The sequence below is a fragment of the Scardinius erythrophthalmus genome (genome assembly GCF_964197995.2).
Source record: "Scardinius erythrophthalmus genome assembly, chromosome: 2".
Taxonomy (NCBI): domain Eukaryota; kingdom Metazoa; phylum Chordata; class Actinopteri; order Cypriniformes; family Leuciscidae; genus Scardinius; species Scardinius erythrophthalmus.
In genome coordinates this window covers 42111411-42255589 of record NC_138222.1, presented here as the reverse complement: position 1 = coordinate 42255589, position 144179 = coordinate 42111411, and the positions used below count along the sequence as shown (strand labels likewise).

Sequence of the window (144179 nt, the reverse complement as noted above, 5' to 3'; positions counted from 1 at the left end):
TAGTTTGGGAACCCGAGTTATAAAACACACTTCATCACAGAATGCTGCAGTTATATGCACCAGTAATGCTAAACAGGAATTCTAAAAATGTGCACCACAGTATGTCTCAACACAGGGGGCACATCTCAACATGGCATAACTTCAATAGGAAAGTATGACATTTATTTATATAATCCTTAAACTGTCCTGCCAATCAAACCGCATGCTTGCATAAAACCCTCATGTCAGTTGCATTTGCAGCCTTTCCAAGAGATGTTCTCTGCATGCAGTCTCTGTCGCTCCATTGCTATTTCATCCCAAATTACCACACACTCTTCTGTCCTCATTGAAATCAGCTAGTGACTCACTGTAGGATCAAAACTTCCCGTTTTCTCCACATCACTCCCATGCATTATCTCAACCTCCTCAGAACATTCCTCGTTGAAATCCGAGTCCAAAGCTAACCCCCTTCAGCACCAAATGTTTATGCTGCAGCTCTCATAAACGTCTACCCATTGTTAATCTTGTAAGTGTACACGTGAGGATGTTCATGGAAGCGATCACATGACCTCTGCTCAACCTAGCATTGTTGTAATCACAAGACTCAAATTTGATGTCTGTTTTAAATGAGCAAATTTTTTTTTCATCCAAAGTTACTCACAGTGCATTTGAGGTGCGAGACTGTCAATAGTTGTAACATGTTTTTGAGCTATTTATCTTGAACTATGATAATTAATGTTCCCATTAAACAACTACAATGAAATCTACAATGTATCCTTAAACTGTATAAATTAACATTCTCTTTATACTTTAATATAAATAAAGAATTTTTTTTTATTAAAGTTTTAAAAGTTAAAAATGTGATTTAATTTATTACTTTTTCATTAATGTATCAGTTAAAATTATATTGTGTTTGGATGATGTAAAAAATATTATATAATAGTTATATTTAGGGGAAAGGTTTGACATCTGCTGATTGATATGATCCCAGAAAATTGGTGCTTTTATAACCAACAGCCAACATGATTTGGGAATTCTGTGACATTGTTTGGAGGTCATTTTTCAATAGTCTCTACACAGCTGTGCAGAGAGGCTTTCATTCTCATTTGGTCTGAAACTTAATTTGAAACTCTAATCTCTTGTCTCACGCACACACATGCATACATACACGCATGGCCACCTAGGATGATGAGGGCACTGGCAGGTCATGGGTGTCACAGCTGAAAATATCAGACTGACTCCTGCTGCTCAGGTTCAGCCCAGGCCCCCGATGAGTGGCAGAAGCCTTTGAAAGTGTGTGAGTGTATATGTGTCCGTGATGCATTTGTGCGTCAGTCAGAGGCCTTTCCAAAAGGACCATCCGCATTGTGTGCTCCGAAAGGTTGAGCGGGCAAATGGAAATATCCAATGTATGTGATTGACAGGGCCTGACACCCTTATATATCACTGTGTTGAACGCTCATAGGAAATATACGTCCCTCCCCCTGAGTCTAAATCCTCTGAGATAGAGCCGCTTAAGCAGAATGCTTCTGCACGACTGTGTTCGCGTACCATTCAGAGGCTTGAATGTACCATTCAGTCGCTCACAATCGGAACAAATGTAACCCGACACCTATTCCGCTGTGAGAAGAACAACTCAGAGTATACAGCGTATATGAATATCTGCAGCTAGACTTGGCTAATACATCGTATCAACTTCATAAACTCGACAAATCCAGTTACTCATGTTTGTAGGCATGTTGGAAAGCTTCAGCTGTGAGCAAAAGAGGAAGCAATAAACAGTTTACATTTGATAGTAAAAGAGTGCACCTCAGCCCTAAGGTGCATTTCTAAAAAAGGGGTCTCCCCTGAATAGATCTACCACGTGACTTCTCTTCTCTTCTCTTCTCTTCTCTTCTCTTCTCTTCTCTTCTCTTCTCTTCTCTTCTCTTCTCTTCTCTTCTCTTCTCTTCTCTTCTCTTCTCTTCTCTTCTCTTCTCTTCTCTTCTCTTCTCTTCTCTTCTCCCCTCTCTTCCACTTGTATTTTTGTTCCAGACAATTCACACTGGCAGTTTCCATGACAACAAATAGAAATTTCCCTTCACACCTCATGCGGGTGCATTTCACCGCCAGTGCATCGAAGACAGCGCCCGCCTCCCATGTCACAAACTGTCTGTGCCATGCTCTTGTGCTCCAACCTCCAGTTCTCCCCCAAAAACCCTCCTCCCCGCACTGCTACCCATGTCACTAAGCCTTAGCTCCAAGCTACAGCCCACTAGCTTCTTCAAGGCCTCACGCTGACCGCGAAGGCACGAGTGTCATATAGAATCACGCTCTCTGGTCCTCATTTGCCTATCTCTCGGAGGCTGGTTTGGTATTATGGGTGGCTTAAGATGAGTCCCATGTATAGAGTTATCAGAGCTGAGAATGATGTCAGTAATTGCACAGAGTGGCTGAGGATGTGCCGTGTGCCCATGGCGGTGTGTGTGTGTGTGTGTGAGAGAGAGTTATGGTTGGCTGAGTACATGCAGTCTTATGTGTGCTGTTCTCTTACAGTTCAATCGTTTCTGCATCAACAGTCTTCTGTCTCTCTGCCAGAGCATTACTTCCATTCACTCTGCCATGCTCCTATTCTTGTTCATACATTTTTTTTCTTCTGCACTCTTTCACAATTTTATCTCTTCCTCTCATTCCCGTGGAACTGTCCCTCGACTGTTATTCTGCTCTGTCATCCATTGTTCAACTCATTTATTTGAGACTTTTTTTTCACTCTCAGCACCTCTCCCTCTCTTATCTCCCTCTCTTTGTTTCACATAGTCCTGCAGAGCTACCAAACTGGTCTAACATATATTCATAACTGCCGAAGGGACCCATTTCAAAAGAGGCTTCTGTTGCCAAGACAGCAGATTTTCTCTGCAAATATTACAGCACATTTAAGAGTGAAGTGATGTTGACAGCTCTTTGTACGCCTTATTGTGAAGTAACTCGTTGTGAAGTAACTCGTCTACTATCATAGATCAACATAAGTCAACCAGGGTTGAAAGAATTGGCTTCCTTCAAATTCATGAGTTAGAATTCAATTGAATTGGCCACACCCAACAGGAAGTCATGTTAACGTTCAAAGATGACCTTGATAAACCTTTATAGTTAAAATTACAGTTCTTAATGGCTCACAACCCTGATGTCGACGCATGTTTTTAAACTTAGAACTATGACCTTAACTTTGACAAAGGCAACCATAAAGCCATGACCTTTGAACTCAACCCGTCAAAAAGACAGGTGGTAGTTAGTGTTGTCACAAGGCAAACATTCAAAGCTTATAAATGAAAAGATATGCATATAATGGCGAGGATGCCATTTATTAAGCACATATCTCATAAATGATGTTAAAACACAATTGATCTCTTCCTCAATTGCTGTTCAAAGGGGGGAAATAATTTGGCTAAATCTTTCACGGGCCATGACCGACGATCATTTTTGGACAAATCAAAATTTTGATTATCACTTGATTGCTTTAATTGCTTGAAAATCAAACGCCGTCTGGAGAGGCCCTGGGAAAAGAGCTGGTAATTAGGGTACAGATTCGTGATGAGCAAAAGGGCACAATAGCATAGCAGGAGAGAGATTGGACTTTTATCTGTGGATGAGTTGGGGGAGCCTAAGAATGGGGGAGATTAGAGTGAAAAGAGAGGAACGGCGCAGAGAGAGGTTAAAGGAAACTGTTGGAGCGTTAAATGGTGTCGAATTTCTAGGGACAGTAACAGGCCGGGCATTATGTTTCCAGCAGCATTAGGGATAAGGCTAGCCACTTACTGCCACGTTTCCTGGTAGTGTGAATGCTACAGAATGCCCACCATGTGCTTGGCTATTGTTCTGTGTCAGGTTTAATGTTACACCTTTGAGTGATGTGGCCAGTTCCTGGAAGACAGCCACAAGCTCCAACTCAAAGCCAGCAAGACTGACTCCAAACTAAATATAATACTACTCATGGCCTGTTTCATTCAATGACCTTGCATGAGGGTGATGCATATAGTATCGTGCTCCTCAGACCAAACACGACTAGCACATTGGCGAGCCAGTCTACATAAATGAGCGTATGCACCCTGATTGTTCCAGCCAATGGTAACAAACATGTTCGGACACAGCTAATGCAAATGTGACAGCTGACATTCCACGTCAAAAATGTTACGTAAGTGTGACGAAGCAAGCTGGAGTGGAAGCAAAGACGGGTAGACTTCACAGATTGTTCCGGGTCCTCTGGCAAGTTCACCCCCGTTTTACAGACAACATTGATGGGCGCTAGTCTATAAATATCAGTACCCCAGCGCTGATTTACACCCTGCGTCCGTAGCCCAGAGTCCACAGGCACTGACCTTCAAGGCGGAATGCAAACACACAAAGACAAATCTGTCTCTTTCCATGTCAGCTTCTGCAGTTTACAGTAAATAAAGAAGCCCACAGAGAGTGGGATAATCTATAATTCAAGTAGAAAGGTCACCTGTACCCTAGTACCTGTTGACTCTCGTCTTCTAGCCACTGGTGACTTTTCCCTGAAGTCAGACAATGGCAGGAGATAAGACTGGGACTAATTAACACCTCATTTATTTTTGGTGCACTGGTGTGGACAAGTGAATGTGCGTAAAAGGGGAAGGACCACATCAACATTCAAGTGTTATTGTGTTTACATCGCTGCATTTGAGCGTATGCATGTGACCCTAGATGGAGCGTTGCGCAGTGCTATTTTGCTTGCAGGGTGTGAGCTCAGGCACATTGTCTTCAGTGGGAGTTCAGCTACTGCGTCTGGAGCAAATCCAAGAGTCAAGTAATTACTCCATGCAGCTTCCATGTTAAATATTTAAACGCTGCCATACATGAGTGACTGGAGGATCAGGTGTCAAAAACAAGTCCATGGGCCCTTGCATCAGAAAATGTCCCTTAATGGCAAAACTCTTTGTCCTCGTCACAGGCCATAGTTGGAGACGGCACAAACACATGGCGAGACTTGTAAGATTGTCGACTATATCGACTGTCGCATACACACACAATCTCAGAAGTGGAGCAGGATGAGAGCTAATATAATGAAGATTCATTCAAAAATGCACACACAGAAGAGAGATAAAAAATGACCTTCTTCGTTTTTATTTAATATATTATGTTTTGTTTTTTTAATTTTCAACATTGCACATAATTTCATTTCCATCACATCTCATATTGCTGCCTACAAAATGATATGCATGTAGAAAAAATCCAGAAGATTGATGAATTAACCCCCACAAAAAAAGGACCAGAAAGAAAGAAAGAAATGATACAGGGTCTCCGATATACAAAAAGAAAAAAAGAAAAAAGAAAAAAAGTAATAAATAAATAACACAAATACATCGTCAATCAGGATGCAAGTTTTTAAAACCAAAGCATCATGCAGAAAGAAATGGCAAGCCCATCCAAAACTCACATGAATAGAGGAACATCTGATTATTTATTCACTTCTTTGAGCGGGGGGAGGGGGTGGGGGGATTCTATACACTTTCCTGCCGTCCGGATTTTTCATCGAACGAACACAGATTCACCGAGCGCATCTCCCTCTGCATGCTTGTTAGGGGGCACAAAAGCTGACCCAACACACCTCTCATCAGAGCGGAAATACACCTGTGATTACCAAAATGATCCGATATTAGATTCATATTTTTGGCGTGTGATTGCCTGTGTTTGGTTAGTGACTTAGCTGTATACAGTGCTGTATGATGGACACCAGAAGTAAGTTGATCTGGTAATTGAAAGAGATCTTTTTCAGTCAGCAGTGTTCTCCTGCGGTTTCATTACTGTGTGAGCAGCCAAGCGTTACACTGGTAACTCTGTCCATTACGACACTTTACAAAAGTGAAAAAATGCTTAATCATGATTCTGAAATATATATCTAAGCTCACTGAAGTCCATTAACAATGAGCAGACAGTCACTTGTACACAAAGTACAATATATTTCATGCTGTAATGAAAGCCACAACAGATTTTTTTATTGTTCATACGTTACATCAAATATCACATTGGTGTACTAAAGTTCTCTTTCTATGATTGCTATTTTTTCTAAAGATTCTCTTCAATTTGACTCAGTATCTCTCACACAGTAGCTGGAAATCAAATAGTGATAGTCAATATTAGAGATTTTTTACTTTATATATATTGTAGATGTCAGTCGATACTGAATATAATTTTGTGCATGCTCATTTCCGCCTTTACATTTAGATCATTTAACTTTAAAATACTAATAATTCAATAACACTGTTCAATGTCATCTTGAGCAATCTCATCTCCTTTACATTATAATGTTGTATAGCCTAAATTCACTTGTACCAGCTAAAAACTATTTATTTTAGTTTTATTTCAAAATGTATTCAAATCAAATAGCATATAATCTTTCTTAATATCATCTATCAGCCATGACGTAAAAATAATTATTGGTATAATTTTATTGTCAGTGCAACCCTAATAGTCAAACAAAATTCGGACTGGTAATATCGTGTGTGTGTGTGTGTGTGTGTGTGTGTGTGTGTGTGTGGAACAAACAATTGAGCTTTTAGATATCTCTCCATTGCATTACATATTCCTGTGTAAATCGGTAAATCAGCCACCGTTTGAATATGAACAAAATAATCGATCAACTCAATGAGAGGATGTGCTGATATGGTCTAACTCATAATTCTGCTTCTTTCACAGGGAAAAGCTTCCTTTTCCTCCAAAGCCAGCTGACCAGTCAGCACTGGCAGAGCATCTCCATGGTAACATAGTCTCACGGTTGGCTGGTAATTCTTGGCTGTTGACTCAGTGTGTAATGAAAGAGCCGTGCGCATCTTAGCTGTGCGGATGTTAAGGAATTTGTTTGTTCTGAAGTGTAAAACCATTCCGATCCACTGCATCGAGCACGTGTCGTGGTGACATCATAATAGCACTAACACATATTTACATATTAAAGTCACATGCAGATCTACAACATGTGACGTGACGCAACGCTCCATGTTTAGTTGCTTCATGGCGCTGATCCACCTGATGATCTCGGCTTCAGTTTATGAAAAGCACTCAGCAAGTGGTCCTCTGCTAGAGAGTCCAGTCAATTAACTAACACACACGCGAAAAAGAGAGAGAGAGCTGAGAGAGAGTCTGCAACCAGCAGGATCTGCTTCCACAAGGTGCACAAAACCATTAAGAATTAAGAGAACGAGAAAAATAGGGCCTGGGACTCGAGAAGGCTAACAGTCAAAAAGTAGATCTGACACGTGACCTTGAGGACACAATAAAATAGACATCTGCTTATGTACATACGTCGTGTTTCATGTGCATCTATTTGTACTAGGACTAAATCTCTTCAAGAAATAAAAAGAGGTCCAAACATAGAACATAGATTTTCAGGGTTCGACTTTGGTTATATAATATTCAAGGCTAGATTTAAAAAAATAGATAGTACACTTCCATATAACTTTGCATACAGATTACTTGGATGTATTTCCATGACAACGAAGCAGCTGGTTCATTCTAGAAATAGTTTGTGTTGTAATTCTATAAGATCAGACCACTTTTATCCTAAAATTGACACGTCGCCTATTCAGAATAGTTCCGACAGGAAAGACAGACAGACAAAGATAGAGAGGGACAGAGAAAGAGAAGACAACTGTGTGCATAAGTCTGCATGCTTGGTTGCATGTCAGATAGGCAGGAAAGGAGAGCAAAAGACAAAGAACAAAAAAGGAGTGGGAGATGAAAAGAGAGACAGAGACAGGGAGGATTGTGGGGCAGTCATTTCAGAGAGAGAGTATCGTCTCTTTCTGTTGCTGTGTCTCCCAACAGAGAGAGAGGGAGTGTAACCTGGAATATGACTTGCAGATCTGTTTATATGTGGCTTTATTGTCTTGCTGTCGATGTGTGGCACTGTAATTTGCAGTCTTCTGTTTGAGGGCACTATTTATAGTGGGTATTGCAAAGAGGCGAATTGAACTGCAATACCAAAATTCCAAGTCCACAACAGCAGAGCAGTGTTATTCCTGTTGCGATAAACGGATGGGCAAGAATTATTAGCCAAACTCTGTAGTGGGTCATCGCTGATATTTAAAGAGGATGCAGACTCAGCTCACCATCTGAGCTCTGGGCATCAGTCCAGTAATGCACCATCTCAAATGAATAACCAGCTGTCCACCAAACCTGATGGCACCCACAATTCAACCTTCATCATTTATCTGCACCTTGGAGACCATGAAGGCCACCAAACATATAGGTCTATTATTCAGATAACTATTACTGATTACTGTTTTACTCCACTGGGTGTGAAAGGGACAGTTCACCCAAAAACGATTTACTCACCCTTATGTCGTTCCAAACCTGTATGACTTTCTTTCTTCTGCAAAACACAAAAAAAGGTATTTTAAAGAATGTTTCTGTTCATACAATGAAAGTTAGTGGGGTCCAAAACAACAGTGGACCACATTAGGTATGTTTACATGCACTTATTTTCGTCATTCAAATTTCAGATTCTGAATGTTTCGTTTATATGAACCTTAAACATTGCAATCCGATTGACATATTCGGGGATAAAGGGATAGACCCTGAAGTTGTTCCAAACCTGTATGAATTTCTTTCTTCTGCTGAATACAAAAGAAGATGTTTTGAAGAATGTCGGTAACTAAACAGTGGATGGGCCCCAAAGACCTTCATAGTATTTCATAGACTATCAACTGTTTGGTTATCGACATTCTTCAAAATATCTTCTTTTGTGTTCAGCAGAAGAAAGAAATTCATACAGGTTTAGAACAACTTGAGGGTGAGTAACTGATGACAGAATTTTCATTTTTGGGTGAACTATCCCTTTAAGTAGCAAAAGCCACTGCGATAACATCACTGGAGCTACGCGAGTATAAAGGTAGTTTTTGCCTTCATGATATAGCAAAAAAAGAAAGCTGACATGTATGTCACAAGAGCTTTTTTAGCAAATCCACTGACCAGTTCGTAAGACGTGAGAATTAAACATACGCACGTTCGTAAGATGTAAAACGCAAATAGCACATATGACAGCACTGCGCATATGTGCAAGGTATTTATGAATCCGATTGAGAAAATAGTTGGATTCAAGCGTTTCCATGAGTCATTTTTTCCTGTTAATCAAATTACTTCAGGTCTACACCATCCCATTCAATCTGATTGAAATTTAAATCAATATAAAAATGTTTAAATGTACGTGTTTTAGTCTGACTGAGCCTTCAATCTGACAATAAATGGACTGCATGTCCTGATTTTTCCGAGTTAGACGTGCTCCTGGATCAACATATTCTGGAAAAAATGTTATCCTAACCATATCCTTACCCTTAAACCTAACCCCTACCCATAAGTTATCCCTAAAATCAGAGGGAAATGACAGGTGAATAACACTGATGTAGAAGCACCTCACCCTAGTTGTAAGCCTAAGCTTGAAATAAACTGTGAACTTATCCCTCAAATCTGATTTGTTGATTGGAATGTTGTTCCAGGATCAACAAAGATGTTGATCCAGGAACATGTTGTACTTGGTGAAATCATGTTCTGCAAATAGATTATTTGGGTGCATGTAAACGTAGCTATTGACTTGCATTGTATGGATAAAAAACACTACGGTATTTTGCAGAAAAAATAAAGTCATACAGGTTTGGAATAACATGATATGGGTAAGTAAATCAATACAGCATTTCCAGGATCTTTGGGCCAACTATCCCTTTAAAAATATTTAGGGTTTTGATGACACAGACACAGATACTCTAACCTAAAAGCAGACTGTTCTTGATCATTGAAAATTTGAGCAAAAGCAATGAGTCTGGTGCTGAGGGAAATGTGATTTGACCCTGCATTCATACTGTAAATTTGTGACCCGTCCAGACTGACATCATTGAGCACTGCCGCTGAATTTCTCCATTTCAGCTGGCAGTCTTTTGGTTTAGGAAATGAAAAGAGATAAAACTAGATGGAAGAGGCTGCCACAGACAGACAGTAGACTTTCCCTTCACTTATATTTAACAGCTTTCACCAGGCCTACCACAAAAAAAAAAAAAAAAAAAGTGGCAGTATTACACCCAAACAAATATTTCTCTATTATAAGAAAATATTCACATCTGTTCTTGCAAGACACTGATTCACTCATAAAGAGAAAAATGAAAACATGTCAAGCTTTTTTATATAGAAGTCTCCTGCTGCAGGTTCCTCTACATGTAGTGTAGATGTAGTGTACTGTGTCTTTAAGGCATTTATTGGGGCGGATCTTAAACAGTTTGACACCTGGCTTGATGATGGACTTCCTGTCTTAATGCTGCAGTGTCTGATGTCCAGTGTCTATCTGATGTCCAGCAGTGGCTTCAGTGACACCTGTGTCAACGGGTCCGTCCTGTCCACTTGCTGTCCAGTGACTGTCAGTCATGGCTGTTCCCCTCTGTAGGAGTCCAAAGGCTGACGGAAAAGTCTCTCATAGACAAGACTCACAACACTGTAACAGAAAGGAAACAACAAAAGTTTTTGATTACTGACTTTTACCATTTAAATGGTCAACTATCATATTTTGTTCTAGGTCCTTCACCTGGCAGAGAAGCAAATTAAAGTAAGAGTTTCCTCAGCGTCATTACGGAGTCAGTATTTACAGTGACAAGTTAGCGCAGTGTCAAGTGACACAGAAAATTGTCCTGTCTGGCACATTAACCCAGACAACCTTCACCTATAAAGACCATACAGTTCTTTACCATTGCTCAACAACAACAATAACAACAAGCTAATGAGATTAAAGGTGAATTAATTCAAAAGTGCCCAACTCAATCCAAAGGGCACTTGAAGTGAGCACTCTCAGGGATTATTGTCTCATATGTGGCACAATGATATATTGAATTGGCTCAAAATATATACATTTATATCAAACTGAAACTGGATCAAAAGTTTGGATCAAATTATTATAATTTTTTTATGTTTTTGAAATAAGTATTTTATGCATTTTATGCAGTATTTTTATGTTTTCAAAAATACATAAAAAAAAACAATATTGTGAAATATTACAATTTAAAATTTACTGTTTTTTTAATTGTTTTAATATATTTAAAAATGTACCAGTATTTTATTCCTGTGATGGCAAAGCTGAATTTTCAGCATCATTACTCCAGTCTTCAGTGCAGTCACATGATCCTTCAGAAATCAATATGCTGAATTGGTGCTCAAGAAACATGTTTATTCTTATCAATGTTGAAAAAAGTTGAAAATAAACTGCTTAATTTTTTTTCCAGGATTCGTTGATCAACAGAAAGTTCAAAAGAACAGCATTTTATTTTTGGAACAACCCAGTAGTGTCCCCTTCCAGCAGTGCCCTTCAAGGACACAAACATGCTGTTGGATATTCGCCTTAGGTAATACCATGCATATTCTGCTCGACACAAAAGCAAACTTGTGCACATTATAAACACATAAATGGAAAAACACTGAAAATAAAAGTATGTTATAAATCTATAACACTATAAAGGAGATGTTAGGCAGAATGACAGCCAATTGTTGTCCAATTATGTGTAAAGATAATTATAATTTAACAAAAGTTTTTTTTTGTTTCAAATAAATGCTGTTCTTTTAAACTTCAACATTGATAATAATAAGAAATGTTTCTTAAGCACCAAATCAGCATATTAGAATGATTTCTGAAGGATCAGGTGACCCTGAAGACTGGAGTAATGATGCTGAAAATTAAGCTTTGCCATCACTTACATTTTAAAATATATTAATAAAAAACAAAATTCAAAATATTTTTTTTTTAATTGTAAATTGTAATATTTTAAATTGTAATAAAATGTCTTAATATTTCTGTTTTCACTGTATTTAATAAATGCAGCCTTTGTAAGCAGAAAAAAATCTTTCAAACACAAATGTAAAATATATTTTTTTACACAATGTATTTTAATCATTTTAATTATCTATATAGAATTTAAATCTTTAAAAGAACTGAATATAATTACAGTTTTGTGTAGTTGAGTAGATACTGTAAATGCTGTAATTGTGCATGATTGCTTTATTTATTATGGCAAACTTCAACTAGGAAGTCTAAGCTACTTGAAATGCCTGTTTGTTTTTTCTAATTCTCCTCTTACATCTGAATTCTTAATAAACATTAAAGTAATAAATAAACACTGGCACACTGTTGGGCTGGCAAGCCATCAAATGTGTGAGATCTATTTCTATGCTGACAAGTCAAACGTATAAAAACAGCCAAGCATATGGTCTAATCAAAGCGTAATATTTTGAGTTGATTTGTGCCACTGGAAACAAGCGTACCCTCAGAGCCCCTGACTAACAAATATATTCTCCCTCTCCCTCTCCCTCTCTTTGCATACTCTCCTCTTTTTCCTCTCTCTACTAAACGACGTTCATATTTTCCTGGCACAGGAGAGGTCAAAACATGACTGAATAAGGAATTGTCCAGTAATTGAGTCCAATTTTCCTTTTTCTGAGACATTTCATTCCGTAGCTAATTTTAGCTCTCCTGCACAGACTTTTTGTGTGTGTTGTGAACAGGGATCCAACAACAACCACAAATCCCATGAACTCTGGCGAGGTTGAAGCAGCACTGCTCAGATTTACAGTACAGCTGGGATCAACGAGGAGAGAACTCATACTTTTAGTTTCAGGATAATAATCAAAATTAGTCATTTTAACAATAATGATATTTCATATACACACGTCACTCTTCCTTTTTGTATACAAAATGAAATAATTATTTATTTAATAATTATTTGCACACTTGTTGTCCACCAATTTGATAGAATAAGCAGCGTTCCAAGAGTGTTGATATAGTCCAACAGAACTGTGACTTTTCATTGTTTGTTACACTCAGCCTGTGTATTAGTGATGGGGATTTTTCAGGTTTTCCTATTTATTTCTTCTTTATGTTTTCTATCTGCAGATTTCATCAATATGCCAGTAGGTGGCGACAGGTGAAGAATCATTCATTGACCAACTGTTCAAAATCACTGATTCGTTCAAAAATGAATCAAGTGACTGGCTGCATCTGAAATGGCATTTTTCTCTACTATATAGTAGGTGAAAAAAACTGTATGTGACAAAAGAAGTCTGTCAGAATTTACAGTACTGATAAAAGAGTAGGCAAAAAGTACCCCAATGACCTATACTTTCGGAGAGAGAGAATCTGAAGTGTGCATTTCGATGAACACTTCACTGTCCCATGAGGCCACAAAAAAGGATTTGTGTATGGCAGCAATGCAATGTAACTGACACTGGTAAGTCAAATGATAATGACAACATGGCGAATGTACTACGTCCTGACTTTTTTAGCGCTCGCAAAGTACTTTTTCATATAAGAACCTACTCATAAGTGTATGCGATTTCAGATGTGAATGATTCCTAGAAACGCCACAAAACTGTTGCATGATTAATTTTACAGTGGCTTTTGTGGGCAAAGCAAAAATATACAAAGTAACTGATAGTATTCTGTATATAAAATTAAGGTACTCCAAAAAAAAATATGGGTTTATTGGACTGCTGCAGCCTACAAAAGCTAGATCACACTCACAACTGTGCTGTTGGTCTGAACGTCAACACAGCCAATATCAACACAACTATTATGATACTCAGAAACAACAGCAATCTTGCTTGTGTTATACTACTAAGCCTACATACAGTATATTATAAACATAAATCCGGCCATAACAAAAAATTAACACAAGAGAACCTGTAGGTTTTTCTATATATTTTTTTTTAATAACTCAATTCCTGATATGACCATCATACACATTAAATCAAAAACAAAATGTCCACAGCAGAAATTCACATCATTTACTGCAGATCTATCCTGAGCAATGAGCAATGCATCGCTCTTTGGCTTGCCTGAATGCCTACATAGCTGCTGTTGTTTTTCTGTTTCGTTCTCTCTGACTCTCTCTCTTCTTATCCCTCTTTCCCTCTTGGCTGCCGTCCCTGTAGCAGGCAGAGCATGTAGTAAGTATGTGACAAAGTGTAGCACTGAAACCCTTGGCATTCTGATTTATTGGGGGGTGGGGGTGGGGGTGTGCACAATGGAGGCACATGTGCCTGATGTGCCTCTGAGTCATCTGACTCTATGACAGACCGTCAGTGCGAATTAGCGGCATCCCGCTCACTGTGGCGGGGGCTATGGAACATCATTAAAGCAAAGACGTCCTCCGCCCCCCTCAAAACAAGGCACAAACACAACCACATACGACTAAGGCATCTAGACAGAATGCCTCTCTCTGTACGGAATGCCTCTGATCAAGAACATAAGAATGAGAATCGATCAGGGTTACATCAGGGGCCTCTGTGAGACAATGAAGACGGCAACGTGAGGTGCTATGCCCTGTCGAGCAATTATTGAATTTTAATCAGAGGAAGTTTCATTGTGTCTACAGACAGCCTCGAGTTTGACAGCAAATCATTTACAATTAGAGATCGTTTTCTTGATTCATCCATCACAAACATCTCTAATTCTATAAACTTGGATGAAGTGGATTAATAATTGGAGAGCTAAAATACGACACATGTACACTGAATATACGCTGTACTACCTGTAATGTGACACAATACTTTGTATTAAGCTTTTAAAAACCCTTCACTAATTTAGTTGCACAGTGAAGTGTGACCTTGAATATTAAGTGTCCAGGGTAGAAATAAGACTGGAACGCACATACACCACTTGTCATGTCAGGCAAACACCTGACTTGAAAATGGGAAGAACAAAAATGTAGCAAAAAAATGTAGGTAACACTATAGTTTAGGGTTCAATTCTCGCTATTAACTAGTTGCTTATTAGCATCCATATTCCTAGGATATTGGCTGTTTATTAGTACTTATAAAGCAGCACATATTAATGCATAAAAAGCATCACATTTTATTCTGCATGACCATATTCTACATCCCTAATCCTATACCCAATACCTAAACTGAACAACTACCTTACTAACTATTCATAAGCAGTAATTAGGATTTATTGAGGCAAAAGTCATAGTTAATAGTAAGAACTGGACCCTAAACTAAAGTGTGACTAAATTTTGCTTAAAAAAAGAAAAGAAATAAATGATTAAAAAGTTTAATGAGATTAAGGACCACAAACACAATTATATATTGTGTCTCTTCCACGCTAAAGCACAAATCAAACTGAGTATATACTGTACATAGCTGTTGTTAAAGGTTTTTTACCAGTATACTAACAGCAACATCATTTCAAGAAAACTAAATAGTGCATTGCATTCCCCCAGTGGACGAGCAACCAATTTTGCGACAGTGTACGGACGTTTTAGTTCGTACAGGGTTATTAAACTCCATTTTTAGCTGATGCTTCAGGCAGTGTTAACAAACACATTATTGTAACAGAATGGTGACTAAAAAGGGCAATGTTCAGAATGACGTGAAAAAAGGCCTGTCAGTGGTGTTGCTCTGAGGCAGTGTTTATTAATAGATTTAAATTAGGGGAATAGTAAAAATGGATAAAGTCTAACAGATTTAATTGTACACTCTCCCTCTAGCAACAAAACGTTAAAATGTACAAACAGATGTGTGCATGAAATTTACATAAACACTTGAGAGTTGCATGTCCAAATAAGGACGTCACTCTCTGACTAATTCCTAAAATGATGTTTCAATTAAATCATCAAGCTTCAGTTAATTCAGCATTCTCTCTTGGCATCGGACTCGACTTCAAACACCTGAATAAAAAACTTGAAGACACAATTAAGCTGTTTTCATTTAGTATGTAACCTGGTAAGTGGTTTGCATTCACCTCAGTTTATGAAAAAGTACATTTACCTATATCAGAAAATATATAATATTTTATATACAAAAACCATTCAGAAGTTTGGGGTCAATATGCCATTTTAATGTTTTTCAAAAATACAGTAAAATAGAAATACTGTGAAATATTATTACATTTTTTATTACAATTCTATTTTAATTGTTTTAAAATATAATGTATTCCTCTGATGGCAAAGCTGAATTTTCAGCAGTCTTCAGTGTCACATGATCATTCAGAATCCATTCTAATATGCTGATTTGCGGCTCTTATTTTCAATGTTGATAATGGTTGTGCTGATCAATATTTTTGTGAATACTGGGGGGGGAGGGGGGGGAAATCAGGATTCTATGATGAATAGAAAGTTCAAAAATCAGCTTTTATTTGAAATGGTTCTTTTTTAACAATGTAAAAGTCTTTACTGTCACTTATAATATATGTGTCCTTGTTGAAAAAATAATCTCTCTCTCTTTTGAACTCACCCCAAACTTTTGAACGATAGTATGTCCAGAACTTTAAGTCTAATTTTCTCTTGCCTAAAGAATAACTAAGAATAAAACACACTTCCACGTAACACATGTGATCATGTAACTGATCTTCATCCAGGATAGGTCAGAGCTTTGTGAGTCAACATGAGTGGTGCTGCTGTGCTTAGACTTTGGTGTCAATGTAACATTGTATATAAGGATGTACATATAAGGATTACATAACATGTATGTAAGGAAGACCAATATAAGTGATCAGTGATCTATGAGACAGCAATTACATAGTGTCTCTTTCGGACTATAATCATTACCAATCGATCCATTAACCAATTAACATGCAGATGCTGACAGAGATCATGAAGCCAAGAGTGTCTGCTCTTGATTCACACCTCTCTCTATCTTTGATAGATTCGAATGCCAATACGTCTGATCATTCAGAGCATAAATGGATCGTGAGTGATCTAAAGGAGGGACACAAGTGTGCCAGCTGCCTTGCTGCTTCTCTTCACCTGAGAGAAGATTTATTGTTTGCTTTCAACCTCATCAATCACACAGACGTATCTGAAACAGAAATTATTTCAGCAGTCATCCCGTGCCCGTTTTCATCTCTTTTCATGCGCTAGATTTATGCTGCCAATGACCTTCATCCCTATTAGAGGAAGACAGATCTAATGCCTCAGACGGGCTCTGCCTAATGCCAATTATGTCTCGCTGTACAGCCATGAGAAACACGTCTGGCCTTCCAGCATGTGGTGGTACAATGTAAGACTAACACAATGTCACAGACCGCTATACATTGAATATGCCCTGTACTGCTGCTGCCCTAATATGTTGGTAAGTTATAGGTGCCTGTTGACAAACATGTTAATGATCATTCATTTTATGATTTCTTTCCAAAGCAATTTAAAATACAATGCACATAAGTACATAAGCTGCAAAATGTGAGCCTTTTCGTGAATAACTTAATTTAGGGCCTGTCTCTCACAAAAAAAAGCTATTGTATTGATTTAAAAGACTTAGAATACTGAAAATATGGTGCAAGTCGTACGGGGTATTTTTATTTTATTTCTGGAACCTAATGGACATTTTGCTAAATAAATACTTTTGTGTTTAACTGAAAAGAATTCATACACTTTCAAATAAAAAATGAATGTGGAGATATTGACACGATTATAAATTTTGGGTGAACTATCCCATTAAGTGCCTTGCTCAAGCACAAAGTGATTATAGCTAATGGAACGTGAAATTGGGGTTTGAACTTAAGGTTAAATACTTCAAGGCCACATCTTTAAATACAGCCCACCTCAAACAGCTAGATGTGTGGGGTTTTTTTGTGTGTTTTTTTTTTTTTTAAATCAACGAGCTGGATATTAAGCTGGTTGATGTTAAAAGCAGACAGACTGCAGAACACAACAGAATGTCACAAACAGAAAAGACAATGCCAACACCCAACTTTCTATAATCATTTCCATACGTAATCAGTCCAAAACCTGCCTTTAAAAGGGAAATGTGTAATTTCTGCACCACTAGCATCACCTAACGGAATTGAAAAAATAATGACTGTACTAAAACAGATTTGCTAAAAAGTCCACCCCTTAAACACACAGATAGTTCTGCCTCAAATGCATACCATTTAATAATAATAATAAATTAAAACAAAAAATAACAATGATAAATAATACTTAATTAAAAAATATTAAAATTTGAGTGATGAAATTTGCACCAACAATGAGTCCATCAACTGTCCATCATTCATCAATTGCAACATATTGGTATTCAAAACCAATGAAACCATAATAATGTATGCTAATGGATTGTCAGCTTGCGATTTCAAGCTGTTGCAGCTGAGAGACATTTTTCAGCATTGAGTGAAGGTGAGTGGGAGGTCTTGAAAGAGTTTTTATCAGCGTCAGGCATCTTCATCATGCTGTTGCCCAATGCCTGCTGAAGACACCCTCTGCATAACACTTCATTCCCTTCATCAGGCCCCTGCATAACACCTGCACACAGCAGCCATGTACTTATTTGCGATTCAACAGTCACAGCCTTTGATATTACCTTACAAAGTGAATTTAAAAGCCATTGATTTTTCTCCTTCTGCCCTAGCAGCCTATGATTCAGCTGTCAGTGTCTAAGCTGCACAGTTGTTGGACTTAAAATGCTTTCTCTGCCTCCTCCAAACACAAACACAAATTCACATACACACACACACACACACACACACAAGCATGCACATAAACACACGTACGTATGCACGAATCAATAATGCTTTACCTGACACTATCTGTTGCAGGAATACTCAGTTCTGTCGTATCCACTGAGGCATAGCGTTATGCATTTCGTGTTTGGTTACTGCAATTTGTGACAGATGAATGAATACTCTCAGGGCTCAAGATGCCATTTACATTAGCAGTCAGGCTAATAAAAATGAATAAAGCAACGGTGGTTGGATCACATGTAGCTGCATATATTGCGGCTACAGAGAACGGTAAAACAAATAAAAGGAATTTACACATTTCTTATGAAAGAAAGAGAAGAATCCTTAAAGAATGAACATCATTTTAGCAATTAAAGAGACAAAACTCTGCTATTCCATAAGGCTATATCAATATAGATGTAGACTGCCTTTAACTTATTATCTAGCAGCAATGTCACTTTTACAGTATGTCAACACAATTTTATGAAATGTCTTGCTTCAAAATCTCAAGCATTAGCTTTACTGTCTGGACAATCCACTTTAGATAAAGCCTGTTCATCTACACGGTATTTGAAGCATACGAGTATTTCTAGAGTGAGACAAATCTCCCTCACAAGCTCACAATGAGCACAGCAGTCTACTGCCATTTTTCAAGCCTCATCTAAATGAAATCAGGGCAGGTAGGTGGTGGGAGATACAAGCAAGATGTAAAGTGCAATGTCACCAAAGAGAGAACGAATGTTATGAGACAAGAACTAAACAAGAATATAAAGATTTAAGGAAAAAGGACTCCAGCTGTGTTTAAAAGTCAAAGGTAGAAACTCATTTAAAATAGGTGAATAATTAAGTTGTTAAATAGGGCTGACATGATCGTGACACTTTTACGGAGAATCATTTGTCAAACAAATAATTGTAAATTAAAATTCTGTTTTGTTCTCATCAGTTACAGTATAAGCTTATTACACATTCACCAGAAGAGGAGTCATTTAATAAAATATATGATTTCCTTGCAGGCTTTGCAAACAACGATTGCATTGCACAGGGGTAGATTAACATGAATAATATTTTAGATATTTGAAATGATTCATAATCTTTTATCTTCAGATTCTCCACCTCTAAAATGACTTTCACTTTAGGCTGATATAATAAATCCCCCTTACTCCAACTACCGGGCTTCATTCTGATTTGTAACACCCCTTTCATGGTCCAATCAATTCCTGGAAAACAAAATCAAATCTCACCCTACATTATTTTTTGTCGAGTATTCTGTTTCTGATTACAGAAGTGAAATAGGTTGCATTTTTGAGCGCCCATATTAACGCATTACTGAACCATAAGGAAAGACGTAAAATTGGAGATTTTAACACGTTTCTATGATAAAAATCCTCTTATTACCGGTTAGAATTAGAATTAGAATTAAAAGTGTACAATTATCGTTGGTACACAAATCAGCCAATTGTGTAATTCTTACAGAAACATACAGAACAAAAAGCAGTCACAAATCACACACACAGTGTCACTGTGGTTAACTGTGCTAAGCCGAAGCAAGAGAGTTTGCATTATTTAAGCGACAGGGAGAAACTTGTCAAACTTTACGTGGAAAGAGGGCAGCAGCTGCCGTGATGAGCTGTGCTTGGGGATCCAGCCCTCTCTCAGGCAGTAAGGAGCAGGAAAGCACTTAAGTGCTCCACATGTTGCATGCAGGATAGCCTGAGGGAGTGGCAGAGATATCATGAGCCGAGTCGTTTGTCACCGCACTGCAATGAATATGGAATCACTATAAACAATACAGGTAACTGAGCGAGAAAACACAGCAAGAGAGACGGAGTGTGAGTGATGGAGGGGGAAAAGATCTGCGTCATATAGGCGGGTTTAAGAAAGTGCCAGAGGGCAGTGGCCAGTGCTGAAAATGTTTTAATGTTGTGGAATGAGTGTGTGAATAAATTGAAGAAAATGAATTACTGCTGTGGGTAGAAGGGTTTAGAAATCTAGCTTTTTCATTCTGTGCCTTAAACTTGGCTGTTGCCATGAGAACCCTTATGTTTTTTTCCTATATTTTTCTTATGACAACAAATCTGCATGTGATACTGTTTCCCTCGATTGTGATTACTCTGCAAAATTATTTATGTCCCTTCAGCTCATTAAAAAGTTCTGTGTAAACATAACTTTCGTATATATATATATATACCAGTCAAATGTTAAGTAAATTCAAGTCAGATTAAATAAATATATATAGTATTTTCTTTTTTTTTTCTTTTCTTTTTTTTTTAATCTGACTTGAATTTACTTAACATTTGACTGGTAGCTTTATTAGGAGCTATTATGTAATGCACTTTCAGTGCCAATAACGATATAGTTCCCTTGCCGTTTTTGTACCTGACATAAGTGACATGAGTGAATCAAATGTAAGACCTACAAGCTCTCTACTAAAGTGACTATCAAATAATGATTGGTGTGTGTTTATATATGCACAGTTCTCCAACTCTGATCTTTCAGGACACAGACATCCTGTTTGCTCATAAAGAGATGAGCTCATACAGTGACCGTCGCATCCTGCACATCTTCTAACAGCTAAGCTTTTCCATAGAATTGCATGTTGTAACACATTTGTGACATTGCTTGCTTTAAAGTAACAACATGTAACTTTTCAACCTTCATAATATATTTCCAAGACCCTTGTGATAGTACATCGACTTACAATAGGTTGAATGAGACGTCTGCCAGAGCCTGACGGGGTCTGTATCGCTTTTACTGGCACTATGTAACTTCGGGGTGCGGGTAGTAACCAGAGCTCAAAAAGAACTACAAAATTCGACTGCTTTACGGCATACGTCACTTTGCCCACCACTTCCTCAAATGTGGCCAACCAGCGCGTTTGTTTTCGTACGTCTGTTTTCGTCATGGCTGAAGCAGCAGCGAAACGTAAGAAGTCCAAGGTTTTGTCGGAGTAGAGTCGGAAGAGGAAAAGGGAGAGTGATAAACTGAAAGGCAGGACGAGGATCAATATTGGTCGAGCGTTTGCTCGCTGGCGTTAGCTTATGGAGGAGGAGAGTTACCAGACCGATGCTGACTTGGCCGTCATGCTGTTGAACTAGTAAGTAACTGTAAATTGCTTGCATACTATCTTTAGTTTTTCTAATCTGTTGTCTGCCTGGCTACGTTACGGAAACTATCTGGTCCTCCATTTATCTTCATGAATCAGCTAGTAGATGAGCGAATTATCAATCTGGTAGCTAGTAAACACTAACATGGTAGTTTTAGATGGTTAGGATGCTATCGCTATCATTCTCGTTCAGATTTGAGCATTGCAATCGACATGCAAATCGCAAATGTTGGAGTTAAAATGTTTAGTCTACTAAACATGTATAAATTATGAAAGGGGGAAGATTAATAATATTGTCATTGCCCATATGAAAAAAACCTGCATGCTTCATATACAGTAACCGTAAATCATTTTACGACAGCGGTAATGGACAATTCCGCTTCCAACCTGTAGGGCGACCGCAGAGGAAAAGTTCCATGTTGTTGCTTTAAGAGACTAATGGTCTAAATTACAGCTTGCTTAGCTGTAATTTCGCTGGTACTTGTGACTAAGTGACAATAAAGGCTACTACTACTTAAGCCACCAACACGGGTATATAATTGTTATTATGACAGACGGAATTTCACAGAGACTGGCCAATATTTGATGCCATGAGTGACAAGATCACCTTCACTGTACACTGTAAAAAAAAAAAAAAAAAGTAAGTGTTCATGCTGCCTTAAAATGTTAAGTTTAGTCAACTTGAAATGTGAAGTTGTACTAAGTGACAACTTGGATATTTGAGTTGACTAAACTTAAAATTTGAAGGCAGTACAATCAGTTGTTTTAAGCTGAAACAATTTTATTGTTTTAGTATGCCACAAATATACAGTAATTTAATAATTAAATAATTCTATAGTTTTCTAAATTCACTAGGTGTTGGCAGATGGCAAGAAGTTAATTTTGAACACAGAATATATCACTCTTCTGCCGCCTCACAACCCAACTTTTCCCATGCAAGGAGTTGCACTCTCTTTTTTTCAAATGTAAATTCATGCTTAATTTCCATTTGATATTTTATCACCATTGCACTAAACAAAAAAACAAGACTTATATTCTCATGTTTTTATTAACATACCACTATTTAATCAAATCAAGCCACATCAAAAGCTCATCAAGCTTATGCCTTTACTAACATTCACTGACTCCTACAGTGAAAAGACCTCTGCACAAAAGTAACTCTGCCTATGCATGCAGCATCATCTAACACATATCATCTAGTTACTGAGCAAAAATGAACAATAAATAAATAAAGCAAGTCTGGCTTCCTCTCTCAATCTCCCTCACATACACACACTTAACTCTGGTGCAAGTACCGTAAAATAGATTTTAGCTCAGGTTTCCATGGCAACATTAACATTTCCGCCCCCCCAAACTAAGACAGCTTTATAGCTATACAGAGGCTGGTAGAGGGTGGGAGAATGGAAAGGAAAGAAAAACTCATCCTCCATTTGTGCACAGAACAACAAGGGGGAAGTCAATCATCTTGCTAGGCCTCATCTGTCTGTCTGTAACTCTAGAGTGGAGAAGGAAGGAGTCTTATTTGAATAAATATGTAAAGTTTGCAGATACATTTTGGCAGAGACTGCATTCAAGCAATCAAGATAAAATACAATACATTCATTCTAATACATCAATGATTTAATTTAGTGCATTTCTTATTTGTGGGTTGGTTAATCTAGAGTTATTACTTTGTTCTTTTGTAGTTTTAATTATTGTTAACACATCTGGCACTTTCAATAGGAAGAATCAAAAACAATTTCAATACAAAACTCATGGCAGGTGATTGGTTATCATGAAACAGATTTGCAGTAGGCCCCTGTGATGGTCTTCCACAAGCAAATCTGCATGAAATGTTTGGTTAGCAGAACAGCAAATAAAAAGCTCTCTTGAGGAAAAACCATAGATGCTCTCGTACCCACCGCAGCAGTACTATAAATAATAATAAAAAAACACATTAGTCTCAGTTTATACTAACAACAGTGTATCTATCCCACAGAGAAACAGGAAGCGCTGGCTAATTCCAGAGGCCTAGACTGCAGTTTCTCAGCCTGCTCTCCGGGGGCAGCATGACATGCCAATTAAAGCACAGGAAACCCACCAAGATAAACATTCAGAGCAGAATGATCAAAACAATGAAGATTTCCTTGCTCAGCAAGAGGAGAAACTGAGATGGCTGTACAATGAGACAGGATGCGGGGCAAATGCTAGAAGTTGATAGACTATTTATATATTTGAAAAATGCTGGGTTGTTTTAACCCAATTTTGGGTCAAATATGGAAAAACCCAAATGTTGGATTAAAAATGCAATGTAAAAATTTAACGCAACGGTTGGGTTTGTCCATATTTGACCCAAAATTGGGTTAAAACAACCCAGCATTTTTTAGAGTGGGAGCCATAGACAACATGCAGGAAATGATGGGCCTACTTGTGCAGAAGCATACTGCATTTACAGCTCAGCAGTTTCCATGCTGTTTTTCCAAGTGCATGAATGTCAGAAGGTCACTGACTCCCGCTTGGCTACGCTGTCTACCTAACCACCAAAAAGAGCAGGAATTACATCAGGGCATAGTCAGTCCCGTTTGTAATTCCTTTCTCCTGATGAGTGTGTATGTGTGCTCTGGATCGGAGATGGTCTATGATGCAGAGCAAGGCCACGTACCTCCCCAGGACACTACAATGTCACATCTTGAAAGATGGTGTCATTTAGAGGTATGGATGGTTGAACAACTTGACAAGGAAGGACAAGAAACTGAATTGTTATACAATTCGATCTAATGCATTTGGGAAATGTCTTTGCAGTGATGCAAATAATAACTCGGGGTATAACGATTAATTTGTTTTACCAATATACCACCAATAACGGTATAAAGTACATGTAGGTGAGTACAGACCATTGATTTAGTTGGTAAACCATTTCAATGCAATGGCCTTCAATAGTGAAACAAATACTTTATGGAAGCTTGTTTCCGCCACTGAATTTTTTTTTTTAAGATAATTGTGACTATTTATCTCACAATTCAGTTTTTTTTTTTTTTTTTTTTTAGAATTACAGGATATAAACTCTCAATTATGAGAAAAAAGTCAGAAACGTGAGATATAAACTCGCAATTGTGAGATTAAAAAGTCACTGCAAATTTATATATCGCATCTGACTTTTTTCTTGCAATTCTGAGAAAAAAATAAGAATTGTGAGACATAAATTATCAATTGTGAGAAACTGCAAATTTATATCTTGCATCTTCGCAATTGCGAGTTTATCTATAAAGTCTGAATTGTGAGACAAAAAGTCACATAAATCTTTTGAATTATTTTATTCCGTGACGGAAACAAGCTTCCATAAACAAGTGAATTTAATGTGCAGTGCACTCAGTAATTTATTGATGCCAATGGTTATCTTGTACTTTATGCTGACCTGGATGCAGAATCACACTAACTTCCATTGTAGAAATGCACTATTCACAGTCAGTGACATAAAATTTATTCCACAAGTGTCCAATAACAGTAGGGTTTCCTGGGTAAAAGTTGTAATATTTGGCTAGTCAATATGTCTACCCCCATATAGGGACCCACTGATGTAAAATAGATTATCTTTATATCATGTGAATGTTTAACCTGAACATTAATTTAACCATGAACATACATTTTCAAGCGTAATATTAATTTCTTTGTGTAAAATTTTTTTAATTCAGAAAAACAATTAGCACAAAATTGATTCTTTAAACTTCATCATCATTATCATTATCTTGAATTATTTGTTGTGTTCCAAGTAGCCTATATTGCTTATTATAAAATGATTTTCCTCTTAAGTTACTTTTGGTGTAATAAATCGTCCTTCTCGGTCTTGGCTAAAATACATTGGGGATCCTATAATCCCCTATAAAAGAATTTTAAATCAAATCGATTTGCTGGAAACTCTAATAACTACGTGTATATACATAAATGCATAGATGGATTAAAATTGAGATATTGAGAATGCGATTCTGAAATCTCTCCAGTTCCAGAAATGTTCTAGCACATGCCAAGTTAAATTGTGATGATGATAATGATGTTATGTAGGCCTATGCTAGAAATGTCTTTGTTAGAGATTGCCTTCAATCTACACTCTTCTTATTTATTACAGTTTATACGTGTTTAAAACTGACAACAACTTTCATCATTTCCAACAGATCTGGCGTGTAGTGATATTCAGATTTTACAGTTTATCATATTGAGCAGTACTGAAGCATCAGTCATTTTTTCCACAATATCTTGAGAACAGGATTTACTCTGAGCAGAATTCAATTGCATTGCATATCCTATTCCTTCAGCATTATTGCCAGTCTGAAGTGTGTTCTCCAGCATATGTCGGTCAAATGAAAGACAACTCAGGTAACCATTGCTCACAGTACCATACTAAGGAACTACATATAGTCAAAATATAATTTAACACAAAATGGCAGGTCAGCTGGAAGGAACATCTGTTTAATTTCCAATTGAAATGTTATCATTAATTGTATGTTCTCATGCTACACTAATGAAGGAGGCTGTCATAAGACACAGACGTACTACCAATCATTTTCTAAATAGCTTCAGGAGCTTTTGGAATTTTCTTTTGATTACTTTTTCAATCACTTGCTCTTCTACTAGCTGGACGTGAATGCAGATGACAGACATGATGTGCTGGCCTCTGCTAAGGTCATGAAGTTTGTAAGAACGTCCCATTGCGTGCGTCCCGTCTTGGCTCTCTCATCAGAGGGGTCAGTCCTATAAGTACAGACAATGCACCCTGACCCTCTGGGCATAAGCCGTCAGATAAGAGAAACACAACCCAACAAGACAGAACTGCTCAGCAACACACACATCCTGACCTCCAGTGCCCTGCCCTATGGGAGTGTTATTAAACCCCGAAGGGAAGCGTTTTTGTCTATGTGTGTGTGTTTGTGCGTGCCCATGACAAGTCAACCTCACAAACAAACATGTCGAGGAGGGATATGCTGACAACTAAAGAACTGAGCTTCAAAAGAACTGAAACTTCCTCATGGAACACAAGCAGGAGAAAAGGAATATTTGTTCAACAAGTCTATTCCTCCACACACTCAGGTGCAGAGTCACTCTGTCTGAATTGAAGGAAAATATGAGTGTATAAAACTCAGCAGACATGACTTGAATGTGAAAGACCCTTTTGTTAGAAGCACTGAATCTTTCCCTGAATCAGCTTTTAGAGCAATGGCGTGAAACTTATTTTCTGTCCTATCAGTTAATTTATTACAAAATACATTAAAATGACAAAATCACAAATACCATGAATGCATACATCTATTCTATGATAGGCATGTTTTTATTTCTGTTTTAAAAAGACCCTTTTAAAACCAAAATTGGGTGATACAACTGTCCTGATATCATACAAAAAAAGCCTTATTAAAAGCAAAATATTTTATAAGTCATGTGGTGCAACTACATGTATACAGAAACATGAATTTCTATTAGAAAGGACCCCTGCAGACCCTCATGACTGTGTGTCAAGGCCAATAACTCTCTTAAAATATCACTTGATTTGACCTTTGCATGACTAATTCTAGTTGTAAAATGTAATGTGATGTAACTACACAAAAACATAATGCTTATATATGCAGTATATATCAAGCGATTAAAATGTTTAATCTAATTAATTACATGATGTGCCTATTAATTAATTGCACATCATATTTGGCTGAGAAATTACCTCTAAAAGATCATTTAAAGTCAACATTGTGTTAAATGTGAAACACATCAAATAGGCATAGACGTCAAATAGACAGATTCAACATAGAATTTATTGCATAAACATTTAGGCTACAACGGGCATATTATATTTAGATATATTTACAGACCAAAACAGTTCGGTTACCGACTAGGCATGGGCCGGTTTCCGGTTTTAAGGTATACAGCATTTGAAAAAGGTTTTTTTCTCCATTCTGTCACCTGATGCAGTTTTGGTTCCTTGCCACCACCGCCTTTGTCGCCTTTGGCTTGATTAGTTGGGGACACTTAATATTCAACAATATTATTGATCTGCCTGCACTGACAGAAATAAATTGGGTGTCCACCATAGAGATAATCACCATATTTATAATGAAACCATCATATATAAAAATATGATATTAATCATATAATCATTTTATTTATCTGTTACCACTGTAAATCTGTATTAAATTATTGTGGGATCCCATTTGATGCTTTCAGAATTGTATTATATATATATATATATATATATATATATATATATATATATATATATATATATACAGTATATATATATATAATTTTGTTTCTGTATTTTTAAAATGATCATATGACATTTTATTGTGTAAATACTTTGTGCCTTTTAACTCATGTATGGGGTACCCCATTTATTCTCATACAAATTCTCTTGCTCCAATGTTCAATAAAAACTTTTCTTTTCTGCAATCATGCACTATGGCAGTAGTGAAAAGCACATTTTTCTTAAGCTGTGCCTTTAGCCCCTTTGTATATTTATTACATTTTACAAATGTACTTTTAGTTAATAGTTGCACCACATTCATTAAACTGAAGCTTTTCTTGAAAATGGCTCAAAAATATATCAAAAACTACATGAAACCAACATGAATACAAATAGATTTTCTTCCTTTTATAAGATTTTTCCTTTTCTTGATCATGGTCATTGACCCTCTTACTGAACTCTGTCTTAGCTGCAGGACTCTGAATTAAACCAAACCAACTGTACACTGGTGCTGTCAAGTCCTGTGATCCTAAAAGCCCATTTTGTACCCCTCTGAGCATGAACATGTACCTCTGTGTCATTAAGATGTTAAACATTGCTCTACACAGAACAAGAAGTAATGCTAATTTGTCAGCTGCAACACACCACCTGTGCTTGGGGCACTTGACACTAACAACGGTTCAGATGACACTTATGGCTCGTTTCCAACGAGCAGTACGGTACAGTACAGTACGGTACAGTACAGTACGGTACAGTACAGTACGGTACGCAATTATTTCCGTTTCCACTGTCAAAAGTTGTGGATGGTACCAAAATGTACCACTTTTTCGGTACCCTTCCATTGGGGTACCTATAGGTACAGTGCATACAGTGGTACGGTACCTAAAAGAGTGGAGCTAGACTCACTGCAGAACGTTGATTGGTTGACAGAATCGTTACTTGCGCGTGCTACAAGGGGAATGACAACATAAGCAGCGCAATTTTTTAATATACAGTTGAAATATAATACTACTGTTATTGTGTCACGAAATGTAGTTTTAATTCATGTGATCTAGGTTGTGAGATCCATTCCAGGCGATCACCTGGCGCTTGGCGCTCATGTACCCCGCCTGGAACAGCCTTTCCTCGTCTAGTCTCTGTAGTGGTTAAACATGGGATATAATTCGTCTTGTGTAGAACTAAAGGCTGATCTTTGGTCTCGTAAATCTATAATTTGTTCCCTGGCCATTCGTTTTGGCTGAGGGTTAAAGGCAGGGTAGGCAGGTTTTTTCTAAAAAACCTTTTCCCAAATTTGTTTAAACTGTCTTTATATACCAATACATAATTAAAATGTAAGTACTCTGAAAAAGAGAGGGTATAAAAATCGAGTGTCTGTAGTCCCCTCAGGGCTGCAATAAACACAGCTACTTATTCCATTCACTCCCACCCCCTCCCTTCTGGGCTCCTTCCAAAGCCACGCCCCCAAAACACATGAACGCGCGATGCCGACCGCTCCGCTGGAGGAGGACGCGTTTGCCAGTGCCGAGCGGAGAGGAGCGCAGTGCATGTAGTGACATCATGTCAGAATCATGTAATAAAATACCTAACTTTAGCATTATGAATATAAACAACTAACATGGCTGTTAGTACTCACTATCAAGCTAGCATATCGATACTGGTAAAGTTTCAAATATATTGAGTTTGATTCGGTAACGAGCTAGTAACATAAGGCAAAGCTAAAAACAGGTTGCATTGATACACGTTTTCCCATTACCATCAGTTACACTGTGATGAAGGTGAATTTCGTGTAAGATTCATAACATATACGGTGTTTTGCATGTAAGAGCTTCCACGATGAAAGCACTGTTGGCCGATATTGACTCTCGTCTGACTTCTTGCTTTATCCAAAGACTTTTTGGTCATAGCCTTTTCGAATACTGTCTTCCTTTTTTGCCTTGTTTGCCTTCGCTGACTGTTTATGCAGGTACTGGGAAATTTGACTGCTCTTTCTTTGCTCTTTCTTTCTCATAATTGTGATTCTTCCTATAGCTTCCGTGCCTCCTCGAGTCAAACGGGTGCGCGCATGTGGGCAGCTCCTGTAGCAGCAGGAGTGGTAGCCATGGTAGCGAGGGAGAGTGACAGTCGCCCAGCCAATCATTTCATTCATTCCGAATGGAATAAGTAGCTGTGTTTATTGCAGCCCTGAGAGGACTACAGGCACTTGACATTTATACTCTCCTTTTCAGAGTACTTACGTTTTAATTATGTATTGGTATATAAAGACAGTTTAAACAAATTTGGGAAAAAGTTTTTTTAGAAAAAACCTACCTACCCTGCCTTTTAAGTGAAGTTTCATAACTTTATATATTTAGGCTATTTGACTTTACCGTTGTAACGTTAGACTAGAGCACTGACTTTATATGTTTGACTGAATTGTTTGCTTTGTTTCTTATTGTATAGCTTCTTGTACCTTTTACTTATACTTTTAGGCTATAATGGCATTTTTTATTGCAGTGAAGATGCTCAGAGTACAAATGCACATATTGCCTGGACCATATTAATATGTTAAATACTTTTAAAATTTAAACGAAAAGAGGCAGGGTGGTGTTTTATATTTCGTTTTGTTATAAATAACATTATGCATGCAGTGAATATAATCAATAGGCCTACGCTTGCCTAAACCACATTTGTGAGGCTAATGTTTAAGATTTCTTTAAATGAAAACGAAAAGAGGCAGAGTGGTGTTTTATAACATTTTTGGTTTAATTAATGCCTTAAATGTATACAGAGATAACCGGAGTAGCAGAGCGCGCTGAGTGTTCCATTTGCAGAATTACCGGACTCGCATCCTCGGGAGTCATTCTCCTGAGTCCGAACTTTGTGTACTTGGTATTGAGAAACGTCTTAATGTCGGCGCTTGGCTTCTTGTGACGAACAACCACATGCCGAGAAGCAAGAACAAGATCTGCTGTATACCATCCATTGTTGTTTACTTTGTCGCTATCTTCTTTGTGCGAAAATGACGTAGATCGATTCTTTCCGGCATAGGCTACACCACACCTATCAAGTATGGTACTGGTGGCGGTGGAAATGCAAGCCGGATCAGGGTTTACCGCCCCGAATCGTACCCTACCAAACGAGCCATTAGCAGCAGAAATAAAAACGTTCTTTTATAAGGTTACACAAGGGTAACTATAGCTTGTGTTTTTCTGCCCACCCAATTTTAACACATGCAGTGCTGTTGTTTATACTGCTCAGATATACAGGAAGAAGATGAGGGGATTAAAGAGTGAAAAATCTGCCATGACAACTCAGTTTCTAATCTATAGTGCTGTTGATTTCCCCATCATCCACTAAGCCTCAGTGTATGTGTGGGTATGGTGATCAAGCCAAGTACAGCTACACTTCTGTGTCATCCGACACACATCACGCACGGCAGCTAATTAATGCCCCGAGTGGAGTGATGCTGATTGCTTTCGGTTGGACTAATGCCACATTATTCTGGCCCTCCACACTGCTCAAATGCCAGTCTTGATATTTACAGAGAGTCAGTGTTATGGGATTGAGTGCTGCTACACTGATCTATCAATATGGCAAACTGTCTGTCATAGTCATGGGTGATTGATATTAGGAAATCTAGTTTAATATCCATTTACTGTGGCATTGAGCCTGAAATTTATGAAGGTGATGTGGGTGAAGGGTTTTACTGATTTATTATACTCTCGCAGACAAGCAAGCACACACATATGGACCTACATTTTAAACAAATAACATGCATTGTGAATGTGAACTGTACAGTCCATTGATCTCGCTTGAATTACATTCTATTTTTTTTTCCGTCTGACACGTGTGTGATTCTTTGAGTTTTTCTACACAGAAGTGAGGGGGGCTGCCACAAATGGAGGGATATGCTTCCACCCTGTAGTGCTTAATTTACAATGGATGTGAAAGAAGGATAAGAGGGGGAAAATGGAAGGAACAGAGAGAGGAGGAGGAAGACAGATTGAAGACATATTAAGAGAAGATGCCAAATCTTAAAGTCTGAGAAAGAAGCCAACTTTTAGTTTGGTAGGCATTTCACAAATGCAAGACCTGGACTACAGCACAAGAGACTGTTTTCAAAAATATACTTAGAAGTTGAAGCAGATTCAGCTTTTGGACTCATTATCAAAAACATTTAGGCCCAGAGAAACTGCTCAAGATGGGCAACAGTCATTACTTCACAGCCCAAAAATGTTCAGCACTGCAAATAACTAGTGCCGTGAAGTATTGGTACAATCCAATATGAACTACACCAGCAGAAAATGAAGACACAGAGCTAGTGTAACACCTCTCCACAGGCTATGCAACATTAACCTGTAAACGAGTGCTTAATATCCTGGGTTATCATGAATATGAGTGCCTGTGCGGATATGTGCAAAAGTACAGCATGACTCAGCAAGCAGAATCCCATAATGTTTAAGGACTATCAATATATCCTCATTAACTGAATATCTTGTCAGATTTCAACAGTAACCCTAAAGATTTAGTACAAAGACTACTCTCTAACGCTTCTTATTTGCAGTGCAGTGGGACAGTCAATACACTCCAATAACAGTGCAAACAATAACACAAAATATGTATCAGAAGGCATGAAAAAAGTATTTCATATCATATACACCACATACAATGAAAAAAAAACTATTCTCTTTCTCTAATGTGTGAGACAAAGACAGATATATATAATATCTATCAGATTGATCCATAATATGATGTATTTCCAAGTGAAACAGGATATTTACCAATTAAATGAATATGAGCTTGTTAAAATAATTTCTGAGTATAAATATTAGACTAGTAAAATATTAGATTTAAGATTATCTGATAGTCTGTGTGAAGTAAGTGATGTTAAAAAGGAAAGTCATTTCACAGCAAGAGCGAAGCAAAGTTATTGACTTCTGATTAAAGATCATGAAGACTTTGAAGATGAAGGCCAAGCACCAATGAATTGTTGGTGTTTGGCAGGAATGAGCAGGAAAGAGCAGGAATGTACATTAAAGGGATAGTTCACTCAAATATGGGGTGATTCTGTCATCATTTTCTCACCCTCAAGTTGTTCCAAACCTGTACGAGTTTCTTTCTTTTGCTGAACATAAAAGAAGATATTTTGAAGAAGGTCGGAAACCAAACAGGTGATGGACCCTGTTGACTTCCATAGTATTATTTTTTTTCCATACTATGGAAGTCAATGGGGTCCATCAACTGTTTGGTTACCCATATTCTTCAAAATATCTTCTTTTGTGTTCAACAGAAGAAAGAAACTCATACAGGTTTGGAACAACTTGAGGGTGAGTAAATGGCAGAATTTTCATTTTTGGGTGAACTACCCCTTTCAGAATATAAATATGTTTCAGGGTTAAAATATTTGCATAACTATAAACGCATTAAGTCATAAAGACAGCAATAGTATGCTTAAAATATACATTTTACTTAAAGACAGAGAACACTGCCTGTAATTTAATGTCATTATATAACATATTATCAGTAGTGCATCTACTACTACTACTCGCTACTGAAAAGGGACACTGTACATTGTGTGCATAGTTTATAGAGGTGACAGCATTAACAGCTTATAAATGCCAGTTGTCTGTTACTTTTTTTTTAACACTTTCTTGTAATAAGCCCACAAGGCAATAGATTAGCATGCAGAAACGCAAGGCACTTGTGATAATCTAATATCAAGTGTGCATATTTTATAAAAGTACACGTTGGCCAAGTAATCGTGTTGTGAAGTGAGAGATGGGCAGGCCAAAGGAGGCCATAGTTAACTCCCTGTAGCGTGTGCTAAGAGTATGTCTTATTAATGACAAAATATCGGTTTACTGGAGATTAAATGGCAATTATCTTGTCTACAAAAAGATGGTAACAGCTATTATGACATCAGAAAATGAAGCTCGGAACACTTAATGAGCAATGAGGATATTTGGATTCCAAGGAAACACAGCACAGTTACTCGTCTCTTTGACAATAAGGCCCTTGTTGCTAAGCAATCCAAGGCATTGTTGATATATTATTATAAAGCGAGAAAACATGAAATCTGAAGTCGCATGCATGCTGAGATCACGTGGAACACCTGTTCCTAGCCCTGACAGACAACTAGTAGGTCCATGCAGATTGCAGGACCTACAAACACCTGAGCACATGCGTAAACATCTGGATGCCGTGTAACACTGAGCGTGAATAATGACAATATAATTGCTGTGTGACTAAACAATTTCTTAACACAGAAAACGCTTACCTGGGTTCTGCGATTCACTGCGCATGCTCAGTGGTAATCGTGCACTCCAATAGGATGAGTATTCGCTGTGCAAGAAGTCCACCAAGTTCATGTTCCCTTCAGTGCAGTACATTTCCGTCAGCATTTTTATAAAGGGATGCATTGTAATTTGGTAAAGGGATGAAGACAAATAGTTGCATGAAGCATTCCCTTGAAATATACTCCCATGACAGTAACTTGAAAACATTGGCCAAACTGATCCTTCAAGCCATGGTGTCGCTGACTATGTTGTACAAGGTGTTGTGAGACGATGTGAAACAGTTATTTTGGCCTAAGTATTCCAAAATGTGACTCTGATGCTTAGAGAAAAAAAAAAGAATCCTTGATTGCGTTATGATGTTTTAAATATTGTGCTAATGAACACAAACTAACATGATCGATTGGTTTTTCAATACTCACAAAAGGGACTGACTACAATGACTCTTCAGTCACCGTGGACAATGTACAAATAACCACAACAGGGGTGTGCTAAAGGGTTTTTTACCAGTGTAGTACTGAATACTGCCATGCGGACACACGTTTGCCATAATGGGATTTAAGATAGCATTGCCTTAAGTTAGGCTACAACGTGCTGCTTTCCAATTATGTATAATAATTTAAATTGGCTAAGTTAAAATAAGTCATTACTATTAACTGAATTGGTTCTCAACAGTTAGGTATGTTTACTATTATTTCGAAATAATTAATAATGCATTTTTTATTAGGCTATTAGTCGTTTTTCGATGTCCTCCCTCTCTACCTCAGTGTTACATCTGTTTCTTTCCTCTGCATTAAACTGGGAGACTATAACATAATTGATGATAGTGCAAACGATTTAAACGTTATTGCATAATAGCATTAGATAAGAACTCGACTCTTTTCCCTACAATTACTTACAAATGTAACTCATAAAGTGCCTATGCAAGTTCCTTGTTGTTGTCTTCATTAATGAACCGGGAGACGTTTAGTTCTGTCAACTGAACTGAACATGTGGGCAGATAGAGACACCTTTCTCCACTTCACGTAAAGCTGGTGATTTTTGCGTTGCCTGTCACGTGATTACAGGGTATGTTTCTCTACAAAAGTAGCCACATTGCAAAAAATGTTTCAGCTCAGGTCCAGAACTTAATGAGTGTGTTTTGTGTGTTAGCGCACGCGCGTAGGCTACTGTAGGCTATATGTCTTCAAGTTGTGCATGTGTGCTGTTAACTGATTCATTTGTGCAGTCATCTTCATGAAAACCTCCCGAGGAGGTTATCGTTCTTCCATTATCATACATCTGTCTGTAGGGTTCGTGAATGTGAACTGTTTTTTCCGCCTATGTCAGTACCGTTCCCTCTGCTAGGGCTCTGCGTGTCACCCCCACACAGAGATTCTGTCACGCCCTCCTCCATCTCCATATACTCAGCTGCCTTGTCACCCAAAGACGAACCCGATTGGGACCCTTTGCATTTTCTTAGGAAATCCGTAAAATACGGGCAGCCCGGCGGTGGTTGTTCCACAACGGGTGTCTGGTCCTCGTTATCAGTCTCCCGGTGGTAGAAGTAGTTGAAGTTGGACACGATGACAGGGACTGGAAGCGCAATGGTCAGGACACCGGCAATGGCGCACAGCGAGCCCACGATTTTACCCCCGACCGTGATGGGCTTCATGTCCCCGTAGCCCACCGTGGTCATGGTCACTACAGCCCACCAGAACGCGTCTGGGATGCTGGTGAACTGTGACGAGGGCTCGTCTGCCTCAGCGAAGAACACCGCGCTGGAGAACAGGATGACACCGATGACGAGGAAGAAGATGAGCAGCGCCAGCTCTCGCATGCTCGCGCGCAAAGTGTGCCCGAGGATCTGGAGACCTTTTGAGTGTCGAGACAGTTTGAAGATCCTGAACACGCGGACGAGACGTATTATTCTCAAGATCGCGAAACTCATTGCCTGTTGCCCGTTCTCTTCATGTTGAGCTAGGTCTGTGCCGAGAGTTATGAAATAAGGCAAAATAGAGACTATGTCTATGGTGTTCATAACGTTTTTAAAGAAATCAGCTTTACTGGGGCTCGCAAAGAAGCGCACGATTATCTCGAACGAAAACCAAATGATGCACACCGTCTCAACGATGAAAAAGGGGTCGTTGAATGGCGTAAATCCATTGTCTGCCTGTGTGGAGTTTTTACCTGGGCTGTGGAATTCTTTGTCGTCCCTGAATTCTGGCAATGTTTCCAAACAAAAAATGACTATGGATATGACGATGACCAACACTGACACGACCGCGATCCCCCTGGCTGCACTTGAACTCTCCGGGTACTCAAAGAGCAGCCAGATCTGACGTTTGAACTCGTCCTCGGGCAGCGGCTTCTCTTCCTCCTTCACGAAGCCCTCATCCTCGCGAAACTTGAGCATTGCCTCTTCCCCGAGTTCATAGAACTTGACCTCCTCGGAAAAGATGTCAAACGGCACATTGGCGGGTCTCTTTAAACGCCCCCCTGACTGGTAGAAGTATAGAATGGCATCGAAGCTCGGTCGATTCCTGTCAAAGAAGTATTCGTTACGCAGGGGATCGAAGTACCTGATTCTTTTCTCAGGGTCCCCCAGGAGAGTGTCCGGGAACTGGGCGAGAGTCTTCAGCTGAGTTTCAAACTTCAAGCCCGACACGTTGATGAAAACTCTCTCGCAGCAGCCGTACTCATTGTAAACATTTTCGTAGCCTGACTGAGGACGTCTGTCCGTTAACGAAACCGTCTCCTCTTCATCATGATCCATGATATAGACAAAACTCGACCTCTTGATTCCCTTGTCCTCCTCTTCCTCCTCGCCCTCCGCCTCGTCCTCCTCGATCATGACGTCCTCCTCAGATCCTAGGAGCGCCAACTCTGACTGGCGTAGATCCCCGCCGAGTGCCGCGCGGTTCCGTCTCCAGCGCGCGACGCCTCTTTCCTTTTTTCTCTCTCTGAGAAGTTGCTGTGGTTGCTCGTGGTGTTGCTGCTGCTGCTGCTGCTGCTGTTGCGGCTGTTGCGATGAGGAGGTGGAGGAGGAGGAGGAGGAGGAGGAGGAGGGGCGCGAGGCGGTCCCGGCGCTACTGTTGTTGGCATTCGTTGAAGAGGCGGTGCGACTCTGATGCGGGTGGTTCTGGGGATGGCCACTCGACCCACCTCCCTCTCCGACCGTTCCAGCGTCAGCTGCCGCCGCTGCGCGAGACTGTCTCTCCCTCTCGCGCTCTCTCTCCCGTGCGCGAGCCTGGGCATATCCATAGGGCAGGTGGGTGTTGCAGCCCCCGCTGTCCGCGCCCACCATAGCAAATTCCATCTTCTCAAACTACGAGGTGTTCAGAATGATGGAAAACAGGCGGAAGAAAGAGGCTGAGCAAAAGACGAGTTCAGCAAGTTCATAAATGCACTTGACTGGCACTGTAGGTCCGTTACCTTCGGAAGTGCTTTAAGGTCTTTCAGTGCACTTTCACTTATTGTAATTGGACTTTACAATTGTAGCGAAGCTACGTGCTTCTGGTGACATCATCATTATCATCATCATCATGAGAAAAATGTGTCCAACAGTTCTAGAATCCATGTGCGTAGCGCGCGCGCGCGCCTTATCCAAAGAGAAACTGAATGGAGGAGAGAGAGCGGCTCTTTTCCGTTAACTGAGGTGCTCGGTCTCCGTAGAGACTTTATTCGCCTATGAAATCTCTGGTTCCCATCTTCGCTGTGGGAGGGAGGGGTGGGGTGTAGATTTGTTCTGTCCTCTGCCCCTTCAGTGGTTATGAACGAATCACTAAATCCGCTTGACACCAGCAACAGCTGCAAAGAAAAGAAAAACGTGTTGTAAAAGGCAAACTGCACATCATAATGTAGCCGAGGCAGACTGTGATGGATATGCTTAGAAGCAAGACAATTTTAAATAGTAATCAGGAACAAAGGCATAAGTCAATATTCTTGTGCTATATAATAATAATAATAATAATAATAATAATATGGCGCACCCTTATGGTAACAGACCAGCCAAGGAAACAGAAAACAACGCGTGATATTACTGATCCAAAATCCCTTGACAATTAATTATAAACAGTCGTCGCACGAAATTTATCAGCTATCATGCACTCCACCTTCCATTATTCGAGCCACTTACGTAGAAAATGATTTGAGGACGTCTTCACAGCTTCCACCCTTCATATAACAAGCTAGAGATGGCTGAAGATGTAAATCCCAGGTTTGTCCAAATTTCCCTCTTGCTCAGGGAATCCAGATATTCCTCGACGTAGCCAAAAGCAGAACATGACACCTTAACAGTCAGGTGTTATCGCATTCGAGGGATGACAGCTTTGGCCACGGCTCGCCGTTAGGTCTTTATTCAACAGGATCTCTCATCACCTGCCCATCTCCCCCTCCCCAAAAAAACATGCACCCCTGCATTTAAGCCTGGACTCACACTCACCAAAAAGCAGGTGCTGCTATACCAAGAGCATGCTGCGTGGCTTGATAAATCACACGAGCGGCGTGAGAATCGAGATGTATCAAAGTTTTAGGATGCCATGTGAAATAGCCTTAGGTAAGTATGCGCAGCGCGCATCTGTCTGCCGCTCAGTCTCGCCCGTTGACCATTGTGCTCGTGTTATTGGGGAGCTGAGCTCCGTCGCGAGAGGCACGTTTACGCAGCGCGCAGAGCTCGATCGCCCCTCAGTGGCTGTGGCAGGCCACTGCGCGCGAACCGGTGTGCTGCAGTTCTCAAACTTCGACAGCCCCTTGTGCATCTGTTGACATCCAGTTCATCGCAACTGCCTACCCGAGGGACTGCTGCAGAGCACGAGCTGCACACACTAAGCAGCCTGTGTGTGGCTCTGTCAAAAATTGCCACATACACTTTCTGTCACGGCCTGTTTGTGTATAGTTATCGTTTGGAAATGTAAGAATGTAAGAAGAATGTAAACATAGCATAAAAAAGACTTATGTGATTGTGTCGTGAGGGCTCTGCAGTTCCACTCTTCCACGGCCCATTAAACAAGCAGGAGTTTATACAAAGAGCATAAATAAAAGATTCACCTCCCTTAGCTTAGCACAAACTAAGGTCCGGGGACCTCGAAGGGACGAAAAGGGGGTGCTACAGGATCCACTGAAAAAATGTTTAACTTAATATTTTTTAAACACATTTATCAGATTTTGAAATGATTACTGTTCTTAATAAACAGCAGATGCATGAGATTAATCACTGGGTTTTTTGTTTTGGTTTGTTTTAAAATAACACCTAAATCTACATACTTTGAATTGAAAATGTATTTCTTAAGAATTGTACATCTAACATGTCTTTAGCGAGTATCGCTAAAAGATGCTGTCAACTTATTGGAAAGTAGTTTTTTTTCCAGATAATATTTATGTAAAACTACACAAAAAAACATGACAATCAAGATTATTTAGACAAAATGTTAATGCTTCAAACTGATGTTTGTATGAAAGCAAAATGCAAATGATTACTCCCACTACGCCACCTGCCTGTTTCTCCCGGCACACTATTTTATAACAGAGAGCTTTAGAAAACCAGTATCTTCAGCAGCAGCACTGTGTTTAAGCCATGGGCATGGGTGCTTTATGTATCACCTGGAAAGCAAATATTTTACCTTGCAAACCAAGGAAATGCTCAACAAAAACCAGGTCTGTTGTAGAGTGCATGGGAAATGTGTGCTATCAGAATGATCGGGCTGTTTGATCCAGCTCATTAGTAATGCAGCAGACATTGTGTTTGCTCTAGGTTTCCATTGACCAAACTTTACAATCTTAACAACTGTGCATTGACATCTTGCTGTTTTATTATTAAAATAGGCCCTACCCTACCTCACTTATAAAATGCAGGAGCTTGTATGGCCTTAGCTTATGCTTTGGTCTATGCTTGTCAGTTCTGTATAGGCTAGTATATAACCTGCATCTGGCACTATACAGAATAAAAGGGGGCAGTATTTCACAAGACAGAATTTCGTCATTGTACTATTCATGGGAGAACACAGGATGGCTGCTTTTTATGTGTAGAGAGTAAAGATTCTCAATGTAGGTTGTGGGTGTGCGATTGGATAATGGCTTATAGTTATTAGAGTAATGGTGCTGAATGCATTGTAAGCCAGAAATGCGGTCTTGAATATGACTGTGGCACCAGTAATAATTACATTGAGACCTGAGTAAATGTGAGAATTACTAAGTCAGGCAGCAGCATTTTGGATGCACTGATAGAAGTGAAAAGGCAGGCCACTGCGCGTGAACCGGTGTGCTGCAGTTCTCAAACTTCGACAGCCCCTTGTGCATCTGTTGACATCCAGTTAATCGCAACTGCCTACCCGAGGGACTGCTGCAGAGCATGAGCTGCACACACAGATAGGAGTGAAAAGACAGATTGTCTTATTTGGATGGGGCACTTGTCGCTGCTTGATAAATGAAGGTCATTGGGTCATCTTGGATAATTTCCAAGATTTGTGCAAATCAGGAGTCAATGACTGTACAACCTTCAAAAGTGATGGAAAGAGACTGGGGGCGAACATGGCTGAAAGAAAAAAGCTTAGTTTTGTCAAGGTTGAGCTGGAGCTGAAAAGACAAAGAGACAGACTGAGATCTGTAAAGGAAAATGAACAGAATCAAAATGAAAATTCAGAACACTATAAACTTTTAAACAGATATTGGTCAAGGCAATAAAGGTTAGGCCTGCAGCTATATGAAATGAATGCTAGATATTTTCTCAAAAATGTCCCTGTAATAGAACTATTCTTGCATTCATTCCATATAGCTGCAGGCCAAACCATTTTATAATATATATATATATATATATATATATATATATATATATATATATATATATATATATATATATATATATATATATATATACACACAGTACAGTATTTGTCAGGCGTGATTGCAATAATCGCACAATGATGAGGAGTATAAACAAAAACAGTCTTTAAAAAATCCAGCAGGAACATGAAGGAGATAACAGGAATAATAACATCACACAACGACGTAATACAACAAACACACCAAACAAAGAACTGGGAGAACTGAAGTTTTGAAATCACAAGGGAGGATAATCAACAGAACAAGGAACAGGTGTGTAACTAAATTAACAACCTACTGTAACAATGGCACAGGCAAAACAGGAACAGGAAAAAAGAAACCAAAACACAATGAAACTATAACTAAACATAACTCTGGCAATATTGGGGTCAGTAAGATTTTTTTAAATATTTTTAAAGTATCTTATTCTGCTGTTATACTGTAAAAACACTAATATTGTGAAATATTACCATTTAAAATAACAGTTGTCCATTTTAGCAGGATTCTGATTAATAGAAAGTAAAAAAAAAAATGTTTGAAAAAGAAATTAAATATTATATTAAAAATCTAAAATTGGTAAAACTATCATCATCATGGCTTGGCTTCGCAAACGAAGATTTAGGAAGGACATCCACGTCTTCTAGGCACAATGGTGGCTGGCGAGGCCTATGCGGGACAGGCAGGTCCTGCCACAACAACTGCAGGTAAAGGTCTGGTCCAGGATGGGTGCTGAGGGGACGCGGTTCTTCTTCTCCTTATGTCCTCCATACTGGCCCTGTGGGTATCCTCAAAGAGGGAGGTTGCCTGATGGACTGTGCGCCGCCAGGAGACGCGATCAGCTGCTTGTGTTGCCCACTGACGGTGATCGATGCAGCAAGCAGTGAGGGACTTCTTCAGGGAGTCTTTATACCGCTTTCGTGGTGCCCTGATGTTGCGGTAGCCAGAAGACAGTTCCCCGTACAGCACAATCTTAGGTAGGCGGTGGTTCTCCATCCTGGAGACGTGCCCTGCCCAGCGAAGTTGTACCTTGAGGACTATGGCCTCGATGCTAGTGACCTCCGCTGACTCGAGGACTTCAGTGTTGGCAATGAAGTCACTCCAACGAATGTTGAGGATTGTGCGGAGGCAGTGCTGATGGAAACGCTTGAGGAGTCTCAGATGATGACGGTACGTGACCCAGGACTCAGCGCCATACAGGAAAGTGGGCAGCACAACAGCTTTGTATACACTGACCTTCGTGTCTTTTTTGAAGTTGTTGTTGTTCCAGACACGTCCATATAGTCCAAGTATGCAGTAATAAAGTATTTACATTAATAATTTATATATTGTAGTCTTTATATTGTTATTATATTAGGCTTAACAATTAACGATTCCTTTACTACAAGCTAATGAAACAAAAATAATTGTGTTAATTACCGTGACAATGAATGAAGAACTGACTATTTGTAGCCTATTAATATATTAACAATGTAGAGACTACAATATATAAACTATATAGATAGTTTGTTAACGATTTGGAAGAACTTTATTACTGTATACTCATTATAAAGTGTTACCCTAAAATTCGAAATGCTTTTACTGTCACGTTAGATCATTTAAATGCATCCTTCACCAATTGAATGCATAAATTAACCATTACACATTCGAACTCCTGTGAGCATCTCAATATTTTTTTTTCCAAATATTAATAGATAAATCTGGTGGTGAAAATGCTATTATTAGACCATTTGACATGTCAAATACATACACCAACATAAATACTAACATACTGTATGTGCTGCAAATTGTGATATGGTCTGATGCCTGTTATTTTTCTTGTAGGAACATCACCTACATCTGATATTTGAGAAACTGTTTCAAATAGGTAAAACTGAACAGATTCAGTGGAGATTGAAAACTGATTGATTTTTATGTCATTAAAATGTTCTTAAATATATCCTGTTTGGCAGATTTTTTTTTTTTTTTTTGTCAAATCTCCTCCAACAGAAGTAGGCTACATTCTGTTGAAACAGTCATGTGTGGATCAATCAGAGAAGACAAGCTGTTGTTGCAGTGGTTTTCAATCCAGCAACTGTGCTGTAGAACACTGACCTTGAAAAGCGGAACATCAGTGGTGGCCCTTACATGGATCCTGTTCTGTCTAAGCCTCCCGCAGACTGAATGCCATGGCCACAGGGCTTTTAGGGATTTGTGCCACCTCCACAAAAGCAAATGCAGTTGTATGATAAGACATGGCTGCTCTCAACTAGACGTGGGCGTCTTGTCTGACAGGAGGGTATAAGTGTCCATGTGAATGGAGGTGAATTGATTTTGTCTCAGCGAAACTCCAGCAGGTAAGATTGACATGAACTTATGAGTGTAGTTTGACCTCTGTTTGAATGTGTTTGTTTGTTGCTTTGCCCAAACCAAATCTATATAGACATTTATTCATCCTTGTTAGTCACGTATCAACTTTTTGTTTAAGTTTTTGTTTGTGTTTTCCTGTGCTCTGGGTAAGCTTACTCTTTCAACTGTGATTTTCTTTTGAATAAAGATAATTTATTAAGCAGTAGGCCTAAATCAAACTATAACCCCAAGATTGACACAACATGCAGTGCTAATATTCTATCCCTCCCCTGTAGTACCTGTATTTGATCAGCCACACTCTTTCGCATTGATTCCCAGATGAGGATGCGCTTCGTTGTTATGGTGATGCTGTTGCCAGCGCTGATGAGGGCAGGATCAGAATGCAGGTCCAGCTGTCGGCTTTCCAATATCTCCATTACCGTGGAAAGTGAGGAATGTGGCAGCTGCATCACAATCGACACCACTGCCTGTGCCGGGCTTTGCAAAACACAGGTAGGATGAAGTGATATTCTTGTAACCTTTAATTTGAGATATATGTGTGCACATTTGACATACAATTTTTTTAAGCCTCAAATGTATTCCTGTGATGGCAAAGTTGAATTTTCAGCATCATTACTCCAGCCTTCAGAGTCACATGATCCTTCAGAAATTATTCTAATATGCTGATTTGGTGCTCAGTTGTTATTTATGAATAATTGTTCTTATCATCAATGCATTATATTATACTGCATAATATTTTTGTGGAAATGTTCTACTTTTTTCTAATTTCTTAGATGAATAGAAAGTTCAAAAAACAGCATTTATTTGAAATAGAAATATTTTGTAAATATTTTGTGTGTATAAATTATATATTTATGAAACAGCGTAGCTTAAGTGCAGACATTTTGTTGTTGTTTCAGTTATAATACACAAGCACCAGATAAAAGGGGACTAAAATATTTTCCATTTTGACAGGAAAGAGTTTACCGTAGCCCCATGATGCAGTACTACCAGAACATCTGTAACTTCAGAGAATGGACCTACGAGACCTACGAGTTTAAAGGCTGCCCTGCCGGGGCTGACTCGGTTTTCACTTACCCTGTGGCCCTCAGCTGTGACTGCAGCAAATGTAACTCAGACATCACAGAATGTGGAGTTCTCAGCCAGCAGACGTCCAGCTGCACAGCACATTAGACAAGGAAACCGAACCATTTGAAAGCCTGTCGTACAATTTTGAATATTTAGTTTTAGCATAATTAAATGTAAAAATAAATTGGAATAAAACTAAAATTAAACATTTCTGTAAGCATCAATAAATATAACATACTGCAATAACATAAAAAATATATATTTTGGCTTCCAACAGGTCATCTGTGTGATTCATCCTGTTGTTTTTCTGGAATCTTCTGTAGGCTCTGGTGTCAATAATCTCAGTCAGGCACAAACTGCACCATTAAAACAGCTTACACATAGCATAAACAGAACTCATTTCCTGTGATAAACCATCTGTTCCCAAGTGCTTATTCACACAGGCACGTTAATTTTACTTGTGAAATTGCTGCGTTTTTACCAGAGCTTATAATTGTCCTTCTGAGACCAACTGTAAAAATTTCTCTCTGTGAGGATGCTCTCTAATACACTGAGCAAACTCGCTGAAACCATACTCGATTTACATAATCAAATTAGTAATGAATCAATATGAATATCAAAGAGTTTACAGAAAAGGGCCAATCATTTATACATATAAAAAGAGAAATTAGTTATGGCACATCACAGAGCACCTTTAATACTCATGTGTTGTAATAAAAGGAGCAGATGATAGAAACAAGAACCCGTACATAATAACAGACGCACTTGAAGGTGTCATCTACAAAAGAAAACATGCATAACCTACAGTTGTTTAGGAGTAAAAACTTCACAAGGTAAAAAAATCTCACATATATATATATATATATATACTGTATATATAATCAATGGTTAATCAGGATTTTGATTAATTTAAAACTGACAGAAAATACACCTTAAATAATTTTTACTATAAAGGTTTACTATAGCCTTACATTGTAAGAATTTTAATAATTTAAAAAAGCTGTAAAAATTGCATTGCCAGTTATTTGCACTGGGAAAAAAAGCTTCATGCAGGTGTTTACACTCAGACAAACTGTCTGTCTAGATGTGAATGTTTTGAAAACCATCAAATCTGCCTCATTTGAATTTTTCTGCAATACATTATCCCTGCTTCCAGTCAACTTTCTTGCTGTTTGTACGTTGTTATTGTTCTGCAGCTACAGGGGAAACTGGGCCTATAACATATTGTTCTTCATCTTGATGTTCCTGGCTCCTAGCACTGCATTGTGAGGTGGAGTGCCCTGAATGTGCACGATGAAACAAATGGGCCAATTAGAAAAACATCTTAGACAATATCTAATAGATGATATCACCAGACAAATACTCAACTGCCCTGAGGTAAACCAACAGCTTTTTCAGATGTCATCATAGATCTAAAGATGTATATTAACATTCTATATACACACACACGCACACACACACACACACACACACATATATATATATATATATATATATATATATATATATATATATATATATATATATATATATAATGTGTGTGTGTGTGTGTGTGTGTGTGTATACAGTGGTCAAAATTGATGGCAGCCCTGATAAATATGATAAAAAATGGCTGTAAAAAATAAATCTGCATTATTTATCCTTTTGATCTTTCCTTCAAAAAAATGACAAAAATCTAACCTTTCATTGAAGTAAAAGAATTGAAATTGGGGGGGAAATCACATTATGAAATAAATGTTTTTCTCCAAAACACACTGGCCATAATTGTTGGCACCCTGTTATTAAATACTTTTTGCAATCTATTTTCAGCAATATATTTAACCGTAGGCATGGGGTACTCTTCATCCCTGTTTGCACCAAACACATCGGGTCCCTTTTGAAGATCCAGTCTTCAGTATACAGTATATATATATATATATATATATATATATATATATATATATATATATATATATATACACACAAAACTTGCAATAGATACCTCTATTCAAATATTCATAGAATTTGAAACGAGATTTAAAGATCATCATTGTAAAACCTTGCACTATAACAAAACATTTGCACTAAAGCACTTTTATTTTTGTAAATGTAAAAGCAAATTTCAAGGGGGAAAAAAACAGCAATAGCATTACAGCATAACCAAAGAACTGGAAATATTACAGAAATTTACAGCAGTGATGGTATGGAAAAAAAAGCAAAAATACAAAATAACATTCTATATTAAACTTTTACATTTAAAAACAATACACTGAATTAAACAAGTACTTCTGCAATGTCCATATACAAAGTCAGTGTCAGTTTCTTTACGCTCAGAGGCAGAAGTGATGTCATCTTCTCTATCTTCCAGCAGGTTATCTAATTGGCAAACTTGTTGCGAATAATCTCTCCCCCTTCTACCTCCACCTGCTCGTACAACCATTTCCGGTCACAGCGGCACTCCACACCGCACTTCCGAGAGCCGCACTCGGGACATGGGTAGAAGCAACCCATGCAGTCTACATCCAGACAGTCACACAGATCCCTCCCACATGAGATCAGCAAGCCTTTATTGTCATACACTTTACTCTTGAGAGACAGGGACTGTCTGTAGGGACAAGAAAGACAGCATATAAATGGGATAATTCTACCCACCATTAGAAAAAAAAAAGGTATAAAAGCTGTCACTGGGGCAGTACCTTTTTCAAAAGTTACACCTTTATACCTTATTAACCCCTAAAAGGGACATATTTAGTACCATCTGAAAGGGTAGTGACAGCTTTTTTAGCTCAAGATGCACATCAGTTTTTTTTTTCTAAGGCACATTTATAAAAGCTACTTAAAGGTGCTCTAAGCGATGCCATGCGTTTTTTTAGGCCAAAACATTTTTTGTCACATACAGCAAACATCTCCTCACTATCCGCTAGCTGCGGTCTCTCTAGACACCACAGGCTCCACAAACGGCAACAAAAACAAACTGGGCTCACCCGCACCACGAAACACAACAAATAGTGTTCCAGCCAATCACTGGTAAGAAGTATTTGAGGGCGGGGTTTGGGGGTTAGTGCGTGTACACATGAAGGGGGTGTGGGGGAGAGAGAAGCATGAAGAGGGAAGTTTGAATTATGGCCAACACACGACCAAAGAGACGACGTTCCGATGAACAAATTGCAAAGAAGAGGGACAAAGATAAGAAACGCCGCAAAGTACCGAATTTACACCAGAAAAACCTTTTAAAGGTGGCGAGAACCCCGGCAGAAGGGATTCCAATCCGACATTCAGTTGCTCTGTTTTTGCTGAACAGGTAAATCCATTTTTCTTTCTAAATGGACGTTCATGTTCGCCAAACCAACACAAGGATGTAATTAGCTAGAACTATGCAGTCAGCGTTAACTTTGGTGAATACAACATATGTTTCTAGCAGCTAGCGATCAATCTCTATTGTAAATTCACAGTAGGGCGACAATTTGTGTGAATGATTGTTTTCATCCACTGTTGTTTGTTATGAATTTGAATGTTCATTTATAGGCTTATTGACAACTTTGACTAAATTTGTTTACAATGCCGCCGTTGTTTATGCTCACTGGGAAACGCGAAGCTAATGTTATCTTGCTATTATTGCGTCCCTGTATGGGAGCTTTAGTTATAACCTCAGGTGGCGAAACGATTTTAAGATAATGTTTCTCTTTCTCTTTTTCTGCATTCTGTTCCGCAATATATAAAAGCATTTACAGTGAGGAAAATAAGTATTTGAACACCCTGCTATTTTGCAAGTTCTCCCACTTGGAAATCATGGAGGGGTCTGAAATTGTCATCGTAGGTGCATGTCCACTGTGAGAGACATAATCTAAAAAAAAAATCCAGAAATCACAATATATGATTTTTTAACTATTTATTTGTATGATACAGCTGCAAATAAGTATTTGAACACCTGTCTATCAGCTAGAATTCTGACCCTCAAAGACCTGTTAGTCTGCCTTTAAAATGTCCACCTCCACTCCATTTATTATCCTAAATTAGATGCACCTGTTTGAGGTTGTTAGCTGCATAAAGACACCTGTCCACCCCATACAATCAGTAAGAATCCAACTACTAACATGGCCAAGACCAAAGAGCTGTCCAAAGACACTAGAGACAAAATTGTACACCTCCTCAAAGCTGGAAAGGGCTACGGCGAAATTGCCAAGCAGCTTGGTGAAAAAAGGTCCACTGTTGGAGCAATCATTAGAAAATGGAAGAAGCTAAACATGACTGTCAATCTCCCTCGGACTGGGGCTCCTTAAGTTTGCCAATGACCATTTGGATGATCCAGAGGAGTCATGGGAGAAAGTCATGTGGTCAGATGAGACCAAAATAGAACTTTTTGGTCATAATTCCACTAAACGTGTTTGGAGGAAGAAGAATGATGAGTACCATCCCAAGAACACCATCTAATCCCTACTGTGAAGCATGGGGGTGGTAGCATCATGCTTTGGGGGTGTTTTTCTGCACATGGGACAGGGCGACTGCACTGTATTAAGGAGAGGATGACCGGGGCCATGTATTGTGAGATTACAACCTCCTTCCCTCAGTTAGAGCATTGAAGATGGGTCGAGGCTGGGTCTTCCAACATGACAATGACCCGAAGCACACAGCCAAGATAACCAAGGAGTGGCTCTGTAAGAAGCATATCAAGGTTCTGGCGTGGCCTAGCCAGTCTCCAGACCTAAACCCAATAGAGAATCTTTGGAGGGAACTCAAACTCCGTGTTTCTCAGCGCCAGCCCAGAAACCTGACTGATCTAGAGAAGATCTGTGTGGAGGAGTGGGCCAAAATCCCTCCTGCAGTGTGTGCAAACCTGGTGAAAAACTACAGGAAACGTTTGACCTCTGTAATTGCAAACAAAGGCTACTGTACCAAATATTAACATTGATTTTCTCAGGTGTTCAAATACTTATTTGCAGCTGTATCATACAAATAAATAGTTAAAAAATCATACATTGTGATTTCTGGATTTTTTTTTTTTTTTAGATTATGTCTCTCACAGTGGACATGCACCTACGATGACAATTTCAGACCCCTCCATGATTTCTAAGTGGGAGAACTTGCAAAATAGCAGGGTGTTCAAATACTTATTTTCCTCACTGTATCTATCTTGGTGACATTACACACTGAATGAAGTATCAGTAAAACTTAACTTTGTTTGTAGTGACTACTTTGACTTTCCTGTATGCCGGAAGGGAGGGGAGGAGACGGGATGAGGAGGAGGGAGGGTCTAGCTAGCCTCCGTTTTGTTTGACAACAATTCGAATGTCAACAAGAAGTTACATCTCCCAGCATCGCTTAGAGCACCTTTAATTGAACTAAGGCTTAATCTAAGCCCTGAGTGTGCAACCAGGCATAAGACTTTGAATACAATGGCAATTAATTTAACTCAAAACATGATTTATACATTAATCTTCATGATTTAATTTGGTGTTCATGAGTTTGAGAATTTAGAAAGTAGTGCTGCCCCGACTAAAGATTCTTCTTGTCAACTAGTTGTCACGCCATAAGTCGACGGTGGCATTAGAAAATGTTTCAAGGCTGAGAAAGAATATTATGTGTAACATTGTTAACCTTGTTTTATGTTACAGAGAAACACTAAACCATAATAATGAGCTTTTAATATGAATTAAGCACTCAAGTGCACACATAAAGCTTGCTGCAGTGCACTGACAAAAGTAATGATTGTGAATGTGTCGGAAAAAAACAGATGTTCTCTGAAAAGAGTGTGAACATTTTAATAATTTATTAATAAACAAGTGTTTGAGTCAATGTCAGCTGCAAAGATGAAGTCATCTCCACAGTATAGTGAAAGGGGCTATAGAGAAAAATGCATGTTAAGTAAAACGTTACTAAATTATCTTTCACAGTCTGCACGAACATTTGGATACGCACCTAATAATAGCGCACATTTATCTAGGTTAACCTTAAAGAGAACTTTTTTCCTGCGACTAACCAACTAATTAAAATTTGGTTGTCTAATCCTCTTCTTGGCGACTAGCGTTTATTCGCCTATTAGGGGGCAGCCCTAAAAGAAAGGCAGATACCTGTCACTTGATGAGAGCTTTATCCCTGCTCGTCTCCGGTCATTTACACCTCTGCCCTGTAATACAACAAACAACAAAATTTGATAAAGGCAAAAGTATGCAGCTGAACTGTAGCTGTGAGACGTATAAATGACCTGCAGAGAAGCTAAAAACAGACTAAAGTAAGTGTTAGCAATTGCATATTCAGCAGTGTATGTGTTTGTGTTACCTTCAGGCTGGAGTCTCTTATGGGTTGTCTTCTGTCCTTTGTGATTTGTTTGGCTCTGTCTTTATCAGAAAGTGAACTGAATCGACTGGAATCATTTACATCCTTTGCCACTAATCCTCCCCTGTTTTTCCGTAACTCAATCTGTAAACAATAAATAAAACAGTGAGAGGGATTGCATTTCAAGGATCAAAAGCAGACAGAAAGACATATTTGAGTTGGACAACAAGAATAACTTTACTGAGTGTTAGGATACACACCTTTGTACCATCTCCTCCAGAGTTGAAAATAGTCGGCACAGCATCCTCTCTGAGAAACAGTTTTCCATTATAGTCACGAAAGCAGTCAGGCTGAAAATGCTCCGAGCACAAACAGGAGTTTTGAGTGGGAACAAAGTTCTTTCTCCCAAGGCTTCGAACCCATTGCTCGGCCAGCTGAGGCTTGCTGATTGGAAACCTGAACAGAAAGACAGCAAAGAAGGCTCTATTAGTTATTGTTACTTTCAAGAGTTTTATCCACACATGTCTGTTGTATTCTGAAGTCAGCCACTCGTGCAAAACAATTAGATTTAAATGAGGCCGACTCACATAGTAAACTCTAAACAATAATATCAGTTTTTACAAGTTAAATTCTGTTGTGGGGACAGAACACAAGCATAACAGTTAATTATGCTGTAGGGTCCATATCTGTGCCATGACCAACTGACAAAAAAAAGGTGCACACAACACAATAATCAAGAGGGGAAAATACTGCGTTGCCTCTTATTCACATAAAAAAAGTACTATTTAAAGTATTTTGCATTTACGACAAGATGTTAACTAGGAAACCTATATCTACCGGTAAAGAATCTTATTGAGCCATATATCATATAGCAACTCGTGCACACGTAAACACAAAGCTCAAGTGTGTCAACAAAACTGCCATTATGTTCACGCTTAACCTACCTATAGAACCGGATCTCTGACCCTTTAACAAACCGGTTTGAGCAATCAATAGCTGAACAGGAGATCGGCATGGTTCTGTATTCGTGATAGGAATGTAGAAGCCTGTTATTGCTCCACACAAACAAAAATCATTTTTCACATGGAATGAGCGGTAAAAGGCGTATCTCATCTCCTGCGCATGCGCAGTTATTTGTTTAGCAAACACAGATCCATTCAGCTTCTATACAGTATTTTCCAAGTGATGAGATATGCCTTTGCGCCAGTATTTTATATTTGATAATAACAAAGGTTTTTCGTACACTTGCTTCAAAAATAAACACATTTAAAGACAAAATAAGTAAACCTATAACTTGCAAACTTTTATTTTGAAATGAGTCGCACCCGGAAGTTTAACAAACATTTTCCCCAGTGTTTTGTTTTAGTTGCCACATGGATCCTGAGCAGTAGTGAAAGAGGCATAAAGGGTTTCTGAATGGATCACTTCGAGAAGGATTTAGTTGATGCGCTTAAAGACATTGTCAAGGCTGGAAACTGGCAGTGTGTGGGAGACAAATCTAAATTTAAGTCACCATGCACGAAGTAAGCGCATGTCATTGTATAAATACTGTATGCTCACACTCAAATATATGATGCTCGTGAACTGTCACAAGAGGGCATTCTGTATTCTTTAAAAAGTGAATCTATATATGTGACAAATGAACATGTTTTGAATAACTGTTATAATAAAAGTAATTCTAATGAAAAGGTGTCTTAAATTAGAAAAAGGCAGTGGTGTCCAAAAGAGGCCACATGCATGTATTAAAAATAAGTAAAATATGTGGATATTTATATTCTCCCTGAATATAATATTTCTTATATACACTTCTTCTATTTTATGAAAATGTTAAAAAAATATATTTTTAAGGTTTTACTCAGATGATGGAGAGCATATAGTCCTGGTTCATACAGAGGATGATAAATTCTGGGCTATGGATTCATCTTGCCCACATGAAGGTTAGTTGTAACTCTAAAGAACTCCAGCGCATTATGCATTGGTCAAGACAAGTGGTGTTGTTGTTGTTGTTGTTGTTTTTGACTGGTTTTGGTTTTAGATTCTGTTTGGTGTCATTTGTCAATTGCAACTACATTACTTTCAAGTTGTTGACAAATTCCTTATGAGTATATGGTTCTTCTTGAATAGCAGTATCTTTTGTTTCCTCCCAATGTTACCCAAAACTTGATATTGTTGACTGGTGTCTCTTTGTTCCGTTCTCACCTCTTGGCCTTCTTGTGGCTTCCCTCAAATGCCTTGTCTGCACCGAGAGTTTTTAGAGAATTTTTCTAGATGGTTGTTTTATGTAACTTCCACTTTCTAGTTGAACCATTGGTGCCCACATAGGTCCATCTCAAATATCAAAATATTTTCTGACACAAAAAAGTTACAAATTAATTATGAATCACTGTGAAAATATCACAGAGATCTGTAATACAGTAAAATGAGATAATTGTTTTAGGATCTGAATATCATGATCTATTGCTCAACAGGGGGCCCACTTGAGCAAGGTGATATTGAGGATCTGGGCAATGGGAAACTGGCATTGATTTGCCCATGGCATTACTTCGATTTCAGCCTTGAAACTGGTTCCTCTTCCTCTGGACTACAGGCAAGTTGTTATGATGGGCCATGTTAAAGAGATATTTCATAAAATGAAAATTCTGTCATGATTTACTCACCCTGATGTCATTCCAAACCTGACTTTCTTCCGTGAGACAAAAAAAAAAAAGATATTTTGGAAATGTGTTGTTGTTGTTTTTGTCTTTGTCCATACAATGGAAGTCAATTGTCACAAATTATTTGGTTACCAACATTCTTCAAAATATCTTCTTTTGTGTTCTGCAGAAGAAATAAAGGCATACAGGTTTGGAACAACATCAGGGTGAGTAAATCATGACAGAATTTTCATTTGTGGACAAAATATATCCATATAATGTATAGTGATAAACCTGCAAGTATTCTTGATACGTCTCATATTATTGTAACCAGAACCAGGTGTATGATGTCCGAGTACTGGATGGAAAAGTGTATATAAATACTCAGAGCACACTGTCCCTCTGTCCCATCCCAGTGACAAAGATAACCCGCAAAGGTGAGGAATGGCAGAACTTATATATATTAATTGTGAATATGATATGTTGTAGTACACAAAACATGCTGTATTGCTTGCAGACAGTTTGCCCATGGAATTAAACTCCTCAGAAAACACTCTTTGCGCGTGGGCCACCAAAATCCTTCACACCCCAGACCCACAGGAAAAGGTTTGGAAATGTCCTTTAACAAATAGTGATTGACTAAATTGTATCCCTCATCACAGTGCTGTATTTGATTGTACAACAGAGATCATCATATGACTTCTGCTTGTTTGTTTTTCTGTGACATGTAGGTTTCATTGACCAAGATGGTGCAAGAGAACTGGAACAGCGGGAAAATAACAGAAACTGGAGAGGCCAACCCTCCTGCACATCCCTACAGAAAAGACAATCTGACTGTTGTGGAGCCTGGAAAAATTAAACGGGGCAAAGGCGGCACACTGGTAAACTTTATTCCTTTTAGACTCTATTTTTTATTCAACAGAAAGTTGATTAAAGAATAATTGTTTGTGTTCCATCAGGCGAGTAGGATTGCCTTATTGCACTCACTTGCTAACATAGAGCAGTGGGCAATAGACCTGTCCTGGGATGTGATAGCAAGATTCTCCACATTTAGACTGAGCTCTGGAGAGCCATTACCTCGCCAGTTCTTTGATGACTTTGTCAAAGTAGCAGGAGATGAAGCCAAGGTTTGAATGTTGACGTCTTTCATTTATTTAGGAAAAATGCTAACTAATTAATTCACATTAATCTGACATAACCTTCTCCTGCAGCATTATCAGTTACTAGAGCAAAGGATTATGGAACTTGACAGCTTCTTTGGTGCTTTACCAGTACACAATGGTCAGTGTTTTCATGTGTTTGTCTTATTGACTTATTTCACTTAGTATAGGTGATGTTAGAGATTCAATATCTATCACTTTTCTTTTCAAAAAGGTTTATGGCAGTCAGCAACCGATACATCTCATGACATTTTGGCAAGGCTAGCTATAGTGCACATGGTCCATGAGGCAAGGTAAAACACATCTCATGTCTGTTAGTATCTGTTATTTTCACATACATATGTACTGTGTGTCACATAGGTATGCACTTATTTTCACTGTTTTTACACAGAGGTTTAGATGTACACCCCCAGACTCTGTCCCGCTTCGCCTCTCAGGGAGACACAAGCTCAGTGAAGGTGTTGGAGGTGATTTATGCTGATGAGATCACACATGTGGCTGCAGGGCTGAGATGGTTCACATACATCTGCTCACATGAAGGACGGGTAAGAGATCTAACAGCTCCGATTTCTTATTTTAACCATGTAACAATACAATTAAAATGGTTGGTGAAATTTGCCTGTAAATGACAGTGTGAGAATGAATGATTTGATCTTAACATCATATTCATCATATTTGTTAAAACACACACACCCTTACTGATGCAGATGCTTTTGAGATATACAGCTGTTCAGTCATGACAACTCTCGGGATAGTTTGTAAAACATTTTTATTAATGGAAATAGAATGTACACAGATTTGGTCTTGGCGGACTAGATCTGCTACACTGCTGCTGCTGGAGCTACGGTTGCTGCTGCAGTGCAAGTACGACTTGCTTCTGCTAAATGCTCTGAACATAAAATGAAAGGAAACTTGCTGCTGCTGCTAGAGAGAGGGAGACCCATAGCAGATCTAGGCAGGTGGTGCTTGGGGAGGCAGAGGGCTAGAATGAGAATTTGCATAGTGCACTGAGATTATATAGAAAAACTGTGATGGATACGCGAAATAGATTGCCTGGGAACATTACATTAAATGAACCAATCAGAACGTGACGATAGTTTCATAGCTGAACTATTCAAATCAACTGTTTGAGCAAAGTCTGTGTCTGCTCCCAAATGATGCACTATACACTATGTGTATTTTGACAATTAGCATTGGAGTCTGATAGCCCCTCCCCCTCTGCTACGTAATTAGAGCTGCAACAGTTCAGTGCAAGTGTCCAACTTTCCACACTTGTTTTTTTCAGTTAATTAAGTGCATCATCTAGTCTTTCTATTTGGAATTGTCAGTGTGAACACACTACTCACACTATTTTTATGACAAAACTTCATTGAATAATGCACAAGTGCACAAATTGGAATGCACCTTGTGTCTTTATCCTAGCTTGAGAGCTGCTTTTTCTTATTTCAGGATTCCTTGAAAACGTTCCATGAATTGGTGAAGCTGCATTTCAAAGGGTTTTTGAAGCCTCCGTTTAACACAGAAGGAAGGAAGACAGCAGGAATGACAGAAGAGGTATACGTACCATTGTTAAATTCCTGAAGAGTGATCCATTTTTACTGTGTAACTTAAAGAAAATTCTAAGCTTTGATGATGTTGTTTTATATTATTCAAGTTTTTGTAATTATCCCCCTCTTTTCCTACAGTGGTATGTTCCTCTTGTGAAACCCTCCAGCTTACAGAAGACCTCCTGATTGGACTTATTTTTATTCAGAAAGAAAAGCTGCTTTGCATCCTGGAAAAAGGGACCCTGAATGGAGAGTGTGCTTGCATGATTCAGATGCAGCCTAAGGGTAAAAAAAATCATAGAATGGATATGTGAATCCAGGAATATTTGCATAAATTTTTTCCACAGTAACCACTGTTTATAGGCTTCTTTAATTATTGTGTAAGAAATTAAATTTAATCGATGAACTTTAATTTGATGGGTTTCATTTACACAATATTATTTGTCAAATAATCTTAAATATTTTCCTTCTTACTGAAGGGGGCGCTGAGAGGTTGCTTTGCTCTCAGTTGAGGTTTTGGTGTAAGTGTTGTATTTAACTGGTGGTTCTGAGTAGTTTCTCATCTTTTGAAGGTATCACACTTATACTTATATCATTTAATAAATCTTATAATATCATCATTTAATAATTTTCCAACTAATCCAAATGCTGAAAATCAAGAACATTCAAAAACAACTGAAACGGCACAAGAGACATAAAAACAATCAATTTGAGACATAACTCTTAATAACTTGGATTAAGTTTAAAACAAAGTCAGCATACTGCTGAAGGTATTTCTGATAAAGGCATGTGGCTTGAAATTTCATGTTTTTAGGTGAGAGTACCATTAAAAATTCCTTTGGGAAAAACAGTGCGCCAACTTTAATTTAATCCAAGTCATTAATGCCCAGTTTCACAAACACAGTTTAAAACTAGTCCCAGACTAAAATGTATTTTTGAGCTTGTCATAGCCTTATTATTTTCTTGCAACTTGCAATGATATCTTAAAATAGGTCAGTTCCATTGTTTTGTCTCAAGATGCACACCAGTAATGTTTTTATTTCTAAGACACATTTATAAAAGCTACTTAAATGTCCTAATTGAACTAAGGCCTAGTCCTGGCTGTCTGTGAAGCCTTGCCTAAGAGTTCTGTCTCAAATGGACAATTCATTTTCACCCTATGTGACGACAGATCTATCTGCATAGATAGATATGTTCTTTGCATAGAATTGAAAGTCTTTGTAAAAAGTCTGAAGCCATTTTTATGCATTGGGTCTGTTCGCTGTTCTCTCAAATTTTCCCATAGTTCTTAGGATTTATTTTTAAGGTTATATTTAAAACAATTGCAATGAGTCATTACACTGCTGAGAAATTACCCTGAAATATGATACAGCTTTATGAACAAATGGTTCACAGCAAACACGCTGCTCACCTTGTATCGACAATTAATGTTTATTTATCTAGTTTCTATAAAGATTTTTATTTTTCTTCAGATTGAATGTGATCTTGAGAGAAAGACAGTACAAACATTAGCAGTGTCTGTGTGTGTTACCCAGACGTGACAGAGTTTTCCGTGCTGCGTGAGCCTGTGTCATTGGTTTTCACTTCTGCTTTTTGTATTTTTGTGATTTTTTTTTTCCATCATGTGTGGTGGTAAAGTTTGCAACTCTCTTTACTTATTTTTCACTGTATCTGCTTTTTTAAGTGTGTGCTCTCCCCATATATATATACACTGTACAGACGTGTGTAAATGTTGGTCCTGCAGCACTAAAACTATTGACATTTTAAAATGACTTAAGGTTTACTAAATTAATGCAAAGGTGAAGGAATAAGGAATAGAAATTAAAATCGTTTAGTTTTAAACCATAGGGTCATAACTATGGTAAAAGTTCAGGTCCAGTCATTTTCTGTTTTCACAGAAGAAAAAGGTTCTCTCTTGTTTTCCCCAAGTCTTTTTCACTCATTTTTGCACGTATGTTTACATGTAAATCTTCCTTTCTGTGTGACTCTTCCCAAGTACCTCTCCACTGAACTGGTAGGTGAGCTTTTTCTTGATCTTCTTGACTTCTCCCGTCTTGCCATAGTTTCTCAGTGCTCTTGCCATCTTCTGGTAGGTCATCTTCTTGCGATTTCCCTTCTGTATGCCCCAGCGGTTTGCTAAAGCCTCTTTGTGCTTGGAAGAGAACTGGAATGTTCCTTTTTCTCGGTCCACCCACCAGATGCTGTCCTTCATGTCACCATTTCGCAGAAGGTCAAGCAGGAACTGATACAAGCGAATTTTCTTCTTATTACCTTGAAAAACAAAGGAAATAAGCGTCTACACTCTTAAAAATAAAGGTTCTTTATTGGCATCAATGATTCTATGAAGAACTTTTTTACATTCGTAGAACCTTTCCATTGTACAAAAGGTTCTTTATAGTGGAAAAAGGTTATTCAGATTATTAACATTTATTTACATTATGTAGGGCTGGGTAAAATAAATAAATAAATAAAAACTTCTCGATTGTAATCAGTTCTCATTTTTATGAAACGATATCGATTAGCCAGCCTATAATAAATCAGGAAAGAAAGGGTATGAGGTAATGCTTAGCCAATGGGTTAACATTCTCTTGATTTGTGCTTTTAGGTGACCCTGGACCACAAAACCAGTCACATGGGTAACATTTTTTTGAAATTGAGATTTATACATCATCTGAAAGCTGTATAAATAAGCTTTCCATTGATGTAAGGTTTGTTAGGATTTATTTGGCCGAGATACAATTTATGTATCCGTATTATCCATCCATATTAATCCATTTATGTTCACGATTGAGCTGCATTCACTCACAAAAATAAATGTTTTATATATTTACGGTAGGAAATTTACAAAATATCTTCATGGAACATGATTTTTACGTAAAGCTGCAGTCCGTAGTTTTTCCTCTTTGTCGCCACCTCTGTTCGAAATCTGCAATTGCAGTTATTCGCGGATTTATCAACTTTACGTGGGTTGTGCCTCAGCACGGCACAGCGCGGATTAATCCAATGTTTTGAGGAGTCAGTCACCGCACCGGTGTGGATACTGTCAATCGGAATCACAGATTCTACTTTTTGGAAGTATGGAAGTACCAACGGAAAGAATTTTCACCGGAAAATGTAATCTGAACAAGTAAGTAACATCCATTTTTGTTCCGACCAACTAAGGGAAAAAAGCATTGCAATAAATCGCACTGATTAAATCTAACGATCACTTATCATATCATGTCAAACCGTGCAAATTATACTTTGTTCTCAAATTGTTAATGTAAACAACATCAGCATTGCGTGACTACATTTAATGCCCTTCCGATATTATCCTTGTTTTCGCATGGGCCCGGATGCAGTCTCTTTTTTTCTGTAGCCACTCCGAAGTCTTTTGCGTTTTACAACGGGTGAATCTATAATTGTCACCGGTGATTGTCGTTTGAACCTTTCTGGATCCGCCATTAAATTGTTAAGTTTAATTATATCAAGCGCTGTGAGAAAAGGCTATAAGTTAAATCTCCACCTCCACCATCCTCCACGCAATATAGCATAACGTTACTAGCCGGGACACCTTCTTTATGTGTACAGATGTGACGTAATGACGCAAAGACATGCTCGAATTTCCCACGGAAATCCTTCAGTACCACTGGAATTAAAAACATTATTACAAGCTTACCGTTTTGAATCACCGTCAACCGTTCAACCGTTATTGAATCTAATAAATTACCGTCTAAAGCAAACCGTCTAGTTTTGAACACTGGCTGGTTATGAACTTGCTCAAAAATTTATTTTGGATCATTTTTAACCCCAAAAAGTTACGGACTGCAGCTTTAATATCCTAATGATTTTTGGCATAAAAGAAAAAATTATCATTTTGACCCATACAATGTATTGTTGGCTATTGCCACAAATATAGCTGTGCTACTTGTGACTGGTTTTGTAATCCAGGGTCACATAGTGAAATAGCATTAATTCTGATTAAATGTAAAAATACATTTCTCAAATGACAACAATCGTTATGATTATAATTTAGAGCAAAGTAATTATCAATTTAACCATTAGCTATATAGTTTTTATGACTAAATGACTAAAATGTGACTAAGTTTTCATTGGCCAAAAACTCGACTAAAATGCTCAGGCTAAAATTTGACCAAACAAAAACAGGACAAGAGTGACTAAATATGCTAAAAACTAAAAAGCACATTTGACACAGGACTAAGACTAAAAAAAAAAAATAGCTGACAAAATGAACACTAATGAAAAGACACTGCGTCTGCTAGACTAAAAGGTAGTGGAGGGGTCTACAGTTAACCTACAGTTAACAGTAACAGTTAGCCTACTCCTTTAATTTAGACTGTGTGCTGAACACTATTGAGAATATTGCGCTGAAGCTTGACTTAACAAAATTAAATCGCAAATCAAATTGCAATATCTGTCAGAAAAGTTGCAATTAGATATTTTTCCCAAATCGCACAGCCCTAGCACCAACTGACTCCAATGTATTGTTTACAGCATTAGTTGAGAGATTTTTTTTTTTTCTTGAGAAAATTTGACATATACTGTACCTAATATATATATATATATATATATACAAAATAATCGATATCTAATCGAATCAAATCTGAATCGAATAGCAAACTTGTGAATCAAAATCGTATTTGTGTCAATACCCAGCCCTAGCCTACTTTTATGGCATCGCTACGAAACCCCCATTTTAAACCTTTATTTTTACATCTAGAAGATTACTGCAGTCAACAGTTACTGACAGTACTGTTTTAATAACAGTTGGCTTGGGTTTGCATCGCTTATCCGCTTGCCATAGATCATTATCGTTGTGTTCATGTCAGCGAAGTGAAATTTGTCTTTGCCTTTGTCCTTACCATGTTCTCCTCCTGTTGTTGAAGTAATGTGGTCTCTCATACACTCCTCATCAGACACCTCTAACGGAGGACTGCGACTTCCGGGGTCATCATCATCTGAGCTGCGCTGGAGAGGAGAGGGCTGTACACTGTGAGGGTAACACACTGATGGCCGTGGCAAATATGTCATCTGTGAAGACATAAAGTACATACTTATCAGAGATCACTCTCACACAAAAGAAAGATTCCAGTTAGAATCAACTACTTAATACTATAGTTATTTAGAAAACATATTGGTGCTGTAAAGAACCCTGGAACCGATAAGAACATGTAAAACTTGGTAAAGAACATTCCTTCTGAAGTACATAGCTAACTCAAGAACTCTATACAGCAAGTAGTTCTTGAAAAGAGCAATTTAAGAATCTTTATTATGAAGGGTGGTGCTAAATCACATGCAGTTGAACGGCACAAATAATATGAGCTATACAGTATGTGGAAACCACGTTTGTGCAATAAGGTGGTCTGAAATGTGTCGTTTGGAGATTTCAGCCTTGTTCAACATTAAGAAAGAGGAACTTTACGTTTAATGCTGATCTAAAAGTGCAGTGAAACTTCAAGCTGCAGAATATGATGCAATTGAACTCAGAATATTACGTCTGTTTCTTTACAGTAAGGACGTGTATAAAACAGTATGGATGTACAGTATGTAATATATATATTAAAGAAAAGAAATGTTATGAGAGATCTGAAATGTTTTTCAGTTAAACCGCTTCAGTGTAAGAAGCCCTTGCAAAAACCCAAAGTGTCAAGGATCACAGCAGTCTCATGCGATTTCACACACAGTGCTGGGGTTGCAGTTTCTTGTGACATGACAGTTGCAGAGTCTGATGACTTGAGGAGAGTGTCCTCAAAAACACATGACAGTCATACAATATTTATAAATTTCCAGTATTTTCATAAGGAACATTTCTACTATTTCATTGTGCATTTGTTATACTGTACCTTTTTTGTACAGGGCCAGAGACTACAGCTGGAATTGTCGTTGTTTTTTTGCATTTAGGCCCTGAAAATACTTCTACAAAAAGTAATAATATGTCTTACATTTCTGCTCTTTTCAGCACGATAGAGTGATACTTGTTTTCTTGGCCAAGTAAGCCGCATTTCTTTTTTCAAAGATTTCAATTTAGGTCATTGCTTAGGGTTGAGGTGTAAATAACTAATCTACAGATTAAATTACCATGGAAAGCACACTATCCACCACAATAACAGTTACTTAGCTAAAATGAGTAAGATATTTACACTGTTTAAAGGAGATCTCATATAAATGTATTATTGTTTTAGTAGTGACAATAACTGTAGTAAATTGTATTATGGCGGAAACTATGGTTACCATGGTAAATTATTGTAAAGGGTAGAATGCAGTCTAGATTTACTATATTTATGGTTATATAAGACAAGTAAAAAAACAATTTCAACATTGATAATAATAATAAAAGTTTCATGAGCCCAAATCATCATATTAGAATGATTTCTGAAGGATCATGTGACACTGAAGACTGGAGTAATGATGCTGAAAATTCAGCTTTGCCATCATAGGAATAATAATTAAAACCATTTTTTTAAAATAGAAAACAGTTATTTAAATTGTACCAATATTTCAAAATGTTGTTTTACTGTGTTTTTTTTTATTAAATAAATGCAGGCCTTGGTGGGCATAAGAGAAAAACATTTTAAAAAATCTTTCTGGCCGCAAACTTTTAAACGGTACATGATCAGAAAAAAATTAATGTTATTATCAACTGAGCTGAAAACCAGAACTTTTTTTCTTCGAGCATCGTGCAACTTTCAGTGAGACTAAGCTAGTATGACAGGCAGTATATCAGTCCGTGGTGGACGGATCTCTGCTTCCTCCTACAAGGACGTCTAGAAAGGAAAAGCTCTCTTTTGCGATGGGCTTTATGGTTAGAGTCTGCCTTCGAGATGAGGTCCAACCAAAGGAAGGGAAATCAATCACTGCATTATACATAAGAGATTTTAAAGGATCTCTTTCAAGAGGTGATCTTTGATTTTCCACCCACAGAGGAGTCATTGATGGATAAGCAAGACGTATATCCTCTTTTTGTTCAAATATCACCTACACCAAAAGGCCAAGTAAACCTTTTTTTTTATCCAAGGCGATGTAGAAAGTCTCTAGAATGTAGCTATTTTCTAATAAACTGCCCAAAAGAGGCTAATAAACTAATAAGGGTTGAATTACAATATGGTTCCTGTATACATGCTAACATCATTATGTGTATGCAAAAATACGTTTTTGTAAGCTCTAACATTTGTGCACTTGTGTGTTTGTGGCACAATAAAGAGCGGTTTTGTTTGTGTAAGTGGGGATGTTCTGTGTAATGGCAGTTGATGAGTGTGCAGACTGCAGTTACGGTGACACTGTTGAGTTTTGGTCAGGATAAGACTTAGTTGAGCAATAGCTTGGGCACAGATGCTTTCTACAACCGCCTAACCAGCATCAACACCCACTTGTATCACAAAGCACAGGTGAAACTTCAGGAAAGTTTCAAAAGTTAAAGACACAGGCAGTATTTCTCCGAAAGATTTCTCTCTTCCTAAATGTCTCCTACACTGTATTAAACAAAATGGTTACTTCTCGTCACCAATAATGTGACCAAAGCTCACAAAGAACTCGTGTGAGGAGGACAGGGCATCAAAATATGTCAGGTACAAAGAAGAGCTCTCACACATAAAATGACAGTTAAAGACGTGAAAGTGAATGGATATTAAATATGAGGTGTTTTATAGGTAATGCAGATCTCACCTGTGGAGGGGGCAGGGTGAGGTGATGCCCGGTCAGGCCTGGGTCAATAAAATGACCAGACTCAACATCTGGGAAGCGATGCACATTCGATGCATGTAGTGGCGGCACGCTCTGGAGCTCTGTGAAGTGGCTCTCTGGCAAGTTCTCGAAATCCACTGGATGGACATGATGTGTATTATAATCCCATGCGTGATCTAGACAAGGACAATGAAGTTGAAACAGAAGGTCAGTAGAAAGCATCTTTTTTAACAAACGAAGGAAATGTGACAATACGTCACATGCTTTGTGTAAGCTAGCACAAGCAACTGATAAATCAACTATGTCAGGTTATTCTGTCTGTCAATTCAATCGCATGCAAGAAATTACATTTACTTTCTCACTGCACTGGGACTATGAGTGTCACTCTGTTTCCTGTTCACACCACCATTTCCTTTGCTGTTTTTTGAATAGCCTCAAGCATGCATATTGTTGTTGTTGTTTTTAATGTCGTTGTATTTAACGGTTAGATCTCTAAATGCAAGATTTAAATATGGGTGATCAAATTTATCCGATTTTTTTAAATGATCTGTTTTGGTGTTTTTATCACATACTGTAGAAACAGAGAAAATAATCTACAGCATGTTCAATTATTTATTTAATTATCAATTATTGTCCAAACACAATCATTCTAAGGAATCTAATTTCACTGAACTTCAATCCCACTAGTGTTCATAAAGTACATTTATTATATTCTCTGGAGAAACATATATGTGCACATTCCTCCACTGAACAGAAATAACTTTTACATAAATGGTCTTGTGGGGAAAAAGGGGGGGAAAAAATGTGCTCTGCATTTCTCCAATGCCGTATAACGAAACTCAAAACTGTTTTCAGTTTCTGTAATTTAACTTCTTTGAAAATCAGCACATAGCTGTCTGACGACAGAGCTGACTAAATAATACAAATGTCTAACCAAAGGTCACTATAAACTGTACTATAGTCCTACACAGTAACAAAATGCAATCTCCGTCCTCAACCTCAAAGACAGAAACTGCTGCTACAGTTTAGCACCCAATTTTAGATGCCTACATAGCTAAATTGCAATATTGTCTCATTTTGGACAGAAACCCTTGGGGATATTTGTCGTTCTACGTCTGTAGTTTTCTTGCCTGTCAGAACGAGGCATCTGTTTCCTGCTTTGTGCTAGGTCACTCGCCCGGTTCCACTCGCTCGCTCTCCTAACGTCCCCCTTACAGTTCAGGCCCAGCTGCCTTGGGTGTGATTTTGATCCGTTAGCTCAATATAAAAGGGTGCTGTTTATACATGGGCCTCTCTAGGTGTTAAAACACTTAAGTATTTTATTAGCAGGGGCTTTAGTCAGTAATATATAGGCTAATAAAAACAGATCATACGTAAGAAGACATCTTCAATAATGCAGCCCATTTAGTCACAGCACTGCTTAACTTGGGCTGAAGAGGGGAAAATTAACATTTCCTTACATTACATTACATTACATTAAATGCAATTGTTCACTCTAAATTAAAATGAATTGTTGGTTTATTAACTTTATGATTTCAGTTATAATTTGTAGGCAGATTGTGATTTGACTCTGAATTATGAGTTTGTGGTTTTGATTTTTGACTATTGTTTGATTACTTGCTTCTGAATGACTTTTATTCTGGTATCAGTTACCTGATTATAAAAATCATTGATGGGAATTCCGGCTCTTTTTAGGGAACCAGATCATTTGGTTCAGCTCAGTATAAGAGCCGGCTCTTTCAGCTCGCAAACGGCTCTGTCATTTAGTACCACTTCTGGCTTTTTAAATTCAGCTAAATTTAGTAACGTTTGGCCTGTGATTGATATATTTGCACATATTTCACTTAAATTACTCAATGTAATTATATTAAACCTTACATTTACATTATCTTTGGTATATATATAAAAAAAAAACACAAAAAAACATGTATAGGTCTAATGTAAAATTATCAAACACTATTGGCTATTACACATGTGTATTGAACATTTTATTTATATTGAACTATGCAAAATAAAACTATTCCGAGCAATTCATACTTAAAAGAGAATATATAACAAATAAGGTTGTTAAACATAGTTAGTAGACCCTGATCAATATGATATTTTTACCTTACAATTTCTACATTCTTCCTTTTTGTTGTCTATTATTAAAATGCATCCAAATGCTAATCAGTTTGCGTGTGTTACTCATCTTGGGCAGGAGTGAAGGCTGAGAGCCAACAGCTAATAACCTCATTCGAGTGCACATTATTGTATATTTTTTCCTTAACTTTGGATAAATCAGTTGCATTATTTTATCATCAGTTTATCAGCTATTTGTGGACTGTTTTTAGATTTTATGAATAAAAAAACCCAACCTTCTTATTGAGTAGCTTATAATTTTGGATAACAAAGAATACAAACTCACCATTCTGACCGTCATCAATGATATACTGATACTCCATTGGGGGTCGATACATCTCTGATTCAAACATTTCTTCTGTTTGCTGCTAAGCAAATAGGTAAGAAACAAAGAGTGACCAGTTTGAATGACTGGAGCCAATACAGAAATATTAATACACTGTACCATATAGGAAAAGCCTCACATCTTTGGTTAAAACTGCCCAGTAATCTTTTTGTACAGACGGTGTCTGTGACATCCAGCCAGTCCAGGTTACTCTCTCTCTACTCTCTTCTTTCTACATAGAAATTATGATTATTATACATTTTGGAGAACAGTTTATTTTTTCATTACATTGATGTTAATCAGCCTGTTACAATAAACATACCTCAACACGTTAGCTACAATTACAGACATTTATTCATTACACTAATTATGTGTAATGAATGTACATCTGAGTAGCTGAATCTCAATATATTGTTGTTTTAAAGTGGTTGGCACAAGTACGTACGCAACTCGAAACTAACTCTGACTTTTTACATGAAAAAAAATACACAAACAAAATGTACACATCCTCAAGATATTTAGACTGACGGATGTCAAACACTAATATTACAAAAAAAAGATCTAGCTGTTCAGTCAGCTACTAGTATGTCCACAATGACATATCTTCATAATGCCTTATGATAATCGACACTTTGGCAGCAATATAACAAAAAGTGTATTATGTGTATTTTTACGCATCTATCAGAAGCAAGCAGCAGCATCAAAATTGGACCATTTAGAGAATAAAAAAATACTCACGGGTGGGATGATGTACCCCTCCATTCTGTACGGATGCAGCATGGATTCCTCGCCGCCTGACACTCGATCTGCAACTCTGATGCTTTCTCAAGGGCTTTCAAAAGTGTCCCTGTACCATTGCTCAACTCTGCTAAATTTCCTCTTAACAAATGAAACCAATGATCTAACTCATGCACCTTATCACGCAGGGGGCCTCAGAGATCGCCAAGGGCCCAAAAAAGAAGCCAACCAGAGATACACTGCAAAGGGTAACCTACTCTGACAGTGGCCGTCGAAAAGGGACAGAGTTTCTGTTTGTTACTTCTTTATTTTTGGGGTGTGTGGGTAAGCGTGTGTGCGTATCCGCTGGAGGTTCCTGATTTTAGGGTAATGGCAGGTGGGGATTTTATCTTTGCAGTTAGAATAGGCGTAAAGTGTCACCTCCCCCAATGGCCAATCAGAGACAGCTCAGCTGACCGCTGTTCTTCCTGTCCACCTCCATAGTGCTTGTCGTTCTATGGAAAGTCCTTAATGCCAGATGAAAATACACAGACAATCTGTGCCATTTTCAGAGTATTAAGCTAAAAGTTTTCTATGTACTAACTTTCCAAGCTGTTTTCCTAGTTTAAAAAAATATATATTTTACAAAAAAAAAATATATAAAAAATAAATCTGAGGACAAATATATCGCAAATAAAAATGAAATAAATGGAACAAATGATTGATCCATAAATAAACTAGGAAAAGCTTCTAGTTGGTTGGAGTCTGGGATTTAGCCTCATCCCGACTGCAGACAGAGAACCTACTAACAGATAAGATGGCTGATTGTGTTGCATGTCCTATCTGCATTAGTACATGCTGGGAGAGGAGATACAACATCCTGAATGACTATGATGAAAGAATCTACTGTCTTTATCAAACATTCCACCTGTCTCAAACCATCTGTCTGCCTTTCTTTTGGCAATGTAATTAACAATATCATAAAAAAAAATGTTTACTGGGGACAAAGTTGCATACATGTTCATTCATTCATTCATGTGTGCATACAGACAGTTCACCTGGTCTACAGTGAATGCTTTGAAAACATCAAAACTAAGTGTTTAGTGAGCTGAATACATCTTATGATGTAATTTACTGTCTTCATCTACTATACCACATGTCTAACTTATCACAAAGGTACTGGCCTGCAGCAGGAAGATAAAGATTTTTTTTTTTTTACAGTATAACAAAAGATTGTATTTGCATTTATGTCTGTGAGTGTTTATGTGTACACTTCTTTATTCTATATAAAGGATATTTAATTGCAAAAGAATATGTCCCCTTTAAGAATAAAGTACACACAAGAGAGTCAGGCATATCACATGATAAAAACCCTTAGTGATTATCTTTAAGTTAGTTTATGTACAATTTTATGTCTGCATTATGTTAATGTATCACAGGATGATCATGTTTGCATGTATTAGCTAACACTGTCAAAACACAAAACAAAACAGAAAGAAATGGGCATGCATGATTTGATTTGATTTTTTAAACTACATACTACATACAACTTAAAAATAAAATACTAAATACTGTGTAGATTTTTTTAATTTTAATTTAAATATAAATACAGTATTTTGTATTTTGGAAATACACAAAATACATGTAAAATTGGCCATTCAGTGAAGTATCGCTATTGGGCTGCAATCTGTCTGGACCTATTCTGAATGCAATGAAGATTTTGGTGTATACAACTGCTTTGAAACTTTTGCTTTCATTCCACATACCTCTACCATTTTAGCAAAAATCTTACAAATTCATACAAGTGAGGTTGTATGCATTCGTACGAATTAGCCACCTCGTAAAATTGCCGTGAGATCGAGTTGGCTAACACTATTTTCACCCTTAGCATTGCTCTTTTATTTCTTCATGTTAACTGATAGTAAATCTGAATAATGTTCCAATTTAAATGTGATCAACAAATAGAATTGACCATGACATCCTCACCTTATCTTCTTCCTTATTAATGCAGAAAATGTGCTCACCCAATGCTAGATGGAGTCGTACAGCTGCAGCCCACATGCATGAAAGTTGGGGTTGGGGGGCCTGAACTAGTTGATACAGGAAGTCAGCAGTCTAATAAATAGATTGACTGGTATAAGTATTTTATGTATTTTGAAAAAAACAAAAATACTAAACTTAAATATATTTAAACAAATTACATTAGATTTTTTTCAACGGCTTTAAAATACAAAATAGTATTCTGTATTTCAAAGGGGTCAAGCTTTTAAGGTCAAGGTCAAGCTTTTATTAAGATCCCTTTAGGGCAATTTGGTTGCAGCACAGGCAAACAGACAACAAACTGACACATACAGTACATCATGGTAGTAAATAACAAACACATATTACGGATTTCAGAAAAAAAAAGTACAAAAAAATACCTAAGATATAAAAATTAAAAAATAAATATATATATATATATATATATATATATATATATATATATATATATATATATATATATATATATATATATATATATATATATATATATATATATATAAAATACATAAAATAAAAACTTAATAAATACCTTTAAGACTTATTTAATAGTCTGATTGCGCTCGGAACAAAAGAGTATTTGTATCGATTATTTTTTATCTTTGGTAGTCTGTAGCGACGGCCCGAGGGCAGCATAGAGAACTCTGAATATAAAAAGTGTTCATTATCTAAAAGCACAGAGTGGGCTCGACTCAAAACATTTCTGTTAAACAGAACTGTCAAGCTTCTTTGCTCTTTACCTATAATCTTCCCACTGTTATTAACTAATTTATTTAGTGCATTTTTGTATTTCACACCAAGATTTCCAAACCAGCAGCTAATGGAAAAAGACAACACTGGCTCTATATAAGACTTGTAAAACAATTCTATCAGTGTTTTGTCTATATTAAATGATCTTAATTTCCTAAGACAGAAAAGACGCTGCTGTCCCTTTTTACAAAGGGCATCTGTGTTCAAGTCAAACCGCAATCTTTTATCAATAATTGTCCCTAGATATTTATAACTGTCCACACATTCCACCTTATTGTACTTGACAAATGTGTCTTGGGAAGGATGTGTTTGTATTCTAAAGTCAATACTCATGTCTTTTGTCTTGGATACATTTATCTGCAAACAAGCATCATCACACCACTTCACGAAATCATCAACCACTGGACCATGGCACGTTTCATTTTCTTCTAAAAGACTCACAATAACTGTATCGTCTGCAAATTTTAAGAAGTACCTATACGTATAAATACGTATTTTAAATACATGTATCTGAAATACTGCCCATCCCTGGTGATTTATCAATTTGTATTATGAATTGTACAATTATATAATATTTTGTGTATAATATGTGTTTGCCATAACTTGCGACTCTAAATTTAAAGGGTGTGTGTACTTAATTGTATTTTTTTAAGTGAGACATTATCGAACTACACTGAACAAAATTATAAATGCAACACTTTTGTTTTTGCCCCCATTTTTCATGAGCTGAACTCAAAGATCTAAGATTTTTTCTATGTACACAAAAGGCCTATTTCTCTCAAATATTGCTCACAAATCTGTCTAAATCTGTGTTAGTGAGCACTTCTCCTTTGCCGAGATAATCCATCCACCTCACAGGTGTGGCATATCAAGATGCTGATTAGACAGCATGATTATTGCACAGGTGTGCCTTTGACTGGCCACAATAAAAGGCCACTCTAAAATGTGCAGTTTTACTGTATTGGGGGGTCCGGGGGGATGGGGGTTAATTGTGGTCTGTGGAATGTTGGTCCACTCCTCTTCAATGGCTGTGTGAAGTTGCTAGATATTGGAAGGACCTGAAACACGCTGTCGTATACGCTGATCCAGAGCATCCCAAACATGCTCAATGGGTGACATGTCCGGTGAGTATGCTGGCCATGCAAGAACTGGGATGTGTTCAGCTTCCATGAATTGTGTACAGATCCTAGTAACATGGGGCCGTGCATTGCTGCAGCATGAGGTGATGGTCGTGGATGAATGGCACAACAATGGCCTTTTATTGTGGCCAGCCTAAGGCACACCTGTGCAATAATTATTGTGCTGTCTAATCAGCATCTTGATATGCCACACCTGTGAGGTGGATGGATTATCTCGGCAAAGGAGAAGTGCTCACTAACACAGATTTGTGAACAATATTTGAGAGAAATAGGCCTTTTGTAGCCTGGTTAACGTCAGACCTAGTCTCATTTGAGACGTGGTCTGGGAACCACATGTTCATTTTCTCGTATTTGAGGCGTGGTTTACGAATGCCCAGAGCCGTTTATTGGGTGCTACGAATGTCTATCAAATGCGCCTGTACGTAGCTCATAGCCAATCGTTTCAATTATACCAGATGACGCATGTAGAGCGACAGAAATTCGATGAAGAAGAAGACGAAATAAACTTGCGTTCTAAACTACTTAGAACACTATATAAGGCTGCATCGAAAGGTAACTTCGCATCTGATGCCATGTTGTATCCATATATATAAACAAACTGCTTCGGTGTGTCGCATATACTTCGTCATTGTCTTGCTGCTCCCTCCTCGTTCTGTGATTGGTTCCCTTTTTGAGGGGAAAATCTGGTCCATGGTATCCAGGCTGCCTAGCAGCGTAAAGAAAATCGCGCTGCGTTCAAGGCAGCATGGGGAAACCCAGGCTAGGCCTTTTGTGTACATAGAAAAAGTCTAAGATCTTTTGAGTTCAGCTCATGAAAAATGGGGGCAAAAACAAAAGTGTTGCGTTTATAATTTTGTTCAGTGTAGTTGTAAACATGAAACAGGGGCTAGATGCAAAAATGATCCACTTGTCAACTTGGTGACCTATAGGATGATTGTACTGACCTGTTGTTATCACAAGGACACTAACATGAAAATGACTGAACATATATTTTGCCTCTGAATATCTGCACTACTTAAGCATATAATGTCAGCGTCAAAAAAAGTTATATCTTTGTTGTCTTTGCTCAGGGGTACATCTAGATTAATAAAAGCTGTAAAAAAATGCATTGTTAGTTCATGATGCCTAATGATTTATGTAATGCTGCATATCCCTTGATTTGCAACAAAATGTGCATTGCTTATTTTTAATGCAGTGACTCACTTTCAAAAATTTTAATTAATTTGTATCGATGCTGGATGCCAGAGAAATTGTGTGCGATCTCTTCTTTTCCACATTCTTCTGCTTATGGGCTTGAGAATGCTCACTGCACTGCCCTTATGTAGAAACACAAAGTTGTTCTCGCATGCGTGCTACTCGAGTTGGGAGTACAAGATTCGAATGCATAATGATTTAATTTCCTCTCTGAATTTCATACAAAGTAATTGAATGACTTCAGAAGTATAATATGAATTATATGAATAATCCCTTATCCTGTTTCACGGATGAAACAGTCATTTACAGCAATTATTATAATTAACGACAATTAAAGGATTTCCATTTTGGATGAACTGTTACTTTCATATTGTTCCTGCAAAGCAGTTTTACTTTTTATTTATATATTTATTTTTGAATATTGTAAGAGCCACTTTTTGTAATAAACAGTCATGGTTGCTTTCTAGATACAACAAATCACTAACAGGCCTACTTTCTTTTGTCTGCTTAGCAATGCACAAAAGACTTTTGGGAATCTTGCATTCGGCATATTAGTACATTTCTAAATAAAGTTTTGATGTTTTTAAAACTGCTATTGTATTTGCTTCGTTTCACCACGATTCAAGCTGTCCAAACCACAGAGCTTACTGCGGCCCTGGTGCCACACACAGCTGCCTGCACACCCGGCTAAAACTGATGACTTTTGCTGTTTTCTTTATATATTAATACACACTGCATTTGTCGCAGCTACTTCAGCAGTCTATTTTCTCTAATGCTATTTCAAGAGGTGCACACAAATGTTTAAATGCATTTGAGAAAACACTATTTCTTTTCTTATTTTATTCTGGTGAAAACATTGCAATCTTTTTTCAATTTTATATTTACAGCCCCACATATGTTTTATTGTAAAGTGGTTTATACAAACTGAGTTGTGACTGGCTTTGCACTTTTGACAAATATTTAAACATAGTCTTTGTTTACATGTAGCTGGAATTGAAATGATCTGGTTCATTCTCCAATTTGTTGCTGGCTCTTCATTAGTGTTTGAGGCATTTGACTATGTTTAGCTCTAGTGCTTCATTCCACCCACACTGCCTTTCCTCATCCACTCAACGTCAGCTCCTTTAGCTCTTGCTTCATTCTCCCTGCCAGTCTTAGCATGGCGCAACTGCGGGAAAGCTGTGAATGTGTTGCTTAAACCTGTACATTCTTCCCATTACACAGCACCGACTGCTTAAAAGTGTGTTGCTCATTTAAAATAAAATAAAACAAGAACTAACTTAACACTATAATAGTATTTGAGTTTTCCAATGAAAACACATCATCCCTGTTGAAATGCAAATTCCCTCATCATTTACTCACCATCACATTGATCCAAAGCTGTATCATTTTATTTCTTCTGTTGACTGTAAACGAAGTAAGCAAAAACAATTGAAATTTGTTTTCAAAATATCTTAATTGTGTTCAGTGGAAAGTCAAACAGGTTTGGAACAATTTGAAGGTTAATATCTCATAGAATGCATTTACAGTGTATTATGTCTGCTGGAAACATGCTTATGTAAGGCCCTATTATATTCCTGACTGAAAAAAGCAGGTAGAAAGTGAGACAAATTTCACTTCTCAATTTCAGTGATCTGAATAAAGACATTTTTGGCGTCTCTCTCAGCCATGGATGCAGATTGTGACCTATAAATGCATGATCATTTATTTGTGTATTTACTGCTATATATCAGGTACGCAACTGTTACAGAAATATCCCTGGAAATTTAAGGCACTTCATTTAAAATACAACAATGAACCTTAGATATCAAAGAATGGAGAACTGAAGACGGTTTCAGAGACAGCAAAAGGAGCACAGTGTTATCAGTGGTAGATTATCAGTCACTTCTTATGGGTGATAATCTCACCATTTCTTCAAGTCCCTTGTTGGTCTGTAAAGGTCTTGTCTGATCATGTCTGACTTAAAGCAAACACGTTGTTTTAAAACAACACCCTCACACAGATCCACACAAATAAAGCAACCCACTCTGGGTATCAGAGAGAAAAGCAGAAGTAGGAAGATTCTGTCAGATTCAGTTCCTGTAAAGTGCAAGTGAATGGCTCAATGAGGATCTTTAGACAAGAGTGAGGCCTTAAAAGTCAGTAAAGCAGACGTATAGCTGCCTTAACAAGTTACATTATTTGCAGATGCACAATGATGTGCATGATCTCTTGATCTGAGACAAGCAGATCCTCCAAAACACAGAATAACCAGAAACACACGCAAATGAGTCTTACTAACAGGGTTACTAAACATTTATTCTAGCTTAGATATGTTGAGAAAATGTATTGTATAGGTCTATAACATTCTATAATATTTTTCCTGTTTTTTTTTTTTTTTCTGGAACATCTGTAGATAGATTGGATTGAAAACATGGTACTGGAAATGATGGCTGATGGGTAAGGGGGTGGGGGTTGGGGATGGGTAAGGGGGTTGGGGATGGGTAAGGGGGTTGGGGTTGGGCAGAGGTTTGAATTCTGTGGAAAACGTGTCCGGTTACTATCGTAACCTCTTTTTTTTTTTTTTTTTTTTTTTTTTTTTTGTCAGGCAATAGAACGAGTAGTTATGATATAGTGAATGACTACATTTTTTATAGGCCTATGTGGACATCTGAATTGAGAGAGTTTGGGAACCGGATGAACTAAAGCTCTGTGATAGTGAGTATTACAAGTAATAAGCACAAGAAAAGAAAGGAAATTTAAATGGTCAAACTGAATTCTTTAAATATAAAACAAAAGAAAAGCAGATAAGTGATTAGTCCGTGGAAAAACACTGCTCATTCAAGTCTGTCAGCAGCCGTGCGCTCAACAGATGAATGTGCTGTTGCTCCTCTTAGCCATTCACTGAACAGGGTAGACGCAGATAGAGAGCGTGACGGCAGGGAGAAAGCTAGACCTCACGCTCGCAGGACAGTACTGGCAACATTTGGAGGTTACTGAGGTTTGTCCAAAAAGTTGCTAGATTTGTCGCTAGTCAAATACACCCGCAAAGCCTTGACAGGGCAAACAGCGCTCTGAGTGTCAGTGTCATGCGAGGATGGCGGCTCAGCAGATAAGGTGGGCAGGGAAACAACCTGTGCTTTGAACAGTGTAGAGAGTGACTTAGGCACGTAGCCCCGTCTCGGCCGGAGAGTAATGCTGCAGTCGCCGAGTCCGAAACGGATACAATCGTCGTTTACCGAGAACGCATGTAAGTCTCCAATGCACTTTGCAGAGGCGAGAGCAAGGAGCAAAGCCGTTTTCAGGGAGAGCTCCTTAACAGCAATCGAAGCTAGGGGCTCAAACGGCGGTAGAGAGAGAGTCCTCAAAACTAGAGCTAGATCCCACGGCGGCACCGATGGCGGCCGTGAAGGACACAATCTCCTCGCTCCTCTGATAAATCTGGCCACCAGAGTGTGCTTACCGATTGATTGCTCGTCAACCGGGGAACAAAATGAAGCAATAGCGGCCACATCCACCTTCAGCGTGGATGGCAATTTCTTTGCTTTTAAGAAAACTAAAGAACAATGTTCAAAAATGAAGAACTCTTCGCCAACTGGCTAATGTTAAATAATATTAATAAAAAATAAAATAAAAAATCCAACTTCTCCCTGATCCTCTGCATGGTCAACTGTCACCTGTTAATGCACGTGAGTGACGCGTGCATATTTGCAACAATTCACGTATTGCGTTTGTGTTACTTAGGCAATGTATAATATTTATAAAATAATAAATACAACAATATTTCACACACATTATGTGACGTGTACTCTGCACGTATATGGGCACAATGAAAGGAGAGAAGCTAAATAAGCCCGAGTCCGACCCGAGCCCGATCTGTAAAAAAAAAAAAATGGCCCGAGCCCGGCCCGAATGGGCTTAGCGTGTCGGGCCCCGACGGGCTTGCAGACCTCTAGTCCTGGCACCATTTTGCCAAAACTCCCCATTTTAGAGCATAAAGGCGCCTAGTAGAAGGCACACACGCTCTTCCGCGAGTGTCTCGCTCATTTAAGGTTGTAACAAGGTTAGATATTATGGGAAGAAGGAGGCGGGAACCTTCAAACAGATTTTAATAAAATAAATAAACAAATACAAAATTAAAGTAAAGACTGCAGTCCCTCACGGTCGACTGCCGCCACACATAATAAAACAAAACACAACATAAATCCAGGCCTGGCCTTTCTCGATCTTCACTGTCATCGCTCCTCCTTTTATGCTTCTGCTCCTCCGTGAGAGATACGAGACCGGTGCGTCTCACAGGTGTCACTCATTAGCAATCACACCACCGGTCTCGCGCCATTCTCCCACGACCCTCAGCCTCTTCCAGCTCGCCACAAAGGTCCCTGAAGCGGCCACACATGAAGGTTCCACAGCTCTCAGCTTCGCCTGAGACAGCAGCTCCTTCCTGAGGGGGATTTGCCATTGGGGAACCGCCATTATCTCTCTCAGGTCCGCAAACCAGGGCTGGTTCGGCCAGTTCGGGGTCATGAGGATCACTGATGCTCTCTCCTCCTGATTTTGCATAACACCATAGGCAGAATCTTCACCGGAGGGAGCGTGTAAGGCCTGGCTTTAGGCCAACGCGACGTCAGGCATCTCCCGGCAGCGTGGAGTGAGATAGCGAGAAGAACGTCTGACAGTGCGTGTTCTCGCTTGTGGCAAACAGATCCACGTCCGCCCTCACGAATTGATGCTGCTGCTTCAACCTCGACCGAAAATCTTCCAGAGCTAAGGATACCACCTTTAATTCCAAATGGTTTATGTGCCACTCCCTCTGTGACTCCGACCCCAGACCTGAGGCAGGCACGCCCAAGCACACTGCTCCCCAGCCTGAGGTTGACGCATCAGTGCGTTGTGTCACTATTCCCAAAGGCACTCCTTGGCTGAACATTTCCGGGTTGCACCACGGTCTCAGAGCGCTGACATAACTGTGAGTGACCGGAATGCGCGTGTGACCTGAAGACCCCGCCCTTGACGGGACTCGTGTTTTCAGCCAAAACTGCAGCAGCCCAGATGGCATACTGAAGAAGCCGCCGCCATCAGTCCCAGAAGCCTCTGAAATTCCCTCAAGGAAACAGACCTGCCCAGTCTGAAACAGCGCAGAGTTGATGAAATTGTCTCTATGCGCTCTTGAGAGAGGTGGGAGAAAGCGCTGCGTCCACACACTTGGAAAAAGTTTGGGGGGCAAGGGCCAGCCCGAACGGAAGCACTGAATACTGGTATTCCGTGCATTCAAAAGGAAATCTCATGCGCATCGCTATTTGAATATGGAAGTGCGCGTCCTTTAAATCCACTGAAGCGAACCAGTCCCCAGAGCGGATCTATGACAGACTCTGCTTCAGTGTTGTCATCCTGAATGCGCGCTTGCAAAGTGCTCGGTTGATGGGTCTCAGGTCCAGAATCGGACAGAGTCCTCCATCCTTCTTTGGTACCACGAAATAGCGGCTGTAAAATCTGCTCTCCTGCTTGCTCGGAGGGACACGCTCTATCGCTCCTTTCTCGAGCAGACTGAGAACTTCCTGTCTCGAAAGGGGGGTGTTTTGGGGCAATATCAGTGACGGGACCACGCCATTGAAGCGGGGTGGTCTGCGTTTGAACTGAAGAGAATATCTGTGTTGAATTATTCCCAGTAGCCACGGTGAAACGCCCGGAATAGCCCTCCATGCGTCTTGGAAATGACACAGCAATCGCGTTAGTTCTAAGGCCACCGTTGCCATTGGCGACGTGTTTTAATTTGATTGGAGCCCCACCCCAGCGAGGCAAGAAGCACTGACGGGGAAATGGCTCATGCAGGATAGGCTGGCAGCTGATCAGGCACGAGCGGGGTCGTGCACGATGGGGGAATATTGGCACTCTTGCGCCCTCGAGAGGCTATTATAGGTATGGGCTGCAATTCCGTGCTGCTTTGGGGCCGGGCGAGTGACACAGTGTTGGGTGTAAGAGGAGGAAAAAACAATTTTTGTGAAGGGATACATGCTTTTATTTTGGAACTCACACAAACAGACATAGCATTTACACAAACATTGCATTTGTCAGCTGCAGGAACACAGGGGACACGATGCAGAACATGGCGCTTGGGGGCGGGGCTCCTCCGAACTCTCTCCTCCTCTTGTCCGATCTGTCAGGATGAAGGCTTGGTATAGCCAAGGATGACTTTCTCGCGGCGCGGGCTTCTCCTCTGACCTTCTCCTCCTCCTCTTTAAGGAGCGTCTTGCGGTCCGAGTCCTTCAGGTCTGTTAGGGTTAACCACAGGTGCCTGTTAAGGATGATCATAAAACCCATGGAGTGGCCAATGGCCTGGGCAGCCAATTGCCATAAGCACAAGGTCCGTCGCTGCACCAAGTCCTTGAAGATGTCAGCCTTCTGCGATGCCGCCATCCAGGGACTGCAGAAGTTTGGCCTGGAACACCTGCAGTATGGCCATGGAGTGAAGAGTAGATGCTGCTTCGCCCGCAGATGTGTAGGCCTTGTCAGCCTGGTGGGCCATGAATCTGCACGGATTGGATGGCAGGCTGAGGTCCGTGCTCAAGTCTCCTTGACGGGGGGCATGCGTACGTAGCCGTAGTGGGTGCGCGCCAATTAGGGTGCAGACCACGACTTCACCTCATGCTAGTGGACGTCCGGAAAGAATGGAGTCTGCCTCCTCGAAGCAGCCTGTGAAAGCTTGTGTCCACGAAGAGGACAGGTGAGCGCGATGACGATGGATGGCGGCGGCTCCAGGCCCCGTCACTATCTTTGCCTCCAGGCAGGGGAGGGCCCACCAGCGGCTCGCTGGCGGCAGTGGGCCCCGTCCCCGTTATAGCATGAACCATGTCCCTCCTGGCTCTTAGGGCGCGCACTGGCAGCTCGGCACAGTGTGCGCACGTGGAGTCCGTGAAGGCCGCCTCGGCGTGGGTGAGGCCCAGGCAGGCGACACAGAACTCATGTTCGTCGATGGGGCCTGCACAGATCTGGCAAGTTGAAGCCATTGGATGCTTAAAGAAAAAGATTCCTAGTCCTCCTGGTGCAGCTTCCACGATGGCAGTGTGAAGAAAGAGATTTTGACGCAGTTGTCACACCCATTCATTTTATATTGCCTGCGAGCCTGTCAGTATTTGCATACTTTGCGACAATTGGCCAGCTATTCCAAGCTGGCATTAGCCCATAGGATTTCAACAAAAGTGGAGAAGCGAGGAGTTCCTGCAGCGTTGCTATGCAATGTAGAGTTACCGCTCTCGAAAGGAAACTAAAGAGCTTTCTGCAGAATTTTGCACCCACAGATTTCAAGTGGGTCTGCCAATAAGTCACATGGCTAGTCAGCAGTCAGTTTTCTAGCAGTGCAGCTGCATGAATCATGTTTATTTTGGAAACACACACAAATATTAATTATCTGAGTGACAGAAAAGGGTGTGTACATTCAATAGCTACTTCATTGTCATTGTATTATTATAGGGAGGAGAATACAGTGTATTGAAGTGTAATGCAGAAATGAAACTATACATTCATAAATGAGGCTTAAAATAGAAATAAACAATGTTTGTGTATACATTAATTTAAACGCATATAAAAATATAGATTTTGCCAAGCAAAAATAACCAGAACTAGTTATTTCTGAATATAAGACAGTTGCAAAGAAGCACAGGAAACACTATTGCCATTTCATGTTTGCAGCACACTGTGGCCATACCGCACCATGGGGTGTTAATGACACATTTTTGACACATTTGTCTGCTGTCCTACTGTATTCTGTAAATTTATGCTTGTGTCATATTTTCTTGAATTTCAGCAGCTAACCGTATGAACATTTAGTAAGCACAAGGAGTTTTAATTTGACACTGACAACTTTTTGTTACCATTTTTTCAGATGATTGACTAACAAGTTCGATAAAAAATCTGCTGCAACAGACCAGGCCATTGTGACAGTCCACAACAAAAACAAAACCATAAATTTGAATATGTTCAGTGCTAACATTGCAGCTTCTAATGTCAATCCACAGGCTAAAATGTTGGTCAAAGAATCATCAGTACTGAGGTTCCAGGTTTCTCTAGCTGTGCAAATATTGTGACAGCTGTGCAATTGCAAGAAAATACCTTGACAAAGGCAGATTGTCTGCCGAAACTTGGAAATAATAAAATACTTAAGTGAGTGTGCAGTTAAAATATGTGTTACATAGCACTTATTTAGCATAGTTTCACAAATTCACACTTAGCTTATATAATTAGATATAGTATAAAATATGCGCATTTGGCTCCAAGCTTGGAATTTGGCCGACCCAGAGCACTCAACCTGCAACATGAAAAGTAAAGACCTGGATGACCCCAGATACTAAGTTCTCTTTCACAGGGCAGACTAGTTCAGCCGGCATTTTCTGTTCTGATGACCACACAGTATATTAAGAAAAACAGGAAGCCATGTGGTAGATTGCAAAAGGGCATGTTGTTAAATAATGACCTGCCTAGGCTGAAGTTTCACCAGATGATGTCCACATGCTCATGTTGACATCAAGGAGCTGTATCAAAATCCGTTATGAGATCACCTAAACCCAGCAGCACAACTTCACAACTTGCTAATTCTAGTTCTTATAATATTAAGCAGCTGAAATGTTCAACAGTGTGTATTTTTACTGATTGATTAGCTGTATTTGGAGAATTTTATAAAAATTAGGGGAAATTAGTTTAAAGTACTGAAACTTACATTTCTAATTAAGAAAATAATTGTTATATACCTGATTGTTGGGTCAACAATAACATACCCGATTGTAAAAGTCAAAACCATTTAAAAAAAAATTAACTGGCCGAAACAGAGCCTAAGACAAAACAGGGCTGGCAAAGTATACTGGCAGAACAGCGCTGCTGGACAGTAGGTAAGGACTCTTACAAAAACACTCAAATTGTCATAACATGTTTTTGCCAATTACTTCATAATTTATTTAGGTCTGATTGCATAGACTTTTTAAGGAAAGTCTTTTAAATCACATAATTCTTTGGGGAACTTGAAACTTCCCTTATTCTACATGCAGTCTAGCACTTTGAGGTTCTTCTCCAGATTTTTCTCAGCCATATTCTTGAGTTTTTATTTATTTACAGCCACAAAATGAGCGTATAATTTGAAATGAAATACACTTTATTGACCCTGATAGGGAAATTAGTAATGGACTCAATAGCCAGCATTTCGGCAGAACCTGATACATAAAAAAATTACACAAAATATTCATACGCACCATACACATATAAGAATAGTTAGACGTCGCTAATCCATGCTCAACAGTCTAATTGATACCGGCACATAAGAGTTTTTAAACCTGTTCTGTTTATAACGGAGAGTTATATACTTCATCAGGCGGTAAGAGTTCACAACAGGGATAGAGTGCATGAAACGGGTCACTTAAAATCCAAAGATTCTATTTCTAAGAGTATTCGTTTTTTGGGCCCAACATTACTGAAATCACAGAACTGAAAGAAAGCATATCAAACCGCCTGTGCCATACAGGGTCAAATTTATATATGTGTTGTGGGTACAGATGCCTACGAAAACACAAATTCTCAGATCACTAAAAACTTTCTCGAAAAGGGAGCACCTGTTGGGAATGTGAAAGATTTCTAACACCATGCAGTGGACCTGCCTCATAGTAGCCTTAATTTCCTGTCTGCAAGTAGGAGGAGGTTTTGGTGGCCTCCTCGTCTTTCACAATGACACAAACCAAGCCTCGGACCCGGCCAGCAGGGGAACATCCAACCCTCTCACTTCTTATTCCCAATTCCTCATTTTCCTCTTAACTTTGATTGCAGAATGAACAATCCACCAGCAGATTATGTTCAAATAACTATAGATGTTTTATCACACATCGATGGATGCAGAAACACATACACACACATACATACAGTCAACCTATTGTAGTATATTGTAGAGCTCTGCTCTATAGTGCATGAGTTCATAATAACAAAACGTATTATAAAAGGAAAATGTTGGTATTTTTATGGTAAGTGTGATTTTAGTGTAGCTTTTGTAGCAAATGTGATCTTAACTATGGGACTATGGGACATAGGGACTATGTTCAATCAAAAACAAGGACAACTAATTCATCATACACTTCATGCTGTATGACTAAAAGGGATTTGCCATTTTGAGTCAATTGCCCATAAGAAAAGAGAAGATATTTATGAAGATATGTGACCCTTGATCACAAAACCAGTCACAAGTCGCACAACAATAGCCAACAATACATTGTATGCGCCAAATTATTGTTTTCTTTTATGCCAAAAATCATTAGGATATTAAGTAAAGATCATGTTCCATGAAGATATTTTGTAAATTTCCTACCGTAAATATATAAAACATTTATTTTTGTGAGTGGATGCAGCACAATTGCGAACATAAATGGACATCTTTAAAGGCGATTTTCTCAATGTTTCGATTTTTTTGCACCCTCAGATTCCAGATTTTCAAATAATTGTATCTCGGCCAAATATTGCCCTATGCCCTATATAACAAACCATACATCAATGGAAAGCTTATTTATTCAACTTTCTCAATTTAAAAAAAAATACCCATGTGACTGTGGTTTTGTCGTCCAGGGTCACATATTATAAATAAAATAATATATTTGAGATATATTCTTCAATGGAATCTCTATTTATTCAGTCCTTACTGAGTCTTTTTTCATTCTCAAATATGTCTTTGGTAAAGGTCAACAGGTTAAAAATGAATGGAACTGTACTTCCAGCGGAGGGTTTCAAACACTGAGGATAAAAAAAAAACATTCTCTGATCTTTATCTCTGTGGTTTTGGTGTGCAAAATTAGCCACATCAAACAGTAAGGTGTGTTTGAATTTGTGTGAGTGCATGTACTTGTTGTGGAGGGGGCGGTTGACCTGAGGCTGGCTGCATGTTTTATCTTAACAAAGCAGACTTCCTGTAAGGTTCAATACTTCCTCCCAGGGTCCAGCCCAAGTGGTCACACCTGCACTAACAGACACCTAGAACCACACACCAACCAATGGTCACTGTAGGCTGTGATCCAGGAAAAAAAAATCATCAGAATACACTGTAAACATACTATACAAGGAATACTATTGTTGTTCATTACTACGTACTGCATACTATATAAGATCATATAGAGGTAGGAACAGTGTTTGGTATGAAATTAGAAGAGAAAATGGTTCAATTTATTGATGCCATTGAGCAGTCCAGTTTATGGCAGTGGGCAGAAAGCTGTTGGTAAGTCCGTGGATTACTATATGGCAGTGCTACATGAAGAATGAAATGGGACAAGATAGAACTGACCCAAAAAACCCTCAATGCTGCTCTTACAGACAAGTGCGACAACTGACCTGATGCAACACTTATCCTAGACAAAGCGAATTTGTTGCTGATTTAAAATTATGATAAAATGATAGTGCAAGCATTAAAAGAATACAAGAAAAACATTGTGACAGGAAATGAGAAGATGGCAGGGCAGCAGTTTTGGCTCTGTTATTCATCTTAAATAGGCACCACCTAACCCCATCCTTTAACACAACCATCACTGGTGTGTAAGCAGATTGTACGAAAACATACAAATGAGATCGGACAAATTCACACGAATTAGCCAACAATTCGTCAAAATGTAAAACGTGACGAATTGCCTCGAGATTGTGTTGACTATTCAAAAGGAAACAATCTACAGACAACCAGATGATCTACATGGTCTTCCTCTTGAGCAAAGCCAGCTGGAGATGGACCCGACTGCACCTCTGTCGCATACAGAAAACAACAGAAGAACACAGACTGTTAAAGTCATCATGGAATCAAAACTGACCCCATTTACTGTTCATATCCCTCATTTCAATGCATCCATCATTTAATGTTTTCACAATCCATTAATTTCAGTGCATACAATTTTTACCCACATTTGTTGTTCTCTTTGACTATCCTGTTTACTTTGGAAAATAACACATTACACAAGTAAAATGGGTGAGAATGCTATTTCATGTTGACTCAACAGGACATCCAACCACATTGATCTAAGGAGATCACTGCTTGCTACAATTTGAAGATTTATCTGTATCATTATGTAACAAGCTGTACGAGACAATTGTATGATAAATGAGAAACTCAAATTCACTCATAAAAGAAGAAAATGAAATAATAGTGTCTACTTAGGAAAAATATAATGCTTCATATCTTGCTGCATTGTTTCAGCTGACTTTATACACTTATGCTATAGTCAAGAGTCTAGTGTTCTTATACTGTATGTGCCATTTAACTTAGTTCCTCTGATAAAGTGAAGTCAAGTTTCTTGAGGGATAACATATTTAACACAATATCATAAAGAACGCTTTACACTGGACTAATTTACTGTTGATGTTTTATTTACTGAGATGAATATCATATGACTATGATGGTGTCTTGTGCATTTATTGGGCTGCCTGTCCACAAGTTCATCATGTGCTACATAGCACTAAAATTTCTTTTCATTTTCTCTGTTCATTTGGAGTGAATAGATGCAATTTGCCTGTCTGGATGAATAATGATCAGGATGACTACAACTGAAGCTCAGATACATATGCTTGTGGATGACTAAGAGTCGCATGGCACTCTAGGCTGAATTATCTTAAAGTTCCTGCAATGCAAGAGTGTGTTTTTGCTCTGAGAAAGAATGAATGAGCAACAATAATGTAAAACCTTATAGACGCACAAGTGTCCCTGTCATTCTAGTTATGTGGGCCCCATAGCTCCAAAACGCTTCCTCTTTCTAAATGTATTGCTCAAGTCAAGCCAGGATGACTCAGACACCATGTATCATCTGGACTGGAGCATGGAGTCTTAACCCGCTCTTAGTCCTTGCTAATAAAATGTCACTCATGGAAAAAAGGACTTATATAGCAATGGTTTAGTGAGGGATACTCTGAATGATTAACCGCAGTGAATTTTGGTGTGAGTCAGTATATGGTAGATATTTCCTATCTCTATATATAGAACACATTAATTTTAACAAAGCAATATATATATATATATATATATATATATATATATATATATAGCTCACAAAAATTAAAGGAGCACTTTAAACAACCACATTAGATACATCAGATCTCAATATGAAGTTGGATATCTATACAAATAACGACAGGGCAATGTCTTAGGAACAAAAGGATGCCAAGTCTTTTAATGGAAATAAAAGTTTTCAGCCTACAGAGGGCTCAATTGTGTAGACACCCTAAAATCAGAGTGAAATGAAGATGTGGCAGGCTAGTCCATTTTTTCAAAAACTTAATTTCTGCAACTCAAAATGCTTTTCAGTATCTTGTGTGGCCCCCACGAGCTTGTATGCATGCTTGACAACGTCAGGGCATGCTCCCAATGAGACGACGGATGGTGTCTTGTGGCATTTCCTCCCAGATCTGTGTGAGGGCATCCCTGAGCTATTGTACAGTCTGAGGAGCAACCTGGCGGCGCCTAATGGACCGAAACATAATGTCTCACAGATGTTCTATTGGGTTTAAGTCAGGGGATCGTGAAGGCCATTCAATTGTTTCAATTCCTTCATCCTCCAGGTACTGCCTGCATACTCTTGCCACATGAGGCCGGGCATTGCTGTGCATTAGGAGGAAACCAGGACCTACTGCACCAGTGTAGGGTCTGACAATGGGTTCAAGGATTTAATCTCGATACCTTATGACAGTCAGAGCACCATTTCCTAGGCAGCAGAGGTCTGTGCATCCCTCCATGGATATGCCTCCCCAGACCATCACTGACCCACCACCAAACCGGTCATGCTGAACGACGTTGCAGGCAGCATAACGTTCTCCTTGTCTTCTCCAAACTCTTTCACGTCTATCACAGGTGCTTGCAAATCCGGACTTGCAAATTCTTGTGTTCTTGAGCAAATGCCAGTCGAGCTCCACGGTGCTGGGCAGTGAGCACAGGGCCCACAACAGGACGTCGGGCCCTCAGGCCATCTTTATGAAGTCTGTTCCTGATTGTTTGGGTAGAGACATTCACACCAGTGGCCCTCTGGAGGTCATTCTGTAGGGCACGAGCAGTGCTCAGCCTGTTCCGCCTTGCACAAAGGAGCAGGTATCGGTCCTGTTGATGGGTAGAGGACCTTCTACGGCCCTGTCCAGCTCTCCGAGAATAACCACCAGTCTCCTGAAATCTCCTCCATGTTCTGGAGATTGTGCTGGGAGACACATTAAACCTTCTTGCTGCAGCACGTGTGGATGTGCCATCCTGGAGAAGTTGGACAACCTGTGCAACTTCTGTAGGGTTAAGGAATCGCCTCATACTGCCAGTAGAGATAATTACTCAAGCCAAAACCAGCACGAGTGGAAAACCAGCCAAAAAAGATCAAGAGGGAGAAACTTGAAATGACCTCCACATGTAAAACCAGTCCTGTTTTGAGGATTTTCTCATTGTTGCCACTGTAGTGCACCTGTTGTTAAGTCCATGAACACCAATAGCTGAAAGTGATTAACAATGCCCTCAGCTGCTTAGCCAACGAGAAAATTATCAGACAGGTTTAATTGATTTCATGCCAGGCCCAAATAAAAAAGTGTTCCTTTAATTTTTGTGAGCAGTGTATATATATATATATATATATATATATATATATATATATATATATATATATATATATATATATATATATTGCAGTGGAAGCAATTTAACTCTTATTTGCACATTAGAAATTAGTTTTATTAGATTTGTCCAACAATTGATGGTGAGGAAGGAATTAGAATTCTTCATTAAAAATATATATATATATATATATATATATATATATATATATATATATATTTCTTACTTTCTCCATAAAATGTAAAGACTTAGATCATTTTACATGCTTTTGGAAATAACACAGGGAGATGGCCTGGTAGGCTAAATGTTTGTTCTATCTGTGTTTCAGACAATAGCCTACACCTCAATCAACCGCGCCATCTTGTGGTCAGGGGTGGGATAAATTATATCATCATTTATTCTTCAAAATAATTTCTTTTGTGTTCTGCAGAAGAACGAAACTCAGACTGTACATGTTCAGAACAACATGAAGGTGAATAAATGACAGAACTTGACAGAAAAGCATACAATCCTCAGCAACATTAGAGCTAGAAAATGATCTTCACTTTCCATCCATCATTTTTAACTATAAAACCACTGCACCACTCCAACCTTAACTTGTTTAGTTGCCAAACACTAACACATAATCTCACGTTGTTTTTCATGACTGTTCATTAAGGATACAACAAACTATAAAAACATATAATGTGCACTTCATTTGTGCGTTCCTCTTATTGTTACAAATTACCATAATTACTTCAACAATTGTTGTCTGCATTATAACCACAAGTTTAGTCAGACATCTGGAGAGACTTATTAAAAATATTTTAAAAATAAAAAATGTGAGATGTCCATAGATGCAAATCTCCCAGAGTGATTGATTAGTCATTAAACAAAATATGTTACAAACAATCATCCCATACCTACTCCTAACAACAGAGAACAATACCAAGATGACCTTGAAAAGAAAAGTTCATCAAGACTTTGGAAAGGCCTTGTTTTAAAGTTTATACCAATATAAAAGTACTTCAAATTAAAAGGTGTTTGCTTATGCATATGTGGATATTGTATGTGGCAAGATGATGCTATAGATAGATCCATTAGTGGAGAGCCATCACCTGGTTTATCATCAAAGCAACATATAGAAAACCGTAATTTGCATCAGTGTGGTTGGTATACAGATATTCATATTAAAACATCTGATGTTCCACTGTGGTTGGTACAGCTGTGCTGGGTGTCTGCTGAAGTGAGACACTGTGTCCTGAGGCTGTAATACATATCTTAATGAAAAAAAACTTTTCAAGAAATACTTTTAAGATAGATAGATAGATAGATAGATAGATAGATAGATAGATAGATAGATAGATAGATAGATAGATAGATAGATAGATAGATAGATAGATAGATAGATAGATAGATAGATAGATAGATAGATAGATAGATAGATAGATAGATAGATAGATAGATAGATAGATAGATAGATAGATAGATAGATAGATAGATAGATAGATAGATAGATAGATAGATAGATAGATAGATAGATAGATAGATAGATAGATAGATAGATAGATAGATAGATTTTTTTAGAGTTTTTACCCTTTGCCATTATAACTGCTGCGGCTTAAACAATCTTCTAGCACGTTCTCCACGTTTGGCGTTGAGTCTCCTCCTCCGGTTAGTGCGCGAACGCGGTCTGGAAATGCACTTCCGGTCGGTGAGACGTGGCTGACAGTGGAAAATCTTTCAGCAGAGAAATCGGGAGTCTGCTGGAGTGCTCCAACAGCTCCATCTCTTCTATTTAGCAGTGCCTGGATGGCAGGGTCAGCCCGGAGTGAAAACTGTAGGAATTTCAGCAGGGTAAGATAAAAACGTTTTTATTTATCGCTGCAAATCTGGTAAGGCAGTGATTGTTTTTCAAGACACGCAACTTTGTATCGAGGTAGTTTGCAAGTTCAGTTACTTTTATCGGGAACAATATTTCAGCAACGTTGGCTTTTGCGAAATTTTTTTTTCATTGCCAATAAGTATCAGATATACACTAATGGTTTTGCATTCGGTCATTCTTTGCTTTTTTAATTAGTTTAGCAGCGAAACGCTGAAACTTTGCGAACAATAGAGTGAAAACGGTCGGAAAACAGTCTGGAATTTCTCGGGAATCTCACCGCTCCCTGAACTCGTGCACGTCCACACACTGTTCAAGCGTGCAGCTCCTGTGTGAATGTTAGCATACTGATTGTACAGCATTTTTGTCCACCCATAACGTTCATTATTGGTGTCATTTACATCGGTTAAAACTTAAGTTCATTGTTTTATTTTGTGTTTGTATATAATACATAATAAAGGCAATTTAACTCTTATGTTAAGTTTCAGCATTGTATAAAGATCACCTGCTGGAGACAGCTGAACTCATTTAGCCTCATTATTGGGTGATACTGTTGTTGTAGTATTGTAGTGTTGTAGATACGGTTAGCCTACTGTTGGAAGATATTGTGTTAGGCCTGCCTCTAATGCATTATCTACTATCTATCATGTTTTAATTGTTTCATTTCTATTGCTTATAGATTGTTTCCCTGTGTTGACAGTAACTACCTAAATGTGTGGTGTTTTGTCTGGGTTATGACTCACATGGCCTTGGTCTTTTTGAATGTCTGTCTTTTTATGTGGTGTCTTCTGTTTACTGAGGGTTTTTTTTTTTTTTTTTTTTTGGGGATGTGGATAGAAGTGGAGGCACTTAGTCACCATATCCAGACATTTCAATTTGTAGGTAAAGCCAAAGGGCTAATTCACCATGACTTCTATATTCAAGTGGCTTTTTAGAATTGCAGTTTTCGAATTATGAATAAAATGTATTTCATATTTTAAAACATAAATTTAGAATTTTGAAGCTGTGGTTAACAGATTGCTATATAAGGACTACAACAGATGTCACATTTGTAAAGGTATTCGTATCCTTTTAATAGGTGCCGTGAGAAAATAAAATAAATAATGGTTCTAAAGAAACAAAAAATAATAATTGTAATCAAAAATTCCATGCAATGGTAATAATTTCATAGATTTCACTCAGCCGTTCAAAAAGTTTAGGTTCTAGAAGAGTTTTGAAAGCAGTATCACAGTGTAATGCAATTAATTGATTAAAATCGAGTAAATTGGAAATAACTTTTCTATTCCATTATATTGCAGAAATGATTCTAATATGCTGATTTTGTACATTTCTTATCCACAGTGAACAATTGTGCTTGTGCTGCTTTCTGTTTTTGTGGAAACTGTCTTTAAGTTCAAAACAAGAGCATTTATAGTGTGACTGTCACATTTGATCAATTTAATGTGGCCTTGCTGAATAATAGTATTAATTTAATGATCTTAATCTTACTGACCCCAAACTTTGAACTGTAGTGTATACAGAATAGTACATATTCCTGCTTGTGACGCTCTTGTTAAATTGCAACTCAAAGTTGCTCAAACACTGATATGAAAAAATAACTGTTTATTTCATTCGGGACTAAGAAACCCAGAACCTTTTTAAAACTAATCTTTCCACTTCATGAAATTCTGTTTGAAGGCTCCTCTATTCCTTACAGCACCCTACATGTTTCTTCCACGTGCATTGCGGAGGTCTGGGCTGATGAGCGCAGGACCCGAGAGGCCCGTTTGGGCATTTGCTGTGCTGCTCCTTGGCGCCGCCCTACTGGCGTCATCCTTTGACGGGAAGATGATGGCTCAGACCGCTGTGGCCCAGGCAAAGACTGCAGCTGCAGGACCAGGACCATGGAGCATTAAGGACCTTCTAGACCTCCAGTACCTGGATGAGCTGTTCTCCGTCGACAACCTAGATGTTTGGTTCTGCTCCCTCTTGGGATCGATTGCCATCGGACTTAGTGGCATCTTTCCACTTTTAGTGATACCCATTGAAGCTGGAACAACTTTAAAAACTGAGGGTAAGTCACATATGCTTGTGTGCTATTTGTGATCTAGGCCTGTGTATGTAACCAGCTCACTGTAACAACTAATCTAGCATCAGGTTACATACTAACCAGGTCAGGTTGATTGTGTTACAGTTAGAGCTGATCCAGATATTCGCAGCTGAGTCCCGGTGCTGACTAATGGACAGAGATCTGTATTTGTGTGTCTTTTCTTTGTTCCTTCCTTTAGGTTGAAAAGGTTTTCTTTTCTTGCCCTGCGCAGGTCATCTATAATTTGAGCAGAATGGAAAAAATTTGATGATTCTGGTCACACATCAGGCCTAGTGTGACAAATGGACATGTGTTTGTTATTAATACAAACAAGAGAGAATCGGCTTGTAGATTGATGCAGGTCTTCACACAGTTGTCTGGTTAATATAAGGCAAGGCTTTTGTGGCACTTCCTCCTTTTAATTCAAGATCATGTTCTCTGTGGGATTTTTCCCTTTGCTCCTTTTGACCGGTTCCTCAGTCTTTTGTTTTTCGTACCATGTTAAAGTAATTTCCCAGCCACTAAATAAGCCACATTTATAATGTAAAAATGTTTTAAAGGAGACTAATATGACGTCAAGCCCAATCCTGAAATTAATCTGTAAAAAGCAGTGTTTATTTTATTTGAAATAATACAGGTTCATCCTGGTTATACTACAGTTCCCTGTTAGTTAGCTGACAATGTGCAAGCAAAGCTGAAATATTTCATAGCTTACTCAGTTACTCATGGAAGCTTGTTTCCACCATAGAATAAACCATTTTAAAAGATATTTCTTTTTATCTCACAGTTGATAGTTTACATCTTGCAGTTCTGACTTTTCTCAGAATTGTGAGATATGAATTCGCTATTGCGAGTTATAATAAAGTCCAATTCTGAGGGGAAAAATATTATTATATTTTTTTTTCTCTCAGAATTCTGAGTTTATATCTGACAATTCTGACTTTTTTCTCGCAATTACGAGTTTATATCTCGTGATTCTGACTTTATAACTTGCAATTGCGAGTTTCCATCTCTTGATTCTGACTTTATAACTTGCAATTGCGAGTTTCCATCTCTTGATTCTGAGAAAAAAGTCTGAATTTTCCACTGTATTCATTATATGATATAAAAGATCTTGCAGAGAGATTATCCCAACCGACACTGATGAAAAAGGTTGTGCGAGCATGCTTGTCCTTGAAAAGAATTTGTTGAGCAATCACATCTTCAGCTACACCGTCCTGTCATGGCTTGTCCAAATAATTCTTGATGTAGTGGACGTTCAAGAGAAGAGCCAACAGAACCATAATAGGAAATGCAAAAAAGTGTGCCGCACAGTAACATTATATGGTGAACAGGTTGGTCTCTAAAGACCTTTGCAGAAGGCAAAATGCTGCATTTGATGCTGCAAAATGCTGCAGTGAAACTTTTGTCTGTGATGATATCATTCATGCAGAAATAGATCAGAGTCTGGCAGTGGATCCCACTCAGGAAGTAGAACGGCTTAAGAGAAGGATCTTTTCTTCTTCTTCTGTTCTGATCTTCCAGTGTAGGGTGCAGTGGGTAGGACAGTAGAGGTTTAGATGGAATTATAAGCAATTTAGGTGTGTCCTGTTACTGTACCACAGAGACTCACCACATGATTCTCAAAGACGTGGTGAATATTATGGTGTTAGATATTTTAGGCCTGTTATATTCCCACACTTTAGGGTTGCAAAACTATCTTATTACAGCTTTGCAGCTTCAAAACCTAAACTGAATGGAAAAACAACATAATTGTTAAAGATATGTAAGAATTTGTAGAATGATTGTGCAACTGTATAGAGGTTTCTTCGTCTGCCATCTGCTATGTGTGAAGGATTTGCTCAGTTTTTTTAACACCACGAGATGCACATCAAGCATTTCTTGTCATGTTTATGAAGTGGCGCTGATGCTTTCACACTGATTGCAGCTGGGTGTCAGAAGCTGAAGAAGCTGCTGAGTTTTGCCATTGGTGGTCTCCTAGGAGACGTGTTTCTCCACCTCCTTCCTGAAGCCTGGGCTTACACTTCCAGTCCTGGTGAGAAATCTCACATTATATATAACATTTGCTGTTGTTCATGCATTAATCATCATCTGTGTGCTCTTTTTCTTTCACAGTCTTTGGAATGGGAATCTCTTAGGGAACTATGCATTTTTAACATTTTACCATCAATAGTCTAGTCCAGTAATTGACCCTTCACTAAACCCCGTCCCCTTGGTAACTCTGGCTCAGTCTCTTATATTCACTTTGGTACTGGAATCGATATGAAAAAAAAAAGGCTCACACAGTGCAATTCACAGCTTCCATCGACATTAAAAATAGAAACACACAGAACTTCAATAAACTAGATATAATATTCAATAAATAGATAAGACCAAAAGCTTGTCATATATTTTGAATAAAGGCAGGATTGGTCCATATACAGTAGCCTGCAGTTTTTAAGGCAGAGCCATTGATTTTCTTTGTTGTTGTTCTTTATTTTTGACAGTATACTTTTATAGAATAATATAATTAATATTTTGAATTATTTACTTGTGTATATATAGTTTACATACAATTTTATAGTTTTATATATGTTAGATTTAAAAAAAAATCTTTCTTTTTTTTCTTTTTTTAGTAATGTTACTACTTAAACGTATTAACTTAAGTTTACGTTTTTCATCTGTTTATTTATTTTTATTTTTCAATTACTTAAATGCTTTTTAATAGTTTTGTTAATAGATGAAGCTTAGTGAAGTTTAATTTTTTTATTCTTCTTAGATTTATATAGAAAAGGAACATTTCTCTTTCTCTCCCCTTTTTGTGTGTATATGCTGGATAGATGGGTCCCACAGACACTATCGTATGCAGGGTTTGTGGGTGATAGGGGGTCTGCTGTCTTTTCTGATCTTGGAGAAGATGTTCCCTGATGAAGACAGTGACCCAGAGAGCAGAGCTTCCTGCCAAAAAGCCAAAGTAAGTTACATGTGCTTTTGCCCTGTCACTTCATTCCCTCACCTGCCATTTTTAACTATTTAACAACCTTTTAGCCTATAATGTAGTTCCATGCATGTTATATGGCAATAGTTTATACACTACATATTCCAGCACTTTGAATCAGTTTAATTGATAAAGTGGAACATTGCAGTTCTGAACCTCATGGGGGAGCCAAAAGAACGATGGTGGAGTTATGCACTCAACAGAATCACATACATTTATTATGCATCCACTCAAACTCCACCAAGCATCATGTAGTAAACAATCAGAATGCAGTTGGGATATTTATAAATCTGTTTTATTATTTTATTTTATTTCTTAATACTACAAACTACAAAAGTCAAAAGTACAACTATTAAAAAAAATTATACTGGCACATTTTCCTTTTGAGGACTGGCTAGAAAAGGAGTAATAGTTTGTTGTGTCTGCTTTCTTCCTGTTTTGTTAACAATATCCCAAGTGTCATAAATATTTATAGAACATAATTGTTTTATCTTTGAGTCTCTGGGAAAAGCTTGACAGACTTTGAGTGTTTGGGCAAACCTGAGTCTGAGCTCTCTTGTTCATTTCAGCTCTTAATGCCAACTGCTATTACCAGTTTTTATATAAATAACATGATTACAATGTTTTGGTGAGCACACATAGGAAAGGAATAGTACTGACGGAATAATTAATGCTATAGACCTTATGCGCCAGAGAAACAAGCACACATAGGGAAGGAATAGTACTGACGGAATAATTAATGCTATAGACCTTATGCGCCAGAGAAACAAGCGCGCAGCCATCTTTAAAATATTGTCTTTGAACTTCCGTTTTTGCGGTCGCTCTGTAGATCTCTGGCGCTGCTGTCCAGGAGTAATTAGCTTTTGAAGTGGATTTACTTAAAGTTAACGAAAGTTATCATGAGGATTGTAATGTTTAAAGCACATGTCTTAACAAATGTCAGTAGACCAGGAAGATTTTAAAACGAGCTGTTCATTCATAAATACGCAAGATCGCTGTGAAAAAACAGACCGGAAGACAAGTCAACGAGCGCAGCGCTGAAAAGGGGCGGGCTACATAAGGTCTACAGGAATGTTGTGGAGTCTCGAATTATGAATCACTGTTTGTGTCAGATGGATATACATTATTTTTCTTTCACAGTCTTTGGAATGGGAGTCTCATGGGAAAACTATGCCTTTTAAAATGTTTATCATCAATAGTCTAGTCCAGTATTTGACCCTACACTTAACCCCGTCCTCTCGGTAACTCTGGCTCTGTCTCTTATATTCACTATGGTAAAGGAATCAATATGGAAAAATGGCACTAAGTAACATTTACTTTGAAGCAAATGTTGTGGAGTCTTAAATCATGAATTACTGTTCGTGGCAGACAGATATTCAAAATCCCAATTCATGTCCAAATACCAAATACCAACAGGACCATTCCTGTCATTCAAGAGGAACCCAAACCTTTTTATTCTGGGCTCGTTTCAGTATGTTGCATCAGTGCCAGTTAAACACGCACACAAGTTTTCACTTTGCGAGCTCCACCCCAAGGGAGATAACCGCTTAAGGCCTTAAAATATTTGCTCTTAGATGCTTTCTAAGACAAATGAATAACGTATTTGTTCTGCTTAATTTCAATTGTAGACATGGCATGGCTTGCTTTGTCAACAAATAAACACCCATTTACATTTTTTCTTTTAGTCTGGTCCCTTTTTCTAATTTTGTGGATTTTGGTTTGGTGTCAGGGCTGCATCATTGAAGCTTTGTGCACTGCATGTGCAACAAGAGAAATGTGCTTGGATGGATCAACTCTCGCTTTTTTTAGAGGGAGTCTTGGGTGCCTTGGTCACTCAAATCGCACAAAAAAACAGAGGAGCTTGCAGTGCCTGTGATGTAGATGTCCATTTTTCACCCACTCTCTGCCTGCCCTTCTAATTATAACTTTTAATTTGACTTGGATTATGACTTTTATCTGTTTGTAAATGTCTACGTTTGAGTCTTCTGTCTAGCTTACGGGAGACCTGTGAGTTTGATTGATAGCCTCTGCTCTGTTTAGGTAGCTATAAATAGTGTCTAGCAGGAAGCAGCTGCCACCAGCATTCCATCAGCAGACAGACGGGCCACAGAAGTCTGCCACGGTGCACAGAAGCCACAGCTGAGAGGCTAGAACAGGGAGGAAACATCATCTTCTGTTATTACATTTTGAAAGGCTCGTTGCTGTAGAGACCGATTCTTTTCTCACAGTCAGTTTTTGCCAGCCAGCCAGCCAGCCCAGTACTGTCTCAAAAAACTGATGTGGAAAGAATTGACAACTGAAATCCTTAGATTTTTAGGCTTTGAGTGTGAGCTAATGTTTGGTTGAAATGGAGCTAAACTGAGTGTTATCAGTCTGCTGAGGATTTAGTCTGTTTAATTTGAGAATTAAAGGATTACTTGTAGTCATTTACAGCTTATTATCTATGTACAGAGTGCTGTGCATTCCCACAGACAAGTTCGATATTTTCCTCAGTTAATAAAAATGAACGGAAAATGTTTATAGCAGTGTTCTTGTAATGGAGCAGACAAACAGGCAGCAGTGGGAGTAAAATTGTTGAAGAAAAACCTTCTTCAGTGTTTTTGATACAAGTCTCTTATGTTTGCCAAGGCTGATTTGATCAAAATACAGTAAAAATTTTAACATTTAATTTATTCCTATGATGGTAAAGCTGAATTTTCAGCATCCTTACTCCAGGATTTACTTCAGATTCACATGATCATTCAGAAACCATTCTAATATGCTGATTTCCTGCTCAAGAAACATTTCTTATCAATGTTGAAAGCAGTTGTGCTGCTTAATATTTTTGTGTAAAATGTCACTGTAACTTTTGATCAATTTAATACATCCATGCCAAATATAAGTATTGATTTTCTTTTGAATGGTTTTTAAATCCCAGGTTTATTTGAAGATGGGGAAATTGTCTTTTTGCTCTTGAATGCTGTGAAATGATCCCAGATTAGAATGGCTTATTGTGGCGTTTTCTCTCCCCATATTAGTCTTCAACAGATACGAGCAGCGAGGTCTCTGTGTCCCCACAAACAAATGGCATCTGCTCAAACAACAACTCCGACTCCGACTCCAAGCCAAAGACTGACATCAGCCCTTACACAGAGCCAGAGAAAATAAAGGTAAGATGCACACACTAATCATGCCTTGTGCACAATAAAAGGTCTAAGTGGTCATTATATTATTAGAGACAAGTACATCTAAATCCGGGACTGTTTCCTTCTAACCAGTCATACAGCATTTGAAAAGTCTTATCTGTTATCTTTCTCTTCCATTTACTGTATATGCAATGTTTCTTTATTTCTTCAGACAAGTGGTTATCTAAACCTTCTTGCTAACTGCATTGATAACTTCACTCATGGGCTGGCAGTGGCAGGAAGCTTCTTAGTAAGCCGAAAGGTAAGAGCAAACAGACCAATTCCATATAAAAGTGATTCGGCAGTACCACTACTACTACTACTACTACTGTCTAGCAAGGGTGACTGTTATATAAATAGATTCAGTTACTGTATAAATATAGTATGCTTTGGTCACTTAAGCATTTTAAAACTTCTATTTTAAAGCATTTAAGGGTTCTCCCATGATTCTTTTGGACCATTGCAAAATGTTTATGTGATGTGTGGTAATATTTATAGTGCAGCAGTATTTATATGGCTTGTGTGAAGTTGAAGTCCAGGTGGAGAAGCATAAGGCTCCCAGCATGCGTGGGGAGGGAGTTTCAGAGGAAATGGACTTGGTGCAACATACTTGCACATAAAAACACACTTTTACACATTTGCTCATTTGCTCACTGGCCTGGACATGCATATTTGGCTGCATAAATGCAAGGCCGAGTACTGATGGAGAACTGCCATTTTATGGTTTTCTCTACCTCCCCCATAGCCTCTGTTGACATTTCAGTTAAACATATGTGCCAAATTACGAAACAGAATATGGCTTCACTGCCCTGCCATGATTCTATTAGAAAACAAGGGCTTGGCTTACTAAATAATTAGTTTATTCTGAGAACTTTACAATGTCTTACTTTACCTGTCCTAACAGGTTGGTTTCTTAACAACGTTCGCTATTTTGCTTCATGAGATCCCTCATGAGGTACGTATCTCATTATCTTGAGTCTCTTGAGTTTCAGCCATGTAATTATTATAAGGAAGCAATGCATTTCATTTTTAGCTGATCGATAATAATTCATAGTCATTCCAACAGTTACTGTACATGAATTGTCCCAGTACTTACCAGTTTCTGTTGCTGTACATTCATTTGTCTTGATGGAAAGGTGGGCGATTTTGCCATTTTGCTGCGAGCAGGCTTTGACCGTTGGAAAGCCACCCGTATGCAGCTCTCTACAGCATTAGGAGGAGTCCTGGGGGCGTGTTTTGCTCTTTGCTCCCAATCACATCATGGGGCAGGTGAGACATCGCGTAGTGTCAGACTATACATTATATGCATTACCATTCAAAAGTTTAGGGTCAATTAGAGTCTTTTTTTCTACCCCAAACTTTTGGATGGTAGTGTATCTTTGATCTTGAGTGGATCATCTTTCTTCTGATGTTAGTGTTTGTTCCCATTCCTAACATGATTTTTAGCAACTACTGCTGCTTAATAAATAATCATTGTCTTTGTTTGGGTTTTCCACAAAATAAGAATAAGATCCTTATCAAACATTATTCAGTGTTGATTCTGCTCATTTGTGTCTTTTATAGAGAATGCCACTGCCTGGATTCTGCCCTTCACCTCAGGTGGCTTTATCTACATCGCCTTGGTCAATGTGGTACCTGATCTGCTAGAGGAGACCAACCCGAGGTAAGGTCCACTTCCACCTTTTTTTTAACCTCCCACATGTAAAATTCCTCCCATACTTCACATATTAAATTACTGAATGTCCATGACCATGTCCCCTGTTCCACAGGAACTCCTTTCTGCAGGTTCTGCTGTTGTTTTGTGGAATTGCAGTCATGGCTCTTCTGTCAGTCGTCATGGACTAGTCACAGGCGAGCACTGCTTTTTTCAAGGGACGTTTAGCGTGTCACCTAGCATGGACTTATGAACTATTCACTTCACTGTTTCAGCTTTAAATAATTTACACATTTTTGTCACCCCAAAGACCGTGTGAGGAAAGACCAAATAAAGAAACAGCCTTGACAATCAGGTGTGATTTTAGCCTTATCTTTCAAACACCGGGAACCATCTGTGTCCAGATTAAATTTAGACTTAACTCATGATGCCTTATAGGCACCAGCTGAAACTGAAGGGAAATACAGGTTTGTGCAAACGGTGCTCAGAATTAACAGTAGTTGTTTTGGTTCAAATACCAAATATCAAATACCTAAGCTGCTTCTATTTTGCATTCTTGTTCATAATCATGTTCCAGCCTGGTGTCAATGACTTATGCTCAGTAAGAAGAACCTGTTACTTTCCATTGTCAGTAGGTTTCATCACTGTGATTTGCTTTATTTGTAAGTCAACATACTGCACATGCAGTTTCACAACAGGTCAACAGATTCTTTATTAAGAAACAGTGTACAGGCACATACACTTACATAGTCCAATTTTTGATGGTCATCATCATTGCTTTTTTAAAAAGCTAATATTGCTACACTTTTATAAATTCTTCTGTGGAAGTTAAATCTATTAAAGCTCATTTCACACTTCATTTGCTCAAGACATCCACGCTTTGCATGAGTACATATTCCTCTTGCACATACATCATTGAACACACTCCTTCTGTCAAACACTTTTGAAAATATTCAACAGGCCTTATTTTCTCACAGTATTTACTCTTGTTATTGATTATATCCTGATAGCCACTACATTGCTGCATTTTCTTTTTAATTCTCTGATTTTCTGTTCGCTGTGGTCCTGGCATTGCGATTCAGAGTTTTGAGTGATTTAAGTCTAGAGGATTGACAGTTTCATAAGCAGACAGTTCTTTTACTCGAATGACTTGGTGCCATTTCATACATTTCGATCAAATTTTAAAGAAGATAATGAAATAGTTGATAAATGGATTGCCTGTTTTGCCAGTTTTGTACATGGAATGTTACTGAAAGAATGTTCTGAACGCATCACTTGGCAGGTCAGAACGATCTTTGCCTAAATGTAAATATTTGAAAAGAGATTATATATATTTATTCTATTAACAATGTCATGTTGAAAGAAAAATGTATAACTTTTAAGACTTGAGTCCTCCCATTGTATAGTTGAAATAAATATGTTACTGTTTGATTTAAACCTGTTGTTGTGGCTTTTTGTTTTTTTTTTATGATTGAACTATGTGCAGCTTTCACTTGTAGAATCACCACTGCAATCCAGCACTGTAGAAACTCTTTAGAAATGTATTTGGTAGTTCAGCTGACCGTTAAAATCTCATTCATTTGCTAACCTTCTAACCAAATGCCTATTCAGTTTAAGACTTAAGATTTAATAATGGATGATTGAAATTTCTAATAACTCGTATTCACACTAAAAATTTGTTATTGTCAATTAAAGGGATAGGTCACCAAATTTTTTCCAAATTGCTAACATAATTTTTTATTTTTTTTAAGATGCAGAACTCTATTGCTTCATGTACTGTCTGTGGTAAATATCCACCAAATGAATTGATGCATGTTGAGTGAGAGTGTCTTTCCTGCATCAAAATGGGTCTTTTCTATTGTATTAGCGTTAATGGATCCTAAATGACATTTAGCAGTTCTGGTTTGCATATCACAATGACTTTTCAGGATTATGCAGTAACTTCCGGAAGATGCATTTAATCATGAGGGCGCATAGGTTTCTCATGACCTGCTGAATTACCAGCTGTACCTCTTGGCTGTTATGCCCCCCATGTGGAGGAACTATTTTTCCTAATGACTCTTATGAGATGGCTACCCTTACTATTATGGATCCCCTACCATGTTTAACCGTTAGTAAGCTATACCCATCCATGAGCTTTGACTTTTCACTACTGTTCTATGCTGATGCAGTTTGGCTCGACAACTGTGGGGAGTTTATTTGCACATCTTTGGAGTCTATTTTGTCTCTGCAAGGTCTTTGCGTTTTTCATTGTGAGATGTCATACAAATGGCTCGAATTCCCTGCCACTCCAAGTCCTGTATGTTCATAGTAGTAGTTCTGCAACGGTGTCGGATATGCCAAGATGCGTGCCACAAGCACATTTTTCTGCACAGTCTGGGTCTGAAATGTCATATGGGAATCAGGGGGTGGTATTGATTTTGTGTTCACACTTGTCCTATTTCAACAAAGTCTGTTTGGCAAGGGACCGTTGCCATAACGACTAGCCTGTGGGTTGTCTTCCTTTGTCATCTGCCCTGACAGAGCCCAGTGTGTGGGAAACTGCCTGGAACTTTGGACAATGAGTTGCCACTTTATTTAATTTCTTTTTTTCGAAAGCCTTTATGCCTTGTCTTTCAAAACGGCTTCCGATGGGCACCTAAAACGTGGCTGCTTGTACTAACATGATTTATTCTCCTGTATCTTGACCTGAACCTCCCACGCTTCTGAAGCTCCTCACTGTGGGCAACCTCCATGGATGACAGGTGGCAAGTTAGTGCTGCTGCAGTTCACACCAAGTATATTAATAAAAGATTTGAGTACACCTGATCATGTTGAAAATTGGGAGAAAGAGAGGAGCAGGAAGTAAAATAATGCTGACATAACAAAAGTGGGGGGAGAAACTAGAAGAAAAAAAAGTTTTGAAAGGAGTCAAAGGACAGATGCAAAAGTTAGACAGTAAAACATTTCACACACTGTATGTGATGTGTAAGGTATTGTGCATCGTATTTGATATTTCAGGCTAAATACGTGTTTTAATATAGCACAATAACACAAATACTTTCTCAGGTCTCATAAAATGGGTTAAGATTTGTAGGCCTACAATTTTTTTTTTTTACTTCTGCTGGGAAAGTTTCCGAAGACAAAGTCTACCATACGTGGGCAGGACACAGTGCTGCATTCTGAGAGTTTCCCTTGAGCAGTTTTCTGTTCAGGGTTTGTTTACTTTCTCAGTGTGCTAATATTTCAATTTATTCCAGCAAATCCAAATGACAAGGATTTTCTGTTCCCTGTTTGGTGATATTTAACTCTGAGAAGCAAAATTGTGTCTCACTAATCTAAAAAAAAAAAAAAAAAAAGGCATTAGGCATTAGTTCTTAAGATATTAAGTTATAAATGTTTTATCTTTCAACAAGATGCCTTTTTGGCTATAATAATATGGTTAAAAATGTGTGAGATGTGACCCCACATAAAAACATTGCTGAAATATATATGTATGTATGTGTATATGTATGTATAACTAAACCTTTAAGGACTGTTCCACAGGTGCATGTTTAATAATTGTGGATGGTTCATTGAACGATCATGAAAAACATTGTTTAAACCCTTTATAATAAAGATCTGTAAAGCTTATTTGGATTTTACAAAATTATCTTTAAAATACAGTGTCCTGAAAAATGGACATTTATACTGTATATGCAATTTTTTAAATCATTTTTACAGTAAATAACTGATGCATTTAAGAAGCTATAGATGTTCACTTTTTATAGCCTACTGTAAAACAGTTTTTTAATGAAAAAGGCATCCATTGGAATGCCCCAATAATTAGTAATTAGTAAACATCAAGGAGAGCAAGAGAGCTAAAAAATGATACAGTACAGTCTTGAAGAAATATGTGAACCGGGACCACAAAACCAGTCACATGGGTCATTTTTTTTTAATTGAGACTTATACATAACCTGAAAGCTGTTAAGATAAGACAATATTTGGCCGAGATACAACTATTTGAAAATCTGGAATGTGAGGGTGCCAAAAAATCCCCTTTAAGGCCAAAAACGCCTTTAAAGTTGTTAATTTATGTTCACGATAGAGCTGCATTCACTCACAAAAATAAATGATTTATATATTTACGGTAGGAAATGTACAAAATATCTTAATGGACATGGTCTTTACATAATATCCTATTGATTTTTGGCATTAAAAAAAAGAAATAAAAAAAGATAATTCTGACCCATACAATGTATTGTTGGCTTTTGCCACAAATATACCTGTGCTACTTGTGACTGGTTTTGTAATCCAGGGTCACATATTTGAACAGCTGTTTACATCTGTAATGCTGTGCTGGAGTTTGTAATCAATAAATGACCCTCTCATCTCATGTTTATCACTATTCTCCGCGAACCTAATTGGTCTCTTCTCACTCAGTTCACTGAGGCCCAAGAGGAAAGAGAGAGCATTGCACTCAAACCAAACCACCACTCACTCAGTCCTGGTTCTCGCATCGCCTCTCCTCTTCCCATCTATCCCCCTCTCCTTAACTCAAACTCAAAATCAAAATAGATGGTGGAAAACCAGCACATCTGTCCGGGCGCTCTGCAACAATAGATCGCATCGAGCTGGAATCGAGCCTGGTCATGTCAGCGTCCGAGAGCTGCTAGAGATTCGGTGAGTTTTCTTGAATTGCCTTTCACAACGGCTGCCGAGGGAGGACCGAGCGTCTGTCTGGGCTCTCCAACGAGCGGAGAAGATGGCCGCCATTAAGATTTTAACCAGCGCGGGGCTTTTCTTGGCGTTTTCCTCTCTGGTCTTGTTGGCTATGGCCATCTGCACCGATTATTGGTACGAGACGGATGCTCGGCGGCACCGCGAACGCTGTAAGAACTACGCAAACAAGCGGAACGATCCCGGATACATTTACATCTCAAATCACAACTTGCCACTCCAGATGCCTCCTAAGGGCTTTGAGAGGAAAGCGACGGAGGCGCGCGTGAAGCGGCACGCTCCGGCATCGGCGACGGCCATGGAGTCTCACTGCAGCCGCCAGTTCAACTCCACGATCTCCGGTCTGTGGAGAAAGTGTCATCGCGAGGGCTTCGACCTGGAGACCGAGGATCTCATTTACAAAGGTGAGTTGCTTTCTGTTTTGATGTGCCTTTGTCAAGCACCAGAGCCTCGGTCCAGGCCGTTTTGTTTGGAAGCGAACGGATGTGGACGTTCATCCAGCGGTAAATCTCACTCGAACATTTTGCCTGACTGTTATCAATGCCATTCGGATAGGCTGGTTCTTCCCGTTGTCTCTGTACCTACGTGGCATTAGCCATCGCTTAGTGGCACTTCCTTTATTAAGTTTATTTGTAAAGCGATGTCAACAGTGAAGGGGAATGTGGAAGGCCTGAATCTGATCCCTGTCGCTATCCGAGGTGCTGAAATCAGCCTACCTGTGCCGTCTGTAAAGGCGGAACAGAAATTGCTTAGAGACCACCAAAAGGTGGATTTAGATAATGCTACACAGAGCATACGTGTATTTATATAGCAATTACATGTGTACATTTTAAATTACGAATACAGAAACATATGAAATGGTTATTCTAAATATGAAATTAAAAGCATTACAAAAAAAAAATTATGTGGATCTGTGATAAATAAGGATGTCTGAGATGATATATAGGATAATTACTTTGATAACCTAGAGTAGAAAACGTCACATTGAAACCTGCTTTTTTGTTACACACTGATTTGACAGACAGAAATGTTTTCTTGTTTTTAAAGGCCTATTGATAATATTTTATAACAAAACCATTTAAATAAAGAATGGATTATGCCAAACTACCTAAACCACATTTTCTAATTCTTTTCTTCTTTTTTCTTTTATTCTTGTCTTTGACTAATATTTATAATGGGATAACAATAGCAAAGTTAAATGCAGCTCTGATGCTGTACACAAAACCAAAGCAGCTCCAGAGCATCCTGTGACAATGTTGGCTAAGGTGTATGTTGTGAACTTTATTTGTTCTAAATCTATATACGCTGTGCTGTGGCATATACATGTAGTAGCCTACTAGTGAACATAAGTATTTGTTTTGTAAAACAAATTACCTTCTCTAATAACACTGTTAAAGAATGCCTAGACTATATCAGATAACAATATCCATAAGATGATCAAGCTCATAAGAGGCTTAGAGCACCCTCCTCTTTTTTGATAAAGATCTCATTCCACGTTATGTTCAGGCCTTAAATATTAAGTGTGAGCTCTTACAGCAGCCAATTCTCTTGCTGGGTTGCAAAGAGAAGGAACGCTGCTCACTTGGCCATATCTTCATCAATAATTTGTTCATTGATTTTCCCAGGTCAGCCTAAGTGGCTCTGTAGATGTCATGAATGATGAAGTAGTGATGGTGTGCAACCACTCCAGTTAGACTGTGAGCCAACACCCAGGAAAATATTTCTTCCAGATTTATAGTCCAGTTTATTCACCAACCCGTGCCAGCCCAGTAATCTTTGTGTTCAGATAAAGCAGGCAAAACATTGTTCCTGGTTGTCAGTGATACTCTCCTTAGCAGAATTAACATAATTGGTTCTAAATATACAAACAGTAAAACATACTATAGATGTTTACTTGTCCTAATGGTTAAAAAATATCTGAGCACTGTTAATCTACCAAAACAAACAAAGCAATGTTTAGAGAACTGGAACAGTTCAGACTAAATCGAATCATTATAGTACACCATGTGGTCTCCAAATGAACAATATTAAAACAAAATAAAAACTGAATAAGACAAGATCACATGTCATGCGTAATACTGTAATTCTCAGTAGCAATACATTTAAAAAGATAATAAAATGTGCTATGCAAATTTGAATATTATCCTAAAAATCTGATCTGCGCAGGGTATTGATTTTCGTTTCTTTTGTTATAACTTTGGTTCACCAATTAAATTGAAGTCTCTTTGTAGAGTTTCCATCAGATTTCACAGACATGTTTTTCCTTGTTTACACAAATAAGAGTACAAGAATGCATTTTCTTCAGCAGAGAATTGAACAGAATGTGCAAAGTGTCTTTGTAAGAGATTCCTGGTTCCTTTGATGTGTCAGTTTGGGATTGTGACATAGAACAAGCTGTCACAATATATTTGACACATAGATATGATAAACATGACACAATCTGCTCAGCTCACGCATGAGGTCTGTACTCGTCGTTTCATGACAGATCTGTATAGCAGCAAACTCAATGTGTATTGTGCCCTAGAAAACACTTTGATTAATGAATTTAACAGTCTAATTTCTGTAAAGACTAATTAAATGGCAGCACGTCCTCTCTATCCTTGACTTCACCTCTCATCTCGTTTTGTCTAATCCAAAATATGTCTCTCACCCTTTGACCCAACATGTTTCTGATGACTGAGAATCATCTGAGAATCCAGTGAACCAGTTGTGCAGCATTTGTGTTTTATATTGTTGTTTATGACAGAACAAAATCACATTCTGTGGTAGAAAAGGAACATTTAAACTAGGCTTTTTGATGCAGCAAGATGTGGTCATATTTCGATGGGCTATTGAGAACCAATTTGATGTGTGTGTTTTAGTAATACAGTTGACTGTATCTGCATCAGGAAATCTCTCTGAAGAAAATCACTGCTGTATGAAAGTATTTGTTATTGTGCTTAATATCATCCTAGGTTAGCTTCCAACAGAAGTTTTTCAATATTTTTCAGGTTACACATAATATGAGAAATGTCATTATTGCTTAGAGGTACGTTTTGGTTTTATTGTTGACATTCATTTGACATTTTCTGGTTTTGTTGACTATGTGCTCTAAGACGTACTTAAAGTAAGCTGTATGAGTTTCATTCTTCTGCTGAACACAAAGGAAGATATTTTGAAGAATATGGGTAACCAAAACATTGTGGGGCATCACTGACTTCCATCCATAGTATGGAGAAAAAATACTATGGAAGTCAATGGTGCCCCAAAACTGTTTGGTTACAAACAATCTTTGTGTTCAGCAGAACAAAGACATTTATACAGGTTTGGAACAACTTGAGGGTGAGTAAATGATTACATAATTTTCATTTTTCAGTGAACTACCCCTTTAACTTCCAATATTAAGTTAAGTTAAGGTTTTACATACGTGTCAATGTATAGAAAATGTGAAAATATTGAAAATAAGAGCAAAACTTTAATATTGGGTATGAAATAGATGTTGCATGCAGGCAGAAAAAGATACGATGCAATCATATAGCTATATACTGTAACACAGCTAAAACACCAAGAGATATTGAGGCATCCAAACAGAAAACCACTCTGTGGCCCTCATTTATAAAACGTGCTTATGCACAGATGATGTGCTTTAGCGTACGCTAAAATCTACACCAACGTTTATATTTAAACAAAACGGTCTTTGACGTGGAAAAGTGCTTAGTGCCACGTGAGTGTCTAAGCAGAAGTACACACTTTTCCTTGTGCCAGAGAGTCAGAGTACTGCAGGTGTTTGGAAATCGAAGCACTTCTCAGGTAAAGGATTCGGACGTTGACTGGTGCTCTTTTAGATGCGAATGACATTAATTAGGCAGCCAGAGATCTAAAACTATTTCTAGATCAATTTCCCATTTGCATGAGAGGCGTACACAGGTTTTTATTTTGTGCGTGCGTGCGTTCGTTCTTTGAATCACAATGTATACGTACATTTGTGAAATAATCGTAAGATCAAATGTAGGATGATTTCTACGCAACATTTTATAAACGAGGCCCCAGATCTTGCATCACCGTCACCTAGTCTAACAACTGGAAGAGTGTCAAACCATACCACGCACTTTGCAACACTTATGAATAGAACATGAAAGCCTGCTCTGATTTATGCAAATCAATCCCAGACCAAATCATCAGCTTGAGAAATGCTAAAAATAATGCTGATGTGGGTGAAAAGAACAGAAACTGTACCTTGAAAAAGCCTGCATAGCCTGTGGGGACTGAAATGTATTGATACAACACAGCAAACTGTGAAAATCACAACATTTCATGTTATCTGATTTACATTTGAGGTTTCTCTGATAAAGATTTGAATTTCCACCAGATTAAGTCTGTTTTATGTCCAGACAAAGGAAACCTCATGAATGAAAATCGGCTTCATAAAGTGCAAGTTAATTATTCTAAGGTTCACACACTCGCCTGTTCAGGATTCATAAGGTTCTCATCAGGGAGGAAGGCAATCAGCGCTATACACATCTTGTCTGATACACAACACTTACGTCATTCAAGACCTTAAAGTGCCAAACATTTTTTTGAATAAAAATTATTTGTAATGGTATAAATGCTACTGTTTAGGAATGACTATCCATATAACATAACTCTTCCCTTCAAAAATAGCAGTTTTGCTTTGCTAAATTTCACAGACATTAGTGATTGTCATTGCAGTTTAGGTATTCTTAAATACTGATGGGTTTATAGTATTAAAATTCTACAACTGAATGAAGTGGGTTTGTTTTTAAAGCCTGTTTCTCTAATTTTACATGAAAATAAAATCAATATGTTACTATGACATTTATGACCCTGTGCCTAATTGCTCTCCAGGAAATGCTTTAATTAAAGTGAATACAAGCATGGGCCGCTTTGTTGCATTTCATGATCACAACAGACCTGCTGTTCCTCAGGAGATTAAAGCCTCGGACTGATTTGCTTTTCCTAAACAGTAAATGCTGTGAATGTCATGAAAGAGTATACTTCTTGATTCACTGTTTTGTTCAAATAGGTTTGATTCAGAGATGCACCCCTGTAAAGTATCATTACACCTCTTCAATCCTGCCTCGAAACCTTCCCGTCAATATCACCAAGACCATCCGACAAGATGAGTGGCATGCTCTGCGTGAGTCTGACAGACGCTCTTTTACTTGTGTCAGATATACAAAATTCATGCCTGTGGGGTTGATCAGTTCATTCATTCATAAACAATTCTGTCTGTGATGTGCATATTTAAAGACAATATTTGTGAGTCTGTGTATACACACTTTTTACTTTTAAATGGATTGTAACTGATCCTTCTTCAATCCCCAGTTGTAGCAATATGTTTGTAAAATATGATACTTTTTTTCTGACACTATAGAGGATTAATGGTTTGGAGAATGAATGCATGGATGATACTTTGTAATGCTCCAAGACATCTTATATTGTTTAATTTAAATGAAAGCACATTAAAGCACTAAAAAAAGATTCATTATTTCACCAAAAAGGTCAAACATTTTATACTGCCTGCCAGCCTGTACTGACAAATACAGAATATTCACTGATGTGAATATTTCCCTCCTCTTAATTAGATTTACTGATTTGCCTCTACCTTTTTTTTTGGTCACGCTATAGACTAGTGTCCAGTTCTCACTATTACCTCCAACTTTGCCCCAATAAACTCCTAATTATTGCTTATTAATAGTTAGTAAGGTAGCTGTTGAGTTTAGGTATTATTGGTTAGGATTAAGGGATGTAGAATATGGTCGTGCAGAATAAGGCGTGGTTTAAATATGTGGTTTATAAGTACAGCCAATATCCTAGTAATAACTAGTTAATAGTGAGAACTCTAAACTAAAGTGTTACCCTTTTTTTAAATAAATACCTTTATTCAGCAAGGATCCATCAAAGTGACAGTAAAGACATTTCTAATATATATACATATATATTTCAAACAAACGCTGTTATTTTGAACTTCCGATTCATAAAAGAATCCTGAAAAAAAGTATCAGTTTTTACAAAAATATTAAGCATCAGCAACTGTTTTCAGCTGTGATATTAATAAGAAATGTTATTTTTAAGTGAGTGAATAGACAAAATTGTTTGCTCAAGATATGTTATAATAATATGAAATAATATGCACAGTTAACTGATCTTTTATCATGGATTATAATATTTCCCTCTTCGTATTTCGAATCAATAATTTAACTGGCCTTGTATGGCCATATTTTTATTTTATTTTTTATGGGGATAATAATAGCATCGTAGGAATTGGTTGCTTTCTTGATGCAATGGTACTAGTTGTTACCTTTGTAGTATATAGTATATGAATGTGTATATATATATAATAAAAAGTCCTTGATGAATAAAATAAAAGCAAAACGTAAATATTTAACATGCAGTATATAAGTCATCACTAGATGCTTATAAAGCCCTGAATAGCAACAAAAGGGTCTTGATGATTGTGTTTTGTGCTGCAGATCTGCGGAGGATGACAGCAGGTTTTGTGGGCATGGCTGTCTCTATCATTCTTTTTGGCTGGATCATCGGAGTTCTTGGATGCTGTCAACAACATGATCTCATGCAGTATGTAGCTGGACTACTCTTCCTCATGGGCGGTAAGAGACAGAGAGTGTGTTTGTGTGCGTGCAGGCGAGAGAGAGAGAGAGAGAGAAAGTGACGGAATGTAACTTGACTGCTCAATTATATCGCCATCTAGTGGCTCGTTTCTCATACAACATTATGTAAATACATAGAAGTGCTTTGAAAATAGATCAAAAGCATGAACTCTTTGCATCCTATATTTGTGATCTTGTGAGGAAAGTGTGTTTTATGAATGTCTGATGATACATCTTGAGTAATTTCCTCTCTCTGACAGGAACCTGCTGTATTATCTCCCTGTGTACGTGTGTGGCGGGCATTAACTTTGAGCTGTCCCGTTACCCACGTTACCTTTACGGCCTTCCAGAGGACATCAGTCATGGCTACGGCTGGTCCATGTTCTGTGCCTGGGGCGGACTGGGTCTCACCCTGCTGGCCGGTTTCTTATGTACGCTGGCCCCTTCTTTAAGCAGCCCCTTGGCCCGCACCACAGTCCACAAGTCCAGGCACGAAAATGGGACTGTGTGAGCAGAGACTTCTGGAGCAACGTTGCAGCAACATTTTCACAACATGTATACAGCGTCTACGTAAGGACAAAGCATCTGGCCTATTCATCATCATGCGTTATACTGACTGGATCATTTTCAAATGACTTTCGGGCTCTTGTTGATCACCGATGTCAACACAACTTGTATACACCGTACAATTTGATAAAAGATTCATATCTGTAAATGGTCTGGACACTGCTGAGAGTCAAGATGGAGACACATGCACAGACCACCGAGCATCTTCCACCCCCTCACATGTCTCACTTTTGTGACACACACAAACACACACACACACACACAAAACAATGAAATTTTTCACTGCTCTGTTTCATGAAAGACTGCGACTGTCTTCTCTCCAAGAGGATTCATAATAAAATGGTGCTCTCTGTTCAAAATTTCACAACTGCACAGAAATCTTTTCAAAGACATCAAGAGAACAAATAAATCCACAGGTTTTCTTATAGCTGACTGATGGCGTGGAGGAGTTTAAGCCCAAATGAAGGAGAGAGAAAAGTATTTCTGTCATTCAAGCTTTGAAAAGCACATTTCCTAAGGCCTCAAAGAGTCCGTACGTGTAAAGATACTTCATTTTGTCTAGATTTCAAGTCTACATTTGTATGAAATTACGCTTACGGAGACAAATGGAGACTTTTCTCTCTTTGTTAAATGATTGTAACGATCGGTGACCTGGCTTGGTCTGTGGTATAGCTGTTTTGAGGAATCTGACCAAATTTACTACTTAATGGCATGTGAAACTAATTTGTTTTCAAAAATGTTTGTGGAGGTTATTTCTGAACGTCATTTCTCATGAAGCCTTATTGCTGTTATAAGCACAACATGCTTAGAATCAGAGTTACACGAGAGCTCGGCACCTTCCAACCTGAATGTTGTTGAATAGTCAAGATGCAATTAAAGCTCTTGATGCACATGCAAGTTGAGGATTTCTAAGGGATTTCAGTGTTATGTTTAGTCACAAAAAGTGATATATGAGGTCTAAATTCAGAAAACATAATGCACAGAATTGAAATCAAGATGATGGATTGCAGGAGTGGGGTGTTTAGTTTGCTGCAATAGCTACATGACACGCAACAAGCTATTAATGTTTACATCATGTAATGTTTGTACGACCAACTCCAACCAAACAATATTTTAAACAACCCCAACAGGTCTGGAGGCTTTAATATAGTAATAATATAGTAATGTCTTTTTTTAAGAGTGAGTGTGTCTCCATAATATCATGAATAATTCATATTGATTCTTCTCTCACCAATGGATATTATTTATTGCGGACGCTACTGTGAAAAGCACAGTTACCATAAATCATTTAACAATGCCGCACATGTCCCTGTCAAAATACATTCATAGTCTCATAGACCTCCACAAAATCCAGATCAATTCTTGAGAGTAACGTACTGATGTGGGGATAGGTAAATGCAATAGTTACCGTAAGACGGTAAATACTGTGGAAGTATTCTGAGTGTGTATTTTGGGAAATTGGAATGTGTTTGTAAATTACAACATTTGAGGGAAACGGGAGTCCAGTCCCCTTTATGGTAGTCCCCTATACAGCTGATTGGCACAAACATTTGTGTCACAGACATAAAATGAACAAAGCCAAAAGAACAAATCCCTTTAGGTAGGTAGGAAAGTGTTTTATTGAGTGTGAGCTTTCTGATGAACTGCCGATCATGTATTGACTGGAAACAAAGTGGCAAAGAAGTAATAAATGGCACTTAGAAAAGATGAAAATGTGAATGTTTTGGAGAGGATAAAAAGAGCACAAGAACAATGTGTAAAAAAAAATTTGCTTCTCAAGTAAAAGCAGCTTCAGGTGTTTTGTCACTTTTGGGGAGATGTGAGAGACATTTGTACAAATGCTGCCATTTTCTTTGGCAGCGGAAGTAGCACCACTTTTTTATTTGTTTTGGGGAATGAACTGTTTTACTGGTTCATTTCATAAGGAGAAAACAGGTGTCATTGTCTCGCATGCCGTCATATTGATTCATTTCAGTGTATTTAGATTGTGTCATTTTTTTTAAATGACTTTTATTTTATGAAATAAAATGTTAGTAGCATTTCATCAAGAGGTACTTTTCATTTATATTTCATTCTTTTTTAATTAAAATACTTTTTAATGTAATAGTCCCCCCTGGGCTTCAGTTTGGCTTTCTATATACAAGAGTACATGCTTGTGTAAAACAATTAATTATAATAATAATAATAATCCTGAGTACATGAAGGGAAGTATATGGGGCAGGTGAGTCTGGTTTAATATATTCGGTAACACTTTACAATAAGGTTTCGTTTGTTAACTAGTTAAATACATTAGTTGACATGAACTAACTTTTAAAAAATATTTCTAAAGCATTTGTTAGTCATAGTTAATGTTAATTTCAACATTTACTAATACATTATTAAAATCAAAAGTTGTAACTGTTAATATGAAATGACCTGAACTAACACGAACTAACGATAAACAGTTGTATTTTTGTATTTTTTTTTAACTAACGTTAGATCTATAAATACTGTAACAAATGTATTGCTCATTAGTTAATATTTGCTAACGTTAACTAACCGGTCCTCATTGTAAAGTGTTACCATGTTGCATAGTTATCTCTTCACAGTCCAACAAATTTCTACACAAAAAGTTAATGTTGCCGTAATTCTATATAGTACTTAAAGGGATAGTTCGGCCAAAAATGATATTTAACCCATGATTTACTCACCCTCAAGCCGTTCGAGATGTTTATGTCAATCTTTTTTCAGACGAACACATTTTCAGTTATTTTAGAAAATGTCTTAGATCTTTCAGTGGTTATAATGTGAAGCTATGGGGTCCACCTCCTTCAAGTCGTGACGTAGAACGAACGTGACAGCGCAGCCAGAGAGCAGAGCAAAACAAAACTCTACGTTCGTTCTATGTCACGACGCTTCCTTCGCTACGTCCTACGTCATACGCCAGCATCTATCTCCGTGAACGCGCGTCGACCGTTGCCGGAAGCCAGTTATTTTCATTTATAAAGTTTTAAATATGTATATTTTTACGACAAAACCGCACGGATTACCCTCAGAAGGCCTTCGTTTATCCCCCTGGAGCCGGATGGATTACTTTTGTGAAGGATGCATGCACATTTTTGGGACTTGAAGGAGGTGGACCCCATAGCTTCACATTATAACCACTGAAAGATCTAAGACATTTTCTAAAATAACTGAAAATGTGTTCGTCTGAAAAAAAGATTGACATATGCATCTCGAACGGCTTGAGGGTGAGTAAATCATGGGTTTAATATCATTTTTGGCCGAACTATCCCTTTAAATACAGCTCATCACTTGATATAGGGCACCACCTAGAGGATCTTTGTGGAACAAGTTCATTTTAAACCCCCATTCAAAAGAAATTACAGAAGTGTCTTTGTAAACTTAAACTTCAGAATACAGCATAACAGCCATATATCGATTCAAAATGAAAAGTTACAATAAAATAAAAAATAAAGTAAATCATTATTGCTTCCCAGAAAATGATTTAATATTAGAGATCCCGCCCTTTATGCTTTTAATATTTAAAGGAAAAAAGTCTTACAATTTCTTAATATCTGTGAACAAAAAGAACAGATGTTTATAAGATGTATACTCTATATAAGACAACAAACAATATTCCTTTGCATCATGCCAGATTTTACATTGGACTTCAAATGGTGACCCAAGCCCAGTACCAAAATTGTGTATCATACAAAAGCAAACAAAATGTTCCAAAAACTCAGAAATTCATTAATATAATCATTAAGTGTAGCTTGATCAATAAGCAACATTGGCATACCTTGGGCTGAATATACTGCATCCTCTGAATAAGTTGATAAGCTGTCTGCGATTCTATCAGAACATACCTGTGACAAATTTGTGAGTCATGATGACCCAAAAGGCTCAGGACCACTGTCCTACAAAAAGATGAATTACAAAATGAAAAGATCAAGCCACCTGGGCTGCTTCCCTCCTAGAAAAACAAAATCAGCCTGCTGTTGATTTAACAGAGGTCACATCACTTCTTAAAGCGGGAGTGTGTACCCACGACCATATAACTGTCCCGGGACAGCTCTCTCTTGACTGGGGACCTGCCGCTAGGCTTGCATGTTTTGGTTCCAGGGCGGGCGATCATGGTCATCCTGCACGGGTCATGCTTTAATAAGTAAGTACCAAAGGTCTCCCATCCACCACCAACACGCACCATGGCATGTTTATCATTCAACATCTGTAAAAGTGAGAAAACATGATTTGTTCAATAAAACCATTTCACTGATGTTTCTTTAACTATTGGCATTTTTTGAAAATAAGATCTCTTAAAATTCTCATCTAACAATGTCCAGTAGAGTTAGTTGGTATACAGTCTTTTTTCTCACCACACTGTTATTTCCAACACATCTCAAAGCATGTGTTGTGTTTAGCATTCCTAATGTGGAAATTAATTGTGGTGATAGAACTCTATCGATATCCAACTCTGTTGTCTTTCTGTTTAATGCTAGCATTTATATATCTTAACAATTATTGGCAATGACACACACAAAAACATTTTTTATTGGTTTCTTCACACATCACATACTACATCTGAAACATGATACTCGCCGATACTGTTGGTGGCTAACAATTACGCTATAACTTCTAAAAAACTTTATTAGGGGCAAGATTGTTCATTGTGATTACAATGATGCCATGGTTGTGGGACAGAAATGTTTTTTGAAGCCTATTATTTTAATTTATATAAATAATTTCCACAAAACAAATACTGAAATTAAATAATAATTAATACTTTATGAATTTTAGTTTAAGATTGAAAATTGGTGGGGAAATAAACAAAAATCTACACATTAATGGCATTTATGTGAACAAATAAATGTGTGTGTGTGTCTTTCTAATGATCTCCCTAATACCCCCTCCTCCTTCATAAAATATTCAAAGTCTACATCTAATATGCAACAGATCCAATGAAAGGCAAATGATCCCAGAGAGAGAGAGAGAGTGTGTGTGTGTGTGTGTGTGTGTGTGTGTGTGTGTGTGTGAGAGAGAGAGAGAGAGAGAGAGAGAGAGAGGCTGTGCAGTTAAAATATCATTAAGCCTAATGAAACACCACCTCTCACAGCACCAGCTGAGCACCATCGCAGGAAACACACACACACACACACACACACACGGGCATTTCCGACATACACCTACGGCGCGTGGCGTGAAGCTCACTCGCTGCCACGGCAACCGCTCCCGAGCATGAACAAGACACACGAAATAGAAATGCTCTGAAACTAGTAAGGGTCATGTCTCCTGAGAAATGTGTCTCTGTCCCTTGAGGCACGACAGTCATCTATTTTCTTCCTCCCCTCCACCTTATCAGTCTTGACCCTCTCATTACAAAGCTGTTAAGCTGTTGGTAATACAACCAGATTTATATGTTTTGCACCTCCCACCCCTCCAAACCCTTTAAGCTTGATGCCTCCTAATAGAGGGATAGGCTATAGCCTATTCAAGCGCGCGCACGTTTGCCAAGCAGGATAATTCTAATTACCATGCGGTTTGATCAGTCTCAGCTGTTCCCAAGCAGATTAAAATGTCAGGGTTGACAGAAGAGGTAAGGGCAAGCGAGAATTAACAAACACACAGAAAGCTGCGAGGGAGGAGGGGGAGTCTGTTTAAAGGTCCCATATTGTCAAAAATTATAGCTTTTTTTCATGATAGCAGAGGTCTAAGGACTATGAAAACTACCATATAAGTTTCAAAACAGTCAATCCACAGACAAATGCACACAGCCTGCATAAAGTAACTGTGCCTTTTAACGAGCCGTTGTGACTTCCGTATAAATGTGATGTCAGAACTACTCAGTCACCGCCTTCAGTCACCACCCCTGCCCACCGTCCCTCCCTCCTTTTGCCCAACCCCCAGACAACATCGTTGCTGAGCAACAACAACACGGAAACATGTCAAGAAAATGCTGTTCAGTCGATGGATGTAGAGACCTGCTGCACTCCAGCGGGACCCAACGCAGCAGAGTGCGACGCGGGACTAGATTTGATGGCGAGTGCGGGCCTAACGCCGCCTTCACACTGGTAGTTGAAATCAGCTCCTATACGGCTTCGAAACGACCGGAAGTCATTCATTTCCTATGGAGATTCAGTTGGTCATCCGGATGCATTCAAAAAATTTAACTCTTGCGAAAGGCGACGGTTCCTATCCGACAATTCCAGCGGAAGTTAGCGTTGCTATGGTAGTGATAAACAAACCTGAATTCTTAACTTTTAATAAAATAATGATTTTATAATGATAAGTTGTCATGTCACTTTTTAGCGCAATTTTCCACCGGACAAAATTGCGATTGTTAACTCATGATTTCTGTTCTGTCTGTGCGCACCAATCTTGCACTTCTTTCTACTCCTCAACCAGACCACCTAGAGACTTCAGGTTTTCGGCATTATGTTAAGGAAGGTCTAATCTCGGGAACGCACAAAAAAAATCCAGGAAAAGATTTACTATCTCTTAGTGTTGTGATCCCATGACGTCAGAAAATTGCGCTAAAACACTCACTGAGTTTTTATTACTTGTTTATTTTCATGATTTTATAATGTTATTAGGGCAGTTAATACAATTAAAATGTATAATTAAATATTGTGGCCCCCGCTCATTCACATTCAGCCAGAAAATTCCATGATGGCAAATCGTCGGCTGGTCAATGATTAATGCCTATAACCCTCATCAGAGAGATCATACAGAATTGTACATTCTGACACTGACAAAATCAACCGTTCTAATCTCTCCGCCATTTTTGTTTTACTCGCTTCCGACGCTTTTCAACGGTTTAGTATGACGTCCGCTGGGGGCGTATTGCGTATTACGGAGCTGATTTCAACTGCCAGTGTGAAGGCGGCGTAAGGTAGGCCTACTCGTGTGTGTGCAGGTTGCGGGAGAATAAAACGATTCGCGGGACTCCGCAAAGTTGAAATATCTAAAAATAAAACATCTAAAAACAAATAAATTGTTAAATATGTTGCACAAAAGCAACAAGAATAACTAAAACAAAATAAAACGATTTACAGGCCAGAACGAGTTTCTATTTTGCAGCATTGAGCAATGTAGCCAATCACAGACATGTGTTGATTTCTTGAACACAATGACCAATGAGATGCATTTAAGAGGGAATCCACTCACCGCTCAAAACTTGAGTTTTTGTTCAGTGCTGAATTCTGCATGCTGGCAAATCCTCCGATTATAACAAACGAAGTGTTGACATTATGAAAGATGTATTGTGCAGTCAGCTTCATTATAATGACGGAGCTTTTTGAGATCGCGATGAACTGAGATATCAGCTTTTTAGGAATTATTAAGGAAGCACACTTTGCGCTATTTCTGTCATCCCAAACCATGCACGTAGTATGCTTAGTGTACTTAGTGTTAAGTAGCCTATAGCCTATGCTTGATTTTATGTTAAATTAACAGTGGTTTGTGAATGTTTATGCTTTAATAACAAATAATTTATCACCATAATTACAGGTGTTTTATTAACCTTGTGAGCATCACCAACCAGCCACAGCAGGCTACAGCATACATGACCCTAGTTACCTGTGATTGGACTGGCCGTGCGTCAGTCAGAAAACAACAGGCCAGTCAGAAGATAGGCTCATGAATATTAAGGTAAGGCCAAAATCGACCTGTTCTTGGCACAGCTCCTGAAAAAGGAGCTGTAGCTGTACAAATATATTGGGATGGTTTTTGGTACTTTTACTGCAAATATATATTCAAAACCTAAAATAAAACTTCAGAAAGGTGTGCAATATGGGACCTTTAAGGAAACCCCGTGTCTGTCAAACCTTTAGCGCTTCTGACCTGTAGGCTTACGTAAATAAAAACAGTCGACGACAGTGTAGAATGGAAGAATAATGTTAGGCCCTACGCATTAATTCAGGGATGCAAAAATGGAATGGGCATGCAGAGTGGAATGAACAATGTGTTCCATTACAAATAATTTACATGCTATTCTGAAAGCTTGTGTGTCTGGTCAAAGTCAAACTCCAACCTCATTCCATATTATTCGCATTTACAACCCTCCTTTAGCCTCTCATCTCATTCTCTATTATATAAAATGACAGCGAAATTGATTTTTAGTCTTTTTCGCTCGTCTTTTTTTCTCCACTGAAAAATAAATGGGAAAGAGACGAGAGCAACCGCGCTGTTGTTAATACACTGACCACTAGATGGCAGATTGTAGCTTTTATATCCTTGTTTGAACAGGACCTGATTGAGTACACATCCAGGATAGAGTTCAATAGCCTTTTTATGTGTTCTAAAAAGGGGCTGTATATTATACACACATTTATATTAGTGAAGTGCAGCTTGTAATAATAATAATAATAATAATAATTTGTTACATTTATATAGCCCTTTTCTAGGTACTCAAAGCACTTTACATGGAAGGGGGAATCTCCTCAACCACCACCAATGTGCAGCATCCACCTGGATGATGCGACGGCAGCCATATTGCGCCAGAACGCCCACCACACACCAGCTTACTGTTGGAGAGGAGACAGTGATGAAGCCAATCAGTGTATATATGGGGATGATTAGGAGGCCATGATGGACAGAGGCCAAGGGGCAAATTTGGCCAGGAAATTGGCCTGGGATTTTTAATGACCACAGAGTGTCAGGACCTCGGTTTTACGTCTCATCCGAAGGATGTATTGTAGCCAATAGTAGAAGAAACGGCTGAGATGGCAAACAGTAGTAACCCACTTTAAAAACAAAACAAAAAAACAGATTCACTGTAGTTTGTACACAGAGGAAAAGCACTTTAAAGCACATCAAGCTGCTATAGAGACAAAAACAAGACCACCAGGGCCTGGGCTGTTTTGATGTCTACCTCTGACCTCGACGCACCTGGATGAGATTCATATCTGACCCTTAATCTGCCTTTTGTGTAAAAAGAATGAATAATGAATATGTCCTTAATTACTGAACAGATCACAAAGCAAGATAAACTTAGTGTAACATAGCAAAAATACACAAATGTACAAAAAGTGCTAAAAGGCTGAGAAGATGTGTTAGCCATGTTCATGTAAATGAGGTGTCCGTGAAAGGAGAGTTTTGCCAGATAAAGGTAAACAGTTTTCAACAGTCTGTGTTTAAATGGCATTATGCTTTCCAGTCAGATCTAAAGAGAGAAGTATTCATGAACCCATTAACATCCCTGGTAATGACAGACATGGCAGGAATCGTATTTCTTAATGATTCACCGATTCTTCACCCCTTCTTTTATACAGCTCAGCCATTGTGGTGATCTAATGGATCTTCCTTCTCTTTCATTTTAGCCCAGGATGTCACAAAAAAAAAAAAACCTTGTCCCACTCCCTTCCACTGAAAAGAAGGTTGAGAAATGATATTAAAAGCTCCCTTTCTCTTTGAGTGCTACAGTAAGCCTTTCTCTCTAATTGGATCTCTGACAGAAAGCAGCTGCTTTTCTTCCTCCGCCACATTCTGTTGCCCTGAAGGATTTGCCTGATTGAAAAATCATAAAAGGGAGTGGTGGAGCGAAGGCTTTAAGTCTGAATACAATCACACTACTAATCATTCGATCAGTAACCAACGTATAAATTAATTCTACTTTTATGGCGACTTTTGCAATCAAAAAGGTGCAGATCTATAGTCTAACAACAGTGCCTTCTAAGTAACTTGTCTCTTGTTTCTTCAAATGACCCCAGAGTGTCAATCATTGGTTGTTGAATAGTATCATTGGAGAAAATGAAAAAAAGATTTATTTCAATTCTCCCCTCCAGTTGAGAGACTATACACAAGTTTTTGACTTATACTTGATATATAAAAGTAGATTTCAGTGTCTGGTTTGTGTTTCTAGGAAGAAAGTAAGATCTGTCATGACAACTATCTGAGTATTTGGCATGGTGGTAATGGATATGACAATGGATATGATATGTTTGGTCTTGGCGGAATAGATCTGCTCCACTGCTGCAGCTCTTATTGCTGCTGCTGCTGCTGTGACAGCAAGTACGGGACTTGCTACTGCCAATACATACACGACACGCTGCTGCTGTAAGCAAGTAAGACATACAGCTGTTGTATATATAGAATACATGAATTACCTGTAGCAGATCTATACAGGTGGAGCTGGGGAAGGTGGAGGTATTCTGAAAGCGCGCTGCAAATGCTACAGCAATTGACCAAGTATTTGAAGGTTGAGCAGCAGCACATTAGCTACTTCTAAAGCAGGAACCAATCAGTTGTGCCCTATAGAGAATGATGTGATTGCAAGCAGATTGAGTTAAGGACCTATTAGCCTGCGCCATCCAGAGTTTCATGACAGAACTCTATATTGCTAGATACATTTCAAAATGACAAAAGCAAGGGAAGTTCTCATTAACATTCACAAACAGCTTGATGTATTGATGGCTATTAATGTGACAGTGTTACATAAGTGTATTCCAATATGTTTAATTAAGCATGAAATGAGTTTGTATATGACCCCAAATGAACAAAGTGACAATTCTGTTAAGAATTCAACTATTCCCTGAAGGGTTTAGATGCATTGTCTCATTTACAGACTCAAATAAACATACATGACCTTTTAGGCATTTTGAGTTTTAACATAATCTAAATTCTGTGTATTTTCAGTTTGACTGAGCATTTTATTATTGTTTCTTGTGCAATATTTGTGTTATTTTCTGGTATATATGAACCGACTTTCCAGCCCTGATCCTAGATATTTGTTAGTCTGAACCTCCTTTTTCCCTATTCAAAGGTGTGAACCTTTTCTTCATGTTGCCAGGCAACACCAGCTCCCATGAGGCTTTGCCTTGACTGAGTCCTGTGTTCTTTCAGGTTCAAAACTAATATTTGTGCTTCTAAAGAAACAGTGAAAGCACAGCAAAGCTTGTTGACAAGTCCATGCTTATAACAAATAATGAGACATGAGTTTTCATATCGCTTCATACACTTCCACAGAAATAAATGGAAACCTGCAAAAATAAAATATCGAGTAACAACTGTGGTGGAAAGAGCAGTGCATGGTACATACCCTGACATAGAGAACTTTGTCTCCGACACGATAATGGCCTTTTGGCTGCTTCTCAATGCAGAATTTGACTGGACATTTGCATGGTGGATCCTCTGATATCTCCCTCACCTGAAACAAAGCAACAATGAAAACATGCTTTTGATAATGAGTACGAAGTCTCAGGATTGGGAAACCGCATACAGTATATGACCCTAAAAGTACTCACAATCTCATCCAGCAGGTTACCGCTGCTCTTTTTCCCATTAGCCTTTGCAAGGCCGTTTGTCAGAGAGGGTGGCTTTGATTTGACGGGTGTTCCGATGGGTGATGGTGTAGTTGGTGAAGTTTGCTCAGGTTCTGACTGGGGGTTTGAGTCAGAGAAGATGGACGTGGACTCTGGGGGAGGGGTAGGGGCCAGAGGAGGGGAAGGAGGAGAGATGGATGAGGGGGTTGAGATTGCAGGGGGTTCTGGATCAGGAGTGAAAAAAACAGGTGGGGTGGAGGGAGACGGCAGAGGTGAGGCAAAGAACATGGATGGTGACAGAGACTCATCTTCCTCTTTCTCAATCTCTCTCTCAAGCTTGACCAACGCAGGCGGCTCAACGCCATACCTGAGGGAGAACGTTTATTCAGCTGTGACTGAGAGATGAAAATATGATGATGACATGTGAAAGTAAACGACTGTAAAGGATCAGAGGAGCTCACCTTGAAGCAATTCTGCCAAGTTGCATGAGACACAAGCACACATCCCTCGGATGCCTCTGAAGAACTGGTGAAACACATACATTATCTTATGCACACAGCAAAATCCTCAGAGACTAATGATATCAGCATGTTTAAAACAAACATATACTCTACCCTGGGTGTAACAATGGACAAGACCAAGCTTTGATAGTCACATACAAAGATTCTCGAAGCGAAAATAAATTTGATACGTCTATTCAGCTAAATAACATTATACACTCTCAAATAACATTATCATATCCCTGCAAAGAGAATGACTATGACTGAAAGAAGCCTCAGTTTTGTATCTAGAATCTCACTGAGAACAATCTTTTGTTTACTCAGTATTTTAGAGTAAAATAAAGATATCTTATTCAATATTTTATTTAAAAATATCTATACACCCTTAAAACAAGATAAATGTATAACATCTAAAATAATAATAATAATGAGGTTTAAGAAAACAAAAAATATATATTTTCCAATTAAACTGTAATAAAAAACACCTTTATTATTTCTAAATGATTATTTCTTACCCCATTGGCAAATAATTTTCTCTTCATCTCACTAAATTTGAGTTTGATTTCTCTGAAAAAAGCCTTTATATCTTGTGGCATTTTGCATTTTGCATTTTTTTTGCAAGACTTTGTCATGTCTTAATGAGACAATATCCATACTAAACACTGCAGAGCATTTTCATCCTCTAAGTAAGTCATTAAAAGATGTTTGCATGAGCTTCCCAACCCATTTTTGAGCCTTTGCCATGCAGACACAAAACAAACTTTGTAGTGTTTGCAGTGACATTAGTGTTATCTTTGTTGTACAGTGGAAAAAAACTAGATGCTAATTTTGTAGTAAAAGGGTGTTGAAACTTGTATCAACAAGAACGAAATTAGAAATATGTCTCCCTTACATTCTGACAAGGTTTGATCAATGTGTGAATCCTTATGAAAACAAAGTAACAATAGCTAAATCCAAAATAGCCTCGTTTATACGTTTACTATGATAAATGTCGGCTAGATTTACAGTCCTAATAATTGGGTATCAATATACACTAATTTGAGGTATAAAATAAACAGAATTTAATTTTTCTGAATTTGGAAAATGCACATTAATTTTAGTTTTAAAAAGTGAAATGCATTTAAACAGACAGGCATGTGCACATACAAAAGTCAACTGCGTGACTCTTTGAAAAGCACAGACACAAAGTTAGATCGACACACTGGTTCAACTTCTGTCACTGCAAATGTCCCTCGGGTTTTAAGTTTTTATCAGCCCTCTCTTCATGTAATATGACCTATAAACCTGTAAAACAACCAGAGCTTATAGACTGAGAAAAGGGTTTTGTTGCGTTTATAGCAGTTATTGAACACTAGCTCATGCTGCATTATTTTATCTATCCTCTCAAAACCTTTCAATGTGCACTCTTTTTCATTTTCACAATTATTGTATTGTATTCTCTATCTATCTTTGACCCTATTTTTTCATTCCCCTTTTTTCCCCCTGACATACTGTCCTTTCATTTCTATTTCCTTCTCTTTCTCTCCATTATTCATCACACAGTGATGGACAGCAGGGGCCAAGGGTGTGACGCTGTGAACAGAGTGACACAGATATTGATACTGCTTGGCTATTCAGCAGTTCTTTAGGGCCACAGCCCCACAGAACGACAGCCTGCATCGACACAGAGACAGAGGAATTGAGGCCTGTTCTAACTGGACATCTCACTTAAAGGGTTAGTCCAACCAAAATTAATAAAAAAAAAAAAATGAATAAAATAAATTATAAATAAATGTAAATCATAATAAAATGTTATAAGTCTTGCAGGTTTTGAACGACATGAGGGTGAGTAAATGATGACAGAATTTTAGTAAAAGTGTAAAAGTGGGCAAGGACATCACAGATTTTTCTACATTTACATTTACATTTATTCATTTAGCAGACGCTTTTATCAAAAGCGACTAACAAATGAGAACAATAGAAGCAGTTAAACTAACAGTAGGACAACAATATGTAAGTGCTATGACCCTTCTCAGTTTAATCTAACGCAGTACATGTTAAAATGATTATTTATTTATTTTTAATAATAGAATAGAATAGAAGAGAAAGTGTTAGTATTACTGGATCAAGTGCTGTCGAAAAAGAAGCGTCTTCAGCCGTTTCTTGAAAGTGGCTATGGACTGCAGCTCTGGTTGAGTTAGGCAGATCATTCCACCAGCAGGGAACAGTCATGGTAAAACATAACCCTTAATTTTCCAGGGATTTCCTCTGAGATTTTCTCTTTTGTAGCATCATGCGCCCCCCTAATTGGCTGACACGTTTGATGTTGTGTCGGACCGACTAAAATCCAAACAGCATCTTTCTGTGCTGAAAATGTGTCCATAGTTCTCAGGATTGTTGATGAATAGTCTCAGACGTACAAGCACATTGCCACTTGTGTTGAAACCAAAGAACCTAGTCAGCTTAAAGGTGGGATCAGTAGTTTTTGAAAAATGCTGTTTGGATTTTAGTCGGTCCGACACAACAACAAACGTGTCAGCCAATCAGCATTAGGGGGGCGCATGATGGTGGAGGAGAGAGAACGAGCAAGAGGGAGATTTGAACTGAAGAAAGACTGCCGAAAGAGATGAAACACAATACAAAAGAGAAAAGCTCAGAAGAAATCACTGGAAAATTAAGGGTTATGTCTGGGCAAGAGCTTTTGGACCCGCATTAATATAAGAAACGCTGTCCAGCGCTGGAGAGAGCGGAGGTTGCTTTTTTATTCGCTCCACACGTGAGTAACACTGGGTTTGAGTGTCATCGTGTGTCTTGAGCTGCTGTGCTGTTGGCAACTAACAACCAACTCTTGTTTGTAATTACTATTGTGTACTGTACGTTCATTTTTTGTGCTTACTTGTCATTCGTTCATCATCTGCGCTTTATTTTTCATGAAGCATTATTCTGTTGCGCTTCTGTAAAGACATCCACTCTTGGATTGCGTATGTAACGGAGGCCAGTTAGTCAGAGTCGCTCTGACGACTGCAGGTGAATGCGGGGTTTGGCGTCATTGTTTAGTGCACTTGACTCGCGCACTTGAGTGCGTGTTTTGGAGGTGGAGCAATGAAGAAGGGGTGTGTTTGTCAAATTTCAAATGTCAACATTGGCCAACAGCATATTTCAAAAACGACTTACTCCACCTTTAATCACAAAGAAAGAGTATTCACAAGCTAATATCTGAAACATAAACAAAGAAACAAAAAGCCTATCCTTCCTAGGATAAGAGAAATCTGCTGCTGCTTTGAAATACTCACCAAGATCTTCAGACTCAAACAGATGTGATGGCTCCACTCCAATTTTACGGCACCAGAACAGAAAGTTAGCTGTATTGTCCCGAGCAAAGAACGATCCAGAGGCTGCATCAGGCCGCCAGCGAACCACGCGCCGAATAAAGGGCTATGAACACAACAGAAACCAACTGAATTGTAACTCTGGTTAGCTTATTATGTGCTCATTTGAATATTTTATAGTTTAAAATAGCACAACAGATAGTTTCCCCTCTGTTAGGTGACACTATATTCAAAAAACTATATTTAGTTAAAAAATATGGGGGGGGAAGAGAAAAAAAAGTTTAGGATCAAACTACCCATAATATGAGCACCTTGCCAATGCTGGCCATAATCATTTTCTCCTGTAGCGCTTCTGCAAGCTGACACAAGACGACACCAGTGTCTAGTCTGTCCATGAAGTTATCCACTGTTATGTCCAAACCTGTACAGGACGCATTCAGAGAGACAAATGAACATTAGGAGAGATATAAAGAATGATCAATAGGCTTATAGTAATAAAGAGTGAGGTTATAAAAGCACTGATTAAATTGTAGTGGATGAACTGGTAGCTGTAAAATGCGTAGTGACACTTAGTACAAGGGGAACCGTCAGGCCCCTCTAGGCCCTCAGAGAGGGCCTAAACTATTGTAAAAATAATATTTACAAACTTTTAAATAACTTAAAAAGTAAAAACATTTTTAATAAAAAGTCATCCGTTCTAATGTTATTTTAGGAATTTATAACTTGACCATAAACATCTCAAATCTGCTTTCAACTCTGTGATTGTTGGTCCAGCTGTGATATTACAGACTGATTGCAAGCTTTAGGGGCCAACTTAGCTTTCAACTAAAAACGAAAGACTATTTATGCGACAACGGCGTTTTGGTGGCCTGAAAACACACACTTTTGAAAACGGTCTCCGTGTAAACAACAGCTAGGCTGACTTAAGGCTGAGTTTAATTTTTTCCCTACGAGGGACAGGGGTGAGAGGGCCAAGGTTCAATAGTCACAGTTGCTACTGGCGTACACACAGTACAATACAAGTTTTATGGTTGTTGTTTTACCTTCCTTACATATCCTCTTCTCCATCTTTTGTTTATCAGTTTTCAGTACCTTAGGCAACTCGAAGACGCCCCAAAAATCCTCTAAGTACACTTGCTCTGAGATTCTCACGGCTGTGCAGACACATTCCTGAGGCCTGGGTGTTAAGTACATACAGATTCAGACACAGCAGTGGTACCGGAGCTCAACCATCACGGTGAAGGGGGAGTGGGGGGCCTGGGGGGCCTGGGGAGGGGGAATACAGGAAGTGACGGCGGAGGGAAACCACAACAAAAACAGAAATCCTGACGTGCAGAATGACTGGGGATGATCATTAGATCATTAGTGAGAGAGAAGTGTGTAGGGAAACAAAGAGATCCCCTGCTGTCTGTCAACCACAGAGCCATAATGCTTGCCCTAAGATCAACAGGAACAGGAAGAGTTGAGGGAGAAAAGTGTGTGTTAATCAGAGAAATCCATCATCAGCTTCTTTGGTGAAAACAACAACTCGGATGTTGTCTCCCTTCTAATCTCATTTCTCAGGTTGTTGTGTCTTGACTTATATTTCAGTACCGCCATCCTGTTGGCTAAAGCTTTTTATATATATATATATATATATATATATATATATATATATATATATATATATATATATATATATATATATATCTCTTTACATGTTGTGTTTTGTTTTTATCAAGCCTCTTCAGCCCTCAGTTGTCTTATGAGGTTCTGACAACAAAGGTCAAGACACGCAGGGACTCGTATAAGACGCTCATATCCTGTTCTGTTTGAGAAAGGCAATTCCTCTTTTAGGGTCCCATCAGGGCATGTCCCATTGATCCAAGATGCAGAGGAATTTAAGGAATTCTATTTAAAATGGCTGTCTGTAAACACCATGATATTCCTGATCTGATGGGCACATACAGAATAATCCATATCTGTTGGCTTGTGCAGGATTTAATCAAGATTTTATCCGACTGTGTAAATAAGGTTTTATCCTTTGAACTGACACCAAGCAATGGGAATGGGAGAAAGGGTAACCTTGAATCCTTGTTAGTCAGAAGATTTTACTCAAATTAGAAAAACTAACTTCAATTACTGACACTGCTGTAAAGCTGAAATGCAAAACATGTACATAAAATTGCATTTGGGAAGCACAAGGTACAGTACCATCTTCTCCTGGAGTTGTGACTAATAATAAAACAAGTGGGCCTATATTGGTGACCAGGGATGGCTATAATTTTACTTTTACAACTTTCCTTGACACTTGAGATCTAGTTAGAAGTTTCCATGTGTTGAACTGCCAAAAGCAATTCATGGTTGTTGTAAAAGACTCAATGTTGCCCTAAAGATTAAGCCCAGCCAGCGTATTTTTGAGAAATGTCTCAGCGTTTTTTTCTCCATACACTGGAAGTCAATGGTGACCAAATCGGTTTGGTTACAAGCACTCTTCAAAATATATATTTTTAGTGATCCACAGAAGAAATAAAGTCATATAGTTTTAAAATGACATGAGGGTGAGTAAATAATGACAGAATTGTCATGTCTGGATGAACTAGTATCTCTTAAAGGTTATCTGTTCGCAAATCAGCAATTGCTAATTCTTATGCAAATATGAATATACTTATATTTTCTTACCAAGGATCCTGTTTAGCCAGATGGCCAGATCTTCTTTCATGGGCAGGAGACTGGACTCATGCCTACATGCCAACCACTCATTGTACAGGTGCAGACAGGAGAGGTCAGGTCCTGGTTCCCGCCTGGGACTTAAGGGACCATTCATACTGACTCAAGTAGTGGACTGCAGGATAGAGAAAACAAATAATTTAAAACAAATCATACACTATAAATTGGATCAAAAATCCAGGACCTCTTTAAATAATCTAGCATATACCTTCTGCAGCAATGGTCAGGCTGAATGGCCCTGAATGGACTATTAAATGTGCTGTACATATGAATTATTGCAGAACATCTGTTCTCTCAATGCTTCTTTATATGGGCCACTGTCTGAATTTACCTCAACCACCGCTGGATTTACACTGTACCTAATGATGCACATCTACCTCATTCCAACTGTTTTTTAAAACTGACCGAAACAATGAAAGGGAAATATTAACATTGCTAACAGGCAAACAGGAATAATAAATAGTGATGGGAATCAGTTTAATACTGTTTCAAAGTCAGCTATTTCCATGTCTGACTGCCGCCAGGTATTTCACAATTTATCAATTTTAGGTACAGAATTAGAATGATGGAATTAAGATTTGTCATGCTAGACTGGATGGAGAAAAGGGCAAACACAAACAGACAAATACCAGCTCAGACACACTCTCTCTCAGGGGAGGATTTAATGTTCAAGTCTTACTTCAATCCTTAGCAACTGAAGAATGATCTGTCCTGTAATTTCTCCCCTACCCAGGCAACTATTCATCAGAGGGGCCTTTCACGTGTAGAAACATGCCCCTGTTTCCCATAACTGCCACAGTCTTGTAAGGCAGAGGAAGGAGTGTAGACACCTGCAGGGCAGATGTGTGCAATTGAAACAGGCGCAGAGAGAAATAGTGGTAAATGTAAGTCCACCCCAACCCCCATTTATTTTATTAAAGCTGGATGACCTGAAGCTCTTGAGTGAGATGGTGAGGAAGAGGAGATTAAGACACATAAACTCTGACACAGTTAGATGTTGTCCTCCACAGCATAAAGTGAGGGGTGATGAGATGGTATGTTAAGAGTGGTTTCATGAGAGCAGGGAGAAATCGGAGGCAAAGAAGAAAGTCTATCTCCCAGAAGTGCTCAAGCTTAAAGTTTTTTGTATCAATGTTTTTGGTGACACAACAGAAGATGGTGAAACATTGAAACCACACACGAGAGTGAAAAGAGGATACAAAGATGACCAGGACTATGACAAACTGATATATCCAGGTAGACAGAGTACACAAATCCTGTAGTTGAGTTAATCTACACATATCCTGAGAATATATATTACTTATTTGCATGAAAGTGCCAAAAGAAACAATGTTTTTTGTGGATATTTGACATACAGTACTTCATCTACTGACAGGCTGAATAGCTTTGCCATGCAGGTGGGCCTGAACATCAACCCATCAAAGGCAAAAGTTATACTGTATGCATGTATTCCATCCCTAATGCAACAATCACTGTCAATAATGAACCACTGGAATATGTCAACAACTTTACACACCTAGGAAGCCTCATCAGAAAGGATAATGCAGCACAAAAAGATATGCAAGCAAGGCTCGGAAAAGCTAGGTGCATTCGCCAGACTAAAGACGGTCTGGAAATCTAGTCAATACAGCACCACCACAAAGTCCTGCTATATGGCTCAGAGTGCTGGCGATCAGTGCCTTTCACAATGGATGCCTCAGGAGGATATGTTGTATATACCTGGCCTATGAAAATCATCAAAGAAGAACTGTACAGGAGGACAAAGATTCAAAGTGTGGTCCCTGAGATCAAGCGTCGTCAAAGCCGATGGCTTGGACACGTTCTCAGAATGGACCAGGATCGAATCGCAAAGACTGCCATGATGAGGACACCACCTGGCAGAAGAAAACAAGGTCGACCTAAAACAACATGGGAAGAGATGCAGCACACCACAAATAATCGAGCTAAATGGAAGCAAATCTTTGATGCCTTGTGTCCCACTAGGATTTAATAGAGAGATTGTCAAACAGATAGGTCTGTCATATGTCTGTCTGACATATGAATTATTACTGCTGCAGCCAAATCAGTCAAATTCACAAATGAATCACTGGCTGTGTCCCAAATTGCATACTGTCTGAGTAGGTACTCTGCAACTGTTAAAAAAAAGGAAGTTCTATATAGCATGAATGTGTGTAGTATGGATGTAATCACAAATCCTCTCCTGTGGCCTCATGGGATAGTAAAGTGTCCATTGAATGTACACTTTAGAATCTCACCGGAAGGTCATCCGAGTACCTTATTTGCTTGCGGTTTTATGAATACTGCGAATTTGGACATATTCTTTTAACATACTGTTTGTGCGATGCAGAAATGTACAGCTGTAATAGACATGCACTGGTAGAATGGATGGTTAAAGAAAAGCAAGAACTGAAGATGGCTTAAACTCCAGGGCCTCATGTGTGTCAGTGATCAAGGCTGAGCCTCTTTGACCGATGGAGCATGGGAAGCCCACACAACAGGATTACAGCACACAGGTGCCACATTCACACTTACACTGCAACCTGACCATACTCAGACAGGAGGAGAGGAAGAGGTCTTCATCCAAACCCACAGACAAAAAGAGGCTTGTTCACACATACACACACACCAAGATGCACGTAACAGTAAAACACACACACACAGACTTACGCTCCAGTTCACCGCTCACAGATAGGTGTGAACATTCATTGATACACACTGACACAAGGCTACACATGAGATACAGAGGATCAACTGCACTCATCCAATGATATTTTCCGTGCAAGCTCCTCATCAAACAGAGAAATCGGTCTAATTTTACAGGCTGTAATTGTGTCATCCACTCATGTTCTGGTTAATAACTTAAAGAATGCTGAAAGCTCTCGTCTGGGAATACAAGCTAAAACAGATACAAAATATGATTTTGAACTGCCATACCAATCTAAGTGTCAGGTTCAGGGTATGTCCAACGCAATAAATCACATTTCTGCTGGCCTGGTAGTCTGGCTTCTCTTGCCTCTGTTAAATTACAGCCATGAGTTACTGTAGAGAAAGGGCTTGACATTTATCATACCTAATACTGGGTTGACAGGCAAAATGTAGAGTACTTGTTCTATCAAGGAATTTGAGTGTAAAGAAAAGATCTCTGCTTCAAAGCATGACAGGGCAACACCCACGGCAACTAATTTACTTCTGGAGTAAATCCATGTATGAAAACAACACAGACTCTGTGTTTATTTTAATGACATGTAAAGCTGAACAATATCAGTGAGAATGTTAGCACACTCAACATATTTTTCTACTACAAAGGTCTACATTTCAATGAAACTTGAGAAACCGCATTAGCAAAAGTGACATTGCTTATAGTGAGTGGATCACAACCACAAACAGTGTAAGTGAAACTTGCAATTCATTCAAGCCATTGCGAATGTGGGGTAAAATGATTTGGAGTGAAAGATGAGCACCCTCTGTATTTAGCAAACTGTGTACAATTTTTGTTAGGTGATCAAATATTTAGTAAGGATATAGCTCTCTGTGAATGTGATGGACACGTTAATAGGTTGTTTTTGCGTTAACTGTTGTCTTGTTTCTGAAAATCTGCCAAAATATATTAACATATTAGATTAATATTAAACGTTTTTCCTTTTTTAATCATTTCTTTTATAATTATGTTCAGATTTGTCTTACCCCATATGTCTCACCTTACCTCATGGTAAAGGTCAACATATCTGAACCAGAGGGAAAGTTCGGCAATTGCGTAGAGGAACAGTTCACCCCAAAAATTTTTTATATGTATTCATGAATTCAAATGTGAGATCATCATATTCACCCTTTCATGTCTTTCTTTCTTCCATTGAACCCATAAGCAGTTATTTACAACAGACTACGGATCTTTTCACTGTAATGAAGGTGAATGGTGAACACTGCTGTGCATGAAGCAAGATTTTCAAGGGAAGACTTTCAAGGAATGACAGCATCAATTTCAATCTGTTGCTCACAAAAAGCTATCATATGACTACACAACACTTGTGTAAGATTGTGTAGAATAGAATATAGACATACTTGGAATATAATGCAGTATGGACTTCTATGGTGATTTTTGTCCATGGACACCTTTCAGTTGAATAGTATATGGTAGAGAGCAGCACAAACATTCTTCAAAACTTCTCTTGTGTTCCACGGAAGAAAGAAAGTCAAACATGTTTGGAATGACATGAGGGCAAATAAATTATTACATTGAATTTTTGGGTGAACTATCTATAGTTAAGCAAAATGTTGTCTCATCCTTCCTCATTCTTGCCTAGTTTAAGTCCAGATTACTGGGCAGCACCAGAGTAATAGAGATCTGGGCCAGGTTAAGCTCTTCAACAAACATCTTCTCACACTCTTAGAAAATACAGCCTTAATGAACTTTCTATAAGTGCAGAGTTAAGATTTGTTATACAGATGAAAATGTGGCCCTAGAATGTATGGCAATAATTTGTTGGGGTGCATAAAATCAGGGCTGGACTGGGACAAAAAAACGGCCCTGGCATTTTGGCCCAGAACGGCCCACTACATATGATCATAAACGCAACCGGTCTTTGTACAACCTTGAATATGTATACCAACTCCTATTCCTTAAAACCACTAATGCCATGTAATGAGTGAGGAATGAGTGAAAGTTAACAGATGAAATAACTAATTGTAAAATACAAATGAACTAATACTCCACAGTGACAAATCCTAAAACAAGCTACTGTATAAGCTGCATTGGTATAGCAATAACAGTGTTTCCCACAGGATTTTTGGTAAATCTCTGGTGAGTGTATCTGTCCCTCTGGGAGGTTAGGGAATTTTTTGTGCTTTTTAATGTTAAATTCATCAATCTGGTGCACTTTGAGAGTTCAAAATTAAGAGCTCCAACTCATATTCAGTGTGCAAATTGAAAAAAGAAAAACGCAAAACTTGTGATATACTGTAGTGTCTGTCGACGACATTACACTACTACATAATCAGTTATAATATTAATCCCATGACAGTAATAGCCATATATTGTAAAACAAATGCACTGAAAAAGAAACTTTCATGATTAGTTTTGTACTAATTTCTATACTTGAAAGAGATAAACACATGATATCTTTTATTTCAGATATTATATTTCCAGATGGCCAGTCCACCCCTGGCTACAATATTATATTGCTGCATAATTTTACATCATATAATTTTACATCATTGATGTATGATGTAAAATTATGCAGCAATATAATATTGTAGGACTTAATGAAACTATTACTTGACTTCATGATGAAGATTATTTCAGCAGCTTCTTTATACATTTATTTACAGATTTGTTATATCTGACCTCACTAAAAGAGTTGTACGATAAATATCTGGCCTCAGATCTGAGAAAAGCACTCCAATACCCTACATTACACTACTTATAATGACCGCTAGCGAAGTTTCGAGACCGCCCTTAAAATATAGGCTAACAAACGATTAATTTGTTAACTTACGGATGTACAATTTTAGTATAACATATTGAAATTCTGTTTTATGTTATCGCGTTATAGGTGTATATTAAGAAATAAAAAGCATGAAACAGTGCCTACCTCTGTGTTCTCAGCAGATCAGCCAACAAAGTCACTGTCAAAACTTTCACTCTCTCCATACACACTCTTGGTGTCAAGTTGCATTTATCACTGGCAGTGCAAATTCACGGAGTATCACTGACGTGTTTAACAGCACGCCTGTGATCATTCATAATTGTGTAGCCATATTACACTAACACTATAGCTCCCACAAACAATTGTTTTGGGCAGAAAGTTTTTTTTTTTTTTTTCTCAGAGACGAAACATAAAGAACGAATAGGCTATATTAATTTGCATTTAGTGCCATCTAAACTTAAATATTTAGCCTATGTTTCGCCAACAATTAGGCTAACGTAAACCGTAGGTTTTGTAAATTTCAAGTTTACACATGCGGTTCAAGTTTATGAAAACAGCGTTTAGGGAGCAGTCACGAGTCTTTGCTGATAATATACTGTAGTTTTATAAACGTCATATTCAGTTGATGTTCTTCATTATTAGCAAAAAAATAAAATAATAATAGCCTAATATTTGAGCTTAATCTACATCATTTTCGGTGGTTTACAGAATTACAGGAAACAGGATGTATTTTTAGGGGAAATATAGCCTATACTTTTCAGTGGAATGATTTTGCATATGGGCTCATTTCTGTCCGATGAGAAGATTAACTTCCTCTATTGTTTGTTTACCCACGTGTGATTATATTTGCATGTATACAATACGTCTCTGATCAGTTTATTCACTAACGTCTAACGGGTTAGTTTGAACTTGTACCAATAGAAAATTCCAATCCCGTTCCATTTCGTTCAGATAGCCTACACACACTTGAAACGTTTTGCTTGCGAATGAAGCTGTGCCTCAGTGGGCGGTCTCTACCAACAAGGATGGGAGGCCCTTTTCTATTGGTCACCCTGGATCGAAGTGACAAGTTGACCACGCCCTCTACGTTTCCCCGCTGCTGCCGTGCAGTGTGTGTCTGAGAGAAGAGCGAGCGAACTTGTAACATGGCGAGCAACAGGTCCTTTACTGATTTAATATTATAAACAGTGACAAGTGAACTGAATTATTCTCTCCCATTTACGTTGGCTAAACCAGTGAAGTCGGGCCGAAGGGTCGGGCTTAGGTAGGCTAGGCCTAATCATATCTGATCTGCCATAACTTCCTAATCTTTTCATTAACTACCCGCAACCGTGATTGTGCTAGCAACAGCCAACAGGAGAGACGTTACATTAACTTTTAACAATAGTAGGCTTAAAAATGATAATGATAATATACATAAAATACATAATATAAATTAAGTTTTATAAATTAGGCCTACTTCACCTTGCTACTTATCTAGCAAGACAAGTTTTAGATATTTTTTTCCCAGCAGTTTTTAACTTTTTGCTTTTATGTTAAGTGCATTTAAACTTTTTCATATTCAAACTAGATTCAAATAACGCTGACTGTCAGAAAATAATCTGGCTGTCACAGTGTGACTTGCTACTGTTAGCTGCTGGTTTAAATGTGTCATGTGCACGATCTGTCTGTTAACAAAACTGCATGTCTCTAGAGCGCTTGTTTTGCAGATTTAAAATAATGTTTCATTTGAAATGTCTGTTGTGGAAATGCTGATACTGCGAAATTGCGAGGCCTTTATTTTGAAAGGCCCATAAATTCCGAATTAATTTCTGTGTTGTTGTTTTGAAATTAAACCATTAACCCAGGTTTTGAAAGGTGTGTTTTAGATCTGAAAGGGCGTGTCAAAGATTGTGTTTTCCGCCCACTCTGTTGTTAATGGCGGGTAATAAATAAATGTGTGTTCTCCCTAGTTAGAGCGTCGCAGTTACACGACAGGGATCACTGCGCAAGACCGTGACAGATGGCGGGATTGTGTGTTTCCTGGACAACCAAGGAACGCGTCTGGTGTTTGGATAGACACGCGGGAACCCAGCGAACACCACCAGGCACGTGCCTGTCCAAATTGGTCCCTGGGGTCTGTGGGGCCCGTTCAGCATCAGATGGGCCCATCACTAATTGGAGTTCTTTCTTTGTCCCACAGCATTAGTCTTTTTGCTCGATAAAGATTCATGATGTGTCATGCTCTCAACATATCTACATATGAATAATTCAGTTATTCCATAATTCAGTCATTTCCTCCATTTGTGCTTTGGAGAACAAAAACTGCCTTAAAAACAAGGATGAAAACAGAACGAAGAGAAGAAAATAGTTAATTACACAACACACAGACAGTCGCGCAGGTAAGTGCTATGTCTTAATTTACTCAAAAAAGGTACAGATTTAATTATAGTAGGCCTATTGCTTCCTTGCAGTCACTGTTCATAAAGTGTCAACTCAACATCCGGGTCAATGGCCTCAGGGTGAGACTGCAGTAATTACTGTAGGTACTGCAGCTGTCATATTGTACACTGCTGCAGAGGACGTGAAGTTAATAGAGTGACTGCTGTAAAATGTTCCATTAGTTCACTTATTTGGTTCACATCACATCTTGAAACTGTAGTTTACAGTTTCTTCCACATATTTGTCACTTGAGTTTTTGTTTCGCGTTTAGTAGGCTAATAGCTACTGCTTTATAATTCTGAGAATACAAATCATGAAATTTTATAGGCTATAAAGGTTTTTTTTTTTTTTTTTTCTTAGGACATACTCTGAAATAAATACAGTAGACGTGGGGCTATATCAAGCAGTTGTACAGAAGAGAAGCCTCACGCGATTTATTCATAAAGTCGTCACTAGGTGGTGCTGTAGTATTCCTGTGGCTGTGGGTTTCAAGATCATTGAGAGGCGAATCCATATCTCTTTTATCAGATTTATATTTCAGTAGCGTGAATGGTAATTCTAATGATATCTGATAGATCTAATTTTAGTTTAGTTTGTGCTAGACAGATCTGCATTGGAAACTACAAGACAGAAACACGAGAACATATTCTTATGATCCCTCGACTTTCGCTCACGCTCTCGCTCTGTATGTGTAGTGTACAATAATAAGATTACTTGTGAGCGGTGATGGGATCAAGTGTAGCTGCTGTAATGTAATTAACACATGATGGAGAACTATCTATCAGTGCGTTATCAGCTTTCACTCATCTACATCATCAGGTCTGTAACAATGTCCAAACACTGGAGCTGGTTAATGTTTTAATATAACAAACACAAGCTAAACAAAACAAATGCTTGCATTTTGTTATTATTGATTTGAACAGAATGTTCTCTCTGCCTACTTTCTTTCTCTCTTTTCATCGCCTCGCGTTTGTGTTCTTGCACAGTTTCAATAATTCATTGATTTTCTCCTATTTTACAAAATATTCCATGACAACCACATTCCTTCTTTACTATAAGCATCTCTGTCACTATGGCAACCTTCTCTCCTCTCTAAAGATTCAGAGAGAAAAGAATAAGGAGGAGAGAGCCAAGGCCAGACGGATGTTCTGTTTGGAAATAGCATAAAGCATCTCAAACAATGACAAATGGAAATTCTCTCTCCATCTCTTTCATATTCACACTTTTTCAGTTCTATCTATCTATCTATCTATCTATCTATCTATCTATCTATCTATCTATCTATCTATCTATCTATCTGTCTGTCTGTCTGTCTGTCTGTCTGTCTGTCTGTCTCTCTCTCTCTCTCTCTCTCTCTCTCTCTCTCTCTCTCTCTCTCTCTCTCTCTCTCTCTATCGATGCAGGTTTTTGGAATAGATGTTTGTGTGGTACGATATAGTGCTCAGTGTTGCTGCAGCCATTCCGTGGTGTTGACGGGACCGCATTTAGGAAGAGAGAGCATATGGAATTTTCATTGGTTCAGGTAGAGTTGGTGGGTGGGGCTAGAATGCCCCAGTGACGACTGCGTCACAATGTGCGTCAAAATCTCACATTTCAGAATAGTAACCTTGAGGGAGGGGGTAAATGGAGGAACTATTTCTCTCCTGCATGAATTTGTTATAACACTACTCAAACTTTAACACACAAACTGTCATTATTGTAGCAGCTGTATACTTCTCTTCCAGTCCATGCAAGCAAGTGCGTGAGTTCTACTACAGCTCTCTGACTGTCTGACCTTGATTTGTTCACTGAATCTGCAGGGGACGGCTACATCTCTTGGGTGCTGTAGCTGAGGAAACAGGTGTAAGTGTCTCCAGGTTCAGGATGACTCATCACATGGACATACAGAGACAACTATTCCTTTTTTGAAACATTCAAATACATGATCTTGTTCATTCAAACCTTTAATCTTCTTAAATAGGCTTAAAGGATGTTAAAATAATTCCAACAATCAGTTGAATACTTCGTATCTGTTTCAGAAGTGTGTCTGTCTGTTCTGTCCTGGGAATCACAAGACCATCAGGATCTAGGACGCACACAAAGACACAAGCGTGCTGCTCCTGCATATACAGGTAGACCTTATAGACATATCCTGTCTGTCAGTCTAAGTCTCAATAGTGTGTATCCGGGCCTGTGTGTTGTGTTAAAAATATATAAGTGGAACATGGACAGCTACTGATCAGTTAAGCAGCTCTTCTTCTCATCTCTCTTCCAGTCTTTCTGCATCACTCATTCTGTCTCATATAGTCTCACCTCTTATGTTAATCTGCCCACTTGAGTGACAGTTAGCTGGTTCATCCAGACTGCTGTATACTGAAATAATTGGCTAGAAAGCGCTGTTTAGACCAAAGGAATGAGTGGCAGAGTGCTGTGAACATTTGTGCACACAATATTGGAATGGAAAGATGATTATCCAGTGATCAAAACAACAGAATGTAGAAACGGTAACGCAGGTGTAGAGCAGTATATTAAACGCTGGGTTCTGAGTGAGAGCATGTGTGTGCTAATGAGTCACCAGCCGCATCACCTCGATCAGACCAAGCTGCGGTGTGTGAGTCACCTATAGGTAAAATGACGAATGGATAAATGCGTATGTGATAAGTGTATGTCAAAAAGGACATCAGGGGTACAGTTTTCTCTATTCATTTAGGACAGACAAACCTTTTTATAAAAGGGACCTATATTATGCCCTTTTTTGAAAGTTTGGATTTTGTTTTTTGGGTCTTCATGCTTGAAGGAAAAAAAAAAACCAACAACATTATTTTTCAAATATTTTACATTGTGGCATCACCTCCCTTCCCAGTCTTATTAAGCCTCTATAAAGCCCTTCCTTCCGAAAAGCGTAATGTGGTCTGATTAGTTGGCTGGACCAGTAGTTAACTTTCATGGTTTAATTTTAAAGCATCAATGAAGCCAGAAATTAATTCGGAAATGATGGGCCTTTGAAAATAAAGACAGTCCAAAACAGTAATTTCCAATTAAACCTATTTAAAATCTGCTTAGACTAAATATCTGTCCTTAGAGTGCAAGGCAAAACAAACACAACCCACACCTCTGCACTTACTCCAGATCGTACAGTAGAATTAGTTTACTTAAAGGTATAGCGGAGGATTTTCTTTTTCCGGGTGGATCATGAAGACTATTGGTCCTCCTAAGTGTCAATCATTCTGGTGATATGTTTACGTAAGCCCGTCGTACGTGCTCGTGCACACGATTCACACGATGGCGTGCGCTCAAAACACAGGTTGGGCTTCCCACTGATGCCTCAGTCGTGAAGTTTCTACTTGACAGGTAAAGTTTGGCATGCTATTTGGAGAAATCCATTTAAAATCACTGCTAGTAAAAGTTAATGTAAGCTATGATTAGCTTGTGCATGCTCTCTCGTGCACACGTTTAATAGGCGTTCCCTCTCGGGAGCAGGTAGAGTGTTGCGCATGTGCATTTTTTCAAAAAGTGGAGAGGGCGGTTCTTTTCTAAAATTCGGGAAAATCCTCCGCTATACCTTTAATTGTAATGTCTAAACATCGCTGGATGGTCTCTGCAGAATTTTCTTTATTCCATGTGACTGTTAACTAAAAGAGGAGTGTTAAGGACAAGCACTCTCCCGAGAGCCTTCTAAGATTTGTGTTCACACATGGAATCGATTTTATTTTCACTTTTAGCTTTTTACAGCGCGTGCGATTTAACACTCTTTCACTGTGAAACCTGCATAAGCACAAACACACGGGAAAATGTGATGTAAAGAAATATATTTTAGTGTGTGTTTTTATCACAGCAGTTAAAAGACACATTAGTAAGAAAGCAGTTAGTCAGTTCATCAGTGCATTAGACAGCAAGGTGCCATGAAGAAGTTAATGATGACATCAAACCTGAAAAACCAGCAGGTATCATAATGTGATCTCTCACTTCCCACAAAACATATTAAAGCTTTGAATGTATTACGACAGCATATTCAAATGAAGATTAATTTAAGCCCAAAAATAATCTCAGATCATCATTATTTCAAAAATCACCCATCAGAGGAAAGTTTGCACCTTTTTTCCTGTTTCTCCACCATTTTTAAGCTGTCTTCTCATCTTCTCTCTTTCTCTCTGTCATCACTCTCTCTAACCTAAGAGCTTTACTTCCCCTCTGTCACCTCTGTGTGACTAATCAAATCTACAGAGGAGGTGTCTACACAACAGGAGTGAAATCAATAATCAGGCCCATGAGGTGCATTGGGGAGTCAGGCCACCATGTGTGCATGTGTGTGTGTTTTCGTGTGGGTATACAGTGTATATAAAAAAACGAAACGAAACATGATTGGTATAATATTTGTATTTCTATAATCTAAGTAATATAACTATTTATTTCAAAATATTTCGATTATATATACGTATATAGATCTGTAGCACAACTACAACATATACTGTACAAATCTTCTGTTTTTTCTTTGATTAATTTAGGTATTTATTTCATGCTTTATTCATTCTTTCATAATGCTCTGCTCTCTCTTGGAGATCATTTTCAGTTTTCTGTGTTTTGTTCTTAATAAAAATCACTCTCTTTTCTCTGATGTTTTTGCACATGCATGTTGACAGGAGTCCACGGCGCTTTATGACTGAAGTCTGTGTGTCGACGTCTTAATGGGATCTCAAGCCCTCTTGAGGCCTGTCTCTCTCTCTCTTTCTTTTAATGAGATTTTACAGCCAGCCCGTGTCACCCTGCCATGCTGCAATAGGGGTCTGATGAGGAACAAAGGAGTCCTCATGGCTCTGAGTATGGGGCACACACCTCCCACTTCTCTCTTTCCCTCTGTTTCTCTCTCTCTCTCTCTCTCTGTCTCTTTTCCTCTCTCTTTCCCCCCTCACTCTGTTGGTTCCCATCTGGTGAAGGGGTATTGTGAGAGCTGAGTAAATAAAGCCCAGTCTGGCAGCATTGACACACACACACACACACACACACATTCATACCCACCACCACACACAAAGAATGACTCCACTAATTGATTGCTAATTCTCTCCCTCTGTCGTTCATTTTTTGTAATTCTGTCATTTGTATGAGGAAAAGTTCTCATGCTTTGAATAGGCCTTTAACTATAAAAATTTAGATTTGCTTTAATGGGGAAAACATTTGTTGAGCATTTTGCAGTTTTACAGCGCTTCAAAACAATAAAGAATTCCACAAAATGTTTAAAAACATACATAAGGTGTTAGTATTGCATTAAATATAGTTAACTGATATACACAACACAATGCCCATTTCTTATGCGCTGTCGCCACTGTGCCTTGCACCTCTGTGGGACGCACGTCTCATTGTGGACTGGTAGCCAGCTCTGTTTAAAGGTCAGGCTTCTCCCCTGAGTCCCTCAGTCGCTCTCTCTCCTCTCTGTCATTCAGATGCTGGTGAGGAGCGCCGCTGCGTATAGAGATGCACAATGTACCACATCAGTTAATGGCTGATCGAGTCAGAGGGGGAGTGTTTTGGTAACGATTGAAATTTGATATTTAATTGTGCATGTACATTTATATTACTGTACATTTGCAGTCACCTAATACTCACTACAATTAATCTTTAAAAACACTAGTGTTAAGTGCAATCTTTAACAATAATTATTGTCAAAATTAATATTCTTTTTTTAAACTGTACGTTGTCACAATGCCTAAATTCGCTCATCGCAATTGATTTTAGTGCTTTATTTTTGATTTAATTAGACAATAGTATTAAAAAAATTACTGCCTATCAGTTTCAGCCACAATATAAAAATATTTAGCATCTTATCATTATTGCCCAGAAAAACTCTATTTTTTTATTTTTTATTACTTACTATCCCTAATTTCCTGATTATGTACTTTGCAGAATAGAGTTATAGAAACAGGATCATTCATGATCTTTTAGTCTTGCTAATGCTACAAGATTCCTCATGCGATGCATTAAAATGATTTAAAAATTGTTGATAATTCTGTAACAGGATTCAACAGATGTATCTGTTGAATTATGCACAGCAGCAGATCTTCATGTCCACGATCTGCAGAATTCCTTCAGCAACTGTAATGGCTTCCCCTTTCTATATCAAGACTTCCAACGCCCACGAGATTTCCTCTTCCAGCACCTGAACATGATGTGAATCTTGATCACAGGAAATGAATATGAGGTGTCAGTATGCAGTACTGACGCAAAGACCCACCCAAGGCTATAGACAAACACACACACACACACACACACACACACACACACACCTGCAGTCAGGTGGTTTCTAAAGGGGGAGCCCAGATTCTCCCTCCGCTTTTTAAAATATATGTTGAATTGAACAGCTACACTTGTCTATACTACTTGTCTTGACATCACCACATATCACTTGCCACTGAAACAACAACTACATAAAAATTCCTTTCCATTCGCTTATATGTTCCTCTGCTGGGATAGACGAGATTTTAATGACTGTGGAATAATTGATGAGGATACTGAGAGCTGGGCCAGTGGGGGAAGGGACTTATTCGGTTTTAAAATGAGAGCTCATTCATTCACTGTTTTTCCCCCTCACACATGAGATGGATTACATAGACATCTACCCTCACCTCTCCCTCCTTCTCCCAGTGGAGAACGAAACACTGTATGCGCCAACCAGTCGCCTGCCCCGGGTCCATGAGGGGATCAGGGGATATTTATGGGTTGAGGCGAGTCTTCAGGGTCCTCATACAGGCCCCTGTCATCAAAGAGTGATTCCAGTCTCACTACACCACCCCTCCACATCCCAAGAGACCACTGTAACACCTGCCCCCCAATTGTGGATGCACGCCCGCCCGCCCCCACCCACCAACAAAAACAAACACACAAGCAAAAACACACATGGGCTCATGTTTACTTCTAAATAAGCATTTACAAATGCTAATATTAAGATATTATGCCAGTCTGTGCACGTTCTTGTATTTATTCTCAGTGTGACATTAGAACAGAGAAGCTTGAATGAACACTAAGTGAGGAGGGCGTGGACTGCGATCTGTGCTGGACATCCATGACGGTTACGGCTGAGAGAACCAGAGTAAACACATGTAATAGGGTCACAATTGATGTCTCATTGTGGTTGTCAAATTAGCAAAAGCAATAGCTTGACATGAAACCTGCTTACAAATGAGTTGTCAAAAGGAAGACTAGTTACTTTATTCTTGGGTATGATTTTTCATTCCTATTTTAAAAACGTATTATTATTATTATTCATTAAACCATTTTAAAATAGTATTATTACATATTATAACAGTATATTATTATAAAAGTTACTAAATATTACTATTGTGCTATTATTAAAGTCTTCACCTTGGAATGCGGGCTTTAAATCAATATTTCAGTGAAAATAGTAACCTCTGCATCTTTGTTTGGTGGCATTTGGACAAAACCTCACTCGGAGCAATTACACGTCCACACTCAATTGAAAAGCTTTCAATTACGTTCACCAGAGTGTGAACGTGTTTCTTCAGTCAATCTGATATTGTAAATCAGCTGCTGAAAGAAAGGTTATCCAGTTAGTAACTGATTTACACAATGTATACCAGAAAGGGCAAAGCTGGACATAGTCCAGACTGTGAGGGTTTCCTCCAGCGGGACTGTAGCTTGCCTTTGACTGCTATAGTGAATGCACAGGGCCACTCGGCTGTGTTCCAGGTTGTGGAGGATATCTGTGACATCTGAGCATGTGAAGCTCGTAAGTCTACAAATATCCTTTTTTCTTTGCTGCATACTTCAATATACTAGCTAGATAGCTGGATAGATAGATAGATAGATAGATAGATAGATAGATAGATAGATAGATAGATAGATAGATAGATAGATAGATAGATAGATAGATAGATAGATAGATAGATAGATAGATAGATAGATAGATAGATAGATAGATAGATAGATAGATAGATAGATAGAATGAATATCCTACACCAAGACAAAAAATACTGCTAAGGTCACTACCTCCAAAGCTAGTGTGAAGGACATGGTCTGCGCGTGTCTGGCAGGCAAGTGTCTCATTTGCACCTCTCTTACTGTGTGGTGTCCTGCAGGGATGCGGATGTGTCTGAATCAGAGGACTGAGGCTGAAAGTACTGGCATAGGCTCAAACAGACTTAAACTGACCGTATCTATATGCTCTGCAGCCTAATCTTAGACCACACTTTTGTTAAAGTTCAAATGTTTGAACTTGGCACTGCATGCTCCAAATTATGAAATTCTAGATTTAATGAATTAATACTATTAAAAATATTCATTATTTTTTTTTTTTTACAAATGCTTTTTTATTTGTTTGCTAATGATACACAACATTGTATTTCGGAGGGCAGTAGGTTTTCTGAACACATCCTCTAAACAGCTTCTAAGTGCAGCCCCTCCTTCCAGCCTCCATTAGGAGGTTTGTGTGCTCAATAGGTTTTGCTGATCTCGAGGGGCCCTTACATTGATTTTACTAGAGCAGGGAAAGGACACAGATGCTATATGGGTGACACATAACCAATGCTGGGGCTAAAAACTTTGATATGATTTACCAACATGCAGACACACAACAGGTGGACAAAGTACATTGTGCTTGACGACTGCAATCAGACAATAACATACTGGCAGTAAATTGTCCCCAATTTTAAACGGG

General features: G+C 38.4%; 8 protein-coding genes across 15 annotated transcripts; 4 read left to right on the top strand and 4 right to left on the bottom strand.

The window, feature by feature from the left end:
* Positions 1-8792: 8792 nt before the first annotated feature.
* Positions 8793-37302, bottom strand: kcna4 (potassium voltage-gated channel, shaker-related subfamily, member 4; the record flags this gene model as incomplete). The annotated part of the gene is made up of 2 exons (XM_081359010.1): positions 8793-10447; positions 33989-37302. The coding sequence occupies one exon, from the start codon at positions 37300-37302 to the stop codon at positions 35278-35280; it is 2025 nt and encodes a 674-aa protein (XP_081215136.1). The 3' UTR covers positions 8793-10447; positions 33989-35277.
* A 6164-nt stretch (positions 37303-43466) lies between these two features.
* fshb (follicle stimulating hormone subunit beta) lies at positions 43467-44321 on the top strand (the record flags this gene model as incomplete). The annotated part of the gene is made up of 2 exons (XM_081394011.1): positions 43467-43640; positions 44103-44321. The coding sequence occupies 2 exons, from the start codon at positions 43467-43469 to the stop codon at positions 44319-44321; spliced, it is 393 nt and encodes a 130-aa protein (XP_081250137.1).
* Positions 44322-46226: 1905 nt separating this feature from the next.
* On the bottom strand, positions 46227-51606 carry arl14ep (ADP-ribosylation factor-like 14 effector protein). 2 transcript variants are annotated; one of them, XM_081349441.1, is made up of 5 exons: positions 51413-51606; positions 50729-50924; positions 50472-50612; positions 50264-50319; positions 46227-46800 (listed from the first exon to the last, which is right to left on the bottom strand). In XM_081349441.1, the coding sequence occupies exons 1-5, from the start codon at positions 51481-51483 to the stop codon at positions 46572-46574; spliced, it is 693 nt and encodes a 230-aa protein (XP_081205567.1). In that variant the 5' UTR covers positions 51484-51606; the 3' UTR covers positions 46227-46571. The 2 variants fall into 2 exon arrangements, with proteins under 2 accessions (XP_081205567.1, XP_081205568.1); XM_081349442.1 differs by lacking the exon at positions 51413-51606 and adding an exon at positions 51056-51410 and having other exon boundaries at positions 46259-46800.
* A 213-nt stretch (positions 51607-51819) lies between these two features.
* LOC308686854 (uncharacterized protein) lies at positions 51820-57573 on the top strand. Its single transcript, XM_081358908.1, has 12 exons — positions 51820-51991; positions 52317-52405; positions 52937-53055; positions 53436-53538; positions 53619-53707; positions 53833-53982; positions 54061-54228; positions 54313-54382; positions 54476-54554; positions 54653-54806; positions 55711-55815; positions 55947-57573. The coding sequence occupies exons 1-12, from the start codon at positions 51885-51887 to the stop codon at positions 55992-55994; spliced, it is 1281 nt and encodes a 426-aa protein (XP_081215034.1). The 5' UTR covers positions 51820-51884; the 3' UTR covers positions 55995-57573.
* Positions 55015-67044, bottom strand: spi1b (Spi-1 proto-oncogene b). Of its 7 annotated transcripts, none has more exons than XM_081358911.1 (7): positions 66673-66994; positions 66074-66166; positions 65896-65974; positions 63471-63664; positions 60671-60839; positions 57808-58079; positions 55015-56087 (listed from the first exon to the last, which is right to left on the bottom strand). In XM_081358911.1, exons 1-7 carry the CDS (start codon positions 66712-66714, stop codon positions 56007-56009), a joined length of 930 nt encoding a protein of 309 aa, XP_081215037.1. In that variant the 5' UTR covers positions 66715-66994; the 3' UTR covers positions 55015-56006. The 7 variants fall into 7 exon arrangements, with proteins under 7 accessions (XP_081215037.1, XP_081215036.1, XP_081215040.1 ...); XM_081358910.1 differs by having other exon boundaries at positions 65896-65977; positions 66673-66955; XM_081358914.1 differs by lacking the exon at positions 66074-66166 and having other exon boundaries at positions 66673-66955.
* Positions 67045-87962: 20918 nt separating this feature from the next.
* On the top strand, positions 87963-99497 carry slc39a13 (solute carrier family 39 member 13). Its single transcript, XM_081359945.1, has 10 exons — positions 87963-88167; positions 89889-90245; positions 92188-92295; positions 93080-93213; positions 96255-96386; positions 96574-96663; positions 97306-97356; positions 97538-97670; positions 97965-98064; positions 98171-99497. The coding sequence occupies exons 2-10, from the start codon at positions 89897-89899 to the stop codon at positions 98244-98246; spliced, it is 1173 nt and encodes a 390-aa protein (XP_081216071.1). The 5' UTR covers positions 87963-88167; positions 89889-89896; the 3' UTR covers positions 98247-99497.
* Positions 99498-102465: 2968 nt separating this feature from the next.
* tmem276b (transmembrane protein 276b) lies at positions 102466-110301 on the top strand. Its single transcript, XM_081355625.1, has 4 exons — positions 102466-103160; positions 107780-107893; positions 109230-109367; positions 109628-110301. The coding sequence occupies exons 1-4, from the start codon at positions 102782-102784 to the stop codon at positions 109876-109878; spliced, it is 882 nt and encodes a 293-aa protein (XP_081211751.1). The 5' UTR covers positions 102466-102781; the 3' UTR covers positions 109879-110301.
* Positions 110302-113429: 3128 nt separating this feature from the next.
* Positions 113430-128436, bottom strand: gas2b (growth arrest-specific 2b; the record flags this gene model as incomplete). Its single annotated transcript, XM_081393269.1, is given in 9 exon segments — positions 113430-114144; positions 120952-121059; positions 121157-121541; positions 121636-121699; positions 124947-125088; positions 125294-125403; positions 127644-127794; positions 127798-127806; positions 128371-128436. Coding segments are annotated over 9 exon segments (1245 nt in total). The 3' UTR covers positions 113430-113934.
* Positions 128437-144179: the final 15743 nt, after the last annotated feature.

Bases quoted from the DNA above. Each gene is read 5' to 3' on its own strand.
- tmem276b (XM_081355625.1), top strand. From the start codon at position 102,782: ATGGCCGCCATTAAGATTTTAACCAGCGCGGGGCTTTTCTTGGCGTTT. The intron at 107,894-109,229 runs GTGAGTCTGACA...TTTGTGCTGCAG, and splicing joins AGATGAGTGGCATGCTCTGC to ATCTGCGGAGGATGACAGCA. The intron at 109,368-109,627 runs GTAAGAGACAGA...TCTCTCTGACAG, and splicing joins ACTACTCTTCCTCATGGGCG to GAACCTGCTGTATTATCTCC.
- spi1b (XM_081358910.1), bottom strand. From the start codon at position 66,714: ATGCTGCATCCGTACAGAATGGAGGGGTACATCATCCCACCC. The intron at 66,167-66,672 runs GTGAGTATTTTT...ATTTCTATGTAG, and splicing joins AGGGGTACATCATCCCACCC to AAAGAAGAGAGTAGAGAGAG. The intron at 56,088-57,807 runs GTACTTGGGAAG...TTTTACCCTTAG, and splicing joins CCTACCAGTTCAGTGGAGAG to GCTGCATCTGAATCATGCAA.
- slc39a13 (XM_081359945.1), top strand. From the start codon at position 89,897: ATGTTTCTTCCACGTGCATTGCGGAGGTCTGGGCTGATGAGCGCAGGA. The intron at 96,387-96,573 runs GTAAGATGCACA...TTATTTCTTCAG, and splicing joins CAGAGCCAGAGAAAATAAAG to ACAAGTGGTTATCTAAACCT. The intron at 97,671-97,964 runs GTGAGACATCGC...TGTCTTTTATAG, and splicing joins CCAATCACATCATGGGGCAG to AGAATGCCACTGCCTGGATT.
- LOC308686854 (XM_081358908.1), top strand. From the start codon at position 51,885: ATGGATCACTTCGAGAAGGATTTAGTTGATGCGCTTAAAGACATTGTC. The intron at 51,992-52,316 runs GTAAGCGCATGT...TATATTTTTAAG, and splicing joins TTTAAGTCACCATGCACGAA to GTTTTACTCAGATGATGGAG. The intron at 54,807-55,710 runs GTAAGAGATCTA...TTCTTATTTCAG, and splicing joins TCTGCTCACATGAAGGACGG to GATTCCTTGAAAACGTTCCA.
- arl14ep (XM_081349441.1), bottom strand. From the start codon at position 51,483: ATGCCGATCTCCTGTTCAGCTATTGATTGCTCAAACCGGTTTGTTAAA. The intron at 50,320-50,471 runs GTAACACAAACA...GTTGTATTACAG, and splicing joins TAAGAGACTCCAGCCTGAAG to GGCAGAGGTGTAAATGACCG. The intron at 46,801-50,263 runs GTATCTGCCTTT...TTGTCCCTACAG, and splicing joins AAGCTCTCATCAAGTGACAG to ACAGTCCCTGTCTCTCAAGA.